At 39.8% G+C, this 130,738-nt stretch overlaps 4 protein-coding genes across 5 annotated transcripts; 2 read left to right on the top strand and 2 right to left on the bottom strand.

Annotated features, from left to right (window-relative positions):
- Positions 1–25,621: 25,621 nt before the first annotated feature.
- On the bottom strand, positions 25,622–29,357 carry LOC102793073 (transmembrane protein 74). Of its 2 annotated transcripts, none has more exons than XM_006794415.2 (2): positions 29,282–29,357; positions 25,622–28,927 (listed from the first exon to the last, which is right to left on the bottom strand). In XM_006794415.2, exon 2 carries the CDS (start codon positions 28,879–28,881, stop codon positions 28,111–28,113), a length of 771 nt encoding a protein of 256 aa, XP_006794478.1. In that variant the 5' UTR covers positions 28,882–28,927; positions 29,282–29,357; the 3' UTR covers positions 25,622–28,110. The 2 variants fall into 2 exon arrangements, with proteins under 2 accessions (XP_006794478.1, XP_035765235.1); XM_035909342.2 differs by having other exon boundaries at positions 29,138–29,303.
- A 20,584-nt stretch (positions 29,358–49,941) lies between these two features.
- trhrb (thyrotropin-releasing hormone receptor b) lies at positions 49,942–53,973 on the top strand. Its single transcript, XM_006794416.3, has 2 exons — positions 49,942–51,011; positions 53,533–53,973. Exons 1-2 carry the CDS (start codon positions 50,229–50,231, stop codon positions 53,956–53,958), a joined length of 1,209 nt encoding a protein of 402 aa, XP_006794479.1. The 5' UTR covers positions 49,942–50,228; the 3' UTR covers positions 53,959–53,973.
- Positions 53,974–74,809: 20,836 nt separating this feature from the next.
- On the bottom strand, positions 74,810–126,282 carry nudcd1 (NudC domain containing 1). The gene is made up of 10 exons (XM_006794420.3): positions 126,022–126,282; positions 124,746–124,900; positions 121,270–121,455; positions 117,768–117,951; positions 115,397–115,585; positions 103,608–103,815; positions 96,012–96,156; positions 92,292–92,417; positions 84,049–84,208; positions 74,810–75,476 (listed from the first exon to the last, which is right to left on the bottom strand). The coding sequence occupies exons 1-10, from the start codon at positions 126,134–126,136 to the stop codon at positions 75,187–75,189; spliced, it is 1,758 nt and encodes a 585-aa protein (XP_006794483.1). The 5' UTR covers positions 126,137–126,282; the 3' UTR covers positions 74,810–75,186.
- Positions 126,283–126,479: 197 nt separating this feature from the next.
- On the top strand, positions 126,480–128,069 carry LOC102793667 (transcription and mRNA export factor ENY2-2). The gene is made up of 5 exons (XM_006794417.3): positions 126,480–126,560; positions 126,664–126,738; positions 126,842–126,912; positions 127,007–127,081; positions 127,808–128,069. Exons 2-5 carry the CDS (start codon positions 126,671–126,673, stop codon positions 127,882–127,884), a joined length of 291 nt encoding a protein of 96 aa, XP_006794480.1. The 5' UTR covers positions 126,480–126,560; positions 126,664–126,670; the 3' UTR covers positions 127,885–128,069.
- The last annotated feature ends 2,669 nt before the right edge of the window (positions 128,070–130,738 follow it).

Genomic DNA, 130,738 nt, shown 5'->3' with positions numbered 1-130,738 from the left:
TTTTAATTTTTATCTTTGATTTCCACTTTTCTTTCCTTCTGTTTCAGCATTCCCAGCCCTAATGTTGTTTCACTTTTATCTCTTCTTAAATATTTTATGTGTTGTTTGTTGAAGCACTTGTAACTTTGTTTAGATTTTTTTTTATTTTAATTGGTAAGAAAAAGTCATGAAAGACATTAGCAAAGTTATAAGTGCACATACTGTAAAAATTAGGTAAATGAGAGATAAGAGGTTAAAAATTAAAAGAAGAAAAAAAACCCCTCTTTATCCACAGACAAATGGCAACAGGTAAAAAACAAACAACAACAATGAATGGGCTCATTAAAAACAAACAAACAAATGACTAAAATTGGTCTACTCTTCTTTTTCATTATCTAACTAAGATCAAATTATTCTCATATTTGCCTAATGAATACTCCAAATCAGCCTAAGCAAACCATTGGCAGGTCAAAAGATAATTCCTGTCAGTGATAATTAGATGTTCTGCTTAAGATCATTGGGCACTTGCATTCTTAACTCTGAAACATATCACCTACCTAAATATTGCTGTACACCAAATGCTCCCTAGTGAGATGTAATATGCAGTCAAATATTTAATCAGTAGTCTTCCCAGCGGGTCACAGTTTATTACAAGATAGATATCTAGAGTCCCTGCTGATCCTATCTACTCAGTTCAGTTTGTATTCTGAGGTTGCATAATGTTTTCTGGAGCAAGAAATATCAAAGAATCCACCTCATATAGCTCTGATAATGTCACCGTGTCTCTGTAAGTAATCCAACCACATGAATGCACGATTGGTTTCCGAGTTCAAGCTGTGTGCTGGTCTGTGTTATTACAGATTCAGATGGTTATCCCCTGTAGCTGTTAGGCAAACTCCAGACAACCTGAAACATGATGCACTAAATGTTTCTGACTTGGCACGAGGTAAAGACGCCTTTCAAATAAGTAAAACCACAAGAAAAAAAAAAAAAATTATTGTTGAATTGTGAGTGACTTTGTGTTTTTCACATTTTTAGTGAAGCACTGGGCTTAATCTGAAAGGGTGTTCATTTAATGTATTATGAAACATTTTGGAGTCTTTGTGCTCCGTGTACATGCAGGCAACCAGAATGAGTCTCTGCTGTTTTACTGACCCCCCCGAGGTCAGAAAAGGGGCCGGTTAGGCAGGTAGCAGCTGTCACCACAGCCAGGACTGTGATATCAGAAATGTGGGTCATTGAGTTCATCAGCATCAGTTAACGAGCAGGAAAAAAAAAGCACTCCTCAGCCCACCGGGGTTGTTACCAGCTCGAACCAGCTCTCATCAAGTCAATACTCATGGAGGAAGATCCGTTCTCTTCAGGGAGGAAGTATTGGTTCTATCCTGAGTCAGATGTTTTGTAGGAGCAGAGGAGGGTTGATTGCACACCTCTGAGCCTCTGAGGCTGCCAGAAAACCAATGATGAGGGAAAGATGGCCTATAGCCCGAAGCCAACTTGAGTTTATTTACCTCAATACAAGAGATCAAGGAGCATAAAAAAGGTCTTAGTAATCAAAAATGTTCAAATCCAACTATTACTACGTCATGATCCCTGGCAACCTATAGAGGATGCATATAAAGGGCAGAAAAACTATAGCTGGTGACACAAAATGCACAAATTGAACAAAATAAAACTCAAATCAAATCAGAAAGAATGTGAAATTTGGAGGAAAGAGTGCTTTTCGGTCTGTCTTTGTTAGCTGTTGCTGCTTATAAGATAACACGTCTGACACACCTACCAAACAAGAGCAAATTTACTTTAAGTCTTGTTGCCCTCCAGAGCACCGTTTCAAGAAAATGTGTCCTTCGACCCATAAAATAGAGACAAAATGTTGTGCATCATCAGGTTTTCAGGTCTAAACTTCCTCCCACCTGGGCTTGACTACTCACACACTCACAATAACAATAAAAGCATCTTCACGTTTATGTGCTTAATCATCGCTGTTTAATATTTGGTAGTAAACCAAACAGTTGGCTGAACATGTTTTACTTTCTAGTGCTTTAGAAGAAAAATCAGATAATCATAATCAAGTCTTATGTCATCCACCGTAAAGCAGGGACGTCCTTAACAATTTTTATGAAAATTCATAGAGCATTTATTCCAGTATGGCATCTAAGCCTCAGAGGAGGAGGGTTCTGGGCTTAAACCCAGGCAGGGCTCGCCTGTGTGTCCATGTTTGCTACTGAAACGTATGCTTTACTAATGTTGCCTTGGTCCAGGACTCCTGTGAAAGACAGAGATTAAAATCTTATTTTTAAGAGATTCGCTTCCTGGTAACGAATTTATTGAGGCATTTTATCCTCGACTGAAGTAATAGCAATGGCCTGTATTTGTATAGCGCTTTACTAGTCCCTAAGGACCCCAAAGCGCTTTACACAACCAGTCATCCACCCATTCACACACACAGTCACACACTGGTGATGGCAAGCTACATTGTAGCCACAACCACCCTGGGGCGCACTGAAGTGGTGAAATGATCAGCAGACTAAAACCAGCAAACATATTATTTTTTTATGGTGGAGGCAAACATTCGCAATTTGGATTTTGGAGCTTCTTGGAGAGACACTTTTTTCTGTTATATGCTATCTAAAGCTCATTTTGCTATTCGAGGTAGTGAAACTCTTTTCTTGGTGTGTCTGCACAGATACAGTTAAGCGTTAAATGGAGACAAAAAAAGCTGCATATGTAAAACTTTCAAAAAGTGCTCTCTCGTCACTTTGCAGCTCTCTCTATTTTCTCGGAGGCCACAGTTCAGCAAAGACATTTTCATTGGTTTTTGACTACCAAGGCAATGAATTCCCACATGAGATCTGCATGGAAGAGGCTGTGCATGCCTTACTGTCGTACATAAAAAGCTGAGACTGAAGGAAACCACTTTCTTTGTGGCAAGCCCCCCCACCCCCCTTTCTCTCTGTCCGTCTTAGAGGCCAAGACATATCCCAGATTCGATCTCAGTGGCTGGCTGCCTTCCACTTCCACTTCTTTTTATGAGAACAAGAGCCAGCTGGCTGTGGTGCACTTCGCAGAAGAAGCCAAGGATTTAATAAAGACATAAGAGACACGAATTAAACTGATTAATGAGAGACAAAAGTAGCTTTCTATAAAAGATGTAATATTGCATGTCATATCCGCCCTTGGATGGCAATTCAAATTCAGTGATGCCCTCCTATGAGATTTACTATGTCCTCTACCAGGTGGCATACTGCACCACTGCTCTAAGGAGCCCATCAGGACCACAAGCATTACAGTCAAAGAATTTCCATGGTCTGATATTAAAGTAGTGGAAATAAAATAACAAGATGAACAGTCCGTCACGGGGATGCTTGCCTCCCCCTGAACATCAACTCAAAATTCAGTTTCCACACAATTTCACTGCTAGCACAGTCTGCTGGGTGATGTTTACTCGTGCATTGGTAAGAAACAAGCCCGGTGATGGCTTGTGGCTTGTTAGGTGCACTTGCTGTGCTGCAGTCACCAGGCAACAGTGGTGAGACACTTCCTCACACTGCCCAGCCCTGTAAATACAAGATTTAAGTGACACTAAAGACAAAATGGAAAGAGCTGCTTGATTATTATCATTTACAATCACGCTACTCCCTCATTTTAAGCAATTCTACCAAGAAAAACAAGCTAATATGTGGTTAGGGTCCCTCCGTTTTTCCCCTCTGTGCGTTTGTGGCTGGAAGTCGACTATAATAGAAGAAAATGAGCAGTTACCTCTGATAAGTGGCCTGAAACACCCCCCCCCCCAACAACCCAATGCACCACAATCTGTGCAATAAATATGAATATGTCATTCTAAACAATCAAAAATTCAAGGGGCACATAAGAGCCAGCTTAGAACCTCGTGAAGCATCTATCGGCTGACGAATCTTATGATTTCGAGTGAGGCAATCTATAGCTACAGCTTTAAATGACGCATTGATTAGCAAAACAGTGACGGGGGTGGTAAGTCTCTACTTACAAAAAAAAAAGCAATTTAAATGTAAAAGCTCACTTTAATGCTGGTACAATGTTCCAGCCCACCAGCTGGAACATGTGCCTCTCTGGTTACAGGAGTGCAGACACAGGAAAAAGTCCCTACTTTACTACTACTACACACTAAAAATAATTTACTATTAGCTTCTCCCCTCTGGAAGGAGTCATAGAGCCCAGCTCAGTGTGCCAAAATGTTCCATATACCAGCAAACTTATGAAGATTTTAATCAGCCAAGAGACAGTGGGAAGCAATTTCAGTAAAATGACACTGCAACAATTATTGATGTTTGGTGTATTGGAGGTGGATAAAAGTCACTTTTATTGTTCCTTATAAAATAATAACAATGATTACGATACATTTTAGTCCACACTTGTATGTTGTGTTACATTTTGAAACGATTAGGCTCACCTTGGTACGCTTGGCTTCTTATAATCTCTTGGCACAGCAAAACACGTCTCCATTCTTCATACAGAGTGCAGCTGGTAGTTGTTGATATCACACTACATCTGTTGGTCGGAAAATGTTAAGCTGATTTCAAATTCGGAGGTTTGGACAAATATCAATTCACCCCAATTCAAAATATTAAAGTTAAAAAGAAAACTCAGGTCGAATGTGACTCATATTAAATCATATATTTAGTTTTGAAACACAGTGTAAGTGCTGTACATAAAGTCCTTCCAGTGTGGTCTAAGGACTGGTAGGCAATCAACTCATATTAGATGAGAATCTTTTAATTTCTTTCCAAGAAAGGTGCTCTAGTCTCCGAAACAGAAGGTTAGAGTTAAAGTAGCTAGGGTTATACCTCAAAAATCCTTTAAATACAGGCACATAAAAGCAGCTCTGTATATATCGAAGACACCCTCATACAATATTTATTCCAGTATTCTTGGCAGTGTCATGGATACAGCCTGTGCTTTGCTCTCTGTGTCTGAGTTCACTTCCAGCTATGTATCTCTATTCATCCTGTCAGTCTGTCCTCTTCAGCGTTTGTTTATAGAAAGCTTTTAAGATCTAGAGTCAAATATCTCATGTCAGCATCTATAGGTGATGCCGTTTATTGTCCTATATGTGTTATATGGATTACATTAAATCCTCATGTTATTGAGTTAAATCTAACATGGATATAAGGCACACAAGGTAAACTCATTCCACAAAAGTAAGACCCATTTTTGCTTTTTTCACCTGTCATGAAGATGCTTTTGTTAGTTGTTGTCAACGCTTGTCATCCTAAACAAAGAGCTGTTGTTTTCTCCTTTTCTTTTTTTTTTTTCGCTGAAGAAGACAAACGTGGTGAAAGTGAATCCTCCTCCAAGAACCTCACAAACTCTGAAAGCTTTGCCTCCAATTGTGTTGGGAGAAAATGTTTAATCTGTTTTAGTTCTTGCAAAATGTCACTCAGACAAAGTGGACAAAGCAGACCAGAGGCCTTGAAAGGGTGCCAGTGATGGGCTGTTCGTTAATTACTTTTATATGTAACCTCAGTATAGTAATGCTAATTTACTGCATGAAGACATTTGCTGCAGGTCCTGCAGGAATTCTTTCATTACCATTCAGGTTACATGAATATTGTATGTTTAAAAAGGTGGGATCAAGGACATTAAACCGTAGCTGGCTGGTGCACTCAGCCATAGTGATACATTCTCACCAGCAGAGCAAAAAAGACAGAACGAGCACAACGGGGATCAGAAAGTGACAAATGTGTGGCAAGAACACACACACACAAAGACAAAGTAAGGCAAACAAAATCTAAAACCATTACTCTGTCTGACTGAGCCCGAATGGGGTGCAGTTATGAATTTATGAAGTTATGAAACGGCAAGACATTCAAATTAGTCTGGAAGTTTGCCTTTAAGAACAAACACAAATAGGTCACAATTATATATAAGGACATTATATATAATTATATATAATAAGTGTATATTGCATATTTGTTTCACAAAAGCAGCTCAGTAATGTGTTTACAGTTATGCAGTAAGCTAAATCTTTCACATTAAAATGCTAACATGCACAATTTTTACATGTTACATGTTAGCAGTGTTGGGAGTAACAGAATACATGTACCAGTGTTATGTATTTAAAATACAAAATATGAGTAACTGTATTCTGTTACAGTTACAGTTTTAAAAGGTGATAATTAGAAAACAGTTACTTTGTTGAAATAATGGATTACACTGTGGTCTTTTCCTGTTTCATATGTTAGGCTATCCCCTCTTTAATTTTGGTAATTAAAGGCATTGCCGGAAACCCAAACAAAACACGAAAGAGAATAAGAGATTCCAATGTAAGCGCCCTGTTAATGTTGGTGGTGTCAGTTACACAATGGACCCGAATCCTGCACAACGGAGCAAGCAGTGCACAGGCAGGAATGCATTTCTTAGTTGGAAATTCCAACATAGGAAGTTTTACGAACAGCTCATCGGATCAGTAAAGCGTGTTTATGGATTATTATGTTTTTGTTGCTGCAAGTGCTTTTTATGCAATTTTTGCACAGCTATATATGGAAGCAAACCGTGACCTAGGACAAACTGATGGCATAACATGTAAGTATAACTCCTTCGGTTTCATATGCAAAAAAAATATTGTGATAGCTTACATGGTTCCAGTTCTACAGGGATTTAAAAATAGTTACGCAAAACGGACGCTCCGACCAGTCTTAAAGGGTTAACTGGACCTCTTGCACTCTTTCTATAAGGCTTCACAAACCAATGGGTGGCATGGTTACCATGTCCGTCTTTTATTTACAGTTTATTCCTATGCATTGGACTAAACCAAAACAACGAAAGTATTCATTTAAAAAAGGGGGGCAAAAGCAATGGGTGACGTTATGGTGGCTGCTTCCATCTTTTATATACAATCTATGATTCATCATAAAGGTACATTAATGAAATTTAATTTATCCTGAGAGAAGATTCTTTGAAGAATTTCATAGCATCACTTAAAAAATGTGAAGCTATTTCAGGCTGAATGAGAAGGCCATGGCTTCAGTGGACTGAGATCAGAACACTGGTTTTGTCTGTGTTGCTGTGTTAAGTGCAGGATTCATGTTGCATGCATTGCTTTTTCAGGTTTTATAAAGAAAACTGTCCAGAATCAGCAAACAGCCGCTCAGGAAAAAGCAAAGAAGATGACATGTTTTTATTTGCCTCCAACTGAGACATTTCACCCTCACATATTCTAAGCTGAATAAAATGAACTGAGCTCCTTGAGCTGTCTGCACAGCACACGCTCACAGTGTGAAGTGAGACCGGAGGTCAGACATTTTGTCGTCTTCTTAGTAATTTATCTGTAATATTGAGAGTTTCTGGCGAGGGAAAGTAAGCGCTCAGCGCTTTGATCCTACCAGCCTGATGACTTTGCCCCCCCACTGTCAGAACACATACACAACTGTAGACTACCATGTGTGCTGTCTGATCAAAAAAAAAAAAGCAAGCTGTAAGGTAAGGCTGTGTTTAAGTAGAATAAAAAGAAAAAGAACAAAGCAAATGGAAAAATGCATTGAACCGCACTCACTAAAAGTAGCAGCTTTGCAATATACTGCAGTGCAGAAACAGCACACCAGCTATAAAAAGATTTGCTTGATAGTAATTACGTTCTTGCAAATACAGTTTAGAAAAACATTCCCCATTTTTATTCATCGGCCTATTGTTCTGTCAATCGCGCCACAATTTTCTGCAGGATGTGAACATGGCAGGTGTATTGTTGTAGCTTGAGGGCCATTTTGTGCTAGACCCAAGAATGGGAATGGAATTGTTTCTGCTTTATGTCTTTGATAGTAAACACACAGCTCAACTCCGCAGGAAGAATAACAGTGGTACTTTTATTTAGACCACAGCTACATGCTCAGACTACTATTTGGCTTTTGATGGCTTTAAAGCAGCATTAACTGGTTATTTTCTGCAGATAAAGCTGTGAATACCTTGGCAGAAGCCTGTTCGCAAATATACTTACTCTGAGAACATAGCAGCATTAGCATTCATTTATACTCAGTCAGCAGTGTAACTGTGTCGGTTTGTGCAATGTGCTCATAAAAGCCACGGGTGCAGCTAGCTAACCAAACTTACTGGTGTTAGCTGATAACTTAGCACCCAAAACAATATGTCTAGATACAGTCGGTTATCTAGAATGTTAACTTTAAGGACACCATTATAGGTGAACAGCATTGTAGAACATAGTTGATGTCACCCAATCCCGCAAGTCGCCATGTCTACAGGCAGTGTTGGGAAGGTTACTTTTAAAATGTATTCCATTACAGAATACAGAATACATGCCCCAAAATGTATTCTGTAACGTATTCCGTTACGTTACTCAATGAGAGTAACGTATTCTGAATACTTTGGATTACTTAATATATTATCATGCTGTTTACAACAACATGAATGTACTATTGCTGTGATTTATTACTGTTACTGAAGGTCCGCGGCTCCGAACCGTAGTAAAGGGACCTCTGGCTAATACGTCGGGATTGGCCTCCCTGCTGCTGCGGAGCCTGGGGCGGTCTGCTTGCCTCCACCCCGGAGGGAAGGGTAACATCTCTTGGGTCTGGGTGCCGTTTCCATCTCTGGGGGTGGATACCTGGACCCGGGGTATAGAGTATGTTTGGGGAGTGTGATTGTGTGTACATGTCCATTTACGTTTATTCCTACGTTGGGTGAGTGCTGAGTGTTTGTATATGTGTGCATGAGGGTGGGAATGCATGTCTGTGTCTGTGTGTGCCTGTTTGTCTGTGTCTATATGTCAGGTCGGGTCTTAGACTCCACCTCTCTGGGAACTCCAAGGCCCTCCAAAGTGTGGAGGCCTATCTCCCCTCACCACACTCCCTGCCGGTGACTGATGCCCTCAGGGGTCGGTGCATTGTTGGTTCTTGGTGTCCGGGGCTGGGCGCTCGGGTATGTACCAGCTCACTCCCGGTGGCTACTTGGCGGGGCCTGCGCCTGCTGCTCGGTCAGGCCTCTTCCGGGGCGCGGGGGGCCCTCGGGCCTCCGGCCTCTGTGCCTGCGGCTCGGTTCACTCTGGCACAGCTGGCTGCCGGCAGAGCCGGCGGGCACGCCGGTGCAGCCCCCTCTAGCTTCTGCCCGGTGGCTACTGGGTGACCCCTCGTCTGGGGATCCTCAGCCCTTCCCATGAAGGTGGCACGGATGCCCCTCCGGTGGTCCTCCTTGGGCTCTTGCACTCTGGGACCTCTGGATGTCTGGGGCCTGGATCTCCTCCATGCCTGCTTCATGCCCTGGGGGGACGGGGCTATGGCTCTCTACATCCTCTAGCAGACCATTACATGGGGAAACCATTTGAATACAAGCGCGCCGATCCACACAGGTGTGCACATGGGTGTTCACTGTTCGTAGACTTAAATCACACCTTTCTTGGCTGCTACTTCAAAGCACATTGTGCGCTGTCTGTCCTGCGTGCTGCACAACAACATTCAATATTTAGTATTTACTGCTGTTTACACTTAGCTAGATTAATGCGATGGTGTTGTGTATAGTATGTTGCATTGTTTTGTTTTTTTGCTTGTTTTCTATTCTTTTTCTCTCAACAGGTGATCCCGGAGATATTTTTTTCTTCCCCCCTTTCTCACTGTCCCTCTCCCCTTTTGTTTTTCTTTTCCTTCCTCTTTCTTTCTCCCTTTCCTATCCCTCACTCATGTCTGTCCCGTCTGTAACAACTGAAAATAAAATAAATAATAAAAACAAAGGTCGATCAAATGGACCAATACGGCAATGCCATGATGATCCATTTGGCAAAATAAATCCATTGGGTATCCTTGTTGGTCTTCAGACAACAATTCTGACGGCTAAAGAACCAAATGGGACAGGCAAAAAAAATAATAATAATAATAATAATAATAATAATAATACGTCGGGTTCTGTGTCGGGCTTGTAGCCGAAAACTAGCTTTACTTTGTTGTCTGAGTCAACTCTGCTAGCGAGAGACAGAGAGAGGTTGAAAGGCTGCTCCGAGGAACTTATTGTTTTTGGAGGAAAACACGAACACGGTGTACAGTCGAGTCTTAATAGCTTACTTACAACTGGGCTCATCAGGCTCTCTTCTTGGCTGCAGTGGTTATAATTATATTTACATGCTTCCAGCTCCCGTTTTTGCTCGATGACAGCTCGTACTTTTCCTTTTTCTCCCTCCCTCGCTCAGAGACACATAACGTGTATGGCAGTCCATTCTCCCTGCAGCACGGACTACACTGCCTATGATGCTACATTCTTTAGAGCTATACCGGTAGCATTCTGCCTATTAGCTTAGCACAACAACAAGGCCTCTCTCACCCAGGAAACACGCAGAGAGAGAGCGTCACCCTGTAACCATGGCAACCGTAACGCTGCCGCCTGGAACAACAGAACGTAGCTGTCAAACAAAACCCAAACAGTCCTGACCCGCCACAATATGAAACAGGAAAGTACCGCCGTGTAATCCATTTATTTCAACAAAGTAACTGTATTCTAAATACCACCTTTTTAAACGTAACTGTAACGGAATACAGTTACTCATATTTTGTATTTTAAATACGTAACGGCGGTACATGTATTCTGTTACTCCCCAACACTGTCTACGGGGCAAGCACCTCGTGATTTTTGTAACCTGGCGCTGCAGCTGGGATGAAGACATGAGTGTATTATCATGTCAGATTTTACTGCCATGCCAGTATTATATCAGAAGCTCAGGGAGATGATGCAACAGTTTGTAAAGATAAGATATGTTAAAAAAAAAAAACCTTGACAATTTCTTTGATTTCAATTTTTTCACTTACAAAGCCTCTAAATCTTTTGGGATGTATTCATTTTAAAGGAGAGAGACAGCATATCAACCAAAAACCCAGAAAGAAAATTCCAAACAGATTACACAAAGATTATAGATTGATTTTCATGTCATTGAGTGAATAAGTAGTTAAACAATGAATACATTTTATATAATGTAGTTTTTATCTGGATTTTTCTTTTTAACATTTTGTCTTTCTTCATTAAAATGAAATTAGAATGAATGAATAGAATTAGAATGAAAAATTATCGTTCAAAACAACTCAACTCAACAACTCAAATCAAAACAACAAAACACTGTAATTTGTTACGTAACCCATTTTTAATAAATAAACATTAGCGCGCTTGCATTTTTGGACACATTTGTTTGCAAAGATCTCTGATCCAAGATATTATTTCAAGTCTGGAGAGAACAGATGTGTCTGGATCCAAGCATTTAATGAAGCTTTAAATGAAGGTATCAGTAAATGTTTTCTTCAATGCCTTTAAGCATAAATGCTTACATATCAAATTCCACACCTGCAGTGTGATACAGGACTTTTGCCCAAATCTCAAAGATCTGGGGTCTTCAAAATTATCACTCAAAAACCTTTGTATGAATCCATCAAACCACACAGGGATTTACACTCATTATTGAAATGACATCAGTATACAGACATAAATTTAAAGCCCCCATGAGTTGTTTTGTGGCCTGCAATTTTACAAAAGCAAAGATGGTTTTCTGACTCACTTGCAGCATTTACTGGGAAATTGGCCATCCTATTGTCAGTGAAGAGAAAAAATAACAACCTAAAATTAATCTTTCACTGAGATTTTCTAGTTCTCCTTTTGAGGCTGTAAGACTCAAAATACAGCTTAGCATCTCTAAAATAAAATAACTACTCTAATCAGCTAATAGCTAATTATGCAGATAAACTTGAAAGAAATCATCATGGAGAGTGCTTAATGAATCCAGAAACTGCTAAAATAAAATATCAAATCTTGGGCCAACATGGTTAACACTTTAGGTAAAACGAGGTCGTCTTCAACAGGAACGCCATTGCTTACTTTATATAAAGAGAGAAAATCCAAACCAGTAGCACACCACGATGGCACGGTACTGTATATATTGCAGTAATGCTGCGAGAGGATAAAAATCAGACTGAAGAGGAGCTCAGTGTTGTTATCTGCATTACAAGAGATTTGAAGGAGGGAACCTGGGATTGGATGAAGTCTGTGAAGTTTCCCGCTCAGTATGCAGGCTCATTATTTTCCTGCGTAAGGAACCAGAAACAAAGTGCTTGTAAGTACATGTATTTTTTTTGCATCAGTTGCCTCGTGTTTGTTCATGATGCAGATGTGAATCACCTCAGTTTGATCTGGTTTAAATGACAGACGGCATAATTCACCCTGGAGAACAGATAGGGTCTGGTGTTCAAGCCGACCGAGAACAAAGAGACGTTGTTTTTGTTTTTCGAGATTTGAAACCTGAAATGTTTCATCAGGACTTCTTTTCAAACACACAAGTCGACATTAAAGAGCACTGCCACTTCCTCCTGCATATAACCACAGTAAAGCAACAAATATATTTTCGAAGACGAGCAGTATTTTAGGTATTGCATTACGTTGTGTAATTAATCTTTTTTTATTCGCTTCAGGTTATTACCTTTGCAGCACCAGAGAGATTACTGTGCGTGTTTTCTGTGCAATGAAACCATTTACATTTCACATGCGTTATTTTGGCTCCGGCACGGTGATGGATATGTTGTCACGACGAGTCACTCACATGCTCGTGAGTCAGCTGGCACGTCTTGAACTCCACAGATCTGCACTGTTCAGCCAACATCTGCCAGACTGTGAAGGAGTATTTTGGGAGTACTGCTCGTTAGGTTCACCTGAATAGCAACCAAAAAACGAGAGAGAGGAAGAGAGAGTATGCATATTTTTCTCCAACTTCTGCAGATTCAGTTTCAGTTTTACGAGGAGGTTGAAAGGAATTTCATTTGCATTAATCACAGCCCTGAAAAATCATGTTTGAAAAACTCAACCGCGTCTTTCAGCATGAAAGTTTTACCTGTACGAAAACTGTTCACACCGAGGTCTGCAGCTGGGAAAAAAACAGAATGCTCGTGGCAAAACACCATTATAATTTATTTATTTATCTATTTATTTGTGTCACTTGGATTATGCAGTAAGAAGGTGATCTGAAACATGCCTGTAAGTCCATCTCTAAAGGGCTGAAACCCCCCAAGAAAACAAAATGAAGATTTTGGAGAGGCCTGAATTGAGATGCTCTGCATGACCTTAAACATTTGTGCCGTTTATGCTCGAAAACCCTCCAAAAGTGAAGACGAGTGGGCCAAAATTCATCCACTGTAATGTGAAAGACTTATCATAATTACTTGTTTGTGGTTCTTGCTGCCAAGAGTGGCACAACCAGTTATTAGTTCTAGGGGTCACTTAATTTTAATTAAAATTGCAGTTTAATTTGAATGACTTGACTCATCATTTAAAAACAGGCTTTTTGAGATGTTCGGGTTATCTTTGTCTAGTATTAACATTTGTTTGATGAAACATATACATGTGACAAATATGAAAAAACACTAACAAATAAGGAAGGGGGCAAATACTTTTTCACAGCACTGAATGTAATCCTATTTCCCAAACAGAGTGAAGCAGGCTGTAGTCACTATAGGGGAAATATTTTGAGAATCACTCATCCAAACATCAAATTCAACACTGCACTTACTTGGGTCCCCAGAAATAAACCTAACAAATATGAAGCCAGTCAAATAAGCAGTTGTACTGAGGTTTCTCTTCAATGAGATGTAGTGCAGTGAATTTGTGCTCTGGGCGATTTTCCAGTACTGGAAACAATTGAAGTAAGAATGGTAGTATTAGCTTAATGTCCTCCTAAGCCCAACCACACTCTTCCTCATGGGGTGAAGCCCCAATATGTCCCCTGTGCCAGGGAATATTCAGGGAATAACATCCTTGGAACACATCTTCAGCTGCCGCCCAAAGGCCCTGGGAGACGGGCGTTATTGGTGGCATCACAACCAGGTGCTTGGGATTATCGCAGAGGCCATCTGTGCAGCGATCTCTTTCATCAGACGGCAAAACAAACAGCAAAGTGCTTTATTTCTTTTGTCAAAGCTGGAGAGAAGCAGCAACAGCTCACTGGCAGCTGAAGGTCAACCTGCAGTGATGGCTCAAATTCCCAGACACCATAGCCGTGACTACACTCAGACCTGACATGGTTCCAGTGTCAGAGTCGTTGAGGCAAGTGGTCCTGCTGGACTGACTGTGCCTCGAGAAGACCAGCTGGAAGAGGCATTCAAGAGGAAGAGAGCCAAGTACAAGAAGCTCATAGAAATTTGCCAAAACAGGGTACTGAGGGCCCACTGCTTGGCCAAGTGCCAAGGTTTAGCTAGACATTCACTCCATGGGGCCACCGAGCTTCTCAAGAGAGCCATCAGGAACATGCTGCTGCTGAAAAGCACTGAAAGTACTAAAACTGCTGTGAAGCAAAAGGAACAACCTGCTGGACAGCACAAGTTCCCAAGACACAACCTGAGGACTGATCACCCAGGTGAGGGTGTATGATGTTGAAAATCCTGAAACACTGATGAAATCACTGATGTTCCACAGTAAGGTGTGTTAAAACCATAAAAGGCCATCCTTGAGGTCTAGTAGGTATCTTCATCATGCCCAAACTTACAGTCTGCTCACAGCCACCTAGATTTAAGTGTGTTCAGCTAATGCAAACCATAGTTTGTCTTTTCAACTAACATGTTATTATTATTATTATTATTATTATTATTATTATTAATAATAATAATAATAATAATAACAACAACAACAACAACAACAACAACAACTTTATTTATAAAGCGCTTTCAAACAAAGTGCTGTACAGCTATTTGAAACTAAAAAGATAAAAATAAATAAATAAAAGCGATACATAGCAATACAGGTAAAAGACACATTACAAGTTAAAAACAGTTAAAATTTAAAAACTAAAAGCCATAGAATTAAGACTTGTAAGATAAGGTTAACAAATGTGTCTTCAGCTTAGTTTTAAAAACCTGTTCTCTGGCACAATTAACAGTACGTGCTTGCATTCATAATGAAGCTAGAAAGTATACTTTTTCCAGGATAAATGAGTTGCTGTAAATGAGAGTTGGTGGCTGGTTGTTTCCCCCTGAGGAATAGTAATGAAAGCTGAAGTGTAAATGAAATGCTCTTTAATTCATTGTTGATTTTTTTTCTATTCTGGAGACTCACGTCTGAGTATTCATGGTATAGACCTACAGCCCTGCAGCTGCTCATGCTATGTAGACTTCAATTTCAGGTGTGACATTTCTTAGTCGTTATAGTGTATTTACTTTATGTCTTCTTTTTTCTTTGAATTCCAGTCAACCAGTGATTGTTTTCCACTTGGGTTTTAGCTTTTTATAATTATAATGTTTCTGTCCTGTGGTGCTGTAGATACTGAAACATTAACACATTAACGGTTTTTCCTCGGGGCTTATTGGCAGGGTCAATTTGGGCAGTCTGGTTTGTGGCAGCACCTGGCTGCTGTGCAGGAGTGCGATTGCTAATTGTGACTGCAAAATCTATTATATTGTCTCACACTGCAAACTTTGACTGTCTCTTCATTTCTTACCCTGTTGTTTTTTGTTATAACCAGTGATTTATTTTTATTGCAGTAATTTAGCAGCATAGATTTACAGTTATTTAAATATAACTTCACTTGTACTGGACGTCTTTACTGCTGTGTTTACTTAAACGAAATATTGCATTTTTCTCGAGTTGTAGCATTTGTAGCACATAATACTATACCAGTAGGTGCCATGCAGAACTTTGTAGACTTACACCTAAATAAGTTGAGTTTTGTCGCTTAGAGGGAGTGTGTGGCCAGTGAGTGCAGTGCAGGACCATAAAACCCACATTACCATAGAAGGGGGCATGCACCTTCTCTCCTTGAGAAAGCAAATAAGCTTCATTTATGAAATGCCAAGGTTTTCCTAAAAGTGGATCCATAATACTTTTCCTTACTTTCTCTTATGCATATATTGTTACAGGGGTATGTGAAAGTAATCCCTGAGACAGTTTTTCTAGTCATGAATCTGTATGATGTCACAGAGAGGATTTCCCTAACATGGTCATCTCTCACACACAACTCTAGCTTTGTAAGTCCTTTCTCTCTTGTGGTTCAAACCTTCTGTTTAGGAGGGACAGCCAATCAGTTCCCTTTAAGTTTGTTTGAAGGTAAAGTAGTGTTAAAGGGGGAGGAGCTAAAGATACTTAATTCAAACAGGATGTCACGTCTGCCACAGAGGGAGCGTGGACCCAAATGCAGACTTTGGCAACAGACTTAAACTGAAACGTACCTTTTATTGAGGCAGAACGAAACACAAACAAAAGCGCAGGAAGAAAGTGACAAAACCGACAAAACTTAAACAGGAAGGAAACTAGAAACAAGTATAAAGAAACTAAAAACCTGAGACCTGGAACATGGAAACCTGAGACGTGGGCAGTGTTGGGAAGGTTACTTTTAAAATGTATTCCATTACAGAATACAGAATACATGCCCCAAAATGTATTCTGTAACGTGTTACGTTACTCAATGAGAGTAATGTATTCTGAATACTTTGGATTACTTAATATATTATCATGCTGTTTACAACTACATGAATGTACTATTGCCGTGATTTATTACTGTTACTGAAGGTCCGCGGCTCCGAACCGTAGTAAAGGGACCTCTGGCTAATACGGTGGGTTCTGTGTCGGGCTCGTAGCCGAAAAATAGCTTTACTTTGTTGTCTGGGTCAACTTTGCTAGCGAGAGACAGAGAGAGGCGTTGAAAGGCTGCTACAACAGAACTTATTGTTTTTGGAGGAAAACACGAACACGGTGTACAGTCGAGTCTTAATAGCTTACTTACAGCTGGGCTCTTCAGGCTCTCTTCTTGGCTGCAGTGGTTATTATTATATTTACATGCTTCCAGCTCCCGTTTTTGCTCGATGACAGCTCGTACTTTTCCTTTTTCTCCCTCCCTCGCTCACAGACACATAACGTGTATGGCAGTCCATTCTCCCTGCAGCACGGACTACACTGCCTATGATGCTACATTCTTTAGAGCTATACCTGTAGCATTCTGCCTATTAGCTTAGCAAAACAACAACAAAAAGGCCTCTCTCACCCAGGAAACACGCAGAGAGAGAGCGTCACCCTGTAACCATGGCAACCGTAACGCTGCCGCCTGGAACAACAGAACGTAGCTGTCAAACAAAACCCAAACAGTCCTGACCCGCCACAATATGAAACAGGGAAGTACCGCCGTGTAATCCATTTATTTCAACAAAGTAACTGTATTCTAAATACCACCTTTTTAAACGGTAACTGTAACGGAATACAGTTACTCATATTTTGTATTTTAAATACGTAACGGCGGTACATGTATTCCGTTACTCCCCAACACTGGACGTGGGAAATACAGTGAGTGAAGCGCAAACGATCCAGCAACAAACAGAGGAAGGCAAAAGATTTAAATACACAGAGGGATAACGAGGAAATGAGACACAGGAGGAGAGCACAGCTGGGAGAAATCACACACAACGAGACCGGGGAAGCAAAACTGAAAACACTAACATAACACTGTCAAAGTAAAATAGGAAACACGAGATAGGCACAGAGACACGGAAACTAGGTGAAGCACAGACATGAAAACATAACTAGATCAGACGTGACGCAAGGAAGACAGAAATCAAGAGACTAGAAACTATAACAATGAAATCAAAGACTATTATTAATCAAAAACACAAAACGCTGGACAGACCCAGGACCACCAAGTCCAAGTATAAAATAAATGAGGGTTAGTCTAAACTGTAAATGATGCAAAGCGAGTCCAAAAACAAAAACATGAAGTTGCATTTCAATATTGCCTTTCAGCATCATGATTACAGTTTCTTTTCACTCCCACTGGTGTTTGGAGGAGGTAAAAACTCAGAGATGGATATTAAATTCTGGACAAATAAAACCAAAACAATACCAACAACACGTGGGTGAAGTGACATTTCAAATTTCAGTGCGCATCTTGTTACAATATATTTCTGCAACAAAATAATCTCTACCAGGCACAAACTTAAACTGTCAAATAACAAAAACATTCCAGTGGATTATTTATTTTAGCTATGTAGCTTCCTGACACTTAAAAGTAAATAAAAGAACTCCAATGAAATAGTTTTCTTTCACACTTCCCGGATATTCTACATAGTTGCGGTGGATGACAAGAAAAGCCACAGCTCAGAGACTGTAGCCTTCCTCAGTCGCAAATATAAACTATTGATTTGGATAGAGCAGCACAAAAAGAATAGACATAATCAATGTTACAAAAAACCCACTCTTGCAGTGTTTGATACTGTAAGATTGCACTCAATTGATTTCTCCAAATAAAGCCCTCTAAGGCTTTCGTCTGTGGTTCTTTCTCAGCAAACCTCCACTGAGTCAGTAAACATCTGGGATAAGGACGTCAGATGCACTTAAAGATTTAGATTCACCATAAATAGCAACTTAAAAGGAATTAGTATTCTGTAGAAATCCTTTATGTTCTTGCTCAGGTAGGCTCTGTGTGTTCAGATTTGAAAACCTATCAAGTGGGATAAATTGCAACATAAATCAAAGACAAGGTAAGCAAAACTGTCCTGCTGTGAGTTTAATTTACCCTCCTCTTTTCACTCCACCACCACCCAAAGTGTTGAAATATCTGTTCAGTGAATTGCAGACAGAGAGTTTACATAATTTATTTCTTAGACAGAGATGCTTCCAAATGCTCCCATGTTGATGCATATGGATTTGATAGATCAGATTTTTTTAAGACCAAAACATCCAGCATAAACTGCGCCTGCAGACCTCAGAAACATGTGAATTATACTCGTCGCTGCACAAACATTCACAACTGAAGCTTTCAGTCATTTTGATAACTTATTTTAGTACTGCAATCAAGCATTTTATACTTTGTAACATTTTATAGCGCATTTATTTCACAGTCATGAATAGTCCATCAGCTGCACCCCTGAGGATCTATAGACATTTCTGAGGTTTTTTTATGTGGCGCCTTTAAGAAAAATGCACACTCTGGCTAATAGATGTAATTTTAAGACTATAAAAAGCCATCACCTAGGAAATTTTTCATGGGTTTCATGAATGCTGTAGCACTGTACTGTGTATGTAATGCAGGGGTGACTGTGCCTTTTATCTCCATGATGTATGATGTTTTAAATCACCTTTAAATGTAAAACTAAGATTACAAACTTCTTACATTATAAATATGTCGTTTCTCAACTCTGTGAAAACGCTACAGAGATAGGATGTAGTGTCTGTAGATCAATTCTTTTTAAGTGCTTATACATACATACATTATGACCACACCTACGAACCAGTGTGAATAAAGAAAGAAAAGAAAACAGGTTGCTACTTTATTTTGTTTTACTACTTTTAAAGCTAATCTATCTCCTAGCCTTGACCAGGAAAAAGGTTGGGAGTTGCAAGAGACATACAGCAATACAGGTGTGTATATTTCTATAATGCAGAGTATAATGTGTAGCGTATCCCTAATAGCAATACTACAACAGCACATTTCATACTCTGACTGTTTTCAGATCTGCCAATATACTAAATTAAAACAGCTAACAGACATGAGGTTCAGTGTGAGGTCTGATGTTACAGTGTTATATCTAATGAAAAAAGAAGTTAACCATGGGATTAGATTTTGTCTGCTATACACAAACTCTAAATCCATTCATAGATAAAACTCCACAATGATAAATGCAATTTACAATTATTATAAACATAATTGTTTGTACTATTTGAACATAACGATTTCCTCTCACTACACACATGTATTTGTGTGTCAGAGATTAACAGTAACGCGTTACAAGTTACAAGTAATGTGTTACGGTAATCCGATTACTTTTTTCAAGTAACAAGTAAAGTAAGGAATTACTAGTGCAAAAAAGTAATGAGATCACTGTTACTTTCGCGTAAGCTCGCTGCATTGCTAAACCGTGATTTTATTTGTGAGAATGTCTCATGACAACGACGTCCAAGCGTACGACGTCCGTGGTAAAAGATGTGTGCAGATCAACAGTAATATGGAGTGCGGGAGAGAGTACGACCACGAAGCGTTTAAAGCTCGGAAGTACTGACCTTACTTTGAGTTTGATTCTGTGAAAAGTGACAAAAACATTAGTGTCCACTGTACACTCTGTATGGGAAGAAATTGTCTTTCCACAGCGAAAAATTAAAGTTCAAATCTGAGCACTTAGCACGCTGCCAACGGAATGTGAAATTCACAAAGGATTCCCACTGACGCGACCGCTGCGGCACCGGGCAAACCAACTGCTGCACTCCTGCTAAACAGGTGAAAATAGATTTAAGAGCGGCAGGACTCAGTGCTGCTATACCTTTGATTTTATTTATTTTTTGCTCTGTTTTACTTGCATCTATTTGAAAGAGTGAGTGTAAACACACAAAAAAAATATTTTATATGCCGGAATTAGCAGAAAATAGGTTTAAATGTTAAACAAATTTCTTCCAGTCAGAGAATGTTGCATGTAGTTTAATTTTTGCTTGATTGATTGTGCATAAAATTGAAATATTAAAACTAATAAAACAATGTTTAAAAAGAGACTTTTTCATTTGATTCTATTTGATATGATGGATTATGGAGAAAAAATAGAATTGGGTGAAAGGTCTATTGCTTTATTACCTATTCAGTTTGTTTATCATGTTTTTAAAAACTAACTAAGTAACTAGTTACTTTTGAAAATAAGTAATCAGTAAAGTAATGAGACTACTTTTTGGAGAGGTAATCAGTAATTAGTAACTAATTATTATTTTCAAGTAACTTGACCAAAACTGATGGCTGTTATTTCTGTCTAATTTGTTTTTGTCTAATTCTTGAATAAATACTTCCACAGTTAAGTTCCATTTTAAAAGCCCTGCAGTTGGCCTCATGAGATAAGATGAGATGTATTTATTCATTAAATATAACAAACACATAACAAATAGCTCAAAAAAGGATCAGTAAAATTAAGTACTATGTAACAACATCTTAATAAGGTAAAAAGTAATCTGATATCAAAATAGTTACACATATTAAATAATATATAACAAAGTTTCAGAATCAAGAAAACAATGAAGGAATTTACAATGTGTCACTATTATTGTAAAAATAGCACAACAAGTAATCACTAATCAAACAAATCTCAGGCTAATTGTTTGGCTCCATGGTGTCAAACCTGAAAAAAATATACACACACCCACATGTAAAAAACGTAACACAAGGACCGGCAGTAATTCTTCTGCACAGCCTAGAAATTTGGTTCAGATGAGACCGACACAACTGAGCAACTTAACTGTAAAAGCTCCCAGTGAGCACAGAAAAAACTGAGCTTCATTAGTCTTGATCAAAGGTGTGTTATATGTGTGATCAGATATCTATATGTAAGGTACCCTACTTCAATAAGAAGCAGCTGTAACCCCAGCTCTATGTTTGATCTGTTCAGGTTTGCAGACAGAGGAAGTATTTTTGGTCTTTTTCTTGCATTCGTGCAGAGGTGGATGTTCAACAGGAGACTTATGATGACAGCACCTGACACGTCTCCTCAAATGAAGTTTGCAGTTCAAAAAGTGTCTTTATAGCAGGCATAATAGAGGAAATGTGCCAGTTTTCACACATGCCACAGCTGCCATTAGAAGTGGAAAATCAAGCGAAGAGCATCTTTAGCTCTCTTACACTGAGCCATCGTGGCACACAGGCATTTCTCCGTAGCAACAGGCTGACCTCGTTTCTATGGTTATGGTGTCCCTTCTGCATTTCTTCCAGGACAACGATAAGCAGAAGAAAAAAAAGGGACACGAGTATGTGGGTGCTGCTCAACCTACAGCAGGTGGTTCACTTAATCACCACAAACAAAGGAAAGGAAGATGCAGGCAGTTTATAAATGTAAGTTCGGAGTGAGATCAGTAGATGTCTTTCATAGCTGTCCGACTACTTAAAATGCAATAGTTATCTTTTAAAAAAAAATAACCAAACATAAATATGAGCACTCATTAGTGATGCAACTGATGTATTTTTATTCATATGTAATAATGTTACTGCATTTTCATTAAATGATTTAAGCTCTTTTAGGCATTTATTTGTGCTTTTTGCAAGTCAGGAAATGCAAGAAACTTTTCTTTTTCACATAACAAATGAATTATTTTACACAGAAAGATATTTATCAACCCCCATGTCTTTTAAAGTACAACTTTAATTATATATTTAGTGAACCATATCTATTTTTGGTGGCACAGCTGTGCACTGTTTGAAAGAAAAATAGTAAGTTCTTAGTTTAAACCTGTTGGGTCATTCTGTGCATAGTTTGCATGTTCTCACTGCGCATGTTGTCCAATTTCCTGACTGAATGCAAAAAAATTCAGTGCAATCACCGGAAAACCACTGATTTTTCTTTTCCTTGTAGCAAGCAAGTTGCTGCCTTATTACCACCTAACTTGCCAATGTAGTCTACCTAAAAACGCCAGTTATAGCAACAGCTATGCTTACTTAAGTTGTTTCTTCTCATTTTTTTAGCAATAACCTAAAGAAAAACCTGGTATAAATTATGTAATACTTTATAGAATATTTTAATCCCATTTGTGGTTGCATGGGGAAGGGCACCCAGCAAAAATGTCTGGCAAATCCTCTTGCGGTGACCCCTTGTGGCAGAGAAGCAGCAAAAAGTAGCACACACAATGCTTCAGAATATTTCATTGGTTCAAAATTTTGGTCGAGATGAAACACGAGTAAAAGAGTTGCAGCAAGTTGAAAGAAAGCTGATTCAGCCTTTAAAGTGAAACTGATCAGTAAATACGTGCAGATAGCTGACGCTTCCCCGCGTCCCCGCAGAATTCAAGTTAAGATGCAGCCTACAGGTATGTATCCGCCTCGACGGCTTTCAGCTCTGAAAACCTCCTGAAAGACAGCTTGAAAGAGGAGGCTGTCAGTTTGTGCAGGATTTGGTTTTTAAAGCCTCTGAGTTGACTGAATAAAGCAGATAAATGACGTGGACGCTGATTTTATTTCCAACTTGTTATTTTTACTCCTTTTTTTTTTTTAAAGAATTTCCTCCTTTGTCCCTTCTTCACTCTCTGAGCTGCGACTGAGGCTGCCTGCCGTTGCTATGCAACAATGGGAGTAACGAGAGTCATTATTGAATAAGTCATTAAGTTAAGGCAATAGTTCAAGAGAAGCATTTCAGACCAGGAGACATGATCTTACTCGTAATTTATCACATCAGCAGAACAAAGTAGGTGAGACTGTGTGATGTCCAGCGAGATTTCCTGCGCAGTGCAGTCGGTGCTCTGTCACTCAGTGAGATGAGTGGTTGTGACAGCTGATGATAAGTGACTGCCAGACGCTGATGTAAAGCACAGCCACAAAGGCTTTCCTTCCTCCTGATCCCCAGTGTCCAACAGCCACACCCAAGCTCTTGACCCCAAGTGACCTCCTCAGCAATCCAATTCCATTTCCTGCTGCCAGCTGCCCTGAATGATTACTCTGACTAACTCCATTCATGAAAAATAGGGGGACAAGGACCAGGGGCTATGAATGTACGTGCATGAATGTGCATGCACTGCATGAGAGTGTTTGTCCGTCCATCTGCTGGGAAGTCCTTAGGGGTGTACGTTTTACACACAAGCCCAGCTCCTGGTGGTGTTTGTGGGATCCTTTCCAGTGTGTGTGTGAATATGTGTGATTTTTTTGTTTGCTTTTTTTATTGCAGGTTTGATTTTGTGTCTGGAGAGTCCCCTGGCAAAAAAAAAGCGAGCGAGAGAAATAAACAAACAAACAAACAAATACAGACACCAATTAAAGCTGTTGCAGTGTCCCAGCTCCTTTACATCAGTAATAATGTGCCTGTGGAAGAAACAAGGCGCTTTAACCCTTGTCGTGCACACCTCAGCTATTTTCAACATGAGCAGGCTGTAATTTCTTATGAGCCCGAGTTAAAACCAGAGCGGTTATTTCACACGAGAGACGTCTGTATTTGTGTTTCTCTCAGCATTTCCTGATGGCTTGAAATGAGCTGGGAAAATAAAAACGCCAATACGAATTCACAAGTGCAGCTCGCATCATAGTTAACAAATATTTAGAGATTTATCTGTTGATTAAAATGATTCATTATCCAACGTAAGAGTAATTTGCTATAAATGCCGTGTAAAATAAGCTGGCTGACCCAACACCCACATCAAACCGATCAGCTCCCATCACCTCAGGTTAGACTTGTCTGCTTGAAAGTTTGGACAGTTAAAAGAAAGTTTCACTGGAAAGGTCTGGTGAAGAGTAACCCATCTTCCTTCCCCTATTCCCCCCCAAGAAAGAACGAAATAGATCAAAGTCAGTTGGAGGTTGCTGCATTTAAAAAAAAATCCTCTCTTATTGCCAGCCTTACAAAACAAAGCCATGCACATTTTCCACAGAGACTGTAAATAAAGATGTCTGCATCCATCAAAAAATATTATTTGCCTTCACCAGAACAAAGCAGGTGACACTTGCACCCAAGCCCCTTCAACATAAGGTTCTCCAACTCAAGCAGCGCCAAATTGAGACATTTTAATATGGGAGTCTATTCTGATTGACTGGATTGAGCCAGCTTCAAGTGGCCGTTAGAGGAACTGCAGTTTTTGGCATTTATTTGGATGTTATTTGACTGTAAGTTAGCCTGGACTGCTCACAACAGCTCAAACGTGAAACAAAGCTTTCATTTGGGACAGTTACATAAACACGCGAACTTATGCAAGTTCACATGGATGCATATAGAGGTCAATAAGTGGCTACAAGAACAAAAAAAATTAGCATAATGCTCTGTGGTGAACGCCTAATACAACAGACGATCAGAAATGCAGGACAGCATTATCGTCTGCACACAGTTTAAAGGGTATATGAGTTGTAGTTAATGCAATTTTTAATGATTCTCACTCAGCTTTCTGCTTTAGTGATGGTGCGCTGTGTGTAACTTAAGTCGTTTGGGTTGAACTAAACTTTATTAAATCGCGTGTTACCAGTTGACATAATATAATTAAGTTGTTTCAGCAGTTATGAAGAAATGTAACTTTTATATGACTTTAAAATATGATAAAAATGGGGAGGAGGACTTGGAGAAAAGTAAGTAAAATAAAAGGTCTTCTGGATCTGTTCTGAACATATGTTGCTGTAACTTTATTCCAACTCCCGGTTGTACTCCCATTAGTTGTTGGGGTCTCTGGGTTGTGAAATGATTGTCTTTGCTTGACTGAACATATCATAACCTTATAAACGCCTCTACAATGTCAGGAAATCCTTAAAAATCACTAGATTGTTATCTAGAAAACGCCAATGGCAGTCACACCCTGATCAAACCACGTCCACGCAGCTGTACAGAAGTGTTCACCAAGTGTTGAACGTTTGCATGTCATCATTGCATTACACAAAGGGAAGCAGTTAATTGTGAAGGTGGGTGTGGATGACCAGGAGTGGAATTTAGCTGAACGACTATAATTATGTCTTTCTCCGGAAATGCAGACATGCTGGAAATGACACAACGTTTCATGGATTTATGAATCGTTTGTGGGTTTCCATTAACAATGAATTTGACTGTTTTTGTTGCACTTGGAGTCACAAATATTACTCAGTGTATTAAAGACTTTTTAAAGGTAAGCACAAGTCTTTATTCTTGGCCTTGGAGGCAGTGGAATTAAATAAACTATGACTAATGTGGACCTTCTATTACCAGGTTTTCAAATACTTTAAAGGAAAGAAAATAACTCAAAGCTACTTAAAGCTGGAAAAAAACATAACTTTATTACTGGTGGGACATTTCATTGTCTCTAATTCCCATATACATAGATAATTTGATGTTAAAATTAGACATTTTCTGCATGCTCGTAGACAAATCTCAAAATAAGTGTACCAACTGGGAGAATTTCTAATGAACAAGGGCTGGAAAGACTAATATCTCTGCAGACGCCAGCCCCAATAGGGCTGAGTGCTTTGCAGGTTGCGTTGATTTAGGAGTCTGACTTTCATGTTTCCACTACTGTGAATACCGACTCTCTTACTATGCCATACCACTCTCTCCAACACATTTAATGCAACAAGCTCACAGCTGTTCTATGAAAGCTATGGAAAAAGGCAATCCGCGGAAAACGTGAGAAACAGTCAGCTCCTGCAGATAAGAGAAGCTTGGGAAAAGTAAGAGATTCTCAACACTTCATCCCAAAATAAAAGCATCTAAGAAAGGCATTTCTCTCCCTTCTAAATTCACTAAAGCGTCACCCAACTGTAAAAACTACTCCTCGGGATGCCACATTAAATAAGGACAGATTAGCATCAGAAATCGACTTAATATTTCATACAGAGTTCAGCGGATTGCACCTATTTAATTACATTAGCGAGGTGAGAGAAGGAAGGTCATGTGGAGGATAATGTAATCCTGCCAGCCATAAGCACTTCCAATTATTGCACAGCACACATGTCTGCACACCCCAAGCAGGGGATAAAACTGTTTGTTCGCAGCTTCTTTTGTGAGAGCGGGCGATTCTTCGCTTCCTCCCCTTTCAATGCAATGTGACATTTCACTCTAATATTGCAGCTGGAATGGTTTGGTTCTTTTGATAAGCGGCTTGATTGAGATAGCTGTTGAAATGCTCTGGGGTTGTTTTATTTTTCACCGATTCACATGCCTCCCATGAGCAATTAAGTAACTCCAATTACCAGGAGAGCTTTTCCCCAGGGGTTTGTTGATTCTCTTTCTGTCTTTTTCTGTCAGCGTTTGAACATCTGCAGTCAAAACCCCCAAGTGTATCCGGCGTACACTGAGCTTCCCCGACATCGGTGCTCAACCACAAAATCTAATTACACCTCCTGTGGTATTACTATTTGCGTCTCGACAAATCTGAGCAAATACAAGCATCGCTTCACCAAGCCACATTTATGTCAAACAGAATTTCCAACATGGACTCGTGCTATTGTTATTTTTCTAAGCCTGCTCTGCACAGCTTTGTTAGTTGTAATTCAGCAGGGTTCTGTTGCTGACAAGGTGGAAACTGAAGGCTACAGATCTTTACAGCACGATGCCGCTCCTTGTTCAGGTTTGCAGCTACAGCATACAGGCCTTTCAACACACAAGTCTGTGCTGGCATTTAAAGTGTTTCCTGAAGTTGCAGCATCATTAGCAGCAGCGGATGCGGTGGTAAACAACAAGTTAGGTCAGAGATCCTCACAAGGAAAACCACCTACGGTATCTCCAATGTAAACAAAATATTTATTTCAGGAAAGAATACATCGTGTTTTTAGCCTCAGAAGTCTCGGTGTTTATATGGCACATCACCGTCTATACATACCCAAAGAATAGATTGACATTTGCTCAAGTCTATCTTAACACAACACTAGCATGCACACATAGTGGGTGCACGAAAACATGTGTTTGTTTGCTGTAACTGTTCCTAATCTGAGTGATGGTGGACTAAAACCACAATCCCTTTTCACACATGAGTAATGGAAGCTTCAGCAGTCTAAACTGACCATAACAAAAATCAAGTTTCCCTCATTGTGTTTTCGCTTCAGCGCATGGATAAAAACACAAAGAGTGATGCTTGTTTTGACTGGGCTAACATATTAGCGCTCACATTAGCGTTCAAGAAAACTGAGGAGGCCCATTTCATTAAATCAAATGCTCACTTGTGATGTGACCACTTTTTTTTTTGGTATTTCCTCCACAACTGAAAACACAAATGAGAAAATGATAGCCACCATCATAGCTTTCCAGCTTTCAGTGTTTTAGAAACCTGCTGTGCAGTGTTTTGGTTTTGGCACATTCAGTGCATCTGTTGCACAGCCTGGGCTTCCTGACTGTATTTCATGCTTCACCGTACCTAAAGCAACTTACTGCTATCAAATAGCCCTGTGAGTTCTTCAATAGCTCTGTTCTTTTGGGCTGTATTCATGCAAAATCAAACTACTATATTTAGCCTTATTTTTATATATTTCTGCATCTACCCAGAAAGAGGATTGTGGATTGTGGCCCCTCATCTGTACTGAGATTGGATGAGCTGAAGGGACAATAACAGCAACCAATAACTCCCATATGGTGAGGACTGTATTACAACAGACGTGAAAAAATGCAAGCCTATCCTTTCAAAAGAAGTCTATCTATTAACCAAAATACTAGCATTAGCTGTTAGAAATGAAAAAGGCATTAAACCTGCCGATTATAGGACAGCTCTGACAGGATTTTCTAAGCACTTTCTGAGTCTTTTCCGCTTGTCCTGTCCATAATTTCAGCTGAGCACTTCTAAATCCTCGTCAGCCACTGACAAATGTGAGCAGGATTCCCGAGTGGGGCTGGAGCCAGCTCTCAAACTGATGGAGCCGTACAACTTTGCTGCGTGTTTGGAATAGGCGAAGGCTTTCCTCCTCATCATCTCCCCTTTCCACATGGAGATCATGAGCAGCGTGGACAGCAGCACGCCCCCGAGGGTGAGCAGACACAGTCCCGCTATGACACACCGGTCCAGATGGGCTCCCACTCTGGCTTTCTCCCTCTCTAGACGCTCCATCTCCCGGGCGGTCACAGTGTCCGGGTCCACCCGGACGTCCCTGGGGACCGTGTAAGCTATGGCGACCAGAGAGATGCCAGTTACCAGACAAGTCACGGCGATGATGAAGCCGTAATCCACAGACTTCCCCGAGTCCTCAGAGGAGAGGTCGTCGTCGGACAGCAAGTAAAGTTCCGGGATGTCCTCCTCCGCTTCCTCCATTACCTCCTCCTCCTCCTCGTACAGTTCACTCGAGGATCGCCGACTCAGTCTGCAGGTTTCTGGACTCCCACCTATCAGCTGGACATCATCAGCATCTTCATCATGCTGGTGTTTGCGAGTAAAAGATGTTTCCGTTTCCTCCTCCGGACGCGGAGCTCCCCTGATCTCTGTCCATGGTGCTGAACACTGAAGTGACTTTTCACCGCTGTCGCCGATACTTTCTTCATCTAAAACCAGGGACACGTCTCTGGGATCCGGCTGATCAAAGTAAAACAGTTCCAGATCAGCCATTTGGGCATGGGCTGGGTTTCCCGTTTTATCGAGCCCATGCGTCCGTCTGTGGAAGTGAAACACACACGCACACGCAAAAGAAAACAGTAAGATGTTTAAACTCGCTGAACTTTCATTCTTTACAAGGAAAATCTATCGGTTTCGCTTCTCTCACCCGTGGGCATGCACGCATTTTAAAGTGTAGCGAAGGAAGTCTAAAGAATAATTCAGCGCCAGACAGTAAAATTACAGGCAGTAAAATAGCTACACTGCTTACCAACACTTAAGCTTTTGCTTTTTTCTGGCTTTCAAATCGCTTTTCCAAAACACTTAGTAACCATGCGACGCCTAATAAATCTAATTCCAGGTAATGTCTTCCAATTATACGCTATTAAGCACCAACATGCGGTCTGCTGAGTACCTCTCTCTCCGTCTGTGGCCGCTCGCTTCCCCCGACTGATTCTGCTCCCTGGTCAATTAGAGGGAAAGGTTTGGCAGACCCCTCCCACAGCCAGGCTGGGCTCCGGCAGACCGCCTTATAATGCTTATTACCGAGCCAACTTCAGTGTTCCCCGACACATACAGACCACTAATCAGATGAGAGGCAGGAGGCGGCTGAATGTGCGCTGTGGGCAAGTAAAGAGCTGAAACACTTCAAATTAAGGTACGCTTTCTCCAGGCGCTTGTCAAAGTTGCTAAAATTTTTCATCCACGAATGTCAGAAGCAGATTTTAATGCAATCCGGTCAACAGCTGAGAGACATTTTAATCCAAAACACACAGGGCGGCGCTGGAGGAAAAGAGAGAGAGTCACCAGCTCACGAATGTTTACGCTTCATTACAATTCATCCAGCAGTTGAGATGTGACCAACAAGTCCGTGATACTTGGCCTTTACTGCGACCCATGGGGTCTGCAGTAAATGCAATACATCGATAGTGGTTGAGATGCCCTGCAACCCTTTATTGGAGGTCAGAGGTCAAATAGCCTTGTTCTGCTGGAAGGTTTCTACAGTCATATAAAAAAAAAAAACACTAAAAATGAATAACGAAGATTGTTACATTGTGTTGATTGTTTATAAAGGCTGCCTTGTGTGTGTGGATCTTTTTTTTTTGCAAAGCAGAAATCTTGGGTTAGTGATAGATGCTATATTGACTGCTGAAGAGAAAGTGGTTTTCCAGGTTTGGCCCCTTTTTAGGTAGTTGGAGTTCATGTGGAGGGCAGAGATCCTGCAGCTGATGGAACAAGCCCTCTAAACAAAACTAGTTTTGGACAATTAGGGCTGAGGTTGAGCTTTCAGAAACAATAAAGTCATGGGTCCAAGTTCCTCCTCTTTTATATATAAAACTCAGTTTATTTCAGATTTTTTCTTTAAATCCTATTTAATAATCTAAGGGTAGCTGCAGCTTCAAAGCCCTGCCAAGGAGTCTGGAGTAAACTCTTGAATTTTCTTCTTCTGAGTTTTCTTTCTTTTGAAGGTTAAAAAAAAAGCTAATCACAAACCTTGGAAACTGGCAGAGCCTGGCTGTGTCACAAAAATTCACAAATCAGGACCTCTAAAACTTTCAAACGAATAAAGTCTTAATTTATTCAAATGAAATGGACAGAAAGCTGGAGATGGAAACTCAGCTGTAAAGGTGAGAGCCAAAAGCTGCAGTACCCCTAATGACCACTTGAGGCTGGCTCAAAAAAACGAGTCAGTGACGACTGATGTTAAAATGTCAAACTGCACAGCAGGAATACACATTTTACAGCCTGCTAGAAGAACAATAGCAGAGAAGTAGGATTTTTTTTAGGAAAAGGTGGAGACTAGAATTGTTTTAATTTGCCTTTTCAAATTACCTTAAGATTTACCAAGGTGTTATTTTAATGTCCACTTTTGTGACCATAGGACACTTAACTACAGTGCAACAACTACACATACACTCTTCAGGTGACCTAGAGAGAAAAAAAACTATAACAGGAAAAGCTACTTGGCCATGTTGTTTGTAGCTGTCCTTATCCATAGCTAAGTACAAAGGTATCCATCCACAGGGTCAGGGCCACTTTAATAGATGCATGCGGACTAGGTGACCAGGCGCAATCTCTGTTACTCAGTAACTGAAATGGACCTCTTGACTGTGTTTGTGTTGTTGGTGTGTTTTGGAACATTTTAATGAAATTATCTGCTTGCTGTGCAGAAAGAAATCCATGATAAACAAACGTTGGTGCTTCGCCCTGAACATCTTCAACAGCAGCTACAGTCGTGTCCTCCATAAAAGTCTCGAACGTGTCTGATTTATTGCTCCAGCATCCAACATATATAACATCACAGTCTGCATTAGGAGTTCCCACAATAGATAACTGCGACAAAGGCACATATAAAAATATCAATGAGTGATTTAAAAAAAAAGATTCAGATAGTTACCAATAATTTGAATGACTGTTCCTTTTTTTGAGAAGACGAGATGACTTTGATTTTCAGTGTAAACTGTGACAAATGCCTTATAGTCAATGCTGGGTGATGACCTCCAAACTGGCAGCTTTTCAGGAGCTAATAAGCTTCCCTATCACATCATGTGTTTAAAAGTTAGCATGCCATTCCCAATATATTTAAATGACAACTGGATTAAGGATACTCCTTTAGGGAAACTTGTCCAAATAAACAGAACAGTCTTTTCTGCACTGAAGCATATATAGGTTATACTGAAGGCATCCAGAGGTCCTGATTAGAAAATGCTCCATTGCTCTGCTATTGAAGTTGCTTTGCTAGGATCCACCATGTTGATGCTTCTGGATACTCATTGTATGCTGTATCACTATACATACAGAAGTTACAGTCTTTTACAGGGAGAGGGAGCAAAGGTAACACCCAAGGGTGGGTTTAACATTCATGATATTTAAAAGAACTGTGTTTAAAGCAAAAATATTTCACAGTTTTGCAACAGAGAATGCAGAGTAGACGTGTAGTCTGCAGGCACGCTGGAAATGTTCAACCTCTGCACTACAACCTCCTGTGGAACTGTGGCCCCTTTAATCATTTAATCCCTTTGTGATATGTGCTTTAAACCAAATTAGCTCTTCATTGCAGAGAATTAAACTGACTCCCGTGGTTGCAATAAAAGGATATTTGGCTACCTCAAAGCCTCACTCAAAACAACATTAATAAACTAATAGGAGATTATGAAAAGTCATCTCACAAAAGACAAAAACAGAAGAAAACGATTAAGAATGAAGTGCAACATTTGTATTTACACATATATCGAATGTAGTCTGTGCCAAAATGATAAACTACACTCAAGAGACCAAACTACAGTAAAAACTAAATATGTAAGTGATCAAATAAAAAGAGAAAAGAGGAATAATAATCAATAAGAGAATAGTAATGGAGTGACTTAGATCAGTGGGTGTGACCAAAGTGAGACACTTATGCACTTGTTGGTTTCTCTAAAAGCAAATGCTGCACCCTACAGTAAAATGTGAAACAGCAGCTGTGGTGTAAGACTCAACAACACAGCACAGAAAACCTCAAACTGCTTTTGTTTACATCTGTCCACATGTAACATTTTTAAGACAGCCATCCTGCTGCTGAGCCCAGCTCGGGGGACGCTCTCTGTTCTCTACTCGCTTTGGCTTTTCCCAGTCAGTTTTCAATGTGTGAAGCTGCTTGGAAAAATGTCTCCAGCCATTCACACAACTGAAATAGGGAGACAATGACTAGCCAGGCACAACAGATGTGCGGGTTAGCACTGTTGCCTCACAGCAAGACGGTCGTGTGTTTGAATCCACCATCTGGAGTGTGGAGTTTACATGTTCTCCCCATGTTTGTGTCTCTCTGGCTTCTCCGGCTTCCTCCCAAAGTCCAGATTCGTGCAGTTAGTGGAGTTCGGTTACTTGGTGACTCTAAATTGCCTGTAGGTTTGAACGTGAGTGCCAGTGGTTGTCGATCTCTATGTGTTATCCAGGTGTGATCTTCAGGGTGTCCATTACAGTGCTTAACATATTATTTATTAGACCAGGTGTCACACAAACAAGAAAACACAAATATTTAACAATCTTCCAAGACCTTGTTTAAAACTAAAAATTATGTCTTTATTTTACGAGCAAATTACAAACTGATGTCACATTTTTATATCCAAATTTTAGGGAAAAGTAATCAAGTATAACATTTAACTAAAAAACTATTTTTTTCTGTTTGGAGATATAAGTAAATAACTGTAATTTGGCATCTTTATCAAGAAATAATTATGTCATTTATTATTTTTCTTGTTTTTTGGGAAAACTAATGGACATTAATGGATAACAACAATATTTCAGCATTAAAAACATAATTTGGAATAAAGCACTTGCGTGTGCTGGTGAATTAACCACTGTAGAAACATAAAAATGATTTTGACAATTACCAATGCTATTAATTTGGGGGCAGCATAAACCTGAGCTCATAAATTCATTAAGCACTGCACTTTTGAGCTGTGGTAGAAAATATCTGAACATATTCATTTATAAATTTAAGCAGGTAAGTAAGGTTTGAGATACTTATTATTTTATACTTACACGGTACAGTTCGATGTCTTACTCTCCCGTGTTTAGTTGTTAAAGTTTTATTTAAACAGTGTGAGTATATTATTATGAATATTGTGTTTTATAGTGAATCTCAAGCATTTTGCATTATTTGATGAGAGTATTGTGAGAGTATTCTTCATTTTCATTTACCATGTATTTGATATTTATTTTTAATTTGTTAATTTACATCTACAGCATTCATTTAATCTTCTTTAACTGAATTATTTAATTAATTATTGCTAAATTATTTTCTGTATCATTTTTATTAAGTAATTAAACAGAGTTTATTTTACTTGTTTATTGATCTATTTATTGTTACTTGCCCACAGTAAGACTGTCCTGTTTTTTATTCCACAAAAGGAAAAATTTTCATTTTAAACTTTTGAGGCATTTAGACAACACTCTGACACTCAGTGAGAAAGATCACTTTAGTATTTCAGCAACAAGCAATGACTTTATGAAATCACCTATAGCAGGTTCACACAGCTTGTGACCCTTCAGATTTATCTTGTTGCACTTTCGGGGTCAGAATTTACAGTTTGCAGTTTATCTCCGGCTCCACTTACCAAAGGACAGATCGTTTCAGCACAATGATGCACTCTTGTCTCTTCCTCTGGCAATTAAGTAGAGGTGGCCGAGCTGATGTGGGCGATAACCAAGGTTAGATATGTTACTTTAGGCAATATTTGATCGATGCAAAGTTTCTCTCTTTCTTTGCTTTACTGTACACGCTGCCCACAGTCTGTTAGTTTTGTGTTTGTGCACTTTTGTCCTACAGCTCTGTTTTCTACAGTATGTGGAGCAAAGTACACAACTTGGAAAAATAAACTCTGTTTTAGAACTTTCAGCAGTAAACATCAATATTTTAGCAGTTTTCTGCATACTGGAAAGTGTGGTGTACAACACTAAACCCTCTGAAGGCATTACTGTAAACGCATAAATACGATATATAGATCTATATTGATTGTGGCTCAAGAGTTGGGAGTTTGCCTTGTAATCGTAAGGTTGCCGGTTCGAGCCCCAGCTTCGACAGTCTCGGTCGTTGTGTCCTTGGGCATGACTACTGGTGGTGTTGCCACCATTGCCTACTGGTGGTGGTGAGAGGGTCCGGTGGCGCCAGTATCCGGCAGCCTCGCCTCTGTCAGTGCGCCCCAGGGTGGCTGTGGCTACAATGTAGCTTGCCAACACCAGTGTGTGAATATGTGTTTGAATGGGTGGATGACTGAATGTGTAAAGCACTTTGGGGTCCTTAGGGACTAGTAAAGCGCTATATAAATACAGGCTATTTACCATATATATATATGCACACTTTAACAGTACTGGGTAGGAGCCTCGTTTGCTCTCAGAACTGCCTTACTTAATGGCATAGATTGAACAAGGTGCTGGAAACATTCCTCAGTGATTTTGGTCAATGTTGACATGAAAGCATCACACACTTGCTGCAGATTTGTCGGCTGCACATACGACTGTCATGTTCAGTAAACCAGTTTGAGAAGATTTGAGAAGATTTGTCCCATGGTGGTCATGATCAGCAACAATACCTAGGCAGACTTTAGCATTTAAATGATGCTCAGTTGGTACTAAAAGGCCCAAAGTGTGCCAAGAAAATATCTCCTATTCCATTACACCAGCAGCAGCAGCCGGCACTGTTGATCCGAGGCAGGGTGGATCTCCACCTCCATGCCATATATGTCAAATTCTGATTCAAATGTTGCAGCAATTTCTCAATGAGAAATTGAGGCTCATCAAACAAACTAAGATTTTGTATTTAATCTTGAGTTGTCTAATTATGGCGAGCCTGTGCCAATTGCAGCCTTACTTTCATTTTCTCACCTGACAGGAGCATCCAGTGTGCTCTTCTGCTGCTCTGCTTCAAGGTTTGACATATTGTGCATTCAGAGATGTTCTTCTCCCTGCCTTAGTTGTAACAAGTGGTTATTTGAGTTTCTGTTGCCATCGTATCAGTGCAAAACAGTGTCGCTTACAAGAAACTTTCTTTTGTTTTTTGCACCATTCTCTGTAAATCATAGAAACAGTTGTTTTGGAAAATCCCAGTAGATCAGCAGTTTCTGAAAACCTCAGACAAGCCTCTGTAGTACCAACAGCCATGATGAATTCAAAGCCACTTAAACCACCTTTCTTACCTGAGGGGGCAGCTGGCATCAGTCCAGTGTGGAACGTGCCACACGGCATGGTTCACATACCAAAATGCAACAGGAGGATGCTGATGAATTTCGCGTAACCAAAAAAAATGTCATAAAATGTAAATACTGAGCTGTGTGAAAAGACACATCTTTGAATATTTTTCAAAAATATTATAGTTATCTTTTTATAAAAGACAAACAGGAAATGAAGACGTAGCTCTTCAGCACCACCTCCCCCCTCCACCTGCAATGCAATCAGTTCCTTTGAGCAAAGCATCAAACGGTTATTCAGCTGCAGCCTCTCGGTGTCTGACAGCACGGTGCTTTAGTAGTGATGTGTTCTCCTGGGGTTTTAGTGTGTCTAACCTAATCTCCCCCTGCAACCACATCCCCTCGGCAGTAAACAGAAAAAGGGAAAATTCATCTGTCTAAATACGACTTTAAGTTCAGAGCTGCAGCAAAAGGAAAGCCAACCGCTGAGAGATGTATTGAGAGGACGGCCTGCAAATATTTTGCTCCATCACAGCCAGACAGAAAACCACCAGACTACTCCCCATGAGATGTTTTTCTAGTAACACCACTGCTCTGTTGTTTATGATCTAAAGTGATTTGTCATTTCCTCCAGAGATGCTCCCAACCAGCAGGGCCATTTTATTTACACCATCCGGTGAAGTGTGGCATTTTACACTGACGGATCTGCTGTGAAGCAAGTGCACAAGTGAAGCTAAGAATAGCTGATGGGAAGCCGGCAGCAGCAGAGGCAAAGACGCTGGTCCAAGGTTAGGCTAGGACACAAAAGAAGTCAGATGGCCTTGCGGCAGGGCTGGGAGGAGGGCTGACTGGACAGAGCAGTGACTGTGGATGCACAGAGACTCACACTGTATGTCTGCAGACTGATTTGTGTGTTGTGGTCACCACTCAGAGGCAGGGTGCATACAGTAAGAGCTGAGCAAAGCTGCGATTTAAAGCTGAGCTCTCTTTGCTCTCACTCAGCACTACTTAAAGGATGTTTTCATTGAAGTTCATATAGGGAAATGATAAGAAGAAAAAAAAAATCCCGCAGATATCAAAGCACATTTGCCCTGAGATCAGGAGTGCAGCAGAACTGCCAGCAGCAGTGCATAAGCTGGGAGTTTGAGTCCTTTTCTATTCCATCTGTGTTTCCGCACCCACAAACAAACATGTGAGTTTACACATGAGTTATTGGACGTGATCCTGACTGAACGTCTGGTTTTTGAGGCTGATGTAGATGAACTTTCAGCTGAACCCGCTTCTCCAAAATCTGTCTCGGGAGGACCGTTTTCTGTTGTTGTTTTGCAGCAGATTGTCTGAACAGTTGCTGCGTCATATTTCTCAGACTGACTTTTTCCCCCTTATTGTAGATTTCACGCAAACCCAGAACAGTGTGAAAATAAACTGCAGGTACAGATTAACGATCATGACTACAGAACACACAAAAACATGAAAAATGTGCAAAATTGCTGGGAGAATACACTTTTAGTATTTACAAGTGAGTTTTATGTTAGCAAAAACACATTTTAAACTGCACGCAACATCAGCTTTGGGCCATCTGTTTATTTCCAGACAGAAAATATTCAGGCCTGATTCCAGGATAACACAACAGAAGAATCTGAAATGAGTCCAACTACATAAAATATGTCAGCAGATGCTTTAATCATTATCAAAGTGCTTTATCTTTATGCTATCTGCATGCATATGTTTCTGGGAAACTAACACTTCATGTACCCGAATTCTCAAAAACAAAGTCAGGTTTATGGTGTAATGAACGAGGAATTTAATGTGTTTCCTATGTACATTTAGGGCACTTGTATTTTGTTATACATAACATAATATACATGTGGGTTTATTATTTGTATTTATTTGCTTTCTTTAAACAATACAGGAATGAAACATATTCAAGATAATGACATAGACTTACAAGAACAACAAGATAAGCAATCACTGGGAGAGTACGGACATAATGATGTTTGTAGTGCATATGAGTAGGTTTCACTATATTCTGTCATTGATCAAATAAAACGGGACAAAATGATAATAATAATAAAATGATAATAAGAACAATAATAACAGTAATATTAATGCTACAAAGTAATAATAATAATAATGACAAAGTAAAAAAGTAAAAGAGAAGATATAGACATACACGGGCGTTGTCGGAGTGAGACAATCCAGAGCATGGCCATCACCAAAAATAACAAAAAAAACTAAACAGGGTAAAGGCTATTAATTAAATGGCCATCGGTCAATTATTTTTCAGTGTTTTATAAAACAAAGATAAAGTCAGTTGTCTGTCGACCTGCCCATGGTGCCTAATCCTGCCTCTCCACCTATGGGGTATTCACTAATCTAATCTGAATATGGTCCTCTTCTAGGTTACCGAGTTACATTTAATAAACATGTGAAATTAAATAAAACTGGCAGTGTTGGAACTTGCACCTGAATATATAATACATGCATTAGCAATGATTTAGAACAGGAGCTGAAGTTGTGGACATCCATGGCACTTTGCCTGTTGTTTTGCCTGTCTTTGTTTATGACAAATAACAGTGACCATCACGCTTAGCTGCACTTGATGCTAGTTAGCAAATGATAGCATGCTGAACTCAGACAGGAAACAATGTTTATGCCTGCTGAAAATTAGCATGATGTCACTGTTATTGTGAGCTTGTTAGCATATGTAAAGTTGGGATTATCAAAGGATGTAGACTCACCTTATTCAGTTCAGGTTTAATTATACAGTCTCAGATTACAACAATGGCTGTCTTACAGTGTTAAAGAGAAAACACCAACAATCCACATACTCAGTGTGGAGGACAAAAATAGTCTGCAAGGCACCTTAGCTTGCAAACTGCAAATATGATGAAATGCAGGAGGACATCCAGGGATTTTTGGCATAATGCATTTGGTACTGAGAGATATTATACCTTTTTGTGACATACTAAATGCAGCAGTATAAGCACTGGATCATTCCTTTGCTCTCTTGCTGCACTAGAGATAGTGGAGCAATCATTTTTATAAGACACTGTCAATCAAACAGGTAAATTAAATGTCAGCACAGTCTATTATTATGTTTTCTTCGCTGAAAATGACAACCAGGACAGATTTAATCTGATAACTTGACCCACTTTTGTCACCAGCAGAGTGCAGAGAGTGTCTCAGACATCTCAGACATCAGACATAGAAATCCAGAATGTATGTTTTGCTGTTTTTGACCATCCCAGAGGAATAAAAGAACCACAGTAAAATGGATTTCAGCTGAACGGTCCTTTCAGTAGACTATTTCGATTTTTTAAAAATTCACCTGTTCGGAACAACTGACTGCAAAGGAAAAGTCTTTCTTTTCACAGGAGATATGTTTGTATGTTTATGAAACTACTGAGAAAAGAAAACCAAATTTTGTTTAAGCTTTGGAATTTGGGAAAAGGAAGAAGACCAAATTTTGTTGTGAATAATGTTTTTTAAACTGAGAAATGTAGCCCTGGCAATAGAATATACTCAAATATCAGACCTGTTCACCCAAATGCAGACCTATACACTCAAATCAAAAGGTGAGCTTTATTTAAAAGCTGTTCCATTATTTGTGGAGAGCAGGATCCAAGAAGCATACTGATGTTAACAAAAGGCAAGCCAGTTATTAGACTAATGCAGTAGTCCAAAAATGCAAATCTAAAGATTCACAGGAGTACATGGAGGGAAAGACAAAGAGACATCATGACAGAGAGTGATGGGAAGAAAGGACTAGTTATACACAAATGATGATTGTGAAAGAAGGAAACAGAAAAGAACAAGAAACAGGTGCTCAGGATCGAGCTGATCAACAAGTCGAACTAAAGACAAGATAAGAGTTACTGACAAAGTAACAAAAAGATAACTAAGCACAAATTCACTCTGAACAAGACACAAAAAGAAACACCAGGGAGGCCGAAAAATCAGAAAACAAAATGAATAAAAACACAAAACACAAAGATCTGAACTATTATTACTGGGAAAAATAGGAAAAGTCAAAACAAAAGCTTAACTCCAGATAGAAAACAAGGATTGACTTAATGGATCCAGCTGATAGCCAAAGCTCAAATAAACAGCAAAAGGTTGGAGAAAACAGGACTTTGTATACACTGAGGACTAACTGGTGATTATAAACAAGAGACTGAAACACAGGTTAAATTAAGCAAGTCACACAGTCAGGAATAAAACAAACACTCAATCTTACTATAATGCTCATAATATAGGCATATATGTCTGCTGCCTAACTCCTCCTACGCGTTAATCAATTAACTGTTAAACTACAAGTACTTAGGATATTGGGACTATATCTATATAGCTTTTGGGAACTACTGTTACAACACTCTGTCATGGCGGGGTGCGCCGGTGTGAAGAAGAGGTAGACCCAGAAGCAGACACTGTGGAGACAGAACTAGGTTTCCAAAAATAAAGCGAGCCTTTATTGTGGCTGATGGCATGACAAAAACACCAGAGAACACAGAAACTGGGAAAACTAAGGAGACCAAGAACACTGTGTAAACTAAAAAGACTATGACACTCTGTGAAAGAACTATGAAGAAACTATGAACACAGAGTAACTAGGCAGGCTATGAAACAGTGACACAATAACGGAAACTATGAAAAGATGAGGTGAGGATAACAGACGATTTGACCCCGACTGAGAAGAAACACACGGATTAAGTACACATAAGGAATGATCAGGGGAAGCGGAATCACATGGGGAAAACAGCTGACAACAATTAACATAATGACAGGACAGGGGACGTGAAGCTAAATACAATAAACAAAAAACACAAGGATCCTTCAAAATAAAACGGGAAACATAACGAGACCCAGACATGACTCGAAGTAGACAAACAAAGAAAACTTGGACATGAAACATGACAGATAAACACACGAAGACTTAACACAGAAAACTTCACACAGGGATGAGACAAATGGGGAACTTGATAAATCATGAATTAAAACTGTAACCTAGGCATGACAGAATGTAACTAGATAAACTGAAATGAAACTAGACTGAAAGGAATAACAAAAACATCAAGAAACTCAGAATACTAGGTTACATGACCCAGGACCATGACACACTCATATCCTCACAGATTATAAATATTATGTACAGTAGCTGATCTTGAAGCAAACGGCAACATTAGAGCTGCACTACAAGCGTGTGCATTGTTGACATTATGAATACGCTGCAAAACAATTTTTAGTGCAGTGGCACTGTGAGGTCACTTGTTGTCATGCATATCTATATTAGTGATGCTAATAGTGTACGCACTTAATTATTTGGTCTATACTGTGAATGTAACCTGAAAAGAAGAAGAACAGTAAATATGAGTGAAATGAACAAGCACAGCAGGGCCTGGTTTTCATATTAAACAAGAAATGCCAGGGAGCCCTGGGATCGTGACACCACATGCTGTTCAAGTGTTTCTTCTTTCATTTTTAATTCCAAATTAAAGATGTTTAAATCAAGCATCCCACGTCCTTAGGCATATTATTTTCTCTCAGTTCTATCCCTGTGCCGACAAACACGTGTACAAAAACCCAGGAGTATCGTTGGGAATTAGCTGGCTGATTTGCTGCTTGAGGTATGCGATGAAAGCTGCTCGTTTGACTTTTTTGTCAGCAAAATTACACAAAACTACAAACATTAATTTCATGAAAGTTTATGGAAAGTAGGCAAAGAAAAAAAACTTAAATTAAGTGTGAATACAAAGTGTCTTTAATATAGAGCTGTGAAACACAGCTCACTTTGGTGGTGGAGCCACTCTCGAAACGTCCATGAAGCTCATTATTTTTACTTATGTAATATCTTGAGCTATAAAACATAAACATAAAAAAAATCTGTATTTTAAGTGTCTTTATAACTATACTACATATTACCATATTTAGCAAATAAAATGTTTAATCTTTCTGAAAAGCACCGTTAAGACGTGATTGTGAGCTTGATTTTTGTTCTGTAACAGTGCTCTGAGAGTGTGATGGGAAAAAAGAATAACATTCAAATCTTTGAGTTTAACGCCGTGTTTGGAGACCTTGGGTTACATCGCAATGAGCACATTCATAACTTAATGAATTATGAATGTGATTTTTTTCACACCCACATACCTCCACACTGTCACACCTGAATGCTGCCCAGAACAAATGCAGCCTTCTGCTGTTGTGATGAACACAATCAGGCTCCCTCTGCATTTATCGCGCAGCTGTGTGTGTGTGTGTGTGTCATACTGAGGAAGTGACTATCAGGGCGGTGAAGAAAACAAGAGAGCTGCCTTATGAGTAGGAGTGAAGCTTTCTGTCAGTGGATGTTATATACTGGACCCCACAGTGTACTTACCATTAATTGAAGGAGGTCAGGGTCAGAGCGGCGGGTAGCTTGTTTATGACTAGACGTGAGTCATGACTCTTTAGTGTGTGTGTGCGTGCAAAGTTGACAGCCGTATGGGTCTCGGCTGGCTTGGACTAAGTTCCTTTAAAATGACCTGCCAGCATCTCGGTAAATCAGAGCGGTCAAAGGTCATTTTACATTTTAAAATGCTCTTATGCACTGAGGGATTTATGGCATATACAGTGTATGCGTGATGAAATACAAAAGCAAGGCTGACACCCCACCAGCCCCGCCCCCAAACACACACACAGCTGACAAATGCATTTTTTTTATTTACTGTGCACTATATGAGTGGGCCTGTGTTGGATTGCTGCGCACATTGTGAAGCTGTAATATAACTCAAACAGAACGGCCACTTTTATGTTTATAGCGCTTTGAGAAGAGACACGGACGCACTGATAAATACATATGTTACAGGCTTACGATACATCCATATTCATCAGACACCTGCAGAGCATCCAATCTTTCTCTCGCTGGCATCTTTTATAGCATTTTGTCAAATCTAAGCAGCACTTGTGTTTGTAGTTAGTGATCCACTTACTGTGGGAAATACGGTAGCTAAATGTTTTCGAGCTCAGACACCATCAAGCCCTCCAGCTCAGCTTAATCTGTTGAATTTCTGCAGATTTGTCTCCTTTGCTTCTTTTTCCTTTCTATACACCTTTCTAAATATAAATGGGACAAAAATAAAATGATGCGGCTCCTGTTACTTCCTGGGTGACGTACAGAAGTTCAGCAGGTTTTACTCTATGCTTTTTCTTTCAAGGAACACTTCAGTGGTTTCACACAGGAGATCTCGCTTTCTCATCTCTGAGTCCTCTGAGGTTTTTTAGGAGCTTTGTGAAGCGAGAGAAATTAACCACATTGGGGTTTTTTTGTTTTGACATGAGTTTCTTCTTCTGTTTAATCTTTAAATTGTTCACACTGTTTCATCCTTCAGCTTTACTTCCAGCCTGGAAGTATCCATCCATCTTTTTAACACATATCAAGCTTACAGTCATGCATGTTATATGATAACATATATTTCACTAGCAAGGAATGAAAAACATTTATTGATAATGAAGCAAAACGCTAAGCAACAGGCTGCAATTTTGAGGAAGGCATCAGAGGATCGCTGGCAGCTCCGGGCTTCACAGATCCTCCTGATAACTTTGAGAGAGGCTGACAACCAGAAATGAAACCAAATGGGTGTGTGGCGTAAGCAGGCATTTACAGATGTATGCCAGAGAGAGGAGGTTTTTCAGGAGTGGCCTAGCGCTTGATCAAATCGTCTGTACTTCCAGACAGTATGGTAAATGGTAAATGGCCTGTATTTTGTATAGCGCTTTTACTAGTCCCCCCTAAGGACCCCAAAGCGCTTTACACACCCAGTCATCCATCCATGGAGGCAGCTACAGTTGTAGCCACAGCTGCCCTGGGGCAGACTGACAGAAGCGAGGCTGCCATATCGCGCCATCGGCCCTTCTGCCCACCATTAGGCGGTAGGTGAAGTGTCTTGCCCAAGGACACAACGACCGAGACTGTCTGAGCCGGGGCTCGAACCGGCAACCTTCAGATTACAAGGCGAACTCCCAACTCTTGAGCCACGATCGCAGTATTTGAACTTTTGGAAGTTTTCTCATGTTTCCCACTAATTCCTTTTTAACCTCTTTGATCTTATTCATTTTCTTAGTTTTTGTTTTCTAGTGTACTCGTTGGTCACTTCATTGTCTACCTTCATATATTTAATTCGGGCTTTGAAGATTTGAGGATTTAGAGATTGAATCTTACGTTGGTGTTGTGGTGTTATGCGTCTCTTCCTGTAAACGTGGGGAAGCGCTGTTGTGTCGTCATCAAATCATCGTCAAATTCAAGACTGAAAATCTGGAATTTGACATTTTTATCTCACAAAAATAATAATAATAATAGATTGGATTTATATAGCGCTTTTCAAGGCACCCAAAGCGCTTTACAATACCACTATTCATTCACTCTCACATTCACACACTGGTGGAGGCAAGCTACAGTTGTAGCCACAGCTGTCCTGGGGCAGACTGACAGGCTGGGTCCCGTGATATGGCAGCGTGATATCGGCCCCTCTGGCCACCACCAGTAGGCGGTAGGTGAAGTGTCTTGCCCAAGGACACAACGACCAGGACAGAGAGCCCAGGGATCGAACCGGCGACCTTCCGGTTACAGATGCGCTTCCCAACCCCCTGAGCCACGGTCGCCCCACGGTCGAGAAAGGGAAAGGAGGCGGTATTCTCCGCCTCCTTTCCCTTTCTCCCACAGTCCAAAGACATGCATTTTAGGTGATTAACTGGTGTTTCACAAGTGACATAGATGTAAATATGTCAACCAGTCCAGGGTGCACCTGAAATCTCTCCCCATGACAGCTGGAATAGAGTAATCCCACCTGGACAAGCAGTTAGGAAAACGGTTGGGAATGCTATGATTAATCTCTGCTGTATCTGTTGTGGCCGGTTTTTTATAAGCAGTGACCTGCGCTTCCCTCAGCAGTACAATAACTTATTGGAATGTTTTTAAAATCATTGTTTAATAGCTTTGCAGCAGTAGACAGCAGGGAGCAGCAGAACTTTTATCTGCAAAGCACATAACACAATAAAGAAAACGACCTAAGTGCTCCACAGAGTTGACCTAATGGTTGGATAAGAATACAGAAGTTGTGAAAAAGTCATGAGCAAAACAGCACTGCACCGAGAACAAGTAAACACAAAGCAAAGAGGGTGAGCAATGACTATTAAAAAATATTGAAAGGGTAAAGCTCATAAATACATTATTAAAGAGAAATATCTGATTATTCATTCTAGAATTTTCTACTTAATTACAGAGCCACTGGATTCACTGGATTTTGCATCAGAAGTTCTCAAAATATCTGTAAAGAAACATTGTTAATGGCGTTAATTCTGTTGGGGTGGACTGCAGAGAGCACTAACATGCAAGTTGTGCAAACAAAGTAACAAAAAAGGAATCTTTGATTAGAACAATTCAAAAGTCCAAAGCAAGTACAAACTCCAGGAGATCAGAGACAAACAGAGATCATAAGAAGGGGAAAGACTACATGTATGCAGAGGAGAAATAACCAGGAAAAAGATACGTGTGAATGCAATCAAACACAGGTGAGGCTAATAAACGCAAAGCAGATAATCACACTGAAGGGGAAAAGGAAGTAAAACTGCAACAGGACACAACCATCAAAACAAAACAGGCCAAGAGACAAATAACAGAGACGTGAAGATTAACTTGAGCATGACAAATTCAGAATAACGTATGACAAAGCTTTTGTTACTTTGAGGCTTTAATTCAGGCTTCTCTGAACAGACAGGCCCCGTCATACCTTAAAGACCTCATCATATGATTCCAGCAGAGCTTCCAAAAGTAGAATGAGAGGCAGAGGCTGTCAGGATCCTCCACTGTCAATGGATTCAGGAGACAGAAACCCTCTCAGCTTTTAGACTTATGATAATCTGAGTTAGTCAAACAAATTTATTTACAAGGACATTTAAACGTATAGTCCTTTGTTCCACACCTCACAACTAAAATAATAAAATAAAACATTTGAAAACATGAAAAAAATCATAAAATAAATAGGAAAAAACAATTAAACAGTAACAAGAAAACAGCCATTAGAATTGAGTCTGAAAATGGGTTTTTACAGTAGCCACTCCTACTGCGAGATCTCCTCTGTGTTTTAAACTGAAGCATCTGTTAAGCAAACTTCTAGTGGGAGTAAGTTCAAGTTCAAAGCGGTAAGAAGATGCAAATCTGTGCATTAATTTGAAAGTAAGGTGGGCTGCTTCAGATTCAGGCTGCCTCTTTGTAACACCAACGTGCTTGTATGCCAGTATTGCAGGTTTGTAGTTCATGTTTTGTCCTGTTTGTTTGTGTTTTTCTCTTCTCTTTCCTCTCTTACTGTCATGGTCCCCGTGTCTGCCCGGCCAGCTCCACAAGGTCACATGTGTTTTGTGTACATTCTCCTCTCTCCTCCCTGCCAGGGCGGAGCTCACTGCAGGCTCCCGCCTTTGGCACATCTCGTCAGGCTCTGATTACGGGTTGGACTCTTAAGGCCGGGATGCAGACAGCCTCACCGCTGGATGATTATGCTAGACACGTTAGTGAACCTCTGCCTCGAATCCTTAAGCTTTGTAGACTTGCTGCGATCTCCGTGTAACCTTATTTTCACCTGTGCACAGTTTTCCCCGGACCCGTGACTAACCTGTTATTTCTACTGCTGTAAAGAAGAAGAGCCAGCGTGTTTGTGACTCCAATCCCGGACCTAGGACCCCCGTTCCCCTCACTGTATATATCTGCACCTGGTGGTTGTGTAAATAAACGTTGCTTTCCCCTGAACTCTGCTCTGCGCCTGAGTCCTACTACACCGCATGACACTTTCCTCTACACACCCCAAACCGAGCAGCTGTCCCAAAGTCTTCCTTCCCAACATCACCAAGTGTGTGCACATGGGTTCTTTCTCTACTACTGTTTGGTCTTTGTGTCACAATATAACATCCCTTGATAACTGTGTAGGGATCTATATGCTCCTTGAGCTAAATTCAGCACTACAGCTAAAATAAATGGTGCAACTTTAAATGTACAAACATTTTTATTTTATTTTATTAAAGCCAGTGAAGATGGGTTAAACCTTCTAAAAATGACTTAAGAGCACCACAGTGCCTGCAGAGCTGCTCTACAATGCTACAGAATAGCAATCAAACACTTCTTCTGACTGAGGGAAAGGAATGATCTTGTGTCAGTTGTGATGAACTGTTTGCTCTTGTCACACATTTGGTACTGCCCAGCTATGTCCTTTAGGGGGCAGTAAAACTCTTTCCTTTCATTTCGACATATTACTTTTCTCTGTGGCAGAGCTCCTGTGATTTGAATAATGTAATCAAGTGAAGATGTTTAAACAGGAACTGAATACAAAGCAATGATATCTCTCAGACAATCAAGTTAATTTATGTCTGAATATATAAAGTAATTTGGAGACAGGAGAGGTTGCTGCGATGATAAGGCAGAGGTTTCTCTTGTAACTGATTAAAGGCTCAACAATTCTTATTTTAGTATTTATTAATTAGCAGATAAATCATTTTAAATCTATTTTAATATCCTTTCAATGTACTTAGCTTCCACAGTCAGCTAACTCTTAAATTAGGAAAAAAGATAAAGAAACTAGCTTACAGTCTTGGAAACGGAGTCACTGACAGCAGGTTAGTTTCTACTAATATCATCCAAAACCAAGAAGGAGAAGGATGAAAAAAAAGCTGAGCTAAAGATGACGGGAATCATGAGAGAAAAGGGGGCGTCATCATTATGTAATTCCCACCCGTCCCGGTCCACCTGTTGCTCGGGATGGACGGCTGGCAGCTTCAGGCCTCGAAGCACAATCGTGTGAAAAGTGTGAGTGTTGGCGTGATCGTCACCGTTTTCCGCTCAGTTCCTGGAGAATATGCACAGTTGGTGTGGAGGAGAGTTTGCCACCTCCACAGTATTGTGCTGAGAACAGGCAGCCACAGATTGTTGGACAGCATGGCAGTTAATACAGGTCGCTGCTGATCTGTCTTTTTGTGCTTTTCACATCTTCTTCCAACTTTAATCGTTTTCTATAATGAAATTTACCGCATCAGCACGATGAGCTGATTAAATCTGCAGGGTGGAACGTGGCGCTGATAAATCACTGCACTACATGATACGTTCATTGACCAGAAATATTAGTATTAAACTCTTAAACTATGATGTATGGGCTCAGATTTCAGTAGCAGATGTTTAATCCACTGTGGGAATATACAGAAAGATATATATGTTTTAGAATAAATAGACGTAGCTTTTGGTATAGTAGCAAAAAGTATTTGGACACAAGCTGATTATCTATCTTTATAGGATGGAGGATATATGCATGAACTTCAAGCACTGACTCTAAATTACCATTAAAAGGCTTCTTCGAAAGCAACTAAAATTATAAAGATGAGTGGAGGGAAGATTGAACTCCTCTTTAATTGGGTTTGTAGTTTTAAAATAACAGTGACAAAAAATACAAGATTTGTTACTGAGTGCAAGCAGAACCAGAAACATTTAATGCATATTGGACTGTAAAATATGACTAAAATAAAGAAAAACAGACAAGAGTGATCAACTTGGATTGCCTACAAGATCCATGAACGTTTCTATAATACAGCACAGTTCATAAGTCATCTGACGTACAATCAGCTCAAGAGGGAGAGCTATACGGTGGAAAGCATTCATAATAATAAGACAGCAAGGACTATATCTGAGAAAGAACAAGCACAGAAGGAGTGAAGCTTCACAAGATTTTTTTCTGAATGAGAAAATTAAAGGTTTAATTAAATGAATTAAACCTTTGTGAATCTGATAGCAAAAGGTTTGAGCTGCACTGAAGCTACAATAAAGCACAGAGGTAGGAACGGTAAAGTGATGTATTCATGCTGAAATACATGCAGAAGACACAGAGTAGGATAATCCAAAGCAAAGAGGTTACCTGTCGAATGAAAATAAAAAGGGGAAAATAAAAGTTGTAGTGTGACCCTCCCAGAGCAAAATCCACTGGATCCCTGGCGGAGCACCAGTGTGTGTGTGGGGAGGTTAAAAGAAACATGTCTGCAGAAGGGTACAAAAAAAGCAGGGTGTACTTTAACAGAAGTGTCAGTCTCTTAAATCTTTAATCTCTTAAATCTTTCCATTACAATTCATTCATTGATCCATCCATTCATCTTCAACTACTTCACTTCAGAGCTCCTCTGGAGCCTATCCAATCTGTGATAGGACGAAAAGCAAGCTACACGCTGAACAGGTCACCAATCTGTTGTAGGGCTGAGAGACAGACAACCATTCATGCCTACAGCCAATTTAGAGTCACCAATTAACCCAGCACGGATGCCTTTGGACTGAGGGAGGAAGAGAGCCCTAAGAGAACCCACGCTCAAACAGGGAGAATATGCAAACTTCACATGGAGAGGCCCAGGGATTCAATACCAGGACAACTGTGCTGACCACTGCACAAACATATGTCCATTATAAACAGACAACAAAACGATATAATTTATATATTTTTCTTCTCAGCTGACTTTACATTTATTTTTCAGTAGCTGTACACTTGGTCACACCCATATTTATTTATCACAAAAGACTTCACGCACAGTGTTTTCAGCTGTGATATTGCTGATAAAACAATTGGAGTTTTGTTTAAGGATGAAAATGAATTAAAAGACAATATAAAAATAGGGCTGACCAGTGATTTGTAGTCAAACCAAAACATTTTTAGATGGAAGTTAAAGGGGCTTTCATGGGGACTCAAACGCAGGACTCATTTTCAGTAATCCCTGAGCTCATTTCTATGAGTGATTTTAGCGCATTTATACAGGAGTCTTTAAGTAATAAAGAAATCAGGATTGAGGCTCACAAATTTGTTCATATTGACGCCTTCTTTTTGCACATGCATCACAGGAAATGTTTTCTGAATATGTTCGGCCATACTTCAAAACAGCATGCACTTTTCCAACCTCCGCCTTCATGTTCACCTGGAAGCGTGTACATGCTGATTAGCGCTGTCGTAAAAAAAAAAAAAAAAAAAAAGGAAAAGGAAAAAAGAAAAAGAAAGAAAGAAAAAAAGAAAAAAAAGAGGAAAAAAGAAAAAAAAGAGCGCCGTTCATGAAGTTTAAGTGACAGGCTGTTGCGCAAGACAGCAAATCAACGAACTGTGACAAATTTGTAAATGTTTTATTCATCATTATGAGCGATAGCACTGACACTGATTCATGCAGTGGTAATAATAAAATATCAGATAAACAGGAAAATATTCTAACATTTTGCCGCTTGGCCAGCTGGTTTTGTTGATGGGGGAGGTCTGGTTTGGAAAATGTAATCATGGGCTAATCCCCTCGCATGCGTATGACTGCTCGTGCCAAAAGGAAGGCTCAAAAAGCAAACCTCCATCTGTCCGCCAGACACAGTTGTTCCGACGAGAATAAGGTAGCGCGTCGCCTTTTACGCACAGCACTGCGGCGGAATTAAAGCAGAGTCCGAGCAGCTCTTTGTCACTTCGTCGTTTTTCAACGTGCACCGCAAGCTTTCGTCTTTACTTTGTGTGTGTGCGTTTCATATTGACTTTCCAGACCTGTAAAGTTTTTGGACTTCTAACTTCTATCGCGCGTAAAACCAGGCTGGCGCGCGAGAACACTGCAAAGCCTCTTTTTTAAAAACAAAACAAAAACAACAACAAATTCCTCATTTATTTGAACCTTTTAAACGAGATGGAAAACTTCACATCAGCTCCATTGGAGAACAATACTTTACCGACATGGGTGGACCACAGCATTCAGTACAAAGTGATTAGCAGTTGTCTGCTCTTCATGATTTGTGCTCTAGGAATTGTTGGCAATGTTATGGTGATCCTGGTGGTGCTCACTACTAAACATATGAGGACTCCCACCAACTGCTACCTGGTGAGTTTGGCTGTGGCTGACCTGATGGTGCTCACAACGGCGGGTTTGCCAGCTATTCCGGAAAGTATCTTTGTATCTTGGGTGTTTGGCCGCTATGGGTGCCTCTGCATCACCTACTTTCAGTACCTCGGGATCAACGCCTCCTCTTGCTCCATAACAGCTTTCACTATCGAGAGATACATCGCCATCTGCCACCCGATTAAAGCCCAGTTCCTGTGCACGCTGTCCAGAGCAAAAAAGATCATTTTGTTCGTCTGGGCTTTCACTTCCATTTACTGCTTGATGTGGTTTTACCTGTCAAACATCCAGGAAACGGTGTACAAAAACATCACCATCGTCACCTGCGCCTACAGAGTTGCCAGGAAGTTTTATTTACCCATTTACTTTTTTGATTTCGGCGTCTTTTTCGTGCTGCCGCTGCTGCTCTCCGCGGTTCTGTACGGCCTCATCGCCAGGATCCTCTTCCTCAACCCGCTGCCCTCCGACCCTAAAGACAAGAAGAAGAACGGACACAACAACCACGCCATCAACAAGAACACCAGTTGTAAAAACTCTCGACACTCCAGCTCCACCGCGACCTCCCGCAGACAGGTGGGTGGTGTGTGAGCGTGGGGAGGATGAGAGCCAGGATGTTTTTACTCTGCTCATTCAGCGAGATGTTGCAATTTTTTCGCACGGGTTCGTAAAATTATTCAAATATAAATGAATGAATAAACCTAGTCACATTCTTCAGACATTTTAATACCACTTATTAAAAGACAAAGTGAATATTTTAAAGTAATTAGGAGTGGAAATAGTTGTCATTTTCAGTATACAAATGAGTTTTTAACATTTCTTCATTAAAAATAAGTATAATTATAGTGATTTTATTTTTTTTAGTTCATCTGATATAAGCTCTACATGTGAAAACTGAAGGTTTCTACTGAGTGCAATCAAAAACCCAAAGATGGACTTCTTATTCTACGATTGCAAAGAAATGAAATGAAACAAATTAACATTCTCATGAAAAATAGCAAAAGATACAAACAATGACCTCATCACAATTACAAGTTTTGAATGTTTTCCACACCATAAAGATAGCCCCTCCATGTGTTAGAAGTACCTCTGCAACATCATTTAGTATGCACAGGAAATGAATATGCAAATTGAACCACACCTCCCACCTTAGCTGTCTCTGCTGCTGCAAGACTCACTCAGAAGTGCTCTGGAGAGAATAGAAAAGCACCATCCCTCATAGAAGTGTGTGTTAAGTGTGAGAGGAAAACCCAGCCCTTCATTTAAAAATCAGTAGGTTAGGAACACAGAGTCGGGGCATGTTCCACAAGTGAGAAGGAAAAAAAACTGAATAAATAAAATCCACAAAGAATGGAGGAAAGCATTTAAACTGATTAACACTTGCGACAAAGCTTTTATTTCACTTACAGTGACTCACTGAGTTCTCACCAAGTGATGTTACCTTCAATTCACCTGGGTCGTCTCTCGTCTTCTCCCTGTTTGACAGTTTCACTGACACACACACACACACACACACACACACACACACACACACACACACATTATGAAACCATGGGCAGCAAAACAGCAGTAGAGACTCCCACAGTGAGCTGAAATGAACCAAGTGCACATGCACAACATGAACCTTTGGCTTGTTACATAAATCGTATCCTGTACTGGCAGCTTTCATAAGCCAGCTCCACCCCACAATCTAAAGGGACTGGTTGGTTGTCTGAATCTGTTATATTGAAGCTGTTATTCATATACTGTAATTCCAATGTGATTTAAAACTTGTTTTATATATTTATTATAATGTGTATATTAAAGAGGTATTGAACGCTGGGGTCAGTCTACACAATTTATAGCCTAATTCTGGACAACATGTCTGTAATGGGGTTACCAGGAAGGAAGAGATTGGCAATGATTCAACAACCAGAAACCCTGCAAAGTCAATTAAAATCAGCAAATGTATTGACAACAGAGGGAACAGCCAATAGCAACAAATACTGGTCATATTGGTCAACTTAGATGCAAGCAATTGAAGTGACCACCTACTGAACTGAAGGATATTGTTGACTGACATATGGCAGGGTTTACCTGTGTAACTTCAGCCTGGAATGACGTAGGACCGAGAGCCAGCTACAAAGTGATGCATTTTAGATCATGTTATATATGAACAGGGTGATTATCATCATTTTTTTTTGTGTCGGGTGTCATAACGGATGAAAACTGATGCTCCATCGCATCTCCCTAGCTGAGAAAGGCTAGCTCGTTTTTGATGATGGGGCAGGGAAATGGAACAGCCAATAATATATAGTCTGCTTCGGATTTTGTGTTTATTTTCTTTTCTTGAAATCATGAAGGGAGCCATTCCACTTCCCACAAATTCCTTTCTACAGAATCTGACTACAGTTCAGCCAGAGGTGCAGCAGAGGGCGCTTATTCAATAAAAAGGAATGGAGAGGAGTTGAGATGAAAAAAGCCTAAATATTATTTTAGTTGTTGCAAAATAAAATAATACAATTACAGTGAACAAGTCATACTCATAATCATTGTGCTAATGCAGTTCTGGTCCATTGATGATTTAGGAAAGGAGACGCTCCCTTGGCGTTGCTCACTTGCAAGTATTTCTCAGCACATGTTAGAAATGTAGTTAAACCGAGAGTGTATGTGAAGTGTCGTGTTGTGGTGGTTGAAGGTTATGTTACCAGGAGGCTGCAGCTAGAAATACTCTACTTCTGCTGCTGGCTTCATGCCTGAAATCAACAAAGCGTGGGCTGAAAGTAGCTCCCAGAGTGTGACAACCAAAAGGCTCGTGGAAAGATTTTTAATTAAAATCAAAGCAACATTTATTATCGGAACCTCTTCTATCTGAAGCAGAAGTTCGGAGAGTGGGAGTTCTTGAGTGCTTAGAAGTTTTCTTTCCTTTCACATCATCCTCGATGTTAAAGACAACGACCAAGACGGGTTGGTTACCGATGAGTAGTCCATCATATCCCTCGGTCAAGAGGACACTGGACAAGAAATACTGTGTGGTCACAAGCCTGCATTAATAAATAAAACCAGCTTTCCCATATGCAGGAGCAGTTCTCATATTTCTCCTTCCTTCCCACTGCAGGTGACCAAGATGCTAGCAGTGGTGGTAATCCTCTTCGCCCTGCTCTGGATGCCGTACCGCACTCTGGTGGTGGTCAACTCCTTCCTGGACACGGCCTATTTGGACAGCTGGTTCGTGCTTTTCTGCAAAATCTGCATCTACCTCAACAGCGCCATCAACCCAGTCATCTACAATGCCATGTCTCAGAAGTTTCGCGCCGCTTTCCGCAAGATCTGCCGCTGTGGGAGGAAAGGCTCGGATAAACCCGCCACCTACAGCGTGGCCCTCACCTACAGCGCCGTCAAGGACACATCAATGGTGGAAAGCACTGATCACTTCACGACCGAGCTGGAGGAGCTCACTGTCACTGACGAACTGCTGTCTGATCAGAAAATGATGTTCCCAGACCCCTGTGTCTACGGAAAGGTGAACTTCAGTGACAATTGAGGTTTTCTTTGAGGCCAGAGAGATTTTTTTTGGGGGGGGGGAATCAATTGAAAATTAAAGACTTTGAAAATGTTGCTTAATGGAGTCTGTCAAGTGCAAGTATTGTTTTCTCAGTGCTTGCTTACCTTTCAAAGCGAGGCTGCTGAAGCTAGAGATGTAAACACAGATTGCAGCCAGTGATGCGTAACAGCAGGCTTTGCCAAACACACTCTTTATGAGGCGTGATCCCGGACATTGTAAAGCCACCAACACTGACAGATAAGCACTCTCATCACTCAGCTGTTATCTTATCTTTTCCACATAATATCAGGTATATGAGTCAACAACCCATGAATGCGAACGACAACACTGTTCCCACTTCAAATACACGGTGTTGCGTTATAACTCCGATTAGCACCGACTCAATTCTGATCTTTAAGCCTGAATGACGCAACAAGGCACGTCAAGAGGAAATAAACTGAACTCGAATGCTCAGACATCCTTTGAAGAGGTTCTGTCAATAAACTGGCCTTGACGCATTTATTTTCACCCACAAAGCCGGCGATCGGTACGTTGTACCGAAGAATACCGAAGGCAGATCAGAATTCTTCGAGTGGAATTTAGTCTTTATGATTAGATTCCCCCCACTTTTTTTTTTTTAACTCATTGTGCTACTGAAAATAAAATTTAGGATGAGTTATTATTATCAGCTTCACTCACACTTTCAGAGTTCTTCTCAGAAATAAGGTGAATTATCATACTTGCAACCCCCCCCCCAAATCCTCACCCTATACAGCTTTAATAACTGCATGCCTGCCTCCCTGACGTTTTCAAGGCAGGTGGTCCATTAAAGGGTGAGTCATACATGAACCTTCACTGACAAAACAGGCCCTATTTTTGCTGTGAAGGACACGTACAGTGTGCAGCCTCGAGCACAATGTAAAACCAAGACAGATTTGGCTGTGATTGCTCTGCAGGAAGGGAATTTGCTGGGAGTTTTATTTTCTCCAAGGACAAGCATTCACCGACAGACAGAGGCTGCCAAACTATATAAAGCACTTTGTAACTTGAATTCAGAAAGTGCCATGATGCCATTTATGTGTTATCCTGTTTCTAAAAAGGCATACATCATAAAGAGTTTATAAGTTCTAACTGAAGACTTTATTTAGAGGCGAGACGTTTTTATAGAGCTTATTTTAAGAACTTTTTGGCTACCTTATCTATAGCTCTAAAGTCTTAAGATTTTTTTTTAATTAAACCCGTGTTTGATTCTACTGATGGTCAGCATTTGTGTTTGCTTTCTGTTTTTATTGTTCTTTGACATATTTTTGCTTTTTGATGGTAGTCTGGCATTTCTGTGCAAGATTTCAGATGGGTGTGGGAAAGAAAGCATTGCAGGTAACTTTACAGTTCTGGTTGTAATTACATTATATGGACAAAAGAAATGGGGTACACACCTCTTGATCTTTGAATTCAGATGTTTTCAGTTTCATTGCCACAAGTGTCGAGATCCAGCTCCTAGCCATGCAGTGTGCCTTTACAAACACCTGTGAAAGAAGGTTGTTCTACAGCGTGCCACCATTGCAGCATGTCGATATGTAACAGAAAGCACAGAAGCCTGGCCGTGAAGTGTCAGACCAGTTACAGAGCAGGCTTTCTGAGTGCCAAGGTTCATAGTTTATAAATGGGATCATGAGATTGGTTTCCATGGACTAGCTGTTGGTGTAGGTGTAATGTGTAAGTGGTCCAGTACTTTTGTTCATATAATCTGCAATCTTAGCCTAAAAAACTAACCAGGCAAAATCAAAGCACGTCTACGAATGGAGAGTATTTTGATCAGTGAGTCAAGCTTACCTGGGCTGAATATTTGATATTACAAAAGCCAGCAAACATATAACTGCATAACATTGGTGACAGTTATAATGGTGATAAATATACTGAAAATAAAAGTGGACCCACGATACAGCCTTGAGGAACACCACAATTAAAATGTAGAAATGTTCATTTTCTATGGCCAAACAGAGGTTCTGTCGAAGAGATGGAAACTTCAAAGATGGATTCCCTTAATATGTAACACACTCTTGACATACCCTTTTTATATGCCTTACGATCTTTTCCTAAATGATTATTTTATTTTACTTTTTCCATGCATTAAAAACTGCTTTGAATTTTTCTTCGAGCAGCAGCAGCGGTGGTTGTAAACCTCAGTGTCAGATACTGTATATGTACAGTGCCACAGAGATTTGGTGTAACATATACGATGTGGTGATATAGTTTAGCTGCAGCATGGTGATTTGAGGCTGAAGCAAAGTGAATTCAGTGTTTTGTTCTGTGTTATGTATCCTGTGAACTGTGGATTTAACAAACCGTCGCTTTGCTCATCCTGCTTCTAGTTGTGAGAGCCGTCAGTGAGCCGGTGAACACTGCTGGATGGACGTAAGATGAATACTGAAGATGTGCTGATGTTGTGTGGCATTTTCTGCCAGATCAGTGACTTTTTACTGTTTTCAGTCTGAGCACTGTCTGCCACACAGGGAAATATGATTGGGTAGACACAGCAGAGGAAGAGTGGGTTTCATCACTGCTGAATGTGGAAGATAGTTTTAATACTGCATATGCATCATGTTACAGTAGATTAATGCATTTGTGTGTGTTTATGTCCCATGTGTTTTTAAAGTGCTTGTTATTTATGGCAACTCGTTTGTATATCTTTATGATACTCTTGCGTTAACTATTGCACATTCAAAGTTTATTAATATTACTTTGTGATGTACTATTTGGAAGCTGCTGCTTTGATCTTGCTTCTAAAATTATTGTGGTCCTGTGAATATGTTTGATGGCTCTCTAGAAATAGTTCATTTGTAATTTTTATTTCCTTGTGTCAAAATAAAGTTATTTCTGGAAATAAAGTAGTGTATTTTCCATGTGTCGAAGAGGCATTCTAGCTTTATTTCCCTCAGAGAAATTTTTGCAGGTTTCTGAGAAAATCCCAAACAGAAGGTGAACAGAGAAAGATTTAATTTTGGGGGGGGTCACACAATGGGTTGTGTGTTTCCGAGGATGAATCAAATAGCAGTCGCCGGCGGTCTCCTCTTATCTGCTGCCTCCCGGTCCGCAGCCAATCGGTGCCAGCCATCCACCCGGACGCACCAATCCCGGAGGAGCACCTGGACACTTAAATTTGCATGTGATTAAGATCAGTCGTAACACCCCCTTTCCCAAGAATTAACATTACCCCCAGAATGTTTAATTCAAGGAGAAAGTGCTCTAGGTCCAGGTGCTCCTCCGGGATTGGTGCGTCCGGGTGGATGGCTGGCACCGATTGGCTGCGGACCGGGAGGCAGCAGATAAGAGGAGACCGCCGGCGACTGCTATTTGATTCATCCTCGGCCCAACCCGACCGGCAGACCATTCACTATGTCACTGTGTTATGTTACTCGATGTAAGAGCACGTAGGGGTGGACCGCCTTTTCTTTTGATCAGTTTTCTCATGTTTTTGTTAGGCAGGGAGGGAAGTGAGTGTCATTTGGTTTAGTTCTTTTGGGTAGGTAAGTTGTTTATTTTTGAGATAGGTTACCCTTTTGTTTGTTGTTTTGGCTTTGGGTTCACCCTGACGTTAAGATGTGCTCCCTTCCGTGGTTTATCGCACTTATTGTAAATAAATCACTGTCACAAAAATATTAAGTGTGTGACATGCTGCTTGGGGTTGGACGGGGATGGATCACCCCTTATGTTGTGGTCTGGCCGCGCCTAGACGGGCCATAACAATCATATATAGCAATATATAATATATATAATGTACATTTAGATAATTCTATAAAAGCAGAACAAAAATAAATCCTAATTTCAAATGAAATGATCAGAAATTAATTCAAACATCTACATTAGTGTAGCTGGTTACTGGAAATTTTACTGGTTAATACTGGTTAATATACTGGTTAAATATACTGGTTAATTTTAGTTAAAGACTTCTCTTTAGCTCTGAGTCAGTTTGTTTGCTTTGTGACTGATCAGCATTTGTACATTTCTTTCACAGGCACTGGCCATCAGTGTTGGTCAAGTTACTTGAAAAAAGTAATCAGTAACTAATTACCAATTACTTCCCCAAAAAATTAATCCCGTTACTTTACTGATTACTTATTTTCAAAAGTAATTAATTACTTAGTTACTTTTTAAAAACACGATTTACAACCTGAATAGGTGATAAAGCGATAGATCTTTCAGCCCAATTCTACTTTTTCTGCATAATCCATCATACAAAATGTAATCAAATGGAAAAGTCTCTTTTTAAAACTTGTTTTATTAGTTTTAATCTTTTAACTTTATGCATCAAGCAAAAATTTAATTAAATGTAACATTCACTTACTGGAAGAAATTAGTTTAACATTTAAACCTATTTTCTCCACATTCCAGCACATAAAATAAAATATTTGTGTTTACACTCTGTCTTTCAAATAGATGCAAGTAAAACACGGCAGAAAATAAATAAAGTCAAAGACTAGCGGTCCTGTTGCTCTATTTTCACCTGTAAAGCAGGAGTACGGTAGGCGGAGGTTTGCTCTGGTGCAGGTGTGCCGCAGCGGTCAGTGGAAGAATCCGCGAGTTTCTCTGTGAATTTCCCATTACGTCGTTGCGCACTCGGAGCTTGTTTAGGGTTTTTTTCGCTGTAAAAAGAAGTTTTCTTCCCACGCACAATGGACACTAATGTTTTTGTCACTTTTATGGAATCAAACTCAAAGTAAGGTCAGTACTTCCACGCTTTAAACGCTGCACGCTCATACTCTCTCCCGCACTCGATATATGATCCATTGTTGATCTGCACACAGCTGTTGTCACAAATGTCACACTCGCTTACGTCACTGTCATGAGACATTCTTGCAAAAAACTCACGGTTTTAGTAATGCAGTAAGGCAGCGTTCCTACGGGAAAGTAACGGTAATCTAATTACCGTTTTTGCAATAGTAATCCCTTACTTTACTCGTTACTTGAAAAAAGTAATCGGATTACAGTAACGCTTTACAAGTAACGCATTACTGCCCATCTCTGCTGGCCATTAATGACCAAAAAATACATCAGTGTCCAGTGATTCTGTTAAAAAAAAAAGTAAATTATTAATAAATACTCAGATGTTACCAGCAAGCTAGTAAATGTCCACTGTGAAGGTAGCAGAAAATAATCCCCTTACCTTTCAGACTAATTTAGCTCCTATTTTTCACCCCACAATTTTACTGTTTTGGTCTCTAATATCATCAGCCTCATTTCTAGCTAATGAACAGAGTGGTTTATGTAGCAGCTAATGATCTGAAATTAGGGTTAATATTGAGCTTACATTTAGAAAGTGCCCCCAAAAAACAACTTTTAATGAGTGCTATTATCTGCTAGATGTGTATCCGTGATACCGTGACCCATGAATATATTAAGATACCAAAAATCACAGTCATTTCTGTAAAAGCTGCTAAGCTGCACATACACCACTCACAAGAGGTACACAGACGTTCCGCATGCTTTCCAGTTTTGTGCCCATTCAGCATGCTTGTATTCTTCCAAGTCAAACCTGGAGAAAGAAAGCAAAAGATTCCTACCTGTCAATGTCCTGTTGCCTCCCTGCACACATGAATGAACTTCAATAAAGCAACAGTGCAACCTTAGACTACTTACAAAAGTAGCCATAGTCACATCATTAGTTGTTTTTTTTTCCACTTTAAAGCTTTAAACGTAACATGTTAATCACCTCTATGTTGGTTTTTTGGAGCCAAAGGTTGTTTCTTCTTGTGCATATTTGGACAAGAAGCTGGAGTGCTATGTTAACAGCTAAAGCTAGCATTTTTTGTTAGCAAGATGAAGGGTTAGGTTAGGGGGTTGCGGCTGCAGCACAAAGACACACCTTGTAACAGTCACAATGGTGTGGTGTCTCTTTAAGACAATGTAAGGTAAGGGTTAGTGATGTCAGTATGCGCCACTGCCCTCTTTGGAGTAAGAGAGCAACGAGCTTCCATGTGAGTATATAGACAAAGACAGACCTTATATCTTTTACGTCTCTAACAATTTGCAATGTTACGGGTTGTAGGAACTGTGCTTCATGTATGATAAAATCCAGCTGTTCTACCGGGCCTTGTAAGGTTGATGAAGAGAGTGTGCATTAAAGGACAAGCATTGTGGGATTCCCAGTACCAGCGTAGTCATTAGTTTTTCTGACTGTCCTAAGTGTTTCTACCCCTCCTCTCAACCACTGAGCATAACCCACATTACAACCTGCTAACCAGTGACAAGTTCAAACTCAAGTTTTACTCACCAAAATGAAGCAAATAGTTCCTGGACTGTCCGTATGGTACACTACTAATTTTTCAAAGTACCGACATCACAAACACAGTCAAGAGATCTCAGTCAGCAACTCAAATTACTAGTTGTGAAAGGTTGTCAAACTTAATATTGAAATTACTGACGTTACTCTAGTCTAATATTTTTTTTCCTGGCTTCTGTCTACCAATCAGTTTTCATCACTGACCTTTTTTTTCTGATGAAAACAAGACAATTCGGGGTGGCTGTAGCTCAGGAGCTGGTCACCTACTGATCGGAAGGTTGGTGGTTCGATCCCTGGCTCCTCCACTCTTCATGTCAAGTATCCTTGGGCAAGATAATAACCCCAACTTGCTCTCCGATGCATCCATCGGAGTATGAATGTGTGTGAATGTACTTAGAAAGCACTACGTATAGATAAAGTGCTTGTGAGAATGGGTGTGATTGGGTGAATGAGGCATGTTGTATAGAGCGCTTTGAGTACTCCGGGAGAGTAGAAAAGCGCTATATAAGAATCAGACCATTTACAATAGCTAAATAAAAACTAAAAAACACTAAAGTACAAAGACAGAAACTATGATGATATGTACTGATACTTTCATCAACACATATAAATCAGATAAAATATTCTGGCTAGATGAGATCCAATCAGAACTAATTAGGCTGTGCAAAAAGGCGGGACAAGTTTAGAGGTGGTCAGTACAGAAGTAAACTCCTTCTGCAGTGAGGTTTTGTTTTTTTCTCTCGAAATGTTATAACTTGCTCCCATGTTCCCTGTTTCCCATGAAAACATGACAAAATATCAGCACCCGGGGAGAGAAGAGTAGATATATGGGCACATTTCTCATTTTATGTCAAGGAAAACAAGATGCTGTGTAAACTCTCACCGGTACAAATATGATAAACTTTAAAACTTTATATCTCAGAGAAATTTGATACCTAAATTGTGGCTAAAACTAAATGACGTTTCAGTCAAAAGACTGACTGCAACCTGTCAGCCTCTCTTCTGTGTGCTTTAAATCTCAGTGCTCTTCTGTCCGCTTTTCTATTCTCTACATCACTATCGCTTTGCTACGCTATCTGTCTCAATACTGTCATCATTATTCTAGTACAATCATTTTCTTGCCCACCTTCTTTGGGCCAATCAGCTTGCTCTTTGTGTATTTTAAATATGTGTTCCCCATCATTTTGCCTTTCAGACTCTCATTCATGCAACCCATCTCCTCTCCATCTTCACCTCTCAGGGACCTCGGTTAGAGCTCCATCCAAGCCTCAGTCTTTATCTTCACCACCAGCATCTCCCGGACTCCCGAGGATCCTGTCCTAAATCCAATCCCAACTGGGTTTCCGCTCTGCCATCATGGGTCATCGGAGCCTAATCGCCAAATACATTAATTTCTTTATCTTAATAAATCATGTTAAATTGTTCCAAGCGATCTCTCCTTATTGAACTACCTTTCAGACGTTCATTCCTGTAGCCTGCTTCGCTCTGGTCATTCAGAGCTCCATCACTAACATCTTGACTCAGACGGTCATGCCCTAATTCCAATCATTGCTGGGACTCTGTTCTGCTGTGATATTTTATTGGAGCCGAATCGCCAAATAACATTAATCAAATTCTGTATCTCAATAAATCACATTCATTTCTTCTAAATGGTCTCTCCTTATTTAAATAGAGCAGACTGTACATTTTTTATTTCTACTGTAAGTTCATTTAACATGGTAGTCCATGGGCACTGACTGCAGTTTTCAGTACTTTGCATTTGCATCATTTTTCAGGCTCTACAGTATAAATTGTCAAGGCTTTCCAGAAGTTATTGAACTAGATGAATCACGTTCTGATCAATCCATCTCATTTGGTGAGTTTTAAATGCGCAGAAAAAAATGTACAGACAGTAATTTTCCAGTGATTGCAAATGTAGAATATCTAGTTTTTGGCCAGTGGGCTGTAATAACACTGTTTCGTAAATATACTGATACATATACAGTTTCTGGATGTGGTTTTTTCCATGTTATCTACAACAACTTCTGAAAGTCAGTGTTGAGATGACAGCTTTTTTTGACGTGCCCAAGTGTATTCATAAAAAGTCACGACATATATTCCTGCTGCATTAACGGTGCTTGTGAATAGTGTACATGATTTATTTCACATAGTGTTCTGACCTTCACACACAGCTCAATCAATAGTAGAAATAAATGAGCTGCTCAGTATATTATGTGTCAACCACAGCTCTTACCCAACTCATCATACGACAGACATCATGACGACACTAATTTACATTCCCTTTGGCAGCATTTGGACATGAGACATACCTCGAGAGCATACACGAGAAGATAAACACACCACTTCTCGCCAGTAAATTTAGGGTCTGTCATCATGTCAAGCATCTCCGCAGTCTGGGAGACACTTCACATACGTGCTAATTTAACGCCATTGCCAGGAATAAGCTGCATGAGGTGAATTTCAAAAAGGCTCCATACAGTTTCGTTGGAGTGTAAATAATGTTTTGCTGTGAGCCTAGCCTCCTGTGATCAGATGATCCAGATCTGCCATCAGCTCCAGACTCGGAGGTGAGAATGGCTATAAAACACCTCAGAAAGAAGACATTAACCTTTGGCCAGTTCTCTGATGAAGCCCTGTCTACAACCATGAAGGTACAATGGCTGTTTCTGTTAGATGGCCCCGTGTGTCACTTAGTGTCCTTTAAGTGGCTTACATCAAAGAAATACTGTGCTTTTTCCCAGGATGACTCATTTTAAGGATTAGTTCACCAAACTCACAAAAAATGAACCTCAGTATTTACCACTAATAGGTCTATGTACTTTTATACTTTAGACAGCCTTAGCTCTCATATGTTTTACTAGATATACAATAGAAACTGTCATCACCCCATCACACAGAGGTACACCAATCAGCTCCTGCGGCCCCTTTAGTGAGCTCTGGGGAGTTTGGATGACAGGTCGACACGTTTGGCTTTTTGTCATATATCTTGAGATGTTGCTGAGCAGTTATTGAGGTGTGACAGGGCCAACTGTCCAACTGCAATGGAGACTGTTAGCTTAGGTGGGTGCTACGTGTCAAAGAAACAGCGACATGCGTGATAGGATGTTTCCCAGCAGAAAACTTCACTGCAAGAAGGTGATCGTTTCATTTTACCTGTCAGTCAACCAAATTTGTGTGTCGTGCTTCAAGCATTGCAGGTTGATTTTAATAAGAAAGTCCCGCTAACTTCAAAGCAAACATTAACGGTGCTAAATCTGGCATTTCTGTTGAGAGGCTGGTTTAGCTTTCAGTCACACAGACCTAGTGATCGGGTGGTGATCCCCGCCTCCGGGCTTGGCCGGTGGCTGCTGCAGGTTTGTGGCTGTTTCCAAGTGACAATGCTCACAAAAACATCCAACTTTGACTCAAACTGCTGCAACCAATATGTTTCCAAAACGTACGACAGGGATTTTAAAAGAAAATCGTCTCTGTTTACCGATTCTTGCCTTTGCACTTTTAACAGTTTCACTACCACTCCACAGCAAATTAGCAAGCGCTTGCAGACAAACTGGCATCTTGGGTAACCATGAAAAATCATGCTAGAGGAAAGGACAAAGGATTAACCATTAAGTCTCATTATCCCACTATCTCATACTTACTCATACACAGTGTTGGGGAGTAACGGAATACATGTACCGCCGTTACGTATTTAAAATACAAAATATGAGTAACTGTATTCCGTTACAGTTACCGTTTAAAAAGGTGGTATTTAGAATACAGTTACTTTGTTGAAATAAATGGATTACACGGCGGTACTTTCCTGTCTCATATTGTGGCGGGTCAGGCCTGTTTGGGTTTTGTTTGACAGCTACGTTCTGTTGTTCCAGGCGGCAGCGTTACGGTTGCCATGGTTACAGGGTGACGCTCTCTCTCTCTGCGTGTTTCCTGGGTGAGAGAGCGCCTGTTGTTGTTGTTGTGCTAAGCTAATAGGCAGAATGCTACAGGTATAGCTCTAAAGAATGTAGCATCATAGGCAGTGTAGTCCGTGCTGCAGGGAGAATGGACTGCCATACACGTTATGTGTCTGTGAGCGAGGGAGGGAGAAAAAGGAAAAGTACGAGCTGTCATCGAGCAAAAACGGGAGCTGGAAGCATGTAAATATAATAATAACCACTGCAGCCAAGAAGAGTGCCTGACGAGCCCAGTTGTAAGTAAGCTATTAAGACTCGACTGTACACCGTGTTCGTGTTTTCCTCCGAAAACAATAAGTTCCGTTGGAGCAGCCTTTCGAGGCCTCTCTCTGTCTCTCGTTAGCAAAGTTGACCCAGACAACAAAGTAAAGCTAGTTTTCGGCTACGAGCCCGACACAGAACCCACCGTATTAGCCAGAGGTCCCTCTACTACGGTTCGGAGCCGCTGACCTTCAGTAACAGTAATAAATCACAGCAATAGTACATTCATGTAGTTGTAAACAGCATGATAATATATTAAGTAATCCAAAGTATTCAGAATACGATCCTCTCATTGAGTAACGTAACGGAATACGTTACAGAATACATTTTGGGGCATGTATTCTGTATTCTGTAATGGAATACATTTTAAAAGTAACCTTCCCAACACTGCTCATACATACACAAAATTCATGGAGGAAACATTGAACATTACTGGTTCCCAAAAGAAACGTGGTTAGAAGCAAGACTGCAAAAAATCTTAGAATTTGGATTTTCTGCCCTTTTAAGGAACCAGACCAGCACATAAATAAGTTCTTGTGTACATACATCCACTGGATTCAGAAATCTGAGCCGACTGTAAGGACTGACCTGCACGAAACAGGTTTACTGTTTATTCCTGTAACCTGGCTCAAAGTAAAAGCCACCATCTGTGCATCTGCAATCAATATCAGTGTGTTTACCAAGTAGCTTTTACATCACTTGTAATGATCTGACATGTTTTGTGCGACTGTGGAATTGATCGGTATGCTGCGCAGGGTTAGAAGAAAAGCAATTTAGCAATTTACTTGAAGTAGAGAAGAAAAAACGAGCAGTTTTTACCCTTTACATTAAAACAAAAGAGACAGAAGCCAGTGTTTCAGTGTGAGTATTCTTACAATAAACATTTTTCACGTTATCCTGTGCAGTCAGCTATTAACTGTGTGCAGTCATTTTTGAGATGTAAACTTTATCTCAAGAAGTGGGAGTAAATTTATTTGAAACTTCATCCTGTAATCAGTCAAAAAGACATTAGTTTGCCACCAACTGACAGGTGATTTCTGAGAACCGCAGAGGCAAATCTCCACAGCAATTATCCATTAGCAACAAGGACACAATCAAAAACTGTAGATTACCACTTAAAATCACGCTCCTTGTGTGACAGGATATAATTATCAGGCAGGCAGCGGGATGCAGGCCGGGAATTAGATGAATCACATTAGTGTCCCTCTGGAAGCTAAATAGCAGTGTATAGGCTGGATTTAGCTTAATCAAGAGTCAAAACAGACAAGATGCTGGGAGAGTTAAGTTATTAGACAGAATGATACAAAAAAAATGCACTGAGATACATGATACAGTTAGAGAAAATGAAAATAAGAAAAAATGGGCAGTGAAGGGAACATATGCAGGTAAATGCAGTGATAAGAAACCTTTTGGCTCATTAACCCTGAAATGAATGTGTTTCAGCCCAATAAAACGAGGTTGTTCTGTGAAAATGGGCCTGTAAGGTACATTATAACACCCCGGACTGAGACAGCAACAAAGACGAGGGGTGGTGTAATTGCAGCGTGCAGCCTTCAGCTTTTATGAATAATTACATGTAGAAGAAAACGGACTTCACAGAACGCCTGTTCAAAGAGAAATCGCTTGTTTTCTGAAAAGACAAAAATATTTTGTATTAAACAGCTTCGGTGATGAAACCACGTGTTGTAAAACCTAGACAGTGAAAGGACCGAAACCTTTAATGAATTTGCCACCAAGTATTGCTTACTGGTCAACCATCCAAAGCAACAGACAGTAAATAAGGGAGGTGAGGAAGAGAGTGTGGGCAGGGTGGAGACAGGTGAGAGATGATGTTGAATATGGAGCTGCAAGGCGGAAGGAAGAGAGGAAAATCCCAGAGGGGCTTCATGGATTTTTATTCAATAATGTGAAATTAGACCTGCAGAGGGTTGGTGTGAAAGCAGATGATAGCAACAGTTGATCCAATGTGAAAATCCCTAAAGGGAGCAACTACGAGAAGAAGAATACTAATATACTGTGTACACATCAGTGAGTCACAAAAAAGACATATTTCTTTATTACAATAAGTGTGAGCTTCCAGTCAAGGAAACAAACACCATCTGGAAGCCTGAAAAACATAAAGAGATGTATTTAAATGATGGATGTAGGCATCACAACATCACCCACTGGTTTCGGGAATCTGCATTTTGATGCCTCCGTGTTGTTATTGTTTTATTGTTTTGATTATTTTTTTGTTTCTTGCTTTTTTTGGGCTTAGTTTGAACTAGAAGATACTACATTTGAACACGAATGTTATGCAGGCTCAGAAATACACATACCTGCTAATTAGTAACAGATTAATACCAAAATTCCACTCACAAAAACTGAAGCACAAACCTCACGCATGATCTATAGCACACAGCAAGCCATAGCATATGTCTGACAATTACACTAAAACAGCACAAACACAGTTCAGTGACTTAAATTAGTGCAGACGCGGACTTGCAGACAGCAATCAGCTAGACGTGCTTTTTTAGCACACTTGCCATGTCTAAGGATTTTGGGACTGAAGAGTAAAGAAGACATAAAGATGTCCTCCCATCTTTTTTTCTGTTATTTTTGATATGTTGTCTTTAAAGATGCTTTAGTCAGCACTGTGGAACAATCAAATTACTATGCAATCCCTTTAAACATGCGTCTGCATATGAGTACGCAACTGCAAGCAAGATCTTAGCTATCAGAAGCTTTCTGTTTTCTGTTTGCAGTCTGTGTTATATTGCTCAATTGCATTTGAACAGGCTTTGTATTGTAGATTTTAAAAATTCCCTTGAAAAGCAAAAGGAGGAGAGTGTTTGAAGAAATTCAATCTCATAGCCTTCAGTTCTCATCTGATGACAATTTCCCTTTTTATTTCCTGTTTGTAAATTTATCTACGTTCGCAAACACTGACGGGAACAGAAAACAGGAAGTCTTAGCCTGGATATCAGCTTCAAGATGGTATTTGGTGAATTTCCAGATTGATTATTTTGTGCAGTGTCAACGAGGCAGAAAATCATCACTTTACTGTGCAGCTCCTGAGACCCTTTATCCTCATATAGGTTTTTCTCCATCTTATATTCCTACTTTGTTGAGCAGCGCTGGCTTTATTGTTTTATTCTGTAAAATAAACCAATTGTCTCCATATGCAAACACACTGTTAAAAAAATGAAGTGCGTAGCAACTACATAATGAAGTAAAATCTTCCTGTTCAAAGATGAAGCAGAGTTTTTGCATGTAGCAGGTCCAGCTCATCTCACACAGCTTGGAGAGATTGAAACTGCGCCCCAAACATGAGGTCAGGTCACAGGAGAGTGAAGCTTTACAGAGCTCCAAACAATCAGTCAGCTGTCATTCATTTACAGCTTGCTCATAAACACATCAATTGCTGGTGGAGAGTGAATGCTGAAATGTCCTTAGATGGCTAGAGAGATAGATAGAAATGACTGTTAATGCTGCTCTGTAAATACTGGACTTGTAAATAAGTAACATTTGATCCTGATAAGTTGTTGTGTTGTTGCTGTCACGGTTCTGGGTCGGTTCGACCCAGCTTTTTGAGTTTATTATGTTTTGGTTTATTTTTTGAATGATCGTTTTTGTTCCTCTTGTGCTTTGTCGATTATTATTAGAATTCTATCTTTCTGTTTATTCGTGGTCAGGATTTGTTGTCTCATGTATTGTTTGAGTTTCATGTATTATTTTCTGTCTGCCCCTCTGTGTTGAGTCCGTGTCTTTGAGTAGTGATTCATGTTTCCTGTTTTATTGTGAAAGTCTTTGTCTTAGTGTGTGCAGCTTTGCTCCCCCTGTCTCGTTAGCCCTGTTCTCTCCCAGCTGTGTCTCCCTCCTGTTGCCCATTCCCTCATTACCACCCTGTGTATATAAGCCCTGTGTTTTCCCGTGCTCGGTGTCGCGTCGTATCCTCAGATCCTGCCCGTGTGTTCCTGCTTGGTTTGGTTTTTGTTTCATGACAGCAATAAAAGCTGTGGTTTCAGTTACATTTCGTCTCGGAGTCCTGCATTTGGATCCACATTTCCACCTGCCACCACACAGAGCCCTGACAATTGCTGTCTATTTCAATCAGCAGTGGAAATAGCTCTAGGTACAAAATTCTACTGTGAACATGCATTTCAACTCAAAATGCACTCAGAAATGATTTGCAATGACAAACTAACAATACTCAGTTTTCCTGTCCATTCCAGTATACGTGTGAGAAACTGGCTAAAGGTAAAAAATAAAGCCTTTTTTCCTCAACACAAAGCATAAGTTCATTCAGCGTACATGATTATTACATTTCTATCTAGGATCCTCTAAAACTCTGACTGTTGACCACAGAGGCTATGCCGTTACAAGAAGACGCCTTGTGGCACCTTAAATATATTTGTAAAATATAAAATACTAAAAACAGAGAGCTAACGGGGTTAGCTTGGCTTAAAAAACACAAAAGTTTTAAGGCCTTGCTTCCAGTTGTTATGCTAATTTAAGCTTGCTGACCTCTGCATTTCACGGCTATTGACCTTCTCATTCACTTTTTTTGAAGACTGCATTGTTGTGTGTAATGAGCAGCCATGCACTCCTGGTCATCGGGGCAGAAGTCCAAGTAGAGATGCCCAGACTGTCGTCTCCTTGGCCGCCTCCTGCAGCTTTTCTCTGGGGACATCAAAATGTTCACAAGACACCCCAAGACACTGAACAAACCACTGAACTACTTCTTAAATGTTAGTCTGCAAAATGATTACAATGAAACTGATTGGGTCTTTGACAGAGTCTACAGGCTATAATTTTCTGTGATTAAATCAATAATTCCACTTAGAAAAACTGGTTTGTAAAAAAATCTTTCAATGAAATTTGAGATCCATTAATTAAAAACTGAGTAATCTGCCTCATTTCAAGTTGATGGCGCTTTCTGTGGTGATGTAGCATCCACCGTCCGTGGACAACCGATCATGCAGGTATGACATCAGCGACTCCCTAATTATTTTCATCCGTGGACTGATGCCATCCGGGTGGAGCTCCATTCATTACCAAAGAATGTGCAATCAACTCAGGACTAATTTACCTACACAAATCTCCTGCTGGGGAAGTATGTGGGTTTGTTTGTTTTAATTGTTTAATCATTTAAAAAGGTGCCAATTACACCTGCAGAGAAGTGCGTTTCCATCACGAGAAGCTGAGCTTTAATCACAACCCAACTGTTTTTGTTTTTTCAAAACCTCTCAGATCTCCTCACAGTAAAACTGACAAATTAATGCTGTTACCATATACACCAGCGCTCTATTTGACAGAGATAAGCCTGTATTTAACTGAAACTTGATCTTTTTAACTTACTTTAATCTACAGGGATTAGAGTAAGTCACGCTTTATTATCACTAAATGTATTTTATGTATTGTATGTTGCGTATCCCCCCAGCGCTGCAAATCGCTACCTTACCATGGTGGAGTAGTTTGTGTATCCCAGGGATCCCAGGGGTTATGTTCACTGGGGGCTTTTGCCCCCCAGTAGGGACTCCCATGGCAAACTGGTCCTGTGGGAGGGCCCAGACAAAGAGTGATTAAGAAGACCCCTATAAGTGTACAAACAAGGGAACAGTTCAGTCTGCCCGGGAAATGTTTTGCCTTTGCTCTGCAAGAAGCTGATCGTTATACAAGGGCACAAAACCCTAAAAAGGATAAGGGGCTAAGCTGCTGGGTGATTACCAGAGTCTGTACAATAAAGATGGATGTAGCTTCTTGGAATGGAGAGTATAAAACATGGACGTGACCACCATTTTCATTTCTTGGAGCCAGAACATACCTTATATGGGTGAAGAGCTGGTACATCAAATTGCCAGCTAAAGCTAGCAGGATTGGTTTGCAAGAGACATTCATAAACTGTACTGTCACACATATTGGTCAACTAGTACTAACATGTGCTCTAAAAGCCATCAAAAGGAAGAACACATCAAAGTCCCTGATTTTAACATGGGAGCCTCAGTTTGAGGCGTCATGACCAGTGGGTTATGTCCATCTTTTATATACAGTTTCGTGACGACAGACCATAACGCATAGCCACTGTGACGCCGTTGGCCAAAGCCATCTTGGTTTTCTGGAGTCTAATGTCATATTTGAATGAGTTTTTCATCATATTTAGACGAGAGAGGGAGCACTAATACTAAGACACAGGTATTGGTTAAACACATAGCACACCATATTATTTGGCTGATCACTGCATTAATACGTTTTCTGTCACGCCAGTGTGATGCTGTGTATTGTTTAGTACCTCTGTTCCTGCATTTTTGCTAGGATGTGCTATACTGTACATTGTGGTCATCCACAATAAAAAAAAATACAGCTTTTATGCTGCAGTCTGTTAATGTGCCAACATATTTCTGCACTGCAGAGTGTACTGCAAAGCACAGATTCATCTGATCCTCACAATGACCCTGTATCTACTTCTTGTGCTTTTCTTCTGCAGTGAGTTACATTTTAATCAGTTGACCTTGAAGAGCAATTTCATAAAGCAAATTATTTTAACCGAGCGTTATAAAAAGTTATTTGAACTGAAACACTATGCGTCTCTGTAGCCTGCCACCACTGCACCACCCTTATTGTCTTTCCTATTTCATTATGATTGTATCCGTCTCTATATATGAATGAGTGTGCTCTGGTGGCGAAATATGAGTCCGATGCATGTCGCCGTCTCAAGAAACTTGATTTTAATTTAGAGCCAGACTGACCCTGCAGCGAGTGAAACTCATTCAGAGGAACTGATTAGATTTTTACCAAATTTATTGCTGTTAGCCACAGAAATGCTCTTTTAATAAAACTCCCTCAAATCTCAGTTTGTAAACTCAGGTGGTGTTTACCTGAAGACGGCAATATTAAGGTTTGGGAAATGCAGACTTTGAGCAGTTACAGTTTCTCATTCTCTAATTCTCTGCGGCTAGATGGCTTGACAACATGTTTTCTTTCCTTTCTTTGTGTCTGAGTAAAAACACAGCCCATCCTCAGAGACATTAGCAGCTTTGACAGGCTGCCTTCAAGTAATCTCGGGATGCTGGTACAGCTAATAAAAACAAGCGGTGCGTCCTAATGCAATTGCACACAAATAATTAAATAAAAACAGAGCGAAACTGGATTTTCCAGAGCAAAACAATTATATAGAAACTAGAAAAAGCTGATTACCCACAGCCTATTGTGAGTCTTTGTAGAGTCAAGGCAAATGGCTCAAAAAGCATCAGAACTCAAGGGAACCGAGGGCACAAATTGTGGATAGTCTTTACAAAGCTGCCCATTGTGAGAAACAAGCTAAACTGCTCAGGCAAACTGCTTTGACTCTGTAGTTTCATTAAGACGTGCGGCGTCCATCAGTCGTTCCACTTCATGCAACATTGGCAATCTCAAGGCATCAATATAGGTAATACTGCGATTGGTTAGAGCTATTCTTCTATAATTTGTGAATATTCGCAGGCTGATTCTGGCTGATTTCTGATTATTGTTACCTTCAGTCGAACATGAAGAGACACTGATATAGATCCATTTCTCACAGAGGCTAAAGGTAATGTTGTGTTTAAGCTTTTTGCTTTTTCAGAGCCAGTCCTTCATGAACCTTCATTCTACTGCTTGTGCAGCTTTTTCTCTCTCTCTCTGCTTTTTCTTGTGTTACAATCACAAAAACAGCAAGCAGACCATCCCATTCTTTTTACAGAAAAGTCCATTAGTGTCTCTCTTCAACCTGAGCTTTTTTCTTGGTCGATTGTATGAGTGGCCTTCTTCAAGGTTTCTTAAAGAGGAGGAAGAAAAGGTTGCTGCTGAACAAGCAGCAAGGCAAGACTCTAGCTTTGCCATAAAGATGTGAAGAATTTACAGCTAATGCAAACGGCAGCTTTTCTTGTGTTTGATGCTGGAGAAAACACACAAAAGTTTAAAGTGTGAACTCCATTCAACTCTATCCAGCTCAGATTTCTACAGTTTAATACATCAGAGGAAAAATATATCAGACACGTATGACAAGAACAGCATTTCCATTTAAATGTTGCCCACCTTAAAAACGATGAGAAAAAAATACGACATGATTGCATTTTTTGGCCTCTTGAGATTTTAGGCTTCAAGAATAACCACTCTGTTCAAGATTGAGGCTGATGCAACAGAAGCCAGTGTGATGTGTGAAACATGTTTATGGAAATTTATGGAAATGAATAACAGCCTCTTTCATTTTTCTGATGATTGCAAACGAGCCAAAGAGAGGGATTTCCTCACCGTTCACATCCTCACTGACCATCTGATACAATACTACAACCAAGCAGCCTCCAATGAACCACTTATTCATTATGAGAAATTTACACCATCCTGTTAAAAGAATGTATTTCATCGATTAAAAAAAGTCAGTAGAAATGCAGAAATATATGTTTAAATCTACAGAAGTCATTCAATTAAAGTCTTCAAATATATGATCTGATTTTTCAAGGGTAGATGCAACTGGTAAAGCTCATGATTACTAATGGCTCAATCACACTAGAGTAAAAGTAGGATAGCACCCTCTTGAGATTTTTTGCTGTCATGCTCTGATTACAAGTAGTTATAGCCTACAAAGGTGGAGGGTGTTCAATCATCAACGACGCTGGCGATCATGGCTCAAGAGTTGGGTGTTTGTCTTGTAATCGGAAGGTTGCTGGTTCGAGCCCCGGCTCCGACAGTCTTGGTCGTTGTGTCCTTGGGCGGCTGTGGCTACACTGTAGCTTGCCATCACCAGTGTGTGAATGGGTGGATGATTGTGTATAGTGTAAAGCGCTTTGGGGTCCTTAGGACCAAGTAAAGGGCTATACAAATACAGACCAGACCATTTAACCTCTTGGAAACCAATTTTGATTGCAAACCAGTTGCACAGGTTGCCTAGTGGGAGGCAACTTGTCTCCAAAAAAAATTGCGGTCCAACTCAGACTGACTGCAATAAGTCTCAGACAGACTGGTGAAGACTTACAAATAGTTGCAAGGTGTGCCTGCACCAATGGGAACAACTCAACTGTGAAGGCGATATTCCTACATAAAGGTCTCCATGTCATTTTGCAATCTTAGCCTTGATCTGCAGCAAATACACATCTATTTGTGGAGGAATTTGTGTTTCAAACCTATGAGTCTGATTGTAAGTATTTAATATGAATTTCTGTGCATGGAGATGGCATCGGATTTGCAATATTTTTCCAAGTTATCAGTTAACAGTGCTCGCTGCATTATCACAGATGTAATTGCCAGCATAACCCCATTCAACAGACAGCAGAACGACTCCATCTTATTCCCGTATTTAGTGCAACTGACCTAGCCAAGGCCTTCGAAGCAACGATTTCAAAGGCAGCAAAATCACAAGTTCATTCCAAACGGTAACAATGATTTTGGTTGTGCTGCTTTATCAAACCGTTAAGATTAATGGTTTATGTCTTAGTGAAATTTTGTATTACATTATTCCCTTAAATGTTACACAACATAACATAATAAATGAAATATCTTTATTGGATAAAGCGAGGTTCAAAATTTGTATTTGATTTGATAGATTTAAATCGAAGTTTTCTCAGAGGGGAGTATATCTTTTTTTAATCAGCCCATATATCAGACTGACAGGAGAAACACATCTATATTCGCCATGGTCTAAGGAGAAAATGTGCAATACACACTTTGTAAAAACCTTCAGGACAGAGACAGGACAGGAACTAGAAAGTTTTCTGAATTTAGATGAAGTATAACGTTCCATCAGTTTTACTGGAAATGAGAATTCAAATATTAAGTAACAGAAAGGACATTCCTCTGATTATGTGACAAAGTGAGCCGTGTAGGAGTATGTTGTGCGACTTAAGTTAGCACAACATGTAACGAGCAAAGACTTAAATCCACCAGTGTGTACCAACATCCTTGTTTTTTGGGGGTTGTTTTAGAAATGTTGTCGGTCAGTTAATGAACTACAAACAAAGTGACAGACCGCACCTAAAGCTGTAACACTGCATGAGCTCGACATGTGTGGAGAAAGGAGACCCGAAGAACCGAAGCAGAGCATCGATACAATAAAACACTGAAGTTTATCACATGAGACTGAACTGATCCAGTATCGCTGCACTGTTTAGCTGATGTTTAGCTGATGTTTATGGCACTCATGGTGCCTTGTTTCTCTGCGTCTCTACACTAATAATAATTTACTAAAACTATTTGCTAACACTAAACAATTCGCAGAATGCATGAGTGCCTTTAATACTTACTTAGATTAAATGTTGGGTTACATGTTTATTCATATGTTATATATATGTCATTATGCTAATAAAGAATTTTACTGCAAATAGGTAAATTGCATAAATGTCCTAAAGAACATAAAAATAAACACCTACATGTATGTTTTGGATTTATTCGCAGAGTGGTTTGAAAGAAGTCGAGTTATGGAAGCCAAATAGTCCAAATATGTTTCTCCCTGTGATATCTGCCTCATTTACATTCATGTCAGTAATCCAGCCGCAGAGGGAAAAAATCAATTCAAGAAACATTTATTTTCCACTTTTTTCTGTAAGAACATGATTTTTCACTTCTTGATCATGTCGATTTTTGTAACACACAGAAGACATCTGAAAAGGGAAACACGAGGAGGGGTTCATCCCGCACAAAAAGCACAAAGGATCATTTTTCAGCTCAAGCAGATAATCAGCCTTCAGTGTGGAATGATGGAGCTCTCAGGGGGTAGTGAGATGAAAATCTAACACAGTCCCAAATCTAATTATTATTGACCTTTAGAACAAAGAGATTACTGGAGGTCAGGATGTACAGTCTCTCATTGGTCGCTCTGAAGCCCAGGATTGGTTTGTCGGAGTCCAGGCTGGCCACCTGTTGCTTGGCAACCTGTCCTACCTGACGGCCTTGCTTCCTGTTGAAGAGGACGGTCTCCACCGGGGAAGGCTGGCGGTAGATGAATGCACGGCGGAGACATTCACACAGTGAAGCGTAGGAGAAGTTTGGAGCGCAGGTGGCAAACTTCTTATCTCGTTTGGATGCCTGGACATAACCTGCAAAAATAAATAAATATAAGATCAGAGACATGCAAGGACAGTTTCTAACCTTCACTTTATACTGTCTCACTGAGGCTGGCTCCAAACACAAGTTGGCAAAAATATGAAAACTCATATTCATCTTTATAGCAAATCGTTCTGTGCAAGTAGCATTTTTTAAATAATGTACTTATTAAATTTGATAAAAGTAGGTAAGTAAGTAAGTAAAACTTTATTTATATTGCACCTTTCAAGATAAAAATCACAAAGTGCTTCACAGAAGCTAAAACCTAAAAGTAAAAATCAACCAAAAGCTTAAAGTTTAAAAAGATGAGTTTTTAGCAGTTTTTTAAAAGCGACCACTGAGTCCACAGATCTCAGGCTCAAAGGGAGAGAGTTCCACAATCTGGGGGCCACAGTTCCAAAAGCTTTGTCGCCTTTTGTTTTCAGCCTCGTGTGTTGGACAGCAAGCAAGCCCTGGTCACATGACCTCAGGGACCTGCTGGGAATGTATGGATGTAAAAGTTCACTTATATATGTTGGTGCTTGTCCGTGCAGAGCCCTGAAAGTCAAGGTCAAAACCTTGAACTGGATTCTGAATTTAACGGGGAGCCAGTGCAGCTGAATCAGCAGGGGTGTGACATGGGAAAACTTGGAGGACTTGGTCAGAAGCTTTGCAGCAGCGTTCTGAACAACTTGCAGACGCTCCAACGAGGCTTTACATAAACAAGTAAACAAAGAATTACAATAGTCCAGACGAGATGAAACAAAAAAAGTCTCAGGATGCAGGCACTAGCTGTCTCTTCACCTCAATTAATTCAAGTCACTGAAGTGGACGTGTCGGCCATATCCATCCAATAGGTCCGTGGTTCAGATTAAGTGAAATTCTATTATTTAATTTATCTGTTAGTCATTTCTGTGATCTACAGGACTACATTAGACAACAGCTGCCTAAATGGCAGGGTTGCCAGCTGGTGTAGCTCACGTGGGTCTTACAGGTTATAAAAACTGTTCACCTGGCATCATTTGTTAGTGTATGTTTAACATGCTCCGTTTTATTTAAGTAAACATCCTGTGTCGACTTCCACGTATAAACAGATAGTTGTGTCTGTGCTGGACTTGGCTGATAACTAAGGTACAGTTATGGGAACGCTGGTACAGTTTATAAGCGCAGCTTGCTAGGCTTAGCCGATAACTTCCACGCTTTCAACTAAATATAGTCACGAGGAAAAGATGGCAGAAGTCATAAAGTAATAGTGGAGGCTTAAAAAGCCACAAGCCAGAGGGTGATGTCACGGTGGATATATCCTGCTTCTCTCTGTGGAGGAAACCAACTACTTAAATTCTAAGACAATATCTTTGTGATGGCATGATTGTTTCTGATTGTTGGAGTATTTCTCTACCTCAACAGCTACTATCTGAAGAAGCGAGGAGATGGAGCCGCTAGTGAGAGGAAAAGAAATCTCTTTTTTTTGGTCTTTCAGGCCTGGAAATAGCACAGGCGTGAAGTGCTGTAGAGTGCTGTGGCACATTGTGTCGATATGTGGTTGGCCTGGCTGCTGCTGGCGTGGGCTTGAACATAGAGAATAGCACACACACTGTTCCACAGTCATGTGTTTCTGACTTAATGCAACATTCTCAGTAAGAGGCACTTACATTTTGAAATAACTGAAGTAATTCAGAACCACGAAGGTTGTGAATAATCTGTCTTATCTTTGAATCTCACAAATGGAAATATTTCCCTTATGAGCCACACTCCCCAAACTACAGATAAACAAAGATCACATATGGCATCTGAGATTGTTTTGAGTTTCTACACAGTACGTTTTTTTCCTGTATTCAATGTAATTATTGTTCGGACGCACAGGAGGGAAATGCAGCTCTTTTCCGTACCTGCTGGTCCAGGACTTGAAACTAACTTGTTACAGGATCAATCTACCTGCCACTACCCATAACCCCACTCTCTCCATCTAACAGCCAAGCGCAAAAAGGTTTTTGTTTTTCCTATGGCATAGTTTTGCTGCACAAAGCTCCAGGCGTGGATCCAAATCACAGTATTGTGTGAGGAGAGGTTTAAAAATCTACCCCGGAGTAGCAATGACAAAAACACGGCTGTGGAAAAAAGCTAATTGCAGGACGAATAAGAACTCAAGTGAAGCTAAAATATTTCAGTCCCCCCAAACATTCCTCAGAGATCCATGTTTTTAGAAGGCTGTTCAACACAGAAAGCAGACGTGTGATCAATGAGCCAGAGAATTCAATTAGCTAGAAAGAGAACGCACCACAGCAGACATGTTCAGTTAATAGTTACAGATACTGAAAAGGTCTAAATAGATGTAACAGAAAGAAAAGAAATAGTCACTGATTCATTCATTGTTTAAGTAATTTATCAAATTACTGTAAATACAAAGAATTTTCCAGTTTCAGCCTCTTGAATATGAAATCAGAGACAATTAAATTCCTTTAAAGATGCCACCTTTGATATTTGGACAATTAATCAATAAGTCAGTCAGTTTGGCAGTGATGCTTTAAATCATGTTAAAAGCTGAAACACTGACAAAGCTTTTCCTTTTTTGGCGGCCTGTCCAGGACAACAGCAAGGACAGGCTCCAAAATCCTGAACTGCATAAGTAGTTAAGAAAATGGATGGATGAAAATACAATTTCATTTTGCATTATTGTACCCAGGCAACCTAGAGAGTCGTAATCTATGCAAACCGGATAAATATTTGTTCAGTGTGCTGTCGGTAGCTTGCAAAAAGGCCATAACTCACCTTTGGATTAAAGAGGATATTCCTACCATAGATGATGTGATATATAATATTTTTGTTATGGAAAGAATAACTTTTAGGCTAAAGTGCCAGGCGGACTCATTTGAAGAATATTGGTTGAAATGGTTGAAATATGTACAAAATGGGAGGCCTGATTTTGTATAATGCCATTGTATTTCTTGGTTTGTTTGTTTGTTCTTGTGTTTTGTTTGGTTTTGTTTTGGTCCGTTTGTCTCTTCTGTTGTTGTTCGGTTTGGTTTTGCTTTCCCCCTCACGGTGATTAAATTGAATTTGTTGTACATGTTGTATAAATAAGAAAACTAATAAAACATAAAAAGAAAATGGATGGATGGACGGTTCACTCCTTAAGCTTTGAACAACATAAGTCTTTGATCATTTGCTTTCACTGAACTGGAAATTGCATATTTGCCAAGGTCACTTCAAGAAGACCAAAGAGCTGGGCCAAAAGCACAAAACAGTCATTCTTACTCATCTGATTTATAAAGATGTTTATAAGTGTCGAGTCATTTTCATACTGGAAGATGTGCACAGGCCTGATTTGCACTCCCACAGTTTGCATTCGTCCGTGTAGCTGCACTAGCTATTACATCTGTCAGTGTGAAGTGCTGCAAAGACAAACAGCTATTTCAGCTGTGTCAGTGAGTTTCTGCACCTGCAGCAAACCGGCTTTTATTAGCCGTGTAAACCTGTAAAATCATCAATAGTAGCGACATCCTAATAATCAGAATCAAATACAGAAAATGCTGAATTCTTCATTGGAAAACACTTTACCTATATAAACTACATAAAGTAAAAAGACCACCCCATAGAAAGAAACGGTTGGATGTTAATGAGAGTTCATGATTATTCGTAAATAACTGAGTTACTAAATGCTCCTCTAATTGCACCTAAGGCTTCCATCCACCATCGTTTATTTTATCGTCTCATCACATCACCCACATGACTCTAGAAATGTTAGACAGTGCTGTAAAGTTTCATTTAGGTGAGTGCGTCTTATCACTTATAAATACCAGGTTGCTCCAGTATGCCTTCTCATATGTACACACCGTTTGTACATCTGCTCCCTGATATTAGCGACAGTGAGACTTTATCGTTCCTCTGCTGCTGAAAAACAAATTATCTTTCACTCTTGCAATCTGATGAGCCACTTCCTGCATGCCTAAGATTTCCCATCTGACACCACGGCAATTCAAAAACACAAAACCAGCGATTTCTCTCCTGCAGCTCAACATTTGTCCTTAATAAAATTAGCTTGTGTAGTTGTGTTGTGTAGCAGAGCCTTAAGCAGCACAGTCAATACTAAACACACTACAGGTTTATAGATTTCAAATCTCTGAAAAGTATTATCTAAGGAAACATATCAAACACACACACAGATATATGCAAGTTAAATATAAGAAGTTTTAAGAGCTTCAAAACCCCAATCATGGAATGGAAGCACACATTAACCACACCGTGGTTTCATTATTGTGAAAATAAAAACAAAAACAGCACCGTTGCCCTCACATATATACCGCTGTCCCAAGTTTAAATCACCTTCTACCTGACCAATAAGCATTTAGGGACACCAGCTTTAAACCAACAGGAGTGTCTGTTATTATCCATCTGCCCAAAGAAAAACAGCCTGAGCAGGTGGGTCACACTACAAAGCAAGGCCATAACAATGCAGTGGTACTGCCTCATTTACATGAATAGAGGGGCCATAAACTCCATCACTGCATGCTGGAAATTCTTGTGGCGTTTTCATTTATAAAGACTATAAGACCACATAGTTATAGCTACTATAATTATAGTAGTTATGGTTATAGTAAAAGAGCCTGTGCCACTTTACTCCATAGTTCTTTTCTTCGCTTATTTTTGGCATTTGACAGTCAAATTATCTCTTTACTTTGCAGGAAAAACCCCTACCTCTGCAAACTGAAGTATTTAAGACATTAACAAACTTTTTAAGGACTCTTTCACATAAATACATTTAATGGTGGTGTGGCATAGTCATTTCTAGTATGTTACAAGGATCTCTGGTGCTCAAGCATCCACATTTTGAGTCCTGTTTCTCTCTGTGCCTTGTTCCGACTCATTGAGGTAATTTCCGAAAATATCACCAGGGATCCATCTGCAGTCCAAAATTGGATGATATACTCCAAACAGAAATGTGCTGTTTGGTAAGTGCGCCTTCTTAACAAAAGAGAAATGAAGAAGTCACGGCTGTCAAAGTGCTTCAGCTGTCTGTTGTTTTAAGATGAGAAGAGACAAGTGAGGAGATAAATTACACAGACCAGGAGACTGAAAGAGACGCGGCTCTGGAAACAGGCACAATCTCAGCAGATCGGTGAGTGTCTGAGCTAACAGACACGTTACGATGCAGTCCTCACACTCAGATATATTATCCAGAGCAGTTTAAAAGGTTTATATGCAAAGCTGTCCCCGTTATGATTAACTACACTTTTAAAGCAGTCATTTAGTTGTCTATCCTCTGAAGTTGTGAAGCAGCAGGAGCAGCAGCAGCGTGATACTGGACTTAAATGTAAAGTTATCAGCGTGTGAAATTAATTATTCATCTTATGCTGTCTTTTTTTTTTTAAATCATAAAGATAGAGTTTTACATCAGTTTGACATTTACTGTGACTCATACATCTTGGGATAAACTTTGCACTACAGCTCTTACAACTCTTTCTGCAAAAAGATATTTCTGTTTGGTTTTGAAACAATAATATTTCCTCTAAGCCCTGACTGTAGTATCATTTCCTTTATTAAATATAAAGCCGAAGCTACTGGCTAGCCATCGTCCCAGTTTCTGCCTCTCACACACAGCTGGAGGTTGTTTTAATGTTAACAGGCCCGAGAAGCGCCTGGGAAACAACATTTATTCCTCTCGAGTGGCAAATGGGTGCAAAAAGTGTTGGTTTGACAACATAACCATATTTGTTAGGCTTAAAAGGCGCTGTAGTGTGTTATCATGAAAGATGTGCTGAAAACCGGAAACTCAGCAACTGTTAAAGATTCACTGCAGCGCTTTTGTATGAAGATTTAGTATAAAAACTACAAATGCAGGAACCTGTTTGCCTTTAGTTTCAAAGAATTAGTCTTTTTTCTGCTTTGAACCTAATACTGGTAAAGCCAGGTTCTATTTGTACTTTGTATCTGTACTCATCAACACCACTTTGTGTAAACCGAATAGTAAACTATTTATTAGGACCCAGCAAAGAATTTTATTTTAAATAACTTATCAGTTGTTGTTTTTTTTCAGTGTCCGATCAAGGTAGAAAAATAGTTCCAAAACAACAGTTCAAGGTTTCACTTCTTAAATGTAGCCGGGGCACTGTTGTTAGACTTCCTAGTAAGAGAAAGTCTGAGTTTAAAACGTATTTCTGTTATCTCTTTATTGATTTGAAAAAAATTAAATGAACCAAACCTTCATAAAAGAAAAAAAACACTTCAGTGGTGACTCAAACTGGTGATGTCCAGCTTTCGGGCCCATACTTTTCCTATAGAGCTGACTTGGTTTAGGATGCTGACACTGAGGAATAGGAGGGGATGGCTCTAATAGTCTAAGCCAGGGGTCAGCAACCTTTAAGACCCAAAGAGCCATTTGGACCCGGTTTCCACGCAAAAGAAAACACTGGGAGCCGCAAGTACTTTTTGACATCTAAAATGAAGATAACACTGTATATATTGTTTTTTACCTTAAGAAACACAACTAAGGTGTGTTTCTTATGAAATCCATGAAGTGCTAATGAGAAAATTACATTTTATTTATGTAATTAACACATTTTGAACTCTTAAAGAAATATAACAAAAGGAAAGACACCCAGCTGAACTAAAATGATCCATGTAGCAAATAAAAACTGTTGTGAGCCGCCATCCTTATATCGCCTTTGGGCTTTTGGAGCCTTGACCTGAGTTTTAAAAAATAATTGGAAAAAAGCACTATGCTGCTAAAAAAGGAAAAATAGATATTTGCAAAAATCTGCCTAAATATGTATTTTACCTGGTTAATGTGTGTGGCGGGGTGTGGTCTGCAGCGGGCGCACCTGAGCGGCACCTGCAATCACCCGCAATCACGCCTCGCCGCCTTAACTATAAATCTATAAATGCACGGCGTTTCGGCGGGTACACCGGCTTCCGCGAGTGTGACGCTTATTTTGAGCGATGAAAAAATAATAAAATATAATTTTAATTTTTATATTTCAATATCACAATAATTGTCCAATTTAGAACTACAAGATAAAAAAAATAACTAACATAAATAAAATACACTTCAGCTAAATACTTCTAATTTATTTTTCCAAACCACGCGGAGCCGCACTATAAGGACTAAAGAGCCGCAGGTTGCCGACCCCTAGTCTAATGTGTCGTTAACATGGAATAAATGTTAAAATAATGATGTATATAAGTATAAATAGCTAGTTTGTAAGAGTCCGACTGGACTTGATTTTCCATTTTTGTGACCAGTTTTGATCCTGGAGATGATCTCAGGGTTTCAACCATGTCTGCTGGAGATCTTCACTAGTGCTGGAAGCCCACTGGGGGAAGCCGCTGGACCAAACTGTGACTACAGCACATTTCAGAGGCAGATCTTTGCTCCTCTAACAATGTGTTCCAAGCCTTATTTTTCTTTTTTGAGCAGATGAGGCAGGCAGAAAGTCAAACAGAGCTTTGAATATCCAGTCAGTTCTCAAACTACAAACACTCTTAAATGGCTAAAAAGGATGGGCACCAGTACAGTTTACTGATTGACCAGGTGCCCGTACGCCTTACGGCCCAAAAGCAGTGGCTGAAGTTCGAGTCCGACCTGCTGTCCCTTGCTGCATGTCTTTAACTGCTCTCTTTGCCCAAAATTAAAATAATAAAAAAAAGGTTAAAAGGAAACTTTGTAGCAGATGCAATGTAACAGACCTGAGTCCAGGGGGACATAAATTAGGTTTCACTTTTGACTGAGACTCTGCAGATTTGTACGCTGGCAGCTAAAAGCCTCAAATCCTACCACATCTTTTTGGATTCTTTTCCAGTGACTGGGGAATCCATGACAGATCTCAGAACTCACTTTTAGCCAATTTGCTTTATGACGTTGTTTATTGTCATGCTGGAAACCCCCAGACTGAGGCCATAAAGGGATGCAGCTGGTTAGCGACAGCACTCAGATAGGCTGTGGCTGGTGTTCAGTGTGACAAGAAAAGTTTCCACGCCATCACAGACCTACTGACACCAGCAGTCTGGACTGCTGAGACAAGGAAGGTTGGTTCAGAAAGGATTCATGCTGTCGAGGGGAAGTGACTACCATCTGCAGTCTGGGACAGAAATTCAGAATTACCAGATCAGGATGCGTTCTCTCCAGTATGCAGTTTCTATGAGTCTGTGCTTCCTGTGGCCACAAATTTCTATTGTTTGCCAACAAGAATTGAGGTCTTCTTCTGCTTGCTCGGCCCATCTGTCTCCAGGCTTCAGTTCGGAACAGATGAAGAGTTTTCCTCTCATCTTCTCGTCAACAAAGCATTCCTTTCAGCAGAACTGCCCCTTATATAATCCCACGTTAGCTCTACAGACTGTTGTGGCAAACAACAAATGAGCATTTTGGATCAGAGCAGCCTGTCTACTACCAACAACCACGAGAGAACAGATGAGATTTACCTTCATTCAGATGTCTGATGTGAACATTAACCCCTGACCTTCATCTGCATTTTATGCATTACACTGTAGCCTCATAGGATAATTGTGCAGGTGTTCCTTATGTGTTTGGGTTTAGTGGGTCTATAATTGAGGGAAATTCACAGAGTAAGTGTTGCAACTTTAAACTCTTACCCAAAGCATTGAACGTGGCGATGTGCTCCCACATGTTACCGGGTTGATCAGGACGAGGCTGCCAAACGAGAGCGTCCACGTCATGTCGGAGGCAGAGGCACGGCATTTCGGATGGGTTCGCGTCAACCGTGAACAGGTACTGGTGACTCCCTAGATTCACCTGGAGACACACAAACATGAGGGTTTTATGTTGATGTCCTAAGAAAAACTAGTGTGTTGATCCTTGAGGTTGTAGAGGTTCAGCAGCAAAAACAAAACATGAAATGCTATTCCCTGTATTTTGCATCTTAACCTGAGTTCAGCAGGTTTGTTTGTATTCGCCTCATATTAAATTCTGATAAATGTGCTTGTCCTAACTCTGTGTGGTTTGCTGCTATTCTGTTCCAACTCCATTTGTTCTGGAGAGAAAACGACTGTTGTTATGACATAACTCCTTTTCGGCATCTGACTGTTCACACTGATTCCTCACTTGATGAAAACTGCCAACTTGTCTCAGAGGCTGTCAGGCGGCGTTGTCCTCCCCATCTCAATACACTTTTGACAAGCATTCAAAACGCTGCATAAACCAGCTCATAAGCTGGTGGATGATTGTAGCAAACAATGAAGAGCCATTTAGGAAGCCGTCATCTCTCCTCTCTAAAACTCATTTTCTTGCCACTTGTGGTTGACTTGGAGTGTGAGGCTTTGGTACAGCCTCTGTGTGTGTTTATGTGGGGGAGGTGACTGATAGCGATGCCACTGCCTGCCCTGTGACATGACTAGTGAATACGAAACAAACAAATAAGTGTACCAAATTAAATTGACTTAAATCACAAGTTTGGAAGCTGCCAGAGGAGGACGAGTGCAGGTTTCATTAATTTAAAGGTTACTGCATGTGATCTCATTGATTAGTTCTCCCTCTCCCTATAAACCATTTAATGTTACTACCATGGATCTTGTAGTAAGTACATCTGATGAAAGCCTTCAACAGGGAGTCAGAGGAACAATGACCTATTCAGGCCTAGACATATAAAAAAGAAAGCCTGTGATAAGATACTGAGTAATCTCTGCCATAAAACAGTACCACTGCATCCCAATACATGCTTCACATTTGAAAACATCACCGTTAAACGCTGTTTCAGCTGTATTAAACTATAAAAGTGACAATTAGCACTACATTGGCTCAATACTGGCTCTGCTGACTAATACTGGCATACCAACATCCAGGGTTTCTGCATACAAATTACATGCCTGGTAGGATCACTACCACCTGCGGCCTTTAATATATGAATCAAAGAAACACTTTTTAGACCAGAGTTAGAAGTTAGCTAATGGTCATTCCTTAAAAAATGAATTAGATAACCACACACTGTAAGGTTTATGCAACAGCTGCCATAAATTAATAGTACTGGTAATTATCAAAAATTAAGTTTTGTTTCTGTAATGGCTAAGCTCTTTGATTGAAATTACTTTTTTGTAACTAAAATATAATTATTGTTATTATCCATGAATTTCAAATAGCACATTATTTTTTCATTCAGATGCCAAATTGCAGACATTTACTTGCATCCCAGAACATAAAAATTAGTCCCAGTGGTTTAACGTGCTTGATTGATTTCTAGGGACCCGAATAAAATTTGGGTTTAAAAATGTGAACTCAGTTTGCTATTTGCCTAAAAAATAGCATAATTTTTTAAAAGAGTTTTTCTGTTTTCTTGTTTTTTATTACACGTGGTCTCATATATTTGTTAAGCACTGTAGGCGAACCTGTTTTTGCCTGTTCTTAGCATGATTATTGTACATAAAACTACCTACGTGTGGATGAGGAAAATAAAACCATTTTCAGAATACTAATATTCTCCTGCTTGTTTCCAGGAAAGGAGAAAAAAAAAAAAAAAAAAAAAACAGAAAAACAATCATAAGCCTTTTATTGCATTATTTTCACAAACACCTTTCTCTGCAGGGGGTTCAGGTCTCACCTTACAAGCTGTGGCGATTTAAACCCAGACAAAAAGTAAACAGAGTGACACTAAAAAGATTATAGAAATAGTGATTGTATTAGTATTGTATTGTATTTTGTATTGTATTCTACTTTAGCTTCTTCACAAAGCCTTTATTGAATAAGAAGGATTTAACTGAAGGGAGCAGTGGATTATCCTCCTGAATCCAGAATTCCTGCTAATTCCTGTATTAGCTTCAACACGGAGATACAATATTCACAACTGAGAGTGATAAAAAAAAAAAAAGCCAGTCTGTGAGTTAAGACATTTTTAGGTATATTATATAGCGGTTGCATAATATATGCACAATGCAAGGTACTGCCACTGAAGCCTGTATAGAAAAGTACTTAATAATTACTCATACCTGCTAACATTTTCAAAAAAAAGCAAAAAAAACCTGTCAGTAAAAGCTGTTTTATTTTTAATCAAATGGTTTATAGATGATGACAGGAAGTGGGAACTTGGTATTGCAGAAAAGGGGAAAAAATGCATCTGTATGCAGGGGCCAGATGTCTGTTATAACAGCTGAAATGCCAACTCCTTGTCATCACTGCTGCCGTCACGCTCTTAGAAGGCTGTTGCTCACTCGCCTTTACAGGGAGAGGACAAAGCGTTGTTTACTTACACTCTAATCAGCCCGAGACGCTCAATTGTATCTTTTAAAAACCATCCAAGTGTTTTGTTTGACAGAAAGGGAGCCAGCTGCACCAAAGGACAGTCAAATATGACCTTCAGTTATAACCAGAGTGTAAAATCAAAGCTTTTCTTTAGGAAATTGCATATCATAAATGTGTGACTCTACCTCCACCTGAGGAGGCTGGGATGTCTCTCCCAGTGATTGTGTGTGTTTGTGTTGTAATACCCATTGATCAAAACCCCCCAAAACAAACTGCAGTTCAGGGAAGCTCTTTGTGCTCTGCGATTGTCAGATGACTAGTTTGTGGAATTACACCTATCCTGGTCGACAATGCAACACCTGAACAGATGCCAACTTCACACCACATTTGTATCTTCACACTGAAATTAAGCACCTCTACACTGCCTCTCGGGCCAATTGAAATAAAAAAAAAGTTAAGTTGTGTAGCAGTTTCACAAGAGCTACAAAACAACTGGACTTTGAAACCAGTTCTTTATTTAAAGGATTTCTTCTTCTTTCAGTTGCTCCCTTTAGGGGTCACAGCAAATAATCTGCCACTAATATCACCCCATCCTTAGTGTCAGCCACACCAGCCCTCTGCATGTCCTCCTTCACTACTTCAGTGAACCTCCTCTTTTCCTCCTGCCTGGCAGTTCCATCTTCACCATCCTTTGTCCAAGATATCAACTATCCCTTCTCTGCACATAACCAAACCATCTAAGCCATGCCTCTTTAACTGACCATGCATTTACACTCCTACCTTTCCTTTTCTCTCCTACCTTCTAACATGCCTTCCCCTGCTCCACTTCCTTTGTCTTTAGCTAGCAGTAGCACAATTTCCACCAGCACCCTGTTGCCCTTTCTTACATAACCCTCCTAATTTATCCAGGGGGTCTTACTCCCCATGCCCCCTCCACAAAGAACAATAGACACAATAGAGTAGTTAAGTTAAATAAAATATATCCATCTTCTAGATAATCTGAATAAATAACTACATTCACAATTAAAAGAGCTAACTTGCTAGTTGGACCATAAGGGACTTTTTTGCAATTTTGTCTCTATGCTGCAATAGTGGAATTGAGTGGGTTAGGGTTAGGGTTAGAGTGGTAAAACAATCAATATGTGATTAAAGTGCAGACTTTCAGCTTCAATTCAAGGGGTGAACTGCTGTTCACCAATGTAATTGGACAGACTAGTACTATTTTAAATATAAGGACTGTTTTTATTACTTGGATAAAAAAACAAACATTTGCAGACAATGACTGGCTGAATCATGGATCTCATGGACATCACCAAATGCCGTGCTTCCTTCCTTGATATGCTCTACTAGGTCTTGTTTGTGAGTCTCTCTGCATTTAGTGACCAGGATGGACAAAATTTGAAATGACTATATTATAAGGACAGCTCCAGTTGACTTGTTCAGAAGTAAAGCGAGGACATGTGCAGAGGAGGGACAGGCGATGTTAAATATGGAGCAGTCAAGTAAGAAGAAAAGAAAAAGACCACAAATGAGATTCATGGATGTAGAGAAGAAGGACGTGAAGAGGGCTGGTGCGACAGAGGAGGATGATGGGGATAGAGTAGACAGAGGCAGATGATCTGCTGCGACAACCCTTAAAGAGACCAAACATAAGAAGAAGAACTGAGGAGCACTTTCAGGCTAAGAAAAGGTGACTTACTTAGTCAGTGATTTCCCCGTTGCTGTAATGAAATACACGAAAATACAAGGTACACAGTCGTCCAATCTTGATTGTAAACCTTGAGAATGACACACCTGTCTTTCTGACAGTGTTCCTAACTTGATTAGATGTTGTGAAGGTGTCTTTGTAAACCATTCCAGTGAACACCTATTATATACAAGTTCAATACTTGGAATCAGCTGAAGATATTTGCTGAATTTGTAACAAAGAAAAAATGTGATAGTGTTCAGAAGAAAGAATTTTTACAAGTCTAACAAATTATAAATTAAACTGCACAACTAGTACCAGTCTAAATGAAAGGATTCGAAGATCAGAACAATGTGAATTTCCCATTGTGTCTTAGATAAGACAGATCTCTCCTTTAATTATTTATTTATTGTTTGTAAATTATAAGTCATAACGGTTCTGGCAGGATTTGCTTAAAATGATTAAATTTAAGTTGCCTTTGATGTAATAGCTGAGGAACCAAGATAAAATATAATAAATAGCAGTGCGGTATTCTGTTTCACAATGTCATCATTGTTTTGTCTCATCATAAATGCAGTGCACTCCCTTTCTAATGAGAACTGGCTTCTGTCGCTCCTTAAAAGCCCATATTTGCACTTAGTGACTGTGATGTTGACTGCATTAGGAAGGGTTCACAGGCAGTCATGGCCAGGATGTTAACATATAGAAATATGCAGAAATTTGCTCGTTTCTGAACAACGCTGAGTTCCCTTCCAGACATAAAGTCATAACAGTATGACATTCAAAGGTCGGACTGTTAGTAATAACTCTATCTCATCCAAGCAGGAAATTGCTGGCAAATTTAACAGCAACAAAGAGCGTAGAAGAGCTCGACGAAGCGCTGACAGACTGCCATCAACAAACAGAAAACTTTTTCACAAGAAAAAGCAAAACACCCATTCTCAGAACATTCAAATATATCTTATAACTTAAATGTCTGAAAACGTTTCAATCCAATTATCATTTTCTGGTAACAAATGATATCATAAAAAACTTTCTGATCCTGCTGCACAGCCTACATGATGCTGAGAGAAGCACGGCTGCAAAATCCATTACAGGTGTCTAAAGTAGATGTGACTCACAGCCTCCATCTGAGGAAAGCACACAAAAACCATTCTTCATCTTTTTCAGGTGGGATCAGAGCCGCAGACAAACACACAGTCAAAGGTGGCAAATTAATAGGAGAAGCCCAAATTTTAAGCTAAAAGGCTTTCTGAAAAAGGTCAGGTATCCTAGTGGGCAGGCAGGCGGCTGAAGCATTAAGGTGGATAAAATGAGGTACGGAGCCAAAGAATGGAAAAGTAAGGCTTCCTGGATGAAATCCTGTACACAGACACGTTCACGCATCCATGTACACACACACACACACACACACACACACAAACACACAGATTTAGCCTTCCTTCAAAAGACTGATGGAACAGAAACAACTACAATCAAACTTATTAAGAGCAGCAGGTTGCCTGGTTGTACTATTTGCAGAGTAAATGAAGGGAGAAACATTAAAGGGCTTTTATTCCTATTTAGCCCTTCATCACAGTCTGAGCAGAAACACTGTACTGGACACTCAATAGTTGTTATTAGGCTTTCATTAAATAATGAAAGGCTTCATTTTTACCGAGTTTTTGTGACGGGGAATTTTTCATTATGAACACAGGAATTATTTTGCCCAAACGAAACACAGAAAAGTGAAAAGGGAACATCAGTGGCGGATGTACTGTGGTCTAATATTCACACATGAATAGAGCTTTTGCAATTGGCTATATACAGTATCCGGGCTGGTGGAAACAAAACATCCAGTTATGCTCCTTCAGAAGTGACGTTGAAACTGCTGCTTTTACAAACACGTCATTGAGTGGAGTGTGCAATAGGATGTGTTTTTTTTTTTTTATAAATGTGAAAGCATACTTGGCATGTCCTTAAAATACAAATGCAAAACCCATTAAATCCTTGCTTTCCTCATCAACTGTGAGCCTCTTTTTTACAAACTAAAATAGATGTTGTTCTAAAGAAACTGCAAACTGTGACGTCCGATTTTCACCTTGGGGCGAATAACGGACAACAAAGACAAAGTTGCTAATTTCTCGTCATGCAAACTGAACGCATTCAAGAAGCAAAAAAACTGCAAATAATATAGGGATGATATTTCGGCGTGCAGCTTTACAAACCTTCTGTTGGAAGAGTACAGTAAAAACATTATTAACACTTTATATTTTTGCTTGTTTGGTGTGAGAGGAAATAAAAAGTCACTTATTTGTTACATTTTGAAAATGTTTAAAAAGAAACGAGATCAAATTTATTCTGGATAAAAAGTAGCCACAAAACTCGGTGACCCATGTGACTGATTTGCAACTGGTTGCTGGTAGTCCCGAGGCAAAATTAGTCCTAAAAAGGATGTAGTCCTGCACCGAAAACCTCCTTACAATTGTTTTGGTTGCTAGCAGATTCCCACGGTTGACAATAGTTTGCATGAAAGACGTCGACTCATCTGGAAACATCTAGTCTCCATCTACTCTCAGAGTGCTGGTGAACTTCAAAAATGCGATGCAAACTGTGAAGGGTGATCGTTCACTTTCAAAGTACAAACTGTGCATTTCAAAATATGATGACTGCAGTCAGCGAGGCACAACTTTTAATTTTAAGATCAAACATTTGGTTTCTGGTTTGTTTTACACTTCAACTTTTAAAAAGGTCAATTTTTAAATGGACTGGATCTTTCTTATCTTCTACTAAGCCTGAGCACTCAAAGCACTCCATACTTCAAGTAGTATAGAGTGCTTTCTATAGATAGATAATAATAATTTCATCTATCACACTTTCTAACTTTCCAAATAGAACCGATATGAAGACACATAGCAGCCGCCTCACTCAAGGTTAAAAAACATGAAACAGCAAGAAAAGAAAGACTTTCCTGGCATACACCATTATCCTTAAAAAACACCTTACTAATATGCATTTTCCTATCTGGGTCCCATATGCTCGCTCCCTAAATTGGTACTAAGTGCTAATTAGTCAACACATCAACATACCACACTGAGCATGGTAAACACTGCACCTGCTAAGTATACAGATTTTAGCCTTTAACTCAGTGCGCTTAAGTACAGCCAATAGCGAGACTGCACTTTGCAGCTTGGTGATTATATGAAAGTGTAATTCTTGTAACTAACATTATACATCCAGTCTGGCTTTTTGCTTAAAATGCTAATGCTAAAATTGATTCTCCCTAAAGACTGTCTGGGTTTTGACAAAAGGCGCCCTAGTGATCCAAAGTGTTTTATATTCAGTGGACAGATACCATCAATCTCTCTGGTGACAAGTCCACATCGTTGTCCATACAAAAGGAAAAAGTCAATATATGACTCAGCTGTGATCTGAACAACAATATAAAATCCCCTGAAACAACCAGAAAAAAATGACAATAAATGAAAGCAAAGATCTCAGACATCAGAAAGTAAATCTGCGCTTTGATGCAGCACATTAGATCAGATCTATTTGTCAGCGATGCACAGTGCCTCTAACCACTTGACCACCCAACGTGGAGCCATGTTGCTCCTTGATGAATATATTGTGCACATACAGGTTTAGAAAAATAGCCATCAGGTACAACGTTTCACCTTCTTACTATTCATATCACGAGGATGAGTGATGAAGTAGGTGTGCCTGTTCTTCTTCAGTGGGCCTTTGTGGTGCTCTCTGATCAAGTGCCTTGTTAAAGGGCGATGCCAACAACACCTCATTCACCGGGGCAGACGCTGAATACAAACATGCTCACACAAAGCATCAGGTAGCTAACAGTGTGCTTGAAGGAAATAACGGATAGACAGAGGTGACAGCTGTCTGGAAATGTTAAATCTGAGGGCTCAGAATTGAAGAGCTGGAGACTCAAAGTGTTTACCGGTGAAGAAGAGAAAGGATACTCACCACCTGAGTGGGCTTGAGTGACTGCTCATCAAAGTGTGTGAGGCTAAAGCTGTCTTCAGGAAACCCATCGCAGTCCTCCAGCTCCTGAGAGTTACAAGGGGGCTTGTCCCTGTCAGGGTTTCCATTCTGGACAAAAAAAGAAAGCAAGACAGAGGCCATGGTTACACTTGCTTTGCATTTATTAACATGTAAAAGGCAGAGCTAGCACCAAGAGCCTCAAGTGGACCCAGACGATACTAACGAAGGGCGAGGATTAGAGAGGAGCTGCCTAAAAATGCTACTGAACAGGCAACTGTGAGCGACTCTTGAAAACTAGAGAGCTACAATGTGTACAAGTCGTCCAGACGAAGAGGGCTCAGAGCAGCTGAAGAGGAAGGGAGCAGAGATGGGAGAGCTTAGGGGAGGAGGGGATGTTAAAAGAAAGAAGAAATGTAAGAGAGGTCATGAGAAAACCTCCAAAGAAAGCAAAGCCAAGGCTACGCTTCATGAAAGCTTTATATGTGAGTAATATTTCAAACACTCATGCTGAGTGATTCAGCCACACAGATGGTCGGGTGATATGAATATAAACTGCTTAAAGATTTTCCCACACCTTCCATACCAAGAAACCCTCTCTACCCATCTATTTTAATACGTATGCACTATCTATATAAAACACAAGTATATAAAATCATTAAAAGGCAATGTGACCAATCAGAGAAAAAGACAGCTTTAAAGGAAATTGATGTTTAGAAGAGTATTGTTGTAACACGAGAAAAAACTTACTTATCAGGAACTTTAAAAAAACATCTCATTGATAACTTCCCAGTTATCCTTGAATAAGTTTAAGTTGTCATGAAACTACACTTTTATAATAATAATGGATTGCATTTATATAGCGCTTTTCGGGGCCCTCAAAGCGGTGTACAATTCCACTATTCATTCACTCTCACATTCACACACTGGTGGAGGCAAGCTACGGTTGTAGCCACAGCTGCCCTGGGGCAGACTGACAGAAGCGAGGCTGCCATATCGCGCCATCGGCCCTTCTGGCCAACACCAGTAGGTGGTAGGTGAAGTGTCTTGCCCAAGGACACAACGACCGAGACTGTCCGAGCCGGGGCTCGAACCGGCAACCTTCCAGTTACAAGACAAACTGCCAACTCTTTGATCCACGATCGCACCATACCATTACGATGGTTTAAAAAAACCTATAATATCTTTATATTTCAATCATATATTATAGCAGTAAAATCATTTTTGTATTTCTGTAATCTGCCAGTATAGTACATGCAAACTCTTCAGTTGAAATTATATTTTTAATGCCTAAAATATAATAATGTAATTAATAATTAAATTTTGCACAGCCTCCATCTTGGATCATGCTAGCTGTGGTGAACTTCTGCCTCTATGGATCTGGTAAATGTGCTGCCATGATTGGAGCTTCTTTGCTGTCTTTTAACCCGGCCTTTTCTAGCCACTGGTAGAATGTCTTCATGTCAGCCACCTCCTCCACCTGTGGATGGTAAATCATCGGGAATTGTGCACGATCTGATATCATCGTGTTGGTGTTGTTCCCAGATCATCATACTAAATGTTGTTCCAGGATCAACATTGCAAGTGACCAATCAGAATGTTGTGACGTCATACTTTTGCGACTTCGGGAAAAACCACCGTAAAACAAAAAACTGTACTTAAACTGCGAGAAACCGCCTCTGTCCGCCGATCAACGGACCCTGACCCAAACCCTAACCCTTTAATAAACCATAAGCGGAACTGATATTGTCCTTGCAACATTGGAATTTCATAAATGCACGAATGGCTTGGCGCCCAAAAGAATAATGTCACAACAATGTGATTGGTCACTTGCAATGTTGGACCTGGAACAACATTTTCATGATGATCTGGGGACAACACCAACACGACGATATCAGATCATCCGTGAATTGTGGCTCTAACACTCACTCACTCAACACTGGAGACGTCCAGGCATTGTGAGGAATTTTCCTGTCTTAACATCAGTATTACTCCAGCTGGGTTTCTGATGACCAATAGTGTGCATGTACTGATAGTTTGGATCTTATTCCTGCCAACTGGCATTTCAGCGCCTGTTTTAACTTCTGAAAGGTATTTGGTTGAATCTTCATCATGGTGCCTGTTGGCCTGTGGTATACCCATGTCAACATGAACCAAGATCTCTAAAGAATATTTCCAGCAGCTTAATAAATCTATGGCTCTTTAATAGGGCTGGGCGATATATCGAGTTTTTAAAAAATATCGATATATTTTCATACGAGATATAAGATGTGACAATATCCTTTATATCGATATAGTCTATGTTACGTTATAATTATACTTGTGGAGCCACACGTGTGCCTCTCTTTCGTCCACTTTTGTCTCTACGCAACGTTACTCGGCCTCGCCTCTCCTTCACTGAACACAGCTCCCCCTCCTCCCCCATAGCTTCACCTGCAGGCAGCGACAAGATGGACACGGCAAATCTCCGTTAGCGAGTTGTGGGGCTGGACGGCGTCAACGTGTTAGCGAGCTAACCGCGCTAACGAGCTAACCATGCTAACGACAGCCCACAGGGGCTGCACGGCCTAAAATCCCTTCATTTTCTCAAAAGTTGACAGCGCGCCTTATGTATGAATTCTGGTTGTGCTTACTGACCGCGAACCAATTTTAGGTGGTACACGGCGCTTAGCAATCTGTCAAAAAATGTTTTAGTACGACTTTGGTAAGCTACGGAGATGCAGCGCTTGATAGATTGTCGGAGCATTACGGCTACCGTAGTTTGGAGCCTCGCGGAGTGATACGTACTGTGCTTCAACGTAATATTACCGTATTGTGTGTGTGTCTAAGGGCCATAAATGGCACCTGTTAAGAGACATGGTTACAAAGAGGATTTCAAACTCCAGGCTGTCAGTCACGCAGTAGAAGTTGGGAACAGAGCAGCTGTGAAATCTGTCTTTGTTATTATGCTCAGCGTCTGTTAGTTTACATTTTGACTGCACAATTATGAGCTTTTTGTTATGCACAAAAACAACATTGTTTTCTTTTATTTATGGAGCATGATTATTTAATAAATGCTCATAATTTCTTTTTGAGTAATTTCTTCATGTAAATCTATGCTGTATGTAAATAAAAATGCCTGTGTGACATCTGGGACACAGTGTGACTTATGGCTTTAAAAAAATATTGAGATATATATCTTATATCGCCACCCAGCTAAAAAATATCGAGATATGAATTTTGGGTCATATCGCCCAGCCCTACTCTTTAATAACATCATATCCAACAAGCTCTATGTCACAGATATTTTAAGTCTAATTCTTCTTGCTCGTGGGATGGAGGGATTTTGTTTTACTTCAATGCAATCCTGGAATGTCAACTTTGAATTAAAAGTATATAAAAATACAAAGTTTCTTTCATACTTTGTATTCTAAGGAGCTTGGACAGAAAAATGACTGGACTTCTTTAAAGTTTTTGAGGATGTTTCACGTCTCATCAGAGAAGCTTCTTCAGTTCATTCATTCATTTTCATATGTATGTGTTTCATACCACCACTCCAGTCTTTAATTTAAATGTGCTGTCAATAAAAAATATACATAATAAAAATGTACAGAAACTGGACAGGATGGGGCTAGTCATTTAGAATATTGGTTGTACAGATAAAAGATGTTTCTCATTATATTTAGCACTGGATTTAATCAGTGTAATGTGAAGAGAGAGCCTCACCAAGTCTTCAGAGGTAAGGTGAGTCAGTCTGTCATGAATGAGGGCGGCCTGTTCATCACTCATCACATACTCCCCTCTCTTGTCGCCCATCACCAGCTCCGGCCACATGGGCCCCTCACCACGCTTCTGCAGGGTCACCTCCAGGCTGGGGACAGAGTCGGAGAATACAAAATTACAAATTATACATGTATTACTCATTAGCAAAAGTGCCGTCGATGAAATAGCATTACATTTAAGCACATAATGTGCAAACAGGCAGCTTCAGAAAGCTCACTAAGTGATTTTCACAAGATGGTTTAAGCTGCAAAAAGTTCTCCTTCCACAATTTCAGAAACTATCTGAGAGCCGGCAGAGTATTTATAGTACTTTGGATGAAAACGATGCAATCAATGAGTAAACATCCAATCAGTAGCAGCTTAATAGGCTAATTTCCAGTGATGATGACAAAGGTCATAGAAAGGCTTGGAAAGATTGAGACGGGCAGAAACAGTTCTGACATGAATCGTCTTTCTCTGAAGCAAGAAGTGTCTGAGGCTGTGCTGCAGAATACATCAAGAAGAAAAACTGGAATGTTACCAACTATCCTAATATCATTAAGAAGCTGCAGTATTACTTCTCGTAAAAAGATCGTCTCTGTCCTCTCAATGGAATGACTGAAATTAAGACTAAATTTACAATAAATCAAAATAACTGCAACATCATAAAGCCTTAGTTTGAGGTGTATTTTGAGTTTTAATAAAAGAGTGATATAATTAATTCTATCTTGTCTTTTATAGTGAAGTTTGTTTTGATTTGTTTTGAGCTGCAAATAGAAATGTTTGTAAAGAATCTGCCCTACTAATTTTATTTATTCATAAACTGTTTTTCCTTTTTAATAAAAAATCCTAAAATCCTAAAACATGAGTTTTATTATTATAATTATTACTACCTCTGTTGAGCAGGTTTTGTCTGTTAAAAAATATTATTATTCAAATTCATCTGTCATTAGATTTGTTTTGAAATGTAAGCTGTGATATTGGGTTAATGTTGAAGCGATTAACTTTTGGAGCCAATTTTTCTCTCAATTCTTCACAAATACATACCAAAGTGTAAGTTTAAAAATGGCAGACGTCACCTTCGTGTTCTCCAGATCTTCTTCTGGATCCGGGAACTCAATTAATGCAATTTAATTCATGTGGTGGGAATTTCCAGCTTTGGGTGAGTTGTCCGGCTGCTCTCATTTGCTACTTTTCTTACACGATTTCAAGATGAATATTTTAGAGATTTATTTCAAACTTTTGACTAGTCTAGATAATAAAGAAAGAGAAAATGAGTGGCAGCTTGATCAGCATCACTAATAAACAATAGCTAGGCCACTTCTCCAATATGTTTGACAAAGCTTTAATGTTTACTATCAAATTCAAACAGAAAGCTTGTAACTGTAGCATCTAATGTATTAAAACCAAATCTACACTTAAAATCTATAATAAACACCTTAATAAAGGAAATCATTATTTAAAATTCGGGCAGCATCGTGGAGCGGCGATTAGCACTGTTGCCTAACAGCAAGAAGGTCCTGAGTTCGACTTCACCACCTGGCCGGAGCCTTTCTGTGTGGAGTTTGCATGTTTTCCCCATATTTGCGTTGGTTCTCTCTGGGTACTCCGGCTTCCTCCCACAGTCCGGTGACATGCACATGCGTGGGTTTAGGTTAACTGATCATTCTAACTTGCCCATAGGTGTGAATGGTTGTCGGTCTCTATGTGTTAGCCCTGTGATACCCTGCGTAAGATAATAAATGGATGGCTCTTTTCAAAACTGCATTTTATATTTACTTGTGTTACCTGGGGTGGCTGTAGCTCAGGAGGTAGAGCAGATCATCTACTGGTCGGAGGTTTGTGGTTCTATCCCTGGCTCCTCCAGTCTGCATGTCAAGTATCCTTGGGCAAGATACTAACCCTAAGTTGCTCTCCGATGATTGGGTGAATGTGGTATGTTGTATAGAGCGCTTTGAGTACTCCGGGAGAGTAGAAAAGCACTATAAAGGAATCAGTCCATTTACCATTTATCTCTGCCTAATATTTACATTTTTCTAAAGTATGAAAAATATGAAATAATAATAATAATAATGAAGGGGGCAAATGCTTTTTCACAGCACCGAGGCTCCACAGTCACTGCAAAGTACTATGTGCTTTTTTCTTTTAAGCAAAGGCAGCATAATGAACGACGTTGGTGTGTAATCGTGTTTCCTTGTAATGAAATTACCGCCGTTCACTGGTATAAATGGTGTGATTGTAAAGTTTCACATTTCACAACATGCAGCTTAACAGTGTCAAAACACAGTGATGATCATCAGTTCAATAAGCACGTCAACCAAATCGTTTTCAGTCAGCAGCAACATTATGCAATGTTAATTAAATATATCAGAGACAGTGAAGTAACAGAAGCTGGCAATTAGGCTGTAAGCATGCCATATTATGACATTCACATAAGTCTAGCTGACTGATTCAAATAAATTGAATCTGTTACAGTCAGTTGTTACAGCCCACTTTGTGAGCAGCGATATAAAAGGCAGACTGGCAGCAGAGTTTACAAAATAAGAGTTTTATCTAAATAAACTTTCAGTCATTTGACTACAGAGGGGTGGCAGGGGGGTGGTGTGATTACGGTTTCCCAGACTGGGCATATAACCATTTATTCTCCTTCTGCAGTCTAATGGTTTTCAGTAAAATGTTTTCCTCTTGTTGCAGTAATCTCTCACTGCGTCATTTGGGGATGATCCCAGAGCGATATGTCACAGAGAGGCCGAATTGCTGGCACCAGGGTGCACATAGGTGGTCCGCAGGTGCACATTCGAGGCGTGCACCAGATAAGAAGTTGCAACGTGCGTTTGCGTACATATAAAAGGCGCTGTTTTTGTCCGCTAGAGTGGGATTTTGTGGCATATTCTGCACCACATCTCTGTGCAGTCATCATCTGTTTGAAGCCAGCTCACCTCCTGCAACCACTTTTCCAAGAATACTTCTTTTGCGGTTCAGACTTCTGACATTTCTTTGGAGGTGGAGGAACACCAAAGTAATTGCTTAAAGGAGCTTCTTCGACATATGAGTTCTAAACAAATGTCTGTCCTCCTCCAGAAAATCTTATGTACGCAAACTTGCAACTTCTTATCTGGTGCGCGTCTTTTATTTTGACAGCGAATGCGCACCTGCGGACCACCTATGTGCACCCCTGTGCTGGCATACTGCCTCCACAGTGGTGTTGCTGTGCGCACCACGTTATAGAAAGTCATGAGGTGTCATACAATCTGACACTACACCAAAGCAGCCATGACATTACTTTTGGCAAATGGCCCCACGCTCAAGGACGGCAAAGGCAACATGAAACTTTGTGTTAACAAAATTATCCCAATGCACGACCCAAAGACTTGCACTGCCTGGGTACAGCCAGCAGGGGGCTGTACATGGATATAAGCATCTCTAAAGACAAGTTTGAAGCTGTTTAGTTGAAAAGCAAGAAGACCGTCTGCTCACAGCTGATGTCACCACTGCTGTCACCTCAGCCAAGTGAAGGTTAATTTTAATCTGATAGGTTCTGCTGTGAGGCAGGCAAGGCAGAAACCAGAGACAGAAGGCAAAACATGGACGCAGAGGGAAGAGAATGGGGATGCAAAAAGGGTATAAACAACCTCCCATTAATTTAACGCACAGACAACCAGAACATAAAGAAAACAAAAGACCAGAATCTCAACAATACAGAACTATAATGCAAAGATAATCAAAACAAGAAAACCCCTGAATGTCCCCATAACTCAAAACTGTGGACCAACAACAATTCGCCTTCTACCAACAATACATGAAAAGCCTGCAAACTAAATGCTTTCTGTATATAACAGACCGAGGTTTCAGTAAGATATTGCTAACCATGGTCCACTTTATCATTGCTCACTCACTGAATCCAAGCGTAATATATCACGATGTACCTCATGAAGAGATCTGCCTCGGTTTTCTGAATGACATCACTCCCTCTATTCGGATTTTACTGATAAAAATAGTGAACTTTCTACAGCGTTCATCTGTGTGCGCACACTGCAGCTTCTCTCTGGCCTTCAGACTCCGGTCTCATTCTTACTCTATTGTATTGCTGAATGTTATGAAATCAGTCTATATTTGGGCAACAATGAGAAGATATAAAAGAGACAGAAAAGGCAGCTTCTTAATTCACTTCAGGGCACATGGAAGAAAAATGGTGCTCAGCTGTCTGTCTATGAAGCGTATAACACACTAGTACTGAGAAAATGTTCAATCGAAACAATGGAAGAACAATTGGGGGGGTGTTTTCAGGTATTTGCATTAAATTACAATAAATGGTAAAAAAAAAATGGCCTGCATTTGTATAGCGCTTTACTCATTCCCTAAGGACCCCAAAGCGCTTCACACTACATTCAGTCATTCACCCATTCACACACTGGCAATGGCAAGCTACGTTGTAGCCACAGCTGCCCTGGTCGAGGCGAGGCTGCCGGACACTGGCGCCACCGGGCCCTCTGACCACCACCAGTAGGCAAACATGGGGTTAGTATCTTGCCCAAGGATATTTGGCATGCAGCCAGGAGGCAGCCTGGGATCGAACCACCGACCTTCTGATTAGTGGCTGACCTGCTCTGCCACCTGAGCTACAGCCACCCCAATAATTAAAATTCAGTCTGCAAAGAAACAAAAATACAATTTTACATTTTTTTTTTAAACAGGAAACAAATAAATTGTGTATTTTGTTGTCTACCATAAAGTGTTACGGACAACAGTCAGCACTGCCGACAGAGGTGCGATTTCTGTAAGATATTCCGAGCTCAGAAGAACTTCCGGATATGAACTTCTTACCAACAGCACACACACACAGAATAAAAGAAAGTGACACTGATGGTAAAATGTATCTCTGAGAGATAATCAGGCTTAGAGAATACAAAATAAAATGATAGCTTCTCACATTCACCTCCATGATTTAGTTTTGTTTTTTTTCTCTGGACACAACAAAGACAGAGACAGACAAATGCATTCATACTCCCTGCCTCTCAGATACAAGAGCCTTTAAAGTTATCAAGGATTATCGGAAATAGACTGCGTAACGTGGTTTCACACTGAATGGAGCCCTGGAGGACTTGTATTGAAGGAACAGGAAGCAAAGATGGTAATAAAAATCAAAGGTTTTATACCAGAGGATGTGACTCAACTCATATTGAGTACTGGATCAGCAGAGCCAATTTATATGAAAAGTATTCAGCACTGACTGAATCATAGTGGATGAAGTTTGTGTTTGTCAAATGATGGACGGAAGATGTTACAATACCCTTAGTCAAGTTTAAATTAGTTTAATTTAAACGGGAAGTCTGATTTCTGAGAAAAGCTCCGCAAAGCCTTTTGTGGCTTCAAGATAACGAATGTGATCTAGCTCGCTTGTTGAGGATGACAACTGGGAATCTAGACAACATGTGGACATCGCGTACTTCTGCACTGATAGGAGTCGCTTTTCTTTTCTTTTCTTTTGTTACTGTCAGTCATAACTCAAACAGTAACACGCAAGTGGAAGAATATTTTGCTGCAAGAGAGATGGGAAGGCTTGGCCCCAGGTCTTCACTGACCAAGAATATATCAAGTGAGTGTCAGCGTTTCACTACTTCCTGCCTGAGTTTAGTCCTGCTTTCTTTATCCGACACTTTTGTGAAAGCTCTGCTTACAGGTCTGCATGCAGAAGTTTGTCCAATTCAAGGTGCCTCTTTCCCAGCGGTCCCGATTTATTAATAAATAAATATTCTTGAATAACTCAAAGCCAGGCTCATTACCTAGAAGCAATTTCAATTCAATTCAATTCAATTTAATTTGCCTTGAAACACATAAGCAGGAGCTACTGACCCTGAAAGCACAGCTAGCGGGGTCACCGAAGATATAACAACACTCAGTGAGTCTGCTAAACACTGTCAAAAAAAATCCCACATAATGTGATTCAGTGTTGTATAAGGAAAACTGAAAATAAAGCCCAAAACGCAACTGAAAGACAATTTCCTATGCAACACATGGATTAGATCATGTTTATGTTACATATGTTATACCCCAGGATCTCAAAGTGGTGCTTTTGGGGCCGATGGCAGCCCCAGAAGTGTGAGAAAGAAGAAAATTGCATTACTGTACATTTCACTCATCTGAGCTGGTGTCACACTGACCCTAGCATTAAAAAAAAATGTCTTCTATCAAATTTTGGTAAGTCAATGTGAAATGTAGCCTCAGTTTTTGTTCTTATGGGACAGTTGTGGCACCTGGTGTGGTCTTCTGCTGTTGTAGCCCATCTGCTTCAAGGCCCAACGCGCTGTCAGTTCATCCATGTTCTCTGCACACTTTGGTTGTAACGAGCAGTTATATGAGTTACTGTTGCTTTCCTGTCAACTTGAGGCAGACTAGCCATTTTCCTCTGACCTCTGGCATAAATAAGGCATTTTCTACCAGAGCACTGCTGCTCACTGGCTATTTTTTATTTTGCACACTATTCTCTGTAAACCCTGGAGATGGTCGTGCAGCAAAAACCCATCTCAGCAGTGTGTGAAATATGCAGGCAAGCCCCTCTGGCACCATGCCCTGCTCAAAGTCACTTAACTCACCTTTCTTCCCCACCCTGATGCTCAGTTTCAACTTCAGCAAGTTGTCTTGACGATTTCTGCATGCCTAAATGTAATGAGTGCTGTCATTCGATTGGCTGATAAGACATTTGCATTAATGAGCAGTTGAACAGGTACACCTAATAAAGTAGTTGGTAAGTATATGGTATTAGCTATAAAAACCTATAATGAATCAATCTTGTTAATAATGTTTATAAATATATTGACTCTCAAGACAAAACTCACCAGTGAAATGCTGCCTCTCTCTCTGATGTTTGTATTGGCACATTAACACATTTGATTTAAACACCATTAACACATTTAATATTAAATTAGTGGCAGGAACAATTTAAGGAATTTAATTCTTTCTTTCTAAAGCAAAAAACATTAAATCAATCAATTTTTAAAAGCTTAATTCATTCATTCTTAATTCACCGATCCCCGGATGGTTAGAGTTTCTGACTCAACATCCGAACTCATAACATGTTTCAGGCTTCTCAAATCCCCAGAGTGCTGCATTAATCTTGTACACATTCAATATTTCATTCATGAAGATGACGACTGTGCAGAGATTTATTGTGTGCAGGTTATATATAGTATGTGAGATATTTCTGTAATCTACTGCAGAGGTGGGAAAACGTATCGATGCCAGTATATATTGTATTACTTATCATTTTATTTTAATTAGAGCATGTAGCTAACCTGTTTCCTTGCCAAGTGACACCTTCATGAGTCTGTGGCACTTTTTAATTGAATGATGGTGAAGTGAACAGAAGTTAACTAAGACGTTGTAGAGAGGCGGGGAAATGGCGAGCAGAGGAACAACGATGGAAATAGCGCTGTAATTGCCGCTGGTATTGAAAAATTGCCGTGTTACGGTACTGTTTTTATCCTACGATTTCAACTCCAAAACATAATGAAGAAAAATAATAATCCAACTTCATCAACACTCCGCATTTCAGACTGCAAACCTTTTGTCATTTTTGATGATCCAGGCGCTGGCCTCGGGGTCTACAGATGCAAACAGCTGGCCTTCCAGCAGTGGAGGGAACCCCTGAACGCCAATGGTCATGTTGTCTGCCGTCAGCCTGAACTGCACCCCCTCTTTGGTGATCCCCTCGGGCATGCGCACACACAGCGTGACGTCCTCGGTCGTCTGCTGCCAAAAGTAAATGGGATCTGAATTCAAAGGGGAAAGAAATGTTTGGTGCTGAAGTTAATGATCGTCCTGAGCCAGCTGTCTCTGAGTCATACATAAAAGATCTGATAGAGTGCAGACATTGAAGGAAATTACTTTTGAATATTCAGTCAACTGCAGATAGGAGACCATTAAAATAAATGGATCATCATAGCGCAAGTGGGGATGACCACGAATGAGCTCACAGCGAAGCTATTAAGGCAATTCGTATGCTGAATTTTAATGTATTGAATTATTAAAACCTACAAATATCAAGTGAGATGAGTAAACCAAACAAGCATCTATTTATTTCAACGTTTAGTTTATGCAACAACAACAAAAAAAAACCCTTGAACTTTTGCATTATTAACAGGAAAACTAAATTATACTACAACAAAAAAGTTGTTTTACGTGTTACGTTCTGCTATATTGGGACAGAACATCGGCCGCAAACAAATAATGTAAATGTATCAACTGGTGGATCAACAGAAAGTTTTGAACGATCATTTTTTATAATGAACTAGTGGGCTATTGATTTTTTTAAAATAATAAATCTTTTTTAAAAAACATATAGATTTTAATAATTGCTGTCCATCGTTGTTCAGAGTTTTGTTTAGACTGATCCACCTGTTAAGGAGGAGACAGAGTATATATGGACAGATATACATACGTATTCTATAATCGTTTAGATCAATAAAATAGAAAAGATATCATTTGGTCTAAAATGGGTCATGCAACATGACAATGAGCTCAAGCACAACAGCAAATTCACACCATGATGACTAAAAAACAAAAGAATGAAGCCGCTGAACTGGCTGGCGTCCATGCGACTGCTGTGGCTGAACCGTGTCTCCGAAAACCTCAATGAACTGAAGCAATGTTGTAAAGAAGAGTCGACCAAAATTCCTCATCAACAAAGCTTACAGGAACAATTACTTTAAGTTAGTAGCAGCACTAACTACTGAATAGTGGGGCACACTCAGTTTATTACAGAGCTGTTAAGAGTTTCACATGACTGTATGCATCCCTTATTAGATTCTTTACTTATAAAAGCAGATGTTTTTGGCATTATTTTAACATTATGATCTAGCAGAAAATCAAAAGGAGCCTCTTTAAATAACAAGTCATAATTAACAGTTACACAGAAGTCCACACTCCTGTGTTACAGTTCAATTTTGCCAAACATCTACCCTATTACCCAGTATGTGGCTTTGGAGAATCGATACAGAAAACGTAGTATTTATAATAAGTTTTCTTTCCTCTGTATGTGTAGTGTTTTAACAGAACAGCTACCCTCAACAGCCTCCGAGTGATTTTACATAAATGGATCACATGAAGGAAAGAATTTTACCATATTTATCATAAATGATGGAGGAAGAACTAAATTACAGCGACATTCTTGCGACTGTCATCCGTAAAACAGGCCTCATATTTATCTCTTTGTCGTGTAATCTTTGGCCTGCTTCTTTTGCTCCTCCTCCCTTGCAGATTCCACATAAGCACATCTGGTGGTCCAGTGGCCCGGTTTCCTCACCGTATCTCTTATCCATCTCCATCTTCTTATCTCTTCTTTAACAGATACTTGCTTCGCTTTTCCCCCCTAGTCTTAACTGAAGATGTTGTTATGCCAGTAGATCTTTAACCTCCTAAGACCCAAACTCTTTCATGGCATGCATTTTTAATTTCTCTTTGCTATTTGGGCTGTTTGGAACCTGATGAATGTAAAAACAAAGAATTACGTTTTTTTTTTTTACCTGATTTTTCTTTCTGAGAAAAATAAGAACAAGTGGATATCAGGCCCTTGTAGAGCAAAATTTAGTATTTTGGTCTAGACAACCCAAAATGTGATGTCCACATATGTGGACCCAGGTCCTAGGAGGTTAAAATTTTCCTGTTGATAAAGGTATGTATCTTATCTTTACATACCCTCCAAAATTTTGCACTGTAGAGAAACACTGATTCCACAGTGGAATTATTGAGTTCCAGATGTTCTCCAGCTGTAAGCATGCAGCTCTTGGTTTGCCCATTCTCACTTTTACATCCGTGTCTGTTCCTCCCTGCTTGTAACCAAAGGAACCAACTTCTTCAAGCCTGGATTCTACGAGCGTTACTCCTTCTATGTTGGAAGCATTTATTTTCCAGTGACAATGAAATGCAACAAAGTAATTCACTTAAATTTAGTGCAACGTTCACTTGCCAAGCTAGCAGCTTTGATATGGTTTCAAGCCAGATGCTGACTCATGATTTCTTTAATGCCTCAGTATTGCTATGCTAATACAAGCTTTTATCAATGAAGCGCTGCTATTACTCGAATGAAAGAGCCTGCCACATAAATCAAATGATTATCCATTAGCACTAATAGCGTATTTTAATACAGATCCAGATTTATTTTTCAATTTCAATTAGAGAATTTACGCAACAAGTAAAAGGAGTCAATTATAATTAGAGCGTAATGTACATTGTGGTAATATGAGGAAGCTGAGGCACTGAACTGCTTTTCTTGAAGGCTTTTTTCACAAACATGACGACCACGTTTCCACTCCAGCCTGTTCTCACCATTCCCCACGAGCCAACTCTCTGCTGCCTCTGACTCAGCACACATCAAATCTTTCTTTCCCTTCGGCTATGACGACGCCTGTGTTGTGTGGTATGCTATAATGAAACATAGCATGAGTCGTCACGGGGAGCGTAACCAGCATCGCCAGTAATGCTCAGAACAGATGTACTCTGAATAAAGTGTAAGTCATAAAGAGGCAATGTTTGTTAAAAGCCTTGTTGGAGAATAGATGAACAGCAGGCATCATGTTGTTCTTTAGATTCTCCTCTAAAAGTTCACAGATGCTTGATAAAATGACTTTGGCTTCCGAGAACATAATCATAAATGGTACAAACAATCCTGTCATAAATCTGTTTGCAGCCTTGTGCTTGAATGGCGTTTTCAAGACTTTATTTCTAAAATAAAGTCCCTTTGAGTCCTTTTCATCTGTTGCTGATCCAACAGGAGATTTACGCAATATTTTCTTTCAGGCTGCAGCTTTTATCCTGTTTTGTCTGTTACCTCAGGTGAAAGGTTTCCACTTTTCTGTAATGCAGCTGCCAGGTATTTAAAAAGCAGTAAAGTACAGCAACCTGATCACTCACACAGCCCGCCTCATTTCACTTACTGAGAAAACTAAGAAATTACCCACATCCAATTTAATTTTGTGGCTATTACCACATTAGTTTGGCAACATATGAATAAAAGTGAGAAAACTAGAGGAAATACTGCTTCTAGTCAAACTGATTATTGTTTATCGCAGGTATTTTTAGAGCGCTTCTTAAAACAGCACCTCAAAAGTCTTTACAGAAACCACATACTCTGCAAAAGACGAGGAAAGAAATATAAGTCTATAAAGGCAGGTTCTTAAAAATATTTTTTTAAAATATGGGACAGGCAAAGCTGACCTGACGGTAATGGGCATTAGAGTTACTGAGCACAGGAGCTAAAACAGTAAAAGCCCTCTAGTACTGAACCTGGATGGTGGGACATTTAAGAGCAGCTGAGTGGTCCTGGTTCAGAAATATAAGAAGGTTTGATGCTTTAAAATACTTTCAGTGTGCTCAGGAAAAGGTTTGAATTCTGAAAGTACAGGCAGCCTCGACAGGTCAAATAAAATCAGAGGAAAAAATGCTAAATATTGTCAAGTGCATGTCAAAAGCCTGACTCCTTCACTTTGATGTATGTTTTGTCTCTGATTTGACAAATGAGGTTAAGGTTAAAGTTAACCTCCTATCCTTAAACGAATCTATTTCCAAGGTCGAGAGTCTCCCTCTGATCTCTCCTCCTACTACTTACATAACTTTTATATGCAGAGAACATCCTCAACCAGTGTTAAGGAATAATACCACTTCATACCATTTCAAATTGACAAGCAGCAAAGTACCGCTAATTGCACATACACACACACACACACACACACACACACACACACACACACACACACACACAACACAGCTAAAACTTGAAATTTGTAGATCATTTTTTTAATTAAAGAAATCTAGCTTAGAAAACTCAAAGAATATAGAAATAAAAGCATTTGTAAATAAGGCATTTCCAGTTTGTTGTATCCCTTCAGGGGTCGTCTCAAAACAAGAATGCTACAGACACATATTGCTGCACTGTTTACAGTCCTACATCGGCACCTGTCAGCTACTGAAGGTCGTTTCCTTTATAATGATTCTCTTTGCCAGGCCTACATTTAACATGCACGTGTATGAAAGACATTTTATGCTTTTCTGATTAAAATAAACAAGCCACGCCTGTCCTATTAGTAATCACCTGCAGCTGAATATCATGTCTTACTCTGTGGTTTGCACTGCTCTTAGCAGACTGAGCATGTCACATTGACTCAGAACTGACTGCATGAGTTTAGAAAACAGTTTTGTAATTCACACCTATCAGCACTATTTGGGGACTGCACACACATACTTATTGGTTCCCTTTAGTAAATCTCACCCTTGCTATCTTGCTATGATTTTGAATGCAGCCCAAAAAAAGGTTGATAAACTCGCTCTTGTCTTTCTAACTTCTTTGTCTTCTTCAGGGGTCACCACAGCCCATCATCTGCCTCCATTTCACCCTATAACAATAGCTTCTTCCCCATAGCATCATGGTATAGCTTCAACCCCCTGTAGTTACCACGGCTACCTTTTTCATGCCTTATTCTTGAAAAATTAGCGCCAGTTCACTCCTTCTCGATTCCCAAGGAATCCTCTCACTCACTCTACGAGATTGTGTTAAAACAATCAGGTTAAAAGCTCCACTGCCCTCTCAATTAGACATCTCCCTACCTCATCAGCACCAATCACCTTTCCACTCTTCATCCTCTTCACAGGTGCTCTCACTTCCTCCTTACTCATGCTCTGCCCTTCTGAATCCCTAACAGTCCTCTACCTGTGCTCTTCCATCTCTCTCATCATTTCATGCAGATCATTTTGTTTCCAACCAAATTATTTTATTTTATTATTTTATCTTCACTTTCTTTCCTGCATCTATTTTATAATGCAGAAATAATGCAGTTTTTAATCCACTAAATTTGCAGCTACACTTGCTAGTTACATTTAATATTAAAGACTTCACTATGAAAAACATACAACACTCTTAATAAGTCTGAGTTGAGCTTACAAACAAGCATAGTGTACTTGGTGTCTCTCGTCACGTTTCAAATGAATTGTTGGGAGTTTCATTCATTACTGACTTCATTCAACCATGTGATTAATCTCTTTGACTGACTGGAAAAATTAAATGATCTGATATTTACACAAAAGTAAAGATTCAAGTACAAAGAAATGAATGAAAATATATGAAGCAGAACATCATTTTTTCATCTTTCCTTTCCAGTAAACTGACTCCTTGGCACCTGACATCTATCTAACACAAACAAATGCTTCAGAGAGTTAATTTCAATTTCTTTATTGTCCCACAAGGGGAAATTAGTTTAGCAGCGGGATATAAATAAACAGAACAATACTATAAATAATAATGACAATAATAGTGATAGAAAGTCCTAGGACAGTTATTTGCCATTGAGGAGACAAGATGCAGTGGGGATAAAAGAGACCTGGAGTCTTTTAGCCTTCCTCACAGGTACTCTAAAACAGCGGCCGGAAGGCAACAACTTAAACTCACTGTGAAGTGGATGGTTCAAACAATTAATAATAGAATGAGCCATTCTAAGCACATTTCTATTGTGAATGGCCAAAAGTCCATCTTGCCAGCGCCCTGAAATTTTGCTAGCAGTTTTTACCAGAAGTCCCAACCGATTCTTATTCTTCACCGTCAGGTTACCAAACCAGGCAGCGATACAAAAAGACATCACAGATTCAATAAAACTCCTATAAAACAAAGACAACATCTCAGATGAGACATTAAAAGATCTCATTTTCCTTAAAAAGAACAGTCTTTGTTGAACTTTTTTAGTAGTGGCATCAGCATGAACGATATCGAACATTTAACGATGTCACACTGTTATATTTTCCCCAGTACTGTTAATAATAAAACATTTGAAGCCTCACACTTTTGCCTGTATAGTGTTTGTATTTAATTTTTTCTTGGTGCTTAAACACCTGTTCTAACTTTGGACTTTTATAAACTTTAATAGAAGATAAAAAAAATTGCTTTTGCTTCAAAATGAGCACAATTTCAAGTGGGGGACCATCTCTAATAATGAGGGTTGGGTACACACCCACGGCCAGAAGTTTTCATTTGAAGCCTGCGGTTTAAGCCTGAAGTTGAGAACTAAGTCCAGGGTTATGTGAGTTATTTACAGTGATGTACACTGTGAATCTATCCCCCACAATGAGACTGTCAATGCAGAGCTGTCTATAATGGCTGGTTGAGTTCAATCAGATCCACAAAATATCAACAAATTTGCCTCCAAGACATTTTACCTAATTTCCAAAACTGAAAATCAAGTTAAAGAATCATTAGTTTGACAAGCTGAAGGAGATCCAGTCTGCATCACAGAGGCATAAATGTAAAAGGGACAGAACAAGACTTCCAGGCAGCGATCTAAAAGTCCAGAGGTGCACTGGAAGAAGATCCTGAAGGTGAGAGTGAGGTTTTCGACTATTCCCTTTAACCCCACTTTGTCCTTAATTTAATTACGATTAGAACCGCATGATTTTTCTCAAGCTGCAGTTTCTAAAACGTGAGGTGGAAGTGTTTTATTATCATAACAGTTGAATTAAAATATTCTTTCCTGTAAGCAACTCTTAGAACTACCAAATAACAATAAAACATGTTTAAATAAAACAAAAAAGCAAGATTAGCATGAGCGAAATCATGTAATTGATGCGCAAACATCTCTGTACCAACCTTGTCATCTATAACAGCATCATAAACAACATACGCTGATTATTGCCAAAGCCTGAGCAATTAAATTGTTCCAACTATGCAGCATCAAACCAACAGACCTGCTCCGTATTTGGCGTAGATGCGAGAAACTAAGAGTTGTTCATTATCACCTTTTGTTGTCAACAAAGGAACTAACGAGGCAGGAGGAGGTTGCCAAATCTTCTATTTCATTTTCCCAATCTTCTTTGCTCAGTGTTGATCTTTTTTGTTTATCTGTGTTGGAACTCAGTCAGCTGAAGTTTAAAATAATCCAGTTTTGTGCACCTATGCATCACTATAAATGACTGAACTCAAGGTTTTTGGTGTCCTTGTATCGGAATAATCGTTTCCACCCACTTGTTTGGACATATTCTCTGTCATCGATATACTTTTTCTATACCCACATCTCGTCTCCTTAACACAGCACCAAGTCACTTCTATCTTTTCTGCTCCCTCTCTCGTCACTTACAAGCCTCTTTGAACATGTCTCCTCTCTTGACATCTAATCCATTACCTTTTCTTCGAAAGGAGAAAGTAAGAGTGCTGATAAAAGGATTGCCTGAAAAGCTGCCATTACTCTGCTTCGGCACCATCAACATGCACTTTGCCCTCTCTGGGTCATGTTGTGGGGTTTTTTAATATATCTTTTGAAGGAGAAGGTAGCTGTTTGTCTGCTTGTTTAGAGGTTGTGAGTATAACAGAGTTTAAAAACAAGAAAGGGGCCAAGATGGATATGAATGTTTAGTTCAATGTTTTTTGGCTGTAAAGTGGATCTATTATGAGTTTCCTTATTTTCTGTCTATATATGATGGATTCTCGTACAAAAGATGGTCAAAATTTCAAATAATGTGCACAAATAAGCCCTGTCAACCAAAAGCTTCAAACCGCTGCAAATACTTAGTTTCAAAGTTTTCTCTATTCTTGACTCTGTATGATGTCATATTGAAGGGATCAAATGTTAGGCTGACTTTATCCATCATCATGAAGTCCAGGCTCACCTCCATATCAGCCTGTGTGACATCAGACGTTACATATTCAATAATCTCACTGCTCTCCTTGAACCCGTCTTTGTCTCTCTCCCCATTTCTCACCTGTACGACCGTTGTCCTCTGTCTTTCTAAAGACACAGATACGTTTACGTAGCCTACTGTTCTTCTTGAAACCAGCCCGAGTTTTCCACGACATTCCAGCAAATGTTAGAGGGCTTTCAAAGCGATACGGGAAATGTTCCTACTTTTCATGACCATTCAAGCTTTTCTAATAACATTAAAAGAACATTTCGCTGCCTTTTCATCTTTACTTGTTTAATTTACGCCTTCGCTGAAAGGCAGAGAGCATCATGTTCCTGAGCCGACGTCAAGAATCAATCAAAACACTTTAAATATCAATATGACACCTTTGACCGCTCGACTCGTCTTAATTGGCTCCCTCACATGAAATATAGAAAAAGAAAATATTTTAGTGATGATTGAATTTAAGCCACATTATGCAAAATGCAGAAATTCCACAGTCAAGGACACTTTATTAGGTACACCTTGGCTTGGATCCTGTTTTCCCTTCTGAACTCTTTTAATTTGTGATGGCACAGATTCAACAAGGTACTGGAAAGATTCCTCAGAGATTTGGGGTCACACTGACATGATAGCATCATAAAGTTACTTCAGATCTGGCTGCGCATCCATGATGTGATCCTCATGTTCCATCACATCTCAAAGGTGCTTGAACTGGATTGAGATCTGGTGACTGTGGACGCTATTCGAGTACATCAAATTCATTGTCAAGAAACCAGTTTGAGCTGAATTGAGCACTGATATGAGGCAAAAATCAAGACTCAGACCAGAAGCACTGATGGTAAAATGTTACTTTAGTAACCAGGATTAAAAATAAAATGCTGCACTGCCCCTTTAATCAATTAGAAATAACTAACAGGTAATTTTTATAATAATTTAAAAGTGAGTGGATTCTGTATACCAAATAACTTTTTTTCCACTGTCTAAAATGTGAGAACATGCAGCCCCTGAGTCAGAGTTAAAGAGTCTCTAACTGTGGAGCAGTGTGCAGACAGGGTTTATTTTCGGCATTATTAATTAATTCATTCCATTACTTAACTATCTAATAAAATTATTCATGACTAGTATGCTGCAGGCCTACAGCAAGTCATCCAAAAAAGGGGGGAAAAAAAATCACTCTCACTGCTGAATTAACTGAACTTTTTAGTCAAAGCTCGTCAGCGAGACCGAGAGAATATGCTGAAGGCGTCTCACAGGTCCTGTGCAACAGAAATAAATGGCCTGGAAACACATCTGTGTACACAGACACAGAACACCTGACCTGACAGAGACCTCAGTCTGATTGGGAATATTCTGCTGCCTGCTCAGATGTTTCTATGGCGACAAGTGAACGAGTCGGTGTGCGCATTCAACCAACAGCTCGGAAAGGTAATGAGCGAAAGGAGTCGACGTGACAAGCAAAAGCAACCGCGTAATGAGTCTTAACCAGAAACAGTCCAATTACAGAAAAGGTGGGAGGGGTGGCAGTCGCACGTCTCATGGTGGAAGGCGGGAATGCCACTCGGATCTTTTATTTCACTTTCTGTCACCGTTTTAACAGATTCGCAGACAGCTTGACTTTCAGGTCAGTTTCAGACAGCATTTCTGAGACAAAAAATAATCAAAAAAAAAAATATCACTATAAATAGGATAAATGACAAGTCGTGTCACATCATTTTTAAGTGTTTTCTCACAGTCTCAAGCCTGAGCAGCACCGAGTCAAAGATTCTGATGAGGACAACGTGACTTTTCCTATATTAGGTCTGCGCTCTGCACAAATTCTGTTGACAGAGATCACCAGGGTCAGAAATGAGCGGCGGCACTGTGGTAAGGACGGAAAAAAAACTGAAACAGGACTTCTGTTCCTTGCCAAGAGTTAAAATTACATGCACTTCTAAAGCATTGTATATACAACAGCTCAACACAGGTATGTACTATTACTGCTGATTTGGGTTTCTTGCATCTCAACACTCCTTGAAGAAGATGAACTTGTTTTTATTAATTAGGATTTATTTTGGAAAGTTAACTTCATGAGATAAAGTTGTATTTTTCTTATTCTGACAGCTCAAATGCAAACACTAAAAAACTAAAAAGGAGCATTACACTTAGCTTTATTAGATACACATAGCTATAAGAATGCAGTCTAAAGCAGAAACCTCTGAGGAATAAAAAAGATGAATATGAAATGAAGCCAATACGGCAGTCAGGAGCCAACTACTGCAGTATTGAATTACAGTTCTTTGAATGGCCAATTAAGCTGGCTGCAAATGTAAGTCAGCTTTCAAGCCGTGGTGAGTCTTATCGGCGATAATGACGAATCAGTGTACAGAGACGAGGTGCGACAGCGAACGGACTGCTGGACAAAACAGAAGAGACGATTGTTGACTTTAGAAGATCAGGGGTATCCACTCTCTGCCGGAAATATTGTAAAGACCACAAAATTCCTCAGTGTTCACCTGTCAAAAACACCAGCTTAATAGCCAAGAAGGACCAAGAGCGTCTCTCCTGCAAAGGCTGAGCAAAGTCCATCTCCTGCGCCCCCAGGCCTGTCGAGAGGTTCCTGAGCAGCTGCATCACTAGTATGGAAACTGCACAGCAACAGATCTCAAAGCACCCTGCAGTGCACAGTGAGAACAGCTGAGAAGATCATCTGAGGCTCTCTTCCCTTCATCACACACGTTTAATTTTCCACACAAACTGCATTTGAAAAACCCACCAGCACTGTGGATGACCCCACGTACCCCTCACACAAACTTTTACCCTCCTGCTATGTGGCAAGAGGTACCAAAATATTCAGGCCCTCACTGCCAGACTGTGTAACGGTTTGTTCCCTCAAGTCATCAGACAGCTCAATACTCAGGAAATGGACTCGCAACAAAACTGCACAGACACACACACACATAGACTCCACTAAGTATTTGTACTCTGTATTATATTTTAATTATATATTGGTATTTTTAATGTTCTGTGTACCCTTATATATATATCGCATCGTGTGGTCCTGGAGGAATGTTTTTTAATTTCAAGATGTACTGTATTATCTGTATGTTACCTATATAATAAACCTCGATTCCATTCTTTTTCCACAGGCCGTCGTTCTGATGAACACTTATATCACTCATATATTGCCTTTACTAAAACATCCACTATACCTGCTGTTAAACTAAAGCTGCTGTATATAGAGGCGACATTTGTTGTGATTTGGCGCTATATAAATAAAATTGAATTGAATTGAATTGAATTGAATTATAGTCTTTGTTGTGCATACATGTACAACTGTGAAGTTCCCCTGTATATACTGTATATGTGGTATCCATCCATATTTATTAGTCTGTTGTGTTAAGTACATTGAAAACAAAGGAGAAAAAAGGGCCTAATTCCTTGTGTATGTGCGCATACTTGCAACAAAGATGATTATTGCTATGATATTGTTGAAATGACAGTCAAAGCTACTTTACTTGATTTTAACCCTTGTGTTGTCCTGGGGATGTAGGGCAACAGGTGTATGGAAATCCCGAGGACGTTACAAGAGTTAAATAAGCACCCTTAGAGCCTGAAACAAAGGCTGCTACTTGTGCATTTAATCTTATAACAGCAGGCGCTGAGTAACATTACTCAAGCTGCTCGCTGGCAGACTTCCCAGCGGCACCTTTTACCCACCTGTCTTCTCCACCTCCATGGGCTCTGGCTCGGGCTGTTCCACAGGTCTACCATCCACATGTGTAAAAACAAATGGCTTCTCTGATGCCAGCATCAGTCCCTTCCCTTTGGGCTCCAACGCTGCATAGTGAGGCACCGACTTCCCCCTGAGGACCCTCCTCTTCTTCACCTCATACTTTTTCTCCTGACCTGTGTGTGGAAATCAAAGGACACAGTGATCCCTGTGTAAAGTAATCTTTTCTAAACTCAGACGGAGACCAGGAGGAGTAGAAAAATATCTCATGTCAAGAAGCACTGCATGTACAGAACTCCCAGCAGTCCTTACAGAGCGTGCTCAAGCCACTTATATTAGAGGGGATTGTTTACTTCCGTAGGTATTTTGTGCAAGGTATTAGCTTTTCAAAAGATAGAGAATGTGCCTGCAGCCTGATAGTCAAGCAGAGCAACTGTATCATGGTTCCTTTCCCTATTGTTGGTTTGTTTTAATGGATAATGATGTCATCTTAAGGATAATGCACATTTCTCTGCTTTTCTCAGTTTTTTCCATTTACTCAGTAACTGCATCTTGGTGCGAGGATACAAGGATGTGTTGAAACTTTTAAGTGTACACTTTATGATCAGTCTGTAAGTTTATATTTATATTTTTTAAGTTAAAAGTTCATTTCAAATGTAGCGTTTATTCTATATCATCTCTAAATTACCAGTTTGAATGACTAAATTGAAATCTCTCTTTCATGGACAACTGACTGAGCTTTAGATTCAACAAGCTGGAACCTGCAGCTGTTTATCTGCAGAATATAAAAAGGAGACCTTGTGACAAGAAGGCAGTCGATTTGCTAAGCCAACAGGAAAAAGAAATCTGTGTGGAAAGTGAAAAAGCAGCTCCTGGCTATTCTACATTAACATCATCCGCCACGCTGCCCCTCAGTAAGACCTTTCTACTGCTCAAGTGATTCTACTGGGCAGCTTCCAGGCTTGGGTTTGTGAATGTGAGCAGCACAGATTAAATAAGAACAAAATAAAACAAAACATAATAACAAAATAAGCAATTTTTTAAACTATGCATTTAGCGCTATTATATTTTTGCCTAAAATTAGTTTAAGATGAGAGGGGAAATGCTAAAACATCAAAAATGAAGTATCAATAAACAATTTTATAATTTCTTATTTATAAATCATAAAGACAGCATTAAAAGTTTGGCTCAGAAAAACCTGGGCATGATTTTCATGATATGATTTTGTGCCCTTATACATGTTTTATTACAGTGATTCCCAAAGTGTGGGCCGTGGCCACCTGGTGGGCCGTGAGGGTACTGCAAGTGGACCGCTGTAACAAAAGAAATTCACCTTGGAACTACGCACAAGTATGTAAAGTTACATATTTATATAAATGTATTTATGTATCTAAAAATGAATTAAAAAGTTGAAATAGGAGGTGGTTAGTTTGTGATATTACTCTCAATGCTCTTGTATTGATGTTTGTGTCCCGGTGGCAGGTCGGTCACACATTGGCCTTAACACTTTGCAAATGACTGGGTAGCATTAGCAATTTAATAGCCAACAGTGTATGGGGTTTATGTTTTTTAAAAACATTTTCACAGAAATCCATCAGTTTCTCTTGTATACTGATTAGAGGGAAGAGTTAAGCTTGGGTGGGCACCATGGGATTTTCTGGTTTTAAGTGGACAGCAACACTCTTGACTTTGGGAATGACTGTTTTATTACATGAAAAGTGACACTTCACAAAAGGTGGCTTTTTCCTGTACTTTTTAGACTTTCCCTTTGGATTGGTGTTACTATTTTGTGGGCCACCAGTCATATGTTTGAGGGGCTGGTGCCACTCCAAGTCCCCATTTGGCCATGTTCCTAGCCCACACCAAATAGCCTTGATTAGCATTAGCATAATTAGGTTTAGTCAAACAGTGAGATACTAAATAAGCAGTAAAATATTAAGCAAATATCAAAGCGATGCGTCTTTAAGTCCAACAAAATGAAGAAGGGACTCTCGAAAGGCTGTTGTTTTTTTCTACACAATATTTGACTCATCAGTCACTGTGGTATTCTTTCTCGGCAAGCACCGAGGACTTTAATGAAAATCTTTCTTGCCAATGTTTGCTTCAGAGTGCACTAATCTCATCTGGGACATAATATTTAAAGTCCATTATAGGAAGAACATGACTAATACGCTATTACGGTTTAATTAAGAAGGGTTTCAGTTTTCTACTGAAACACTGTTCACAGAAAAAAAGGAGGCAAGGAAATTAAAATTAAATCACAGGCTTTGAAACTGATATACTAATCATTTATGACACACTGGTCTTATCTTACTTCATGCTCGATTATCATACTCAGTCAATCATCGCACCACCCACCTTGTCCTGCAGTGTTGGCGACTGTGATCCACTCGAGAGACACTGAGTATCCACTTCCTTTGGTTTCCTCCGGGTCTTTCTGGACACGGAGCAGCAGAACCTCCATGCTGTGAACGCCAGCCTGGACGTGTGAGACGCTGTGGAGGATGGTGAAAGGTTCCCCCAGGTCTTCATTGAACAGTGGCTGCAGGCACAGTAACAGGATGATTTTTAGGAATCTAACAGGGTACTGCTGCCAGTATGGGAGAAAAAACTGTCACCAGAATTTTTCAAATGTAAAGATCCTCATGTACAGATATGCTGAGATAAAACGAGTGATTTAAAGTAAATGATCTGTAGTGCTACCAACACAAAGCCTCAAAATCCTACATCAAGTTGTTCTCAAGTTATCGTATTCACAAGATTTTCAGGTAATTTTAACTCAGACCTATGAGCTTGAGGTCAAAGTTAAAGGGATTCAAGCTCTTACAAGGTTTTAGTAGATACACCTATGGGACCAAAATCCTAGGGGACTTCCTTCTCAAGTTATTGCATTTATTCAGAAAACTTGACCTCTGACCTTGATTTTGAGATCTAGGTATTTGAAATTCAAACTTGTCGTGGATTTTTAGTAAACACACCTATGGCATCAATTTGAAGCTCCTACACTGCCTTGTAAGTATACCATACGAACGGCAGCACAGATAATCAAAGTAAAGTTTGTGATCATTGTTCAAGGTTAGTCTTTAAAGCCTCAGTCACACAATTTTCAAGACCACCAATCCCAGATGATTGGCGAGTGGTTGCTGAAGGTTGCTGGCAGTCATTCTGTGAAATTGGTGGCTAAGAGATTATAGGGTGCTGCACCAAAAACCTTCTCATGATAGCTCTGATTGCTAGTAGACTGCCACAGTCGCCCATAATTTATTGGAAGATACTGAGGTGTTTGTCAAAACGTCAAATGACCTTCGAATCACAGGCGATCAAAGCAGTCTGTTAGCAATCAAAGCAATCACAATGACATTTGGAGTTGTAGAGGTCTTTACAACCAATTTCATCTAGTGACAGCCAGCAACCACCGGACTGCAAGTTAAAGAAATCAGTCGTGCAGCTACAAGAGAACAAACTATTTAACCTGCTTTCATTGAGATTTATTTTGTTATTCAGCTCAAGCCTCTGTTACCTCTGCTTTATATAATCAATTGCTGTCCCAGACAGTCTGAATATTTGCCATGTACATTTACATCTTCTTTGCAATTCTTGTTAATCATTTGAAACAAGTTCAAATGCAGCTGGAAATGTAACACAGTCTAAGCAGAGCTGTATTGTCTCCTAAAAATAAGACTAGAATAGCTTTTGAATGAATTGACCAAGCAGAGATTTATCCTTGCGTTATCTTTTAAAATGGAAGAGATGATAAAATGTAAATAGTTATACATATTAGTAGCTATAGGCACATGAATATAGCTGTGAGATGTTTTAATGGAGCATCAAGTGTTGCTAAATGGCTTTAAATGGTCTGCTCTGCACTCGAAAACTGAGACATTTCTCTTTATTCTTCCAATAAAATGCTAATTCAAGCTAGTATTTCTCAATCAGGGTCTTTAGCTGTCTGGTTGAAGAAGATGATGCGATCCCAAGAAGCCCAAATTGAATGCATAAATATCTGGCTTATGAGACACTTTATTATTGTACACATGAAACACACACACACTAACACAGACTGAGAGATGCAGTGTGCTTTGGCTGGTGTCCCTAAGTGCTGAATCTTAAAAATAGAACTCTGGACGTCGGTAACTCGAGAGTTTAAATCTTCATTATAAATTCCAGTCTTGAACTTTGCCTTCACAAATGCATCAAGTGTCCCTGTTCAGAGAGGGAACTCTCATTTGTAACCATTCCCCACTGCATGCTTGTTAACAGCATAAAGCCCACAAAGACTTGCTTCCTTACAACTACAATTTCAATTTCCAAAGCCCGACCAAGCTTTTTAAACACAGAAATTGGTGCGAACGCTTGAATTGCTTCGACAATATCCTCTGGGGAATAATTAGACATTTCATAATCCAAAAAACACAATTATTGGCTATTAACTTATTAATAAACTTCTTGACTTGGATATTCAGTTTAATGAAATGTGATAAATGTAAATATTTTAACTTTAAAGAGTACTGACCCTTTAAAATCTGCCCTCAAAGTACATCTACCTGTATTTTTCAGTGGTCCTGGATGTAGAGCCCATAAAGAGGTAACAGAGTATGTTCACAATGGATGCAGAATTTTTCAAAGCGGTTCAATAACATCAGTGTTATTGAATCCACCATTTACAATCTTTACAATCCACCATTACAAAGCTGTTATGTACTGTTACAGTTTTGACTTGGTTTTTCAAATCTCACTCTGGCCAAAGGAGGATTTATTTTCATTTAAAATTATCCCAGGTGTCCGTTCGTCATGGAGCCCAAGGCTGTCCTTTTTGGCCTTTGAGTTACTACTTACTGAATGTGAAATTTTTAGAGCACCATCTGCCATGCTCACAAAAAAAGACATTTCTATTATGAACAAATCGAGTGAAAACATGGAGCCTTACAAAGTGTGACCATGTCTGAATACTCTCCGACTTGTCTCGCTCTGATTTTCATCCAAATCCTTTCGCTTCACACTGAAGTCCACTCTTGCAAACATATTGTTTCATAGTGCATGAAACTATTAATCACAGTCCTCAAATCAGTTTTTAAGAGTCACCATAATGTTGCAAACATACAAAGTGTCAGATTAGTTTGCGAAGGATGGCTAAGCTTACCAAATTAGGGTTTCTTTCCTTCGGTTGCTTGGGTATACTGTATTCCAGTTTATTCTGACAAAGCTAAGAATAACACATTTAATCAAGCAGTATTTCAACTAATACTTTATTTAGTTGCAATCCTTTTTGAAAGGCCACCATCTGCTGACCAAGTTGGCTTTCCTTTTAGACCAAGAAGCTACGTCCATTTCTCATATATAGTTTATTACCGTCACCAGCAGAAGTGTCTCAACCAATGGCCGAAGCTATATTAGTCCACTCATTTCCTTAACCAATTATTCAACTAGGACCACAGGTACATTAGAGCCCATGAACAGGTCAACTTATGCCCAATAATTAATGTCTAATTATCTTTTGACTGACTACTAACCCAGCTTCTCTTGTGCAGTACTGACAAAGATATTTAGTGACTCAAAATTAAATCATCAGAGACATTTGGACATTCAAAACACCTCCAATTTTGCCCAGTTTTGACCTAATTTATGACAGCTGTGAACACGCCAATGAGCTAGTGACTAACCGACTTAACAACTGTCAGTTGCAAATGCTAATAATTAATTGTGCTAAGCCAAGAAAGCAGCAGAAAAAGCAGCACCAGTATTACAACAGTACACAGAGGGAATTCAGGTTTGTGTCTTTTTACCTTCACTTCAGCGGCAAAAAAGATTTCAAACACGTCTGTGCGTCACTTACAGCAGTAAACACCACGTTCATACTTACTTCCCACTTCATATGGGAGCTGTCTCCCCTCTTGCCAGTGCGGAGGAGGTACAGTCGACCGCTACCATCCGACAGAGCTGCCCAGGTCGCCGAGGTCATGCTGAGGGAGGCGCAAAGACGATCCTCACACTGGCTGGACTCTGCGGCTACACGGTAGACCTCTCTCGGCTTCCCCAGGGCGGTGTCCTGAATTCAGAACACAACAGACCCGTAAGCCAGTACTGCATTCATAAAAAAAGATTAGGCCATTTAGATTCATTCCTATCTGCAGAGGAACTCTCAGTGCACTGGTGTATGAGAATGAAACAAAGTCATTGTGTATTTGATTACTTGATTAAGTCAGTGCATCAAATTTCAGAAACAACAGAAAAATGCCTATTTTAATATTTCAAAGTGCATGTTCTGTCCACTTAACACTAAAAAAAATACATTTATAATATGTTAACACCAATTACTGTACTGCTTGACTGTTAAGGGGAGGAGGGATGGATGAATGGAATAATGGCCGGATATCAAGTAAGCTCATTTCAGTGCTCTAGATGGAGAACAACATGGCAAAACTGATTTTGTCACCACTTCAGTTTAGCATTAGAAAATATTGTAGGATACTGGGAAATATGTGATGCATGCATTCTTACAGCTAACATCCAATCACACAATAAGCAGCCCAGTCAAGAATCTCAAAGACTCAAGACATTTAATAGTCGGCTCAACTCCAGAAGAAGAGAAAGGTTGCTGCTTCCATCCCATAAGAGTTTTACAATAAGCATCTGGGTTGAAGACATAAAGTCTAAATGATTTTTGCATTAATTTCTTATTGTCTAAAGTCTTATAATCTAAAGAATGGTACAATGAGTAAGAGAAAACATGTCCCCATCAGGGACAGATACAGTTAGCAGCTGTCATGTGGCCACTCATGTGATTCAACAATCTGAAAGCCTTATTAGTAATAGATAGATAAGCCACCACATGAGCATCACAAATTGCGTGAAGACAGAGTTTTTCAAAAGGACTGTGGAGAAGCTACCCCGCTGTTGCCATGGAGCGTGGCACGGCACATTATATTGCTGCACCTTTGGTATCGCTTTCTCCAGCATCCGTGCCGTTAATGCCCTGAAACGGAGTGCGAAACGTCTATGTGCAATGTGCCGAGCAACCGAGCACAAAAGGCTGAAGGATGATAATTATCATGTGATCACTGTAATTAGAATTTGAGCAACACTTTTCCATAAATTTCATTTAATGGTGCCACTGAAAACCAGAAACACTGTCTTGCAGGATTACAGTGTGATGACCATCAAAGAAAAAAACTCCAGTGAGACACCAATTATGTCTAATTATGGTCAATGATGACTAAGACATAAAAGAAAGCTCGATGGAAAAGGTCATGAGAACGATTTTGCGCCTCATCTCAACATCTTGGTACGGGGTAACAATACCAATCAGAACCTTGACTCAATTATATAATCGCTCCTGTGATTAACTAGAGACCTACAAGGGCTCATCCAAACTTTATGTGCTCGGGTGATTCATACGACAGACAAAAGACTGCACAGAAAGTTGTGGTTCACACTAAATACTAAGAGCCACGTTTATTCTGACATTTATTATTTTGGATCTTGACCAAGAAAAAAAAGAGGTTAGAAACAATGTTATATAATTTAACATAACTTTTAAAACTCTTGTGTTTCACAGACATCCTTTCTCTTTCCACAACCCGCTGATGCTCAAGTGTTTGGTCACCACCTACTGGCACATCAGGCGCATAAAAATCCTTCATTGAATACACCATCGCAACATCAGGTCCATAATATGAAACGTTATATAATGGAAACATAAAACAATACTATAAAACAAAGACCTAAATTTGCCTAAAATCATTTGCAAAGACTCCAAACTTAGAAGTGATTTAGGAAAACTCTCAGATTACATAAATTCACATGGTGAGAGTTAGATTTCAGGTTAAATCCATTTGCCATGATGGTAAATTTAATCCTTGATCTAAATTATTATAATAAACAAAATTCTTCAGCTTCTATGATTTACTGTTATAATACATGGGAGCTCATCATGTCTGTGAATGCTCTACGATGTGAAAAATAAAATAAACTGCTTCACAGCATGAGGCTGTGAAAGCTATCAGCGTGTTGCTCTGATGATGATGAAGGTTGAGCAGCCCCAACTTGCATTTTTCCAGCTCCAAAACACTTTAGCTATGATGACTTTGTCAATGCTGGGTTTATTATTAGATGTAACAAAATATTGACTAGAATCTTTACCCATGAAACATGTACCCTGCAGCTTTATTTACCTCACTGTTATTCTGAATTTGGAGCACATACTAATGGCACTAATGTATGCACATGATTGACCTGTGGCTCGCTTTTTCTACAGCTGCCAAACCAAACTGTTATTATGCTGGCAAGTTAACTACCATTAGTCAGCTGTAATTAACCACACAGTGTAATGTTAGGCTCTGTGACTGCTTTAACTATTCAGTTTGTCTTAAGTGTTACATTAAATGTTATTCCTCTAACGCTTAAAAAGATAAATTAACCTTATTATGCAAAGCGCAAAGACTTTATTTAATCACCAGGATGAAAAAAAAGTGGCAAAGCTTCTTCTTTCTGCCAGTTTCTCCTCTGCTTAGGGAACTCCGAAGTAGATCGTGATTAATACGCTGTCAGGGCTGATATATTATGTATTAGCTATTTACCAATATATCAGTATCTGTAATTATAAAAACCAATAAACGTACATTTAAAAAGTAGGGAAGAGACAGAAGAAAGGCCCTTTCAACCATGAGTGTTGTAAAGTTTTGTCAACCTGAGGGCAACACGTGTTTGGAACGCCACAAACAAACCAACCAAATGATGCGAACAGAGCGTAAACATTAATGTTTATATGTTTGTTTGTTTTCAAGGTGCTGAAAACAAACAAAATATTAGTTGAAATATTAAATTTTGAAATCAATATATGGTATTACATCGGTGTTGTCTTAAAAATCTTCTTTCAGTCAGGTTCCATTCCAAAGTCACTTAAAAGTCCTTCTTTTTACTTCACACAGTTTTTCATCTTAGAAGCAGACGCTTTGTGAAGAACTTTCACCTTTTCAAGATTTAGTCGTAACTTTAGCGAGAAATTCTTAGAAATTAAGAAAAATGTTGGCACTAGGAGCTAGCTTTATGAGTATCAAAGATTTTTTATTAAGATCTGTGATTGCTCTCTTATGGTGTTTTCACCCTTGCAGTTCTCTTCCAGATCACTTGATGACATTACATACTTGTGTTTTTGTTTGTTTGGTTTCTTTTTGCGTAGGAAAAACTCCAAGCAAACTGAGCACACTTACCATGTTCATGTGTGGAACAATGAGCAGCATCAAGAAGAAAATAGTGCAGTTGTGAAAACACCTTAGACGTCAATGGAGGGGCAACAATCATAAATAGGCCAAAAAACAAGAGGATTTGCAAACTCACCAGAGTAACGGTGAGATTGAGGACCCGTCCTTTGCAGTCCACAAAGTAAACACTGTCCTCATACCAGGGGTCTAAATGCAGGTAATTATACATGCCAAAGGCACGCATGTGTTCCAGGGTGTACTGAGTATCCTTCAGCTTGACCTCCTCCACGGCTGCAGCAGATATGAAAAAGAAAAGATTAAATATGGCAGTAATCAAATTTCTGTTATTTATGTTTTTACTTAAAAAGCAGTTTACCCTTCTGCCTTTCCTACAGTTGCTTTGTGTTACATATATCTTAACATATCTTAATATTTCAACATTTTACTCTAAGATGAACTATTGGTGACAAAAAACTGCAATTAACTATTTTTACAGCTACTATTTGTCTGAATTATTCCCACTAAATAAAGTATCGTGTTGTTTTTTTTTTTAAAGCACATTAATCACCTTGTAATATGCATGCCTGCATGTACTGTGAGTGGATGTCTGTGCAAGGTGTAAGCACCTTTTTATATAAGTAAGACTGTATCCAAACCAATGTTATAATGAATTCTCCTGTTAGGCACACACTTCATAGATTCTTGATTTTTGGCCCACACTAGCTGTTTTATAATCTGGATAAGAGACGTAGTAGAAAACACTTAGATGCAACTCAGGTGAACTCAGCTGGCCTGAGTTTCGATTAAAGGGAATTAGCAAGCTTTGGTATATAATTATGCAAAATTTAAAAAATTACATCCCTTATCGTTTTAATCACTAAAGTACATTTCTGGATCAGCAGCCCCACCAATTTAGTATTGCTCAAACTTAAGTTAAGAGCTTGAAGTTAAAACATGTATTACAAAACTAACCTTATAACGTAAAGTAGGTGCAAGCTCCCTATGATTGTTTTTAAGTTATTTAAAATTGGTGCACTTGACTTGTCCTGGCAATATAAATGAGTTATGTATGTGTATGCAGTTCAAATTGTAGTAATTAGTCACTTCAGTGGTTTAAACAATGCTATTGTTCAGATTTTTCTTAGTGATCATGTGAAAGCTCATTAGGTTACAGTGGTGGACCTTAAGATCTCATTCTGAGCCACTGAGCTACAGATACAGCTGCCAAAATATTATGTAGCATCAACAGCTGACGTCGTCACGCAGTGGCAGCCAATAAAATGTCTGAGATAATTTCAAATAACTTACATTGCTATTCCTATTTAATGTTATACTGGACATAAGTTATACTGGACCTTTATCAGGGCTATGCTAGCACACTTGCTAACTGCACTGCATTAAGTTTTTCTCACCAGCATCCAGCTCTATGTTGTACGTCGGTATGGCGTCCAAGGATAACCTGTAACTCTCAAAGTTTGGGTCCAGCAGGTCTCTGTTGACCTTTAATGAGTAGTTAGACGCAGTCATGTCTTTTTCAATGAGACTGGCTTATTGACAAGTTGATGACAGCCTGTGTGCAGCAAGAGGAGGAGGGTGAGGTGTAGCCAGCGTGATACACGTTTCCTGTGTTTTCGTCATTGTTTTCTCACACGGAGCTATTTTACGGCGGACAAAACCTCCCAGGGCGCAGGGGAAGTTGAGTCCTGAGCTAATTTCTCTTGAAATGCTTAAGTAACTGTTTTAATTTAGTGTTTTCAGTTTAAATGTATTGTATTATATTTTTTGTTATTAAACAGGTATTTTGAACACTAGTGAGACTATCATTGGTTATTCAGGTTGACGTTGAAAGGTTAACCGCTCCAAAGCCGGAACTTTTAAGCGTTGAACGTTTTTAGACGGTTCCGTTTCGTAAAGGGACCTTATGTTCCCCAGCTGATCCTTCTCGATAACGGTAGCGGCTACCTGATAGGGAGCTAAATTACACATTATAATATATGTTTTTATTACTCTCTTTCTTCCGAGCTGACTGTGTCGGTGTGTGTGTTTAATTTCAGGCGGATCATGAGCAAAGATTCCCAGATGAGGGCTGCAATAAATCAGAAGCTGATAGAGATGGGGGAACGGGAGCGGTAAGCGAGTCTTTCGCTGCAGTGATTTGATGCTGGATGGTTTGGCGTGGTTTTGAATTGCACAGATTAAGCCACATAATGTGAATCAAATGTGTGGCCGCAGGTTGAAAGAGTTGCTCAGAGCGAAGCTGGTGGAGTGTGGGTGGAAGGATCAGCTGAAAGCACACTGCAAAGGTATTTGACATGTTCTTATGTTTGTGTCCGGTGATGCTGTCTTGGTGCTATAAAAACAAAAGTCACTAAAGTCATTACCTCCCGTTTGAGCCAGATGTGATCAGAGAAAAGGGCCTGGAGCATGTCACAGTGGAGGACCTGGTCACAGAGGTCACACCAAAAGGCAGAGGTACAGTACAGATGTTCAAACGCAACAGCAGGGGGAGGAAGACTGTTAGAAGTGATGAGCATACTCATTTGTATCGTTGGTCAATTTATTTATTTAGCACTGCACATCATCTTTATCCCTAATACATCTTTGTGCATGCTAACTAACAAACTGCTAATGTTGTAGGTCAGCACTACTTATTGATTACAGCTCTTACAATTTTAGGTTTCCCTGATATACATTCTTGAACCACCCCTCACTCCTTTATATTTTTCTTCCAAGGAGCCAGACGCTGTATTTTCTCTAAACTGTTTTAAACTGGTCTTCAGTAGTAGTTCTTCAGACTTTCTGAAGGTCTTTCAGGGTTTGTCTTTGGACATTGACTGCCCATTTGAAGAACACTTTCAGATGCTTCAGTCATTTTAAATTAGCTTTAGCCTAGAGAAGATGGCAGTGTTTCTGGATCATTTTCCATTATTTGTGCATATTGGATATTAACCATTATTCGTGCATGGCATGGTGATTTCTGGAAATGTTTCTGAGCTTCGTAGGAAGTTTTAGAGGGAGCTGGTGCCTCTTAAAAGTCATATTTTATCTACCAGGCCAACACTATAACATACATAGAAAAAAATATTAGAAACAGCTGACAGGATGACAACTTCTGACAATAAAAGTATCGTGTTGTGTGAGTATGTAAGTTTCTATTTTGTGTTCTGACTTATCTCTCTTCATCTCTTTCCTCTGCAGCACTTGTACCAGACAGTGTGAAGAAAGAACTCCTCCAGAGAATCAGAGCTTTTTTAGCTCAACATGCAACCTTGTGAATGACACAATTCCCTTTTTTTTGTTTGTTTGTTTGTTTTTACTCACTGTTGATCCACGAGTGAAATCCAAACTGTTGTTTATTGTGTTCATTTTAGTGCTAATTTTATTTTGTATTGTGTGTTTTCATATTGATTTTTAGTTTATGCTGCAGTTTTGGAGAAGAAAAATAAAGTCATGCCTATTTTGGTCATTCTTGTTGTAATTGCTACCTGTCTGGTTGATCAAAACCCAAAAGTGCAGACAGATTAAGTCTTAGTGCAAAAGGCAGTGGACACCCTCGACCGGTCCCCAGTCTGTCGCCCATGTCGAAAAAACCAAAACTTATAATTGCATCATACACTTTGAAATGTTATTTATTTACAGTTGTTGAGAAAATACACCCCAGAAGTAATAATGTTGATTGGCAGTAGGTTTTACGGATCAGGAGTTAATAAAAATGATCTGGTCTTAAACACGTCTTGAAATTAAATAAATATTATCTCAGATAAATAACAAAACATAACTTGCTACACAAAATACAAAAAGAGTGTGTGAAAAAAGTACATCATTACTGCCTCCATAGGAATTAAGAGGCTAAGTAGCTGCTAATCAAATGCACTTGAATAGCTGATCATCAGCAAGTGTGAGTACCTCTATAAAAGTAGAAGTTTTGGCTGTTCCCTGCTCTGGAGCTTTCAGGTGTGTGTTAATGGTGGAAGGACATCAGCAATGATCTCGAAGAAGCACTTGTTCCAACAGTCTTGGAAGTTTGTAAAAGATATTTCTAAACATTTTGAAGCTCATCATTCTACGCTGAGAAAGATTAGTCAGTCACAAGTGGAAAATACGTAATAGCGTTACTATGAGAGGACATCCCAGCAAATTTTCCCCAAGGAGTAACGCTTAGAGAAACTTTGATATATGAGCTACAGCTCAGACTCTACGGGCCTCATTTAGCTTGTTAAATGTTAAATTCTCAATTTGCTGTTCATACCGCCGTAGTGCAGGCAAAATGAAAGGGTGTTTGTTCAGGGTCTTAAAAATATTAGAACACACATACACACAAACATCATGGAAACACCCTACTCTGCACAATCAGACACACATGCATCCCAGATGCATCACTGTAAAATAGTCTCTTTAAAAGAAAAAAAAGATAACTATATAAATAAAGAACTGAGTAAGAAAGATAACTAATTAAAACTAATTCTAAAGACTTCTGGGTATAGTACTGTACATAACCACATCAACAGTTCAGCATTCTAACAGCTTGTTGGAGGCTTCCTCCAACAGCTATAACCGTTTGCCTGATGGCAACAGTTCAAAGAATTGAGGGGGTGTGAGGAGTCATTCATGATTTTCAGTGCCCTGCTCCTGCTGTGGCTCTCGAAAAGGTCTTGGACAGAGGGGAGGGAAACTCTAAGGGCCTTCTGAGCTGCTCTAACTATCCTCTGCAGTGCTGTTTTGTCTGACATACTGCAGCTGGAATACCACGCTGATATACATGTACCGTCCTGAGGATGCTGGAGGGTACAGAGGCTTGTTTCACCCAGTCCCTGCTGGGCCCATTTTCTGATCACTGAGATGCTCTTGTCCCAGCTCAGGTGCTTCAAGATCTGAACACCTAAGAACCGGATGTCTTCTACTCTCTCCACTGGGCAGTCGCTGATACTGAGAGGAGCGTGCTGGATCCGTATCTTCCGGATTATTCACTCTACACCAGCCCACAAGACGTTCAACTTCTTTCCTGTACATTGATTCATCATTTCTGCAAATCAGTCCCACCACTGTGATATCATCTTCAAACTTTATAACTAGGTTCCCCTCATATCTGGATACAGTCATGTGTTAACAGCCTGAACAACAGTGGCCTGAGAACACATCCTTGAGGAGATCCAGCGCTCAGCATGGTGGGTTTGGAGATGTTTCTCCCAAGACATGTGTGGTGTTCAGCCCCAGTAAGTGGAGTTTCTCTAGTAGTCTCTGTGGAATGATGGTGTTAAACACTGAGCTAAAATCAATATATAGGAGTATGGCATAGGTCCAGATGGGGGATGTCTGAGTGCAAGGTGGTGGTTAATGCATCCTCTGTGGAGTGGTTAGGATGATAAGCAAACTGGAGCAGGTCAATTGATGCAGGAAGGGTGGCTGTGATGTGTGGTTTGATAAGCTGTTCAAAACACTTCATCACAGTTGGTGTCAATGCGATGGAACAGTAGCGATTTAGACAAGATAAAACTGGTTTCTCTGCTATTGGCACTATGGTGGATATTTTGAAGCATCTTGGTATGGTGGCGTGACTGAGGGAGATGTTCAAAATATCATTTAGGACATGTGCCAGCTCACCAGTGCAGTCCCTGAGCACATGTCCTGGGATGTTATCTGGACCTGCAGCAGGGTTGACCCTGGCTAGGGTCCTCTGGTATCTGCTGCACTTATGATAACAGCTGGCCCTGCAGATAATGGAGGAGAACCCACCTTCCCTCTGTATGTTCAGTTTGATGCCTGGAAGCATGCAAAGAAGTTATTAAACCTGTCCGGAAGAGAAGCATCATCTTTACTGACCCCTTGCATGGGTTTGTAATTCATCAGTGCCTGTACTCCCTGCCACGTTCATCTGGTGTTTCCTGTCTCGCAGAGGTGTCTCTCGCAGACCTGGCCACAGGGAGAGCAGTCTCACCCTCCACCAGGGTCTCTGGTTGCCACGTGCAGTGAAAGCCTTAACTACAGTGACATCCTCTTAGCAATGTAGCTGTTTACTGCCTCTGCGTGCTCCACGATGTTTATCTGGTCTCCCTGCAAGGCTGCTGTTTTGAACACCCCCCATTCAGTGTTCCTAAAGCAGTCTTTAGTGCCGAGGTTGTGCTGAGGCTG

Source organism: Neolamprologus brichardi, chromosome 22 (assembly GCF_056152115.1).
Source record: "Neolamprologus brichardi isolate AB-2024 chromosome 22, ASM5615211v1, whole genome shotgun sequence".
Classification (NCBI taxonomy): domain Eukaryota; kingdom Metazoa; phylum Chordata; class Actinopteri; order Cichliformes; family Cichlidae; genus Neolamprologus; species Neolamprologus brichardi.
The sequence above is the reverse complement of the archived record's forward strand: the minus strand, read 5'-3'. Positions and strand labels throughout refer to the sequence as shown.

What these genes read in the sequence shown, in the direction of transcription:
- nudcd1 (XM_006794420.3), bottom strand. Translation starts at nt 126,136, where the DNA reads ATGACTGCGTCTAACTACTCATTAAAGGTCAACAGAGACCTGCTGGAC. An exon ending in TCAATCTCACCGTTACTCTG is followed by an intron (nt 121,456 to 124,745) that starts GTGAGTTTGCAA and finishes TTCTGAATTCAG; the next exon opens with GACACCGCCCTGGGGAAGCC. An exon ending in GCTCCCATATGAAGTGGGAA is followed by an intron (nt 117,952 to 121,269) that starts GTAAGTATGAAC and finishes CTGTGCCTGCAG; the next exon opens with CCACTGTTCAATGAAGACCT.
- trhrb (XM_006794416.3), top strand. Translation starts at nt 50,229, where the DNA reads ATGGAAAACTTCACATCAGCTCCATTGGAGAACAATACTTTACCGACA. An exon ending in CCGCGACCTCCCGCAGACAG is followed by an intron (nt 51,012 to 53,532) that starts GTGGGTGGTGTG and finishes TTCCCACTGCAG; the next exon opens with GTGACCAAGATGCTAGCAGT.
- LOC102793073 (XM_006794415.2), bottom strand. Translation starts at nt 28,881, where the DNA reads ATGGCTGATCTGGAACTGTTTTACTTTGATCAGCCGGATCCCAGAGAC.
- LOC102793667 (XM_006794417.3), top strand. Translation starts at nt 126,671, where the DNA reads ATGAGCAAAGATTCCCAGATGAGGGCTGCAATAAATCAGAAGCTGATA. An exon ending in GAGATGGGGGAACGGGAGCG is followed by an intron (nt 126,739 to 126,841) that starts GTAAGCGAGTCT and finishes GTGTGGCCGCAG; the next exon opens with GTTGAAAGAGTTGCTCAGAG. An exon ending in GGTCACACCAAAAGGCAGAG is followed by an intron (nt 127,082 to 127,807) that starts GTACAGTACAGA and finishes TTTCCTCTGCAG; the next exon opens with CACTTGTACCAGACAGTGTG.